The sequence below is a fragment of the Sesamum indicum genome, linkage group LG2 (assembly GCF_026168435.1).
Source record: "Sesamum indicum cultivar Baizhima isolate 11 linkage group LG2, ASM2616843v1, whole genome shotgun sequence".
Taxonomy (NCBI): Eukaryota; Viridiplantae; Streptophyta; class Magnoliopsida; order Lamiales; family Pedaliaceae; genus Sesamum; species Sesamum indicum.
Genome location: NC_142658.1, coordinates 20,804,926 through 20,925,734, shown reverse-complemented (window position 1 = coordinate 20,925,734; position 120,809 = coordinate 20,804,926). Strand labels below are relative to the sequence as shown.

The window sequence follows — 120,809 nt, the reverse complement described above, 5'->3', positions numbered from 1 at the left end:
AAGACGCCAAAAGAGGTACAGCGGGGCGAATCATCTTCACACGATTGAAATTTATTTGCACTTTGGTCCTTGTTAACTATTTTCATTTTTTTGCGGTGTATTTTACTATTTAGCACCACTCTTCAGTTCCTTGGGGCTAAAATCAGGATTTATCATTTTTATTTCTTTTTTAGTAATTCACTTTTAAATATTTGTATGGCACCATATAATAATACTTATTATGTGGTGCTTACTCCTATTTGAGGGTTCCTCAAACTCGATTCTCTGTAAATTGATTGTCTAAATATAATTTAATTCTTATTTACATCGAATTGCATATATATAAATCAAATGATGAATGTAGAATTTTGTGTAACTTATGAAGCCTACCTACCCAAATTCTCTCATTTAGATGTGGGAAATGTGGCAACACATCCACAATTATGTTGCATATGAAAACACATACTTATTTATGATGTTGAAGGTATACCAAATTTGGTTTGTTAATTATCTTTTTTTTTTATCTTATTAATTGAATCATCATATTTTTTTATGGGATATCCACAAATAATATACAATTAATATTTTTTCACTTAAGTAGCATTTAACTTACAAAATTTACTTGACACCAATAAATTGTAAAAATTACATCAAGTACTTAAAGTTGTAGATTCGACATTCAAAAATTTTTATTTTTGATTCAAATATAAAAATTCAAAATTGAATTAGAAGAGTAATGAAAAAATTCAGGTGACAAGAGTCTAAAAGGAGTTACTATATTCATAGTATATCAATTATATTGCTTTGGTAATAAGTGATACTCCTATTTACCATTGTAAGTAATGTATGATAAACGGTGAAAGAATGATTAATTAATTGTTAGTCCAAAGCTTAGAAATTTAAGTGGACTAACTTGAAAATATTTGGTTGTTGTGGGGTAGGACATGCAATAGTCCGTTTGTTTTGGCTAGTGGCCTTATAGGAGCCCCTGGGGACCAGATGTCCGACATTGTTGTTTGGAATTAGCCAATAGGCATTTTCATGATGGAGTTCTTGAAATGTGGAAATCCAATGACCCTTTTCTCACATGGACTAGGTTTCCTCACCTGATACATTACCCATTTTCAAGAATACCGTTAATGGAGAAAAGCTCCAAATGTTAGGCATCAAACATTTGTTCGATTATAATATTAGGATTATGATTGAATATTGCGATTTAATATTTAAGATTGAATTTTGCCATACTTATTATGTGAATTTAAATTCTTATGAATGCGTTTGATGGAACTAAATATATATCCTGGCATGTGTGTTAATTTGATACTTCTAATAAAAAAAAGAATTATTCGACATGCAACTTAATAAGAGAAAATCAAGTCATTTTTTAAAAAAAATAAAAATAGCTAGATTCATTTTATCTAAATAAATTCATTACGTTAATCACTTCCAAAACAAATTACAATTTTACTCTCCACGCACATGGCACAAAATAATCTCCCAGAGTACGTTTCCTCAAACAAAAAAAAAAAAAAAAAGAGTCCTCCTTAAAGAACTCAAAAATAACTCCAAGCATAGATGAAAAGTATATTACTTTTATATAACTCAATAATAAAAATTTTGTGATCAATATGAGAAAAAGCTTATAATTTTTTAATATTTTATTTTTAAACTATTCTTTTTTAAAAGTTATGAAACAATGTTTTTTAATATATTATAAACTCTTAAGCATCTTATTTTAACGAGTAGTGTCGCGTGATGACATATCCAACTTCTTTAAAGCTATACTTTTATAATTTCCTCAAGTAAGGGATTCCAATTGTAATCAGCACATAAATGTTGGTAGTATTCTGAGGCACAGTGGGCAGTAAGTAAAGGTGCAGGCGATTGATTGACAATGACGCTCAACTACGTACATTATTTCCTCTAAACTAGCTACACAAAAGCAAACGTTTTTAATTAATATTTGGATTTGGTAGCTAGGAATCAGATTTTGCGTCCTTATTTTCCTTGGCCGCGTGGCCCGTTTAGCTCATCACACTTGTAACCCCTAAACCCATTATATAAAAATACGGTGCGCTTTACTCTGTTTGTTTGGTGCGAACAGAGTTTTGAGTGATTTACGTTATTATTAATGATGAATTGTGTGTCAAATATGGTGTTGGTTGATTCTGATTTCTTGATTTGAAATTTTATCACAATCTTTTTTTTTTGTTTTTACAATTTGTCATATATAAAGTCAGCATGATTCTAAAACTTATATAATTCATTTATTATTCAAATTAATAAATTATTGATTGTGAAAAGGAGAAATATATATGTTGATATTTTCTTTTATTTTTCTAAAAAATAAAATCCAGTATCTTTTAAAAAACGAAGATAGTACGTATATAGTATAAATCCGCAAGATAGTAAGTTAATGAATTGGATAATATTAATTGAAATATATTGAAAAAAAAATTGAATAGGAATATAAAGAATTTATGGTGGTTGGAGTATAGGAAGCATAGTTTTGGATTCCAAATGTGTGGTAGGCTCCTTAGTGAAATACTCTTAAGACCATTATTGGGGAAAGGATGATTGCACAAATCTAGGACATTATTGAATCAGCTGATTGAGCATATGTTCTCACTTCCATTTTTATTTTTTTGAGTGGGCCCTACTTCACTTGCTGAGATTAATATAATTTGATGAATTCATTTTGTGTAATTAAGTTTAACTTAACCTAAAATTTTAAATCATTTGAACTCATTATTTACTTTGTATTTTTCTTATTTATGCAAGATCTTAATTCATCTATTTGAAACAAATATTAAATGAATATATACTGATATTACAAAGTAAAGGGTAAATTACATTAACACCCTTGATGTTAGGATAAAAAAATATACACAAAATTATTGCTACATCCTTTGAGGGGTACTAGTGTAATGATTTTTAGGGTGTAAAATTACAGCTAGGAAGTGTTAGTGTAATATAAATTTTGCTTTTAAAGAAGGGGTGTAGCGTAATTACAACCATATTTTTGAGGTTGTATTTATAATTTTATAAAAAATCATGAGGTGTTTTTATACGTTGACTTGACCATAAGAAGTATCAACATAACTTACCCTAAAAAATGTTGATATTATATATATATATGGTTTAATGATTGAATGACATTTTTCCCTATGTATCCAATCCAGATGACATAATGGGTACATTTTCTCATACCAAAAAGCATTCATCATACATGTCACAAACTAACTATTGATTTTAAGATGTCAGCTTCAAATTTATTTTTCGATCAAACGAGATTTATAAATAATAAAGAACAAATTATGATATGTACAAAGAAGAGTAGGGCCAATACATTTTAATTCACACGCAAGATTTGAACCAAAACGACATCTTTGAAACCCAAATGGCTGAGGTGGAAGCAAAGTTGATTTCACTTTGTTCGTTGGGGGTGCTAACTTGTTTGTCTGAAATCAGACAAGAGAGGCCCCTAATAATGGCAAATGAAAATGTCTGACCAATCAGAAATCAAAGAGTGGAAAGCCAGAAAGCACCAAATTAAAGAAAATCAACGCTCTCCACTCTCCTCCAATTAACTCTAACTCTTAACAAATATTGTCATCCAGTTGCGGAGCAGTGATGCAATCAGGACCTTCAAACTCGTGACAACTGTCAACTCTAACACCTCAATTATTAGCTTCCTCCTCCTTACGGGTGAGCACAATAAATTCCAAGTAATTTTCAAATGCTACTCATATTGGGCGTTATTCGTTGAAATGCTGCGTTCCTCATTTGGGAAGTAATAATGTCATTACGTATTTCATATTGATTTTTGATTTGGTCCAATTTTACGCAATTTCTCTAATTGAATTAACTAATCATTCAAGTGATTCGCGATCGTTATTTTTTTTTAAATTGATGTAAGGACCCTGAAAAAAGAAAAACAGATTATTAGACTTGTTGGGGTAATCCCTAACTCAAACTTTTCGATGCTTAAGTCAGTGCTTGGTATCAAGGTAGCGTAAGCAGGTCGTTTTCAAGCTAGCGAGTCAGAGCGATCTAACGTAAAGAAGTGAGTAAAAACAAGGTATTCTGAAAGCACTGAACATAGAGTATTTATAGTGTAAAATCGGGGATTCTGTTGGTCCATTAGATGCCTTCCACACATCCCGAGTTGTCAGGGTCGCGTCATTGGATCTAACTCGAATAGCGAGCCCACCCGATTAGGAAGACGCGTGTCTTCTTGGTAAAAATATAATTTTGAGGCCTCTCAGGGGCAAAATAGTATTTTTCAGATAAAATTAGAATTATACCCATCAATTTTCATATTGATTGTAAATAAAATTTATATATTTTGGGGTTCACTATTCTTCTTAACAAGATATTTTAATTAAAACGAAATTATAACACTAAAAAATTGGAAGAGACAATACCCTAAGCCTCAAATCACATTGTCCGATTATAAAGAATCTAGAGATAATTACATTCTCTTGCTTGAGATTTTGTGTAATTATACATAGACTCCGTGTGGTTTAAAAAATTACATCTAGCACTCCTGAGATTTGCTTCTGTCTAACAAGTAAGTCACTATGTTATTAAAAATTACATAAAAAAATATTAATGATTATTTACTATGATTTTAATTTATAGCCAATAAAATCGTAGTCTGTAGCAATTTTCTTATAATATTCAGAAATAGGGAGAGTGATGGAGAAAAATACAAACCCAAATACTATTGGAGAGGATAAACAAAATCGTAGAATCTATAAGAATGGAAGTCCGTGCAAATCAAGCAATCCTACAGCAGTAGAGTCAGTACAGTAGCCGTATGCGTCGTCTAATCAATTACGACATGAAATCGACTCTTGCTTTTGTCTTTTTTCTCAATGTCGACTGCATTATTAATTTGCTTAGCAGCTAAGGATTATATTTTTTGGATTAATTAGTAATACTTTCCACTTAACCTTAATTAAAGTCCAAGTTTGATGAACAACTGATAAACAATGCATCATTATTTAAAGAGAAATCAAGTCTGCAATTTAATTTCTCATATAAGGATTATTAATTTAGGTCGCACGTGGCTACAGTGCAAAAGAAAATGGTGGAGAGTCTGAGGGTGCAGACTTCAACAAGTGTTTGACGGCCTTTATGAGAAGGTACAAATGCTTGTTTTGTTGAATATGATGACTAGTTATGAAATTCAGATATTATGTAGGGCTAATATATGTATGCTCTTCTGCTTCCTTCCTGCGTACATTCCGTCTTGAGAATATTTTTGCTATCAAACAGCAATCGGTTAGTTAGTTCTTGTCCTGTATGTAAGCTCTCCAAAAGTGGCATCTTGAGAGGACAAAAACAGAAAACGCAAATTGACGCTTGTCAACAAGCATCGCCTCTGATCGATGCGTGTGAAATTCATTATAAAAGAACCTGTGTTGTACAAATTTCGAGTTCTCCTGGCATGCCATTAATATATACATGCACCAGATGATCATCATACAAGTGAAAATACATACAGAAAAATACTAGTGTTGAACACCTAAGTTTCTGTCAACAGAAAATAATGCTATTACAGCTAGGAGTGCTCGCAAGATTGGTGACCACCCTGGCACAAGCATCCTCATTCATCTCTAATTTAATATATTTATCGTTGTACTAAAACCTAATAGTTAAGAATACATATCACATACAAACAAGTCTGTTATTTGAAACAAGAGCTCGAATCTGATTAGAAAGCTCCAAAGGAATAAGCAGGATCCCCGGAAGTATCTCCAGGTATAGAGTGGATGAATTCAACAACTCTGAGGAAGATGTAATGCTCACCAATCCAAGCTGATATTTCTTGAAGTGTACAACTTATCAATATACTGAATGACTAGAATGGAGGCGTTGATGTATCTAATCATTTCTCTCTCAGCTGACTCATCTGTAACAATGTCCAAGTAAAACTAATCACATCAGTTCAAGAAAATCACCAATATGCCTCAAAGGTAAGATGCTATTAATCATCATCATCATCATCGTGACATGAATTATGGATGGTGAATGCTATAGACATTTTACAGATCATCTATGGTGGAGAATATGCAACTAATCGCTATTGAACCAACAGTGTCTAGTTGGATAGGAAGGAAATCACTCGATTGAGCACCAAGTGTCGGCCTCCATGTTCTTGTTAAAGTAATTCACTTTAGCCATAACTTGAAAGTTTCTAGCATCAACAAGGAAAATGTTTGTGTTTGATAACCACGGTCAAGACTGTATTTTTTTGGAAAAAGGGTCTAACAGGATGTCAGCTTGAAACTGAGAAGAGAAAGGAGATCATGGCTGCTCCAAACCCAGTTGCAAACTGGAATTCTTGGAGTTCAATCAGTATGTTCTTTCAAAATAGAAATGAACATGTACGCTTCCGTTGCTGTTCCATTTTTTATTCCCTTAATTTGAATTTAGTGGTTGAATTCATGGGATAATGTTGGAATACATCTGAATTGAAATCACTTTAGTACTACCCATAAAAATGTGAATAACATCCATGATGCATAATATGAAAAAGGGTGCAATGATAAATTCACAGATTTGAACTTACCGGTTTCATTTAGCTTCAAAAGTAGTTGATCCCTCGTTGGCAGACCATACATACCAGCATAAACAGCAGTTCTGACTGCCCACGTGTGATATGGTGCACATGTTTTTGCATAAGCTGTTGATGCAGCATCTTTCAAACAGCCATTACTGCAAGTGGCACAGTATATTTTCAGATGCTCTTTCAAACAAAACCATAGTTCAAAGTATCATGAGCAAATAAATCGCTAGGATGGACTGGCAAGTCATATCCCCTTCAAACGAAATTATTCATCTACTATAAATTAATCATGCATAGTGCAGGAGATAACATGAACAACAGAAGCAAAATCTACGAGATCTGGAAATTTAAAGCTATAAATTGATGCACAGATACATAGTTTAAATTAATCATTCTTATGATTGCTCCGAGCTTTTAGTATAGTAATGGGGCAGAAAGAAACAGAGGAAAGACAAAAAGGAATCCATGAATACAAAAACTACAAACCTACTACTCGACAGTAAATCTGGAAACAAGAAAGTCCATTACTAAATTCAAGTTGCAACCAATCAGAACTTATCTCCAGAACATCAGAAATGTAGATTATTTAAATCTTAAAGCAAAAAGAATAACAAGGTGCCAAACGTACCCTGATGACAAAAAGTTTTCAAATAGAGCTCTGATGAGATCAAGACCCTGTCTAACTCTGCGTAAATTACGTGAAAGACTTCCTGGCGTCCTCACTGTGTCATTTTGTGTATCAAAATCAAGTATATTATTTAATGTACCGTAGCTCTCTGATGCTTCTGCAAGACCACTTACCTGAAATGCATCAGATGTTGGATTCAATCCAATAAGTTAACAAGACAGGAAAGAATAAAAACAAGTGCAACCAAATTGTTTGGAATGCTTATAATCTGAAAGAACAAGATCTTACTTATAAAGGAGGAAAGTAAATTTAACTTCAGTTGCTGATAGTAACCAGTGAGGCATCAAATAGAAAATTAATATAAAAAAGCCATTCAGCTATGTTGTATGTCAGGGTCCAATGAATGACTAACAACAATTTGATTATTCAACTTCATTTTCTATTTTTCCAATACACATTCTTTACTTTACAAATTCTTACATGGAAAAGGCTTCATTTCTCGCAGTTAGTTGTCACTATGCAGGTTTATTTAACATATTCAACTTCTAGTATTGAGATTAAATGCACTTGACTTATATTTTCTAGCTAAGGTTATCTTAATGCTTTTGGGGTTCCTCATTCCAGATGCTGTTGCCATTCCACCTCCTAGGCTTATGTTTTTATTTTTCAAGAAATTAGAAATGGTACTCTAAGTTACATGTATAAGTATGGGAGTGCTTGCAAAAACTTATGTTTTTAGAGAAATGATTTTTGTAGAAAAAGTTGAAAGTTGTAGCAGAATCACAAGTGGGTAGCGTTTATAAAAAAAAAGTGAAAAGCAAGTAAAAACTAAATTAGATAGTGTTTGGAGAAAAATCACTTCTAAAACAAACTTAATCGATTAAAAACCGTTTTGTCCCCATACGTTAATAAGATACTATTTTTGCTTATATTTGCACTTGTTGTTCGTCAATTTAAAAATATTAATAGAGAAGCTGATGTTTAATTTAATAATGGTCCCTTTAAGTAAAATGATTGGTGATTCATACACAATAATTAAACTTGTATGATTGCAAAAAAAAAAGGTTTTATTAATTAATCGTAGTCTCAACAATATACTCTAAATGTGTCACTCTGTTTCAATTGACATAAAAAAAAAAGGTTTTATTAATTAATCGTAGTCTCAGCAATATACTCTAAATATGTCACTCTGTTTCAATTGACATATAGTTGACATTGCACACAACTCTTCAACAACTATCCATATTTCTTGAGCGTGTAACTTCACATTAAAATATACCTAGGTACTAATACTTCACAATATGCATATCTCTACCAGAGAAATTAACTCATCCATATTTCCCCTTTAATGGATCATTTACATCTATATGTAGACTAGAAATGGATGACAATGAGACTTAAGCCGTAACACTAATCTAGAGATTATGAAGCTTGATCATAAAATGGCCAAGATGAAAGCAAAAGTGCAAGATTTGCATAAATCCTGAAGCATATCAGCTAATCCAAACAATTCAATATTCAAACAAAGCACCATCAACACAATCACATGATCTCACCGCAACAATAACTACAAATTGTAACATAAACACCAATTTTATATCCAGAAATCCATAAAAAAAAAGTCATTTAATATTAAATCTGCATAAACGAGGCCGTAACAAATTGGAAAAAATTCAGACCAAAATTCAACTTACCTTAGAAACATACTCTAATTCAGCGAATTTGAACGCCATGCCTAAACAACCAAAGAGAATCGAGACGAGGGAGCACGCATCACAAAAGGTCTTCAAATCAAGATCATAATTGAGACCCTTATCCTTCACCACCGCAGAGACCTCTTCAAACGCATCCGCCACCGCGGACAGAGGCCTCGTTTCGGCCGTCGCATCCTCAAAAGCATCATCCTCATCCTTGGAAATTCTTGAAATTCTACCAGAATTTTCGCTCCTTCAAAATCAATAACATATTCTCACATTCAATCATCAAACATCCAAACTCGAAATTCAAATTTCAAATCCCAAAAAAATACGTGAAATTGCTTACTTTTCAGCGCATGATCCTTCAGTTCTTGAGAAAAAAGAGTGGAATTTGAGCGCCATGGGTTTTTCTTCTCGGGAGAATGTTGGCGTTTCACCTCAAAGCAAACGAATGATGCGGGCAGAGATTGTGTTTCTGTAATTTGGAAACGCAGAGGTTTAAATATAGAGATTAAAGTCGGGCTGGGAATATCGGGCCTGCGGGCTTCCCACTTGCCAGGAAACTGCGAAATATGATGATACGCGGAGCGGTTTATTTTGGCGCCACCTATAACGAGAAAAAGCAGTTACAGCCATCGATTCTTTTACCTTTCTTTTTTTTTTTTTTCCTTATTCCTTTTTTGACCCTTCATTACAAACCTAACCTGTAACTTATATTTATTTATTTATTTACTCTTTGGATAAAATCCAATATGATTTTGTTACAACCTTCTAATTTAGGCAGCAGCCATTTACGAAAAATTGGAAATAAATATTAATTCTCTGAAAAAAAAATAATTAGAATTTTGAAGTAAAATTTTCCCAACAATTTATTTAATTTTTTAATACTAATTGATATGGTGCGTAATGCGGAAAGGTGAGAATGATAATAAATTTACCTTTAATTCTTAAATTATTTTAAAAATCTTGTTGAATATTTTTAAATTTGAGGGAAGTTGATTGATGATTAAAAAGATTGCTAGTTATAATTTGAGTTCAGAATTCGCTTTTATTTATTTTTTGAAATAGTGTTCTAATTTGACACACAAACAAACATATCAGAAGTCAAACTGTACATCACTTTCACAAACCAAAGTCTTAAAATAACATTGTTGACCATATGAGGGATTTCCCTGCTTTGGCTAGAGCTTGTTAGTGCCTTAATGGATCGCCGCCGCTCCGCTTTTTGTTTCCCCTTAATTCATTGATTGCTGTTTTATTTTATTTTTTTTGTCTATAAAATATCATTCAATTAATATTTAATATCTTAATAATAATTAATTAAAATAAATTTATATGGTCAATATTAAATATTAAATAATTTTTTATTAAGAATTTATAGTTTTTTTTAAAGTCATCCCACAGAAAGTTTACCTGCTGACTTGGAATTTGGACAACAGACCAAATCGGATAATGACAATTGCAAAAACCCATGAAAACTAGAACAAAAAGCCCATAAAATCAATTCATGAGGAGCCCATTTCCAGAAGTCGATTATATGGATCATTCATCAACTTATCTTGGGCTCAAAGTTGCACCTAGTTCATGAAACATCAACCCAATCGGAACATTTGCTGATGGTCTGCAAATATGTTCGCTTCATTCTGCTCAAAAAAGCCTTAAACATATAGCAAACTCACTCTCTTTAGATCATACATACATACACAAGATTCATTCTAGGAAAATCAGAAGCTAAGCTAAATTCTTGATCATGTCCCACTACATATATGTGCTGTTAAACATGGTCTGTCAGCTCAATCTCATCTTTGTTTTCGCTCTCATCAACTGCTTGATGAACCTGAATTGGCTTCAGTGTGTAGAACTTGGCACAAAGCAGGTAATAAATCAAGTTCACGAGCTGCAACAGTGTGATCAACCAGTAGAAATACTCCAATTTGCCTTTGTTCAGATTGTCATCCGGCAGCCAGTTCGATCCGTTCTTTCCTGCAGTAAACTTGTGCACAAGAGTAACCAAGAGCGTGCTTGTATAACTCCCGGCTGAGATTGAGAGCCAAAATAATGCGGTCGCGGTGCTCCTCATGCTCTCGGGTGCCTGATCGTAGAAAAACTCGAGGTGCCCGATTGACATGAAGGCTTCAGCTATTCCGTGGAGACAATACTGTGGCATTAACCAAAAGACGGAGATTGGGATAGTTGTCTGAGGATGGTCGATTAGGCCGTAGGCCGATGCAGCATGCTTACGCCTGATCTCGATGAAGCCTGCAGCAAATGTGGCTAGCAACGATATAACGAAGCCTATCCCCATTCGTGTTAGGAATGAGATCCCGCGTTCTAGGCCAGTGAATTTGCGCATTAGGGGGACGAAAAGACGGTCGTAGAAGACAATGGTGGATAGCATAGATGTCTGAGTGAAGACACTCATTGATGCAGCTGGGATTTGGAAATGTTTTGTGAGGTGTCTGTCCATAGACTTGGCCTGCTGGAGGGAGAAGGTGTTTTGCTGGGCGGAAGCTGTGATGAGGAGGATGCCGGCGGCCCATATTGGCCCCATTCGGATCAGGGATTTCAGTTCTTCAACACGGTGGACAGTGCTGAGCTTCCAGGGGTTGGGGGCCTTGAGGTTGTCATCCTCAGTTACAATGGCAGCCTTGTCCAAGAACCTGTGTGTTTGATCAAATGGAAGAGGATTTTTTATTGGACATGATGAAATAACAAGGGAAGAGAATGCGGAGAAATTAAGAAACCACTTACTTCATGCTTTTGGTATGAACAAGTTCGCCACCAACAGAGATAGCAGCATCAAGATCCTCATTTTGATACAACATCTTATGGTCAGAAACCATAGGCACATTTCTCTTCCTGTACGCCGCCATGCAGACCTGCAGCAGCCTCGTAAATGGGCTGCCGGCAGGATCCACTTTCCGGTACAAAGGGAAGCCAAATATAAACGCGATAATCGAAAGAAACATAGCAGCTGTTGGAATTCCAAGTCCCCAACCCCATCCGACGTTATCTTGAACGTAAACGATAACCGTGGTAGCCACAAGGATGGATGCCCCCATGCAGAAGTAGTACCAGTTGAAGAACTTCCAAGTTGTGGTCTTCTGCTCAGGGTCATTTTCATCAAATTGGTCGGCCCCAAATGAAACGACACAGGGCCGAATCCCCCCTGAGCCTAAGGCCGTTAGCAAGAGCGAAACATAGAGTATAGCAAGTTGGCCTGAATCAGCTTCTTCACAAATTTGGTCATGTTTACAGGGTGGAGGCCTAAAGTTTGGCAGCACCGCTGATAGTGTCAAGCTGATCATCCCCTGTAATAGATACAGTTAACAATATTTGTAAAGTCCATCACAATTACAAAAGTTCTGTTGCTTAAAAAAGATGAGAAACTCAACTATTTGGTATATAATTGAAGCAATTGTTATGGTCCAAAACCTTCCCGCAAAGGCATCTGCGATGAACGCCCCGAGCAACGGTGTCATGGCTGCAGTTCCTCCGAAGTTGGTGAGAGTGTTGGCTGCCTTAGTCATTGGCAGATGCAGCTGGCTTGTTAAGTAGCTGATCATGTTGGTACCAAAGCCAACCACAGCCAATTTCTCACATATTTCATTTGCTGCACAAAAAATATGAATAGAATTAGCTACTAAATTGATCATATGGCAAGTGCAATAACACTTTCAATATAATTTTTGAACAGTCAAACTTGATTCGTATAGGAATTTTTCTCGCAGACAAAATCAATGGTGAATATATACGTCACCAATCAATGTTACAGCCCTTATAATGGTTAGGTGTGTGAGAAATTTACAACTTATGTTCTTGATAGACAATAGCTTACCGAAGATGAATGGCATAGTGATGATGCCACCTTGTTTCCTTTGGACATGGTGATGATGGTACTTTTGCTTCATTGTATCCATATTTGATGTAGTTCTTGTGGTCTTTTAGCATCAAATGGACACCAAAGCCAAGTATATATAGGCAGCTGATACACACACAAACACACATGTAAGTTAGGTTTCAAATTTCTCCCCTCAATGTTTGGATGGATCAATCTGGATTTGGAAGAATGACTTCAAATATTCAATTGATTTGAGATTCATGGTCATGTGACAAAATATAGTTCAAAATGACAACATTGCATTATCTAAACAATTTCACTTAATATTTTTAGTTTTAAAGAAAATAAATCAAATTTAGATTTACATTTTTAAAAAAAAAGGTCGAATATGCCCACCCCAAGAAACTACAATTGCAAAAGAACAAAAAATAATAATAATTATAATAAATGAAAATAAGTGTATAGGAGGCTCACCGCTCATTCAAACATATGGTTGTTGAAAGAGTAGAATCGTGAAGGGATTTTATGTGAAAGAAGCGAGGACAGCTGTGGAATTTTCTCTAAAGGTTTTCTGTCGTCATGCCACTGATGTCCACCCAATTGGATTTTCTATTTTATATTATATTATATTTTTTTATTTAAGATATAAAAATAACATATTATATTTTTTTTATAAAAAAAGTTTATAACGTGTATCCTGTATATGTTAAAAGAGTAAAAGATAAAATAAAATTTGAAATAAAACGTCCAATCTGAGTATTAAAATGTATTCACCCACTTTTCTACCTTTTATTCGAGAGAGTTTTTTCTCATTCTTTTGGATTTTATTTATCAATAACTAATATACAGATTGTCAATATCAAATATTTATGATTAATCAACAATTATTATTAAAATAAATTAAAACATTCCCATATTAATGAAATTATAACTCGACTCATTATCATTGATCGGGTTCAACTTCGCCAACTGTGTTATGTATAATGAGGTAATTTGAGATTGAAGTCAAAGCTGGTGAGTTTACTATTGAATAGATGATTTATTTGGGTACAAAAATTAGTGATTTATGCAGCACATGCAGTTGTGGTCTCACAAAACAATTACGACCTTCTTCTTCATTTAACAGATACCCTAAATTGCATTCTTTTAATTTCCAGTCTCATAAATAAACTTCAGTTGCCTTTACTTCCAACCCTATTTCTTTTTTTTATTTTTTCATTTTTTAAGACACAGAAAATGATTTCCACTAAATATACATCTTAAATTTAATTCGACTATTATATCAAGGATTCAAAATTATATATAAATATATTAAGTATATAATTTTATATAAAAAAAAAACGTATGAAATTCTTAATATCAGCTAGTAAGTGTGGCACATTCCATACATGTGCATAATTTTTATAAAATATTTAAATTATATTATTTACTTTTTATAGAGTTAAAATTACTTAAAATATATATAAGATAAAAATGAATGCAAAAAAAAAAAAAAACTACCAAAAGGTAGCTATAAAAAATCATGATGAGTGGAAAAGTTAAAATTAATTTAAAAAAATTAATATACCAATAAATAATCAAGTTAGATAATAATTAAATTGTGGATGATTGTATTGTCATCAAATCCTATTTACGGAACCATGTGTCACCTAAAATCTTAATTATGAAACTCAAAATGCGTCTTACCCTTAACAACTACTCTTAAGAATGATTGAATTATTTATTCTAAATTTTCTTGCATTTAATATAAATACGCAGCATATATCAAAGCAATATTCTTAAATAAAATAAATAGCATATATAATGTTTATGAGCATATCGGGTATGTGTTAAATATAATAAATAATATAAGGGATAATCACATTTAAATTCCTGGTCTATATATGATAAATTAGATAAATGATCCATGTATTCTATATAATTACGAAATTCCCAACAGTCAAGAAGTAGGGGTGAATTTTGTAACAATATTGATGTTTAGGAGAAAATATATATATAATTTTTCAAAAAGAAAATAATTTGTGTAAATGATATTAAATGTTTCTCAGTAAATGAATGCATAAGTACTCAATAAAACAGAGATAATTGGTATAAACAGACTATAGTAAATATAAAGGGCAAATTACAATAACCTTTCTTGAGGTTTGACATAATTACAAATACCCCTCCATTGTTTGAAAAATATAAATACTTCCTAATGTTTGATGAAATTATGTAATCCTGAAATGATTGTATGAAATTGTCAACTTTGCTCTTATTGTATTTTTTTTAAAAAATTAAAAATTTATATAAAAAAAAATCAAACAGAGAGATGGAAAAATTTTAAAAATTATAAAAAAAGAAATCCACTTAGTCTATAAAGAAATTAAAAAATAAATAAAATTATAATTTTTAATCCACAAGATCATTTTTGTCAGTTCACTATAAAAAAAATGAAAACTTAATTAATTAGGCTAATAGTTTGATGACCGTTAAAATTAGAGAGGTATTAATATTTTTTTAAATAACGAAAAAATATTCATAATTATATCAAAACCTGGTAGAAGATAATTGTAGTAAACCCAAATATAAATATCCAAATACAATCCGCTATTCATAATTACATGAATGTTTATTACAATGGCAAGTGACGTGAGAGGTGACACAAGAATACCACAATCCAAACGTATGTTTATCTGCATTCAGTCCCACATTACTTGGCATGCGCACCGAAAATCCATCCCTCGCGCGCAGCAGAAAACACATGTCCACCGTAAATCTCAATCAAACATTTGTGCCCACCAATACCATCAAATGATCAGCAGTTTCTGGTCAAGATTGAAGACTGATCGATCCTTACTACCTCTGATCCCCCCAATCAAATGAGGTTTCAGTTCCAAGTTTGATAACAAGAATGTAGTGGAGGTGGAGGATGTCTGATTCTGACCAAGTGGTCCTCTGTTGCATGACTGGTTTCAACTTTGTGCCCGTGATCATGCTACGCGTCACTCACAACGAGTCCGTATCTTTCATTTTAAATTTATATTTTTATGTTATATTAAATTTATAAATATAAAATCACAACAAGCTCCTCCATAATTACAAGTACTTCTCGTTAAATGAAAAATAACAAATACCTCTATAAAATTTATGATCGTTTAACAAAGATCCTCTTGTAACAAGCTATTGTATAAGGTATTTATTAGATATTTGTAATTTTTCAAATAATAAGAAAGTATTTGTAATTATAAAAAACTTGAAGGAGCTCATTGTAATTTATCCATAAAATTACTTATATAAAATATCTATGTTATTAAGGGATAATTACACTGTCAAACCCTGAGGTTGTGTAGAATTACACGTAAACTCTTCGCGATTTAGAAAATTATATCTAATACTTTTGAAATTTGCTTCTATCTAACAAATAAGTTTCCCGGTTAGTCAGAATTCATTGGATTATATTACAATAACAAAAAAAATGAATAAATTTTATATTTACCTCCAATTGACTTATTATTGATTTATTGCAAGCTAGATAAATTTGTTTACGAGTAAATTATCCTTATACATCTTTACATATTAATGCATGTGAAGAGATATATCTTCACCGTTGTAAGGATAGTTTAGTCCCAAAAGATTTGTTTGGTCTGTAATAAGTTAGTAATAAGTCAATCGATGGTAAATATCAATTTTTATTCAGTTTTCTTTTTATTATATTAACAAATTTAGTGAACTTTGACTGATAGAAAGACCTATTTGTTAGACGGAAGCAAACTAGATGCAATTTTTCAAACCACATAGAGTTTATGCATAATTATACAAAATCTCATATAGAAGAGTGTAATTATCCCTATAATTAAATTGAAAATTTGAGAAAAGAATTTATACATATATACGGACCATACGTGTGAAATAAAAAATATAATAAAAGAGCTATGGTGCGACTAACTAAGGCTTTAATTAAGCCTTAATTGGTTGCTTGTACATGTTGTCTACTAAGCAAGAGGGCGTTCGTAAACTCTGTATACAGTATTTTGAAGATTTATTAAAGGAATGACTATTATACCCTCATAAATGGGGGTAATTCTCATCACATGCATGCGAGGACCATATATGAATTATTAGTGGAGGTGGGAAATTGCAGGTACAAAATGAGTCATTTTCTGGCAGCGTAACATAGTTACTTTATGGAAGTTGAGAGATTTTTGTCCAAAGGAAAAGAGAAGAGAGAGGTCGTGCAATTTCTTGTTTGGCTGTCACTTTTTACTCAAGAAAGTAGGCAATCTCCAAACCCCATTTAGCCCTTTGTTGGCTTTCTGTTTTTTGGTGATCCGAAAAGCTACTTTAATCGACAACAAACACACCCCCACCAAGAGTTTGTATTTCCTAATTAACCCTTGTCGAAAGATGCATTATAATTTGCTTCCATATGGCCAAGAACGACTTAAAACTCTCAACAAATGCCAACTATACGTATTTAATAAAACAAAGATATTTTTAGCAGTCAAACGTGTACGTATATACTTAACAATGTGGACGAAGGAGTCACGTCTAAATAGTAAAGTTGAGGCCTCATAATCAAAATTTTATTATGTTCGACTCCAACGATATGGGCATGTAATGTGCTTTTATAGTAATTTCTTCGTCTTCTTTAACTACATTCTTTAATCTAAAATATTGATATATTGAGTCAGTTTTTGAGTTTGAAGAATTAAATAATTTAATGAGACAAATAAATTCCCAAAAAAAAAAAACAATGAAATGTTGCGGAACCCTAATCGGCAAGAATTCAATAACTGCACTACTAATTAGACCTTATACCAAGTAGCATCTGTCCCTGGGTGCAAATACCTCATGAAAAGGAAAGAAAATTAAGATTTGGAATTATCCTTGAATTTTTTTCCCAAAAAGGAAATATATAAATATATATATATATATTTATGTATGTAAAAGTAAATAGAACCGAAAAATTAATTAAAAAAGCGTGAGTTCTCAATTACTAAACTAACAAACTTATAATTTGTTTGATTAGGCTGAAAGGTGGATAAAATAAATAAAAGTTAAGATAAGTATATAAGAATAAATTTGATAAAGCAGATCAAAAAACATAAAAAAGAACAAATTTGAGGAGAAGTATAACTAAATGTACATAATACTCCTCATTTAATTTTGTTTCTAACCAATTGAGGGAAAAAGTGAACTTATAAGCCACCAAAAAGACAGAATAATACATATTTTGCTTTTATTTACTTTATTACCCATTTGAAATTCAATTTTATTTTTCTGTCCAATTAAGAAAAAAAGTGAACATATAAGCCACCATAGAATCAAAAAAAGTACATAATTTGCTTTTATTTACTTTATTACTCATTAAGTTACTATAATCGCTCTCGTTTTTCCGAACAGATAAAATCAGGGGCTACAATAAGTTGCTTGTTCTCTCATACCAAAAAGATAAGAGAAATTCTATGCCACAAACAAAAATGTGTATAGATCAAGAGTTTCTTGTCAACCCAAACTTGCAGCCAAACAAGACAACTACATATGAAGAGAGAGGTGACAGTTGCCAGGCCAGAACATCGCCCAGATACCATAAAATGGTCATGCCCCTGCGTACACAATTATATTTCCATTGCCAATTTACAGAAAGAATTAATGAAAATCGTGCAATACTCAACAAAACGAAAGCAAATTGATCGCTGATTATTTGGAATGAAAAGATTCCCATGGTGCAATCACAGAGATTAAGGGAAGCTCATGTACAGGACCTTGGAAAGAAATTGTATACGAGCACCAGAGACACAAATATAGACATGACAAGGTAATTACAGTTTTCTTAACACGATGATCCTCTTCATCGTACGAATCCTGGAAAGATGGCAGAAAAGGTTCACTGTATGCGTACAAGGTGGTTAAGAGCTAAAAAGAAATAAGATGGGAAGTAACGAAAGAGGGCAAATTACGGCTGGAAAAGATGAAACATGTCCAACTTGATTCCTGTCATCATTCTTCAAACTCGTGGATGTGATCTAAAAGGTAGTTTGCAGCAAGCTCCTCGTTCTTGTTGCAGGCAAAGAACACTTCCAGTACTAGCGCTCGATCAAATCCCATAGCTTCAAGCTGAACCACATGATGGCAAAAAACACCAAAATCAGTAACTGTTGCGACATGTTTCGTTGTACCCTCACATAGTGAAAATCATTACAGCACAGAGAAGGGACGGCATCAACTTCAAAGTCCAAGTGAGAAATTTCAATTTTCAATTCAGAACCCCAGTGTCTGAATTCCAGGAATGTTCTATGTCCACAGTGAGAATTTCGTATTAGTAGGTCAAAGAATACTATGTTTGGCTGCTTGATTAAATTTTATTAGCTGTGCGGTGAGCACCCAATAAATTTTTCAGCAATCTCCGTAACTTCTTCTGATTCTAAAAACAGTATCCTATTAGGAAGCAAATATTATGAAAAGAAAAAAGAATTTCCCCTTTTGCCTACCGTGAAATCTTGCAAAAGGCTTTCAGAAACATGTACTCAAAAGTCTAAAGAAGTCCCTTAATTCCCTCCAGAGAAGTAAGATCGAGTCAGTGTATCACTTACCCTTTCTATGGCTTCACGTTCCTCAGGTGTAACTTGTATAGCCTGTGGCATTGCTCCAGCAAGCTGCTCCAGTATGTTCCTGATGCATCAAGTAAAAATAGGGGGGAAACCAACAAGTCAGCAAACCAATACTTGCAATGAATGAAAAAGCATGTTTTGAGCATAAAATGCTAAGCTTATGATACCCTGCTCCGCCTTCAACAGGCTCATTAATGAGACGAAGAAAATCAGCCTGGTGTTCTTGTATCAGTCTAACTAATTGAGGATTTTGCTTTCCTAGTTCCTGAAGCATGGGCTGCCGACAAAAACAGATATCAATCAGATGTTTGCAAAGGAACATATTACCAATCATTTAAAAGAGGTACAGGTTTTTGTCATAGAGTGCCAAGCTACCTGCAAGATCTGTGGATTGGCCTGTACCATTGCTCTCAGTGCTTGGAACTGAAGCAAAATATTAAGAACAAAATTTTCTTACAAGTCTTACAAGAAAGAAATACCCTTTTTCTTCTTGAGGTTTTCTGATTCATATAACTCTACCTGTGGGCTGTTACGTAGAAAATCCAAGGTATTTGCACCACCAGCATTTGAGCCCACACTTGGAAAGCCCTGTACAAGAGCGTCATAGTTCCATCACCCAAATGCTTCTCACTCGGATGAATGAAGGATAAAAAGACAAAATAACCAAGAACCTGTGGAAAAAGATCCAGTGGATTTGCATTTGGGCCAGCTGAAGGTACTGCTGCTGGTTGAGCTGCTTGCTGAGGCTGAGCTGGCACGTTAGCAGCCTGCCTGCTGGGCACACTTGCAGATGTTGGTGGAGCTTCTGCTGACTCAGGGATCCCCTGAGACATATCAAACAGTATCAATACTAAATTCAGCAAAATTCGGATATGTTTCACCTTCGAATTAAGAAAAACCATCAGCAGCCACATAGTCAAACAAGAGCAGATGGAAACAAATACCACATCGTAGAACGGGAATGTCAGAACCACTGTTGCCACAGAAGACTTTCAACCAAGCAATGAAAACCTCAATGAGGATGAGCTACCCTAAGAGCAGAACACATAACCATAATTGGACAAGTCAAGTTATGGCAACATGAGAGAAAAGGATGACTTCCTATAATCCCAATGTTGTCACTAGAAAGAATTATGGAAGGGGGTAGGATCAAAAGCAGATAAGTGGTGCCGGAACAGCTGGCCCATGAAAGATCCAGCAAAGGGTAACAATTAGCATCAGGCTGCTGTCCAAAACAAAAGTTAACATTGAATGAGTAGTTCATCCAAAAAACACAGGAATTCCCAGTGAAATCCCTTCTCCTCATCCCCAGAGAGTATAGCCAAATTTTAGTCATGATGGATCTGTGTCACGCTCACACATGTTCCTTTTCAAGGATTAAGGCTTTGAGCATCCAACAAAAAGTCACCATTGACCAAAGCACCAGAAAATTTTTTAGTACACAGAAGAATATTGGTTTGACAGACTTACAGAGTACAAATATTCAACTGCTCTCTCTGGATTGTTGTAAGCAGCACGAAGGGCTCGAACAACTGTGTCTCTATCCCAAGTTCCCCCACCCATATCAAGAATCTGCTGGACTGCTCCCTCAAGGTTGTTTCCAGCAACTAGATTAGATGCAGCTTGGCCATACACATCCGACCTGCCACCAGAAAACAACCATCAAAACTCGACACAATCAAAGTACCCCGAAGCTAACTATTTAGATACAGATGTATCAACATCAAATCTCATTTTACAGATGCTCACGTATTATTGGCAGCTGGAATAGGAGAGGGAGAGGGAGCGGGAGCGGGAGCGGGAGCGGGAGCGGGAGCGGGAGCGGGAGCGGGAGCGGGAGCGGGAGCGGGAGCGGGAGCGGGAGCGGGAGCGGGAGCGGGAGCTGGAGCGGGAGCAGGTGCAGCCCTGTAAAGTAGTAACAGCATGCGAGGCACAAATTATAAAGCAAATCCTATCCACCTCCCACGCATAATCAAAGGGAGGCAGGGTGGATGGATATTGATAAATCCCCACACCATATTAGACGGCATATAGATAAATCTTACGTCGCTGCAGGAGTTTGCGGAGTTGTAGATGCTGGAGTTGGAGTGGGAGCAGTACTTGTCTGTGGTGCCTATAAGGAGTGAGACAAAAGTAGATCTAAATACTGCCACTCTAAGTAGAATGATCAGAAATTAACAAAATACTGTTTTTAATTTTATATGAAAAACAGAACCAATCTAATATTTCAATGTCAATCAAACATAGTTAAGCAATCAAATAAGACTAGACACAGTGCACATGGGAGTCAAACGCTAGAACTTTTGCTGAAATCTCTAGGAAATAGTTAAAAAAAGACAAATTGGAGTTACTTCATAGATGAAAAATTCAGGGGCTGATCTCAAGTTTGCCACACCATAACAGCTGTATAAAATGCCGGATCCCACCTAATTCAAATGTAGGCAAGATACCAGCCCAAAGTGTACTTTGGCCCCTCTCACAACAATAATTTCAGAACCCTTTTATAGAAATAGAACAAAATGAAGAGGCTATTTTGTACAACTCTCTGTCTTATTTTGGTGATAAAAGATAAAAAATTCAGAGTCAAGGTAACTAGACTACTAGAGAATAGAAGAAACATTTCACATTTAGAAAGGTATCGACAAGTAAATTTTCTTTTGCATGAATGGAATCAGAATATAGAATTCCTGCTCTAGTAGACAATTGCATCCCATATTTAACATTCAGAGTAGGAATCAATATGTCAAACAAAGGTACGACAGCTAACATCTTAATTCACGATGTATATTCTGATAAGATCGCCAAAAAATACAGCTATCATTTCAAAAGGATAAGGGACCACAGAATTATGGTCAAATAGAATCAATAAAAATCTTGGTTTTTTAATCAAAAATAGAAAAATCACACTGCTGAAGTAGCACATTGGGTTGGCATTACCTTCACAGTGGGTGCACTCGACATTGTTGAGCCTTCACCTGCTGATCCCTTGTTCTACAACATTACATAAAGAACATCATAAATATATCATCACAATCAATAGCAATAGCAACATGTATGGTAAGTCCTAGATTTTTGGTTGTATTGTAACAGATGTGCACAATTTCAGCTTTTAACAACGTACAAAAAATAATATGGATATATGCATGCCCACTACCAGATCCATTTCTAAAATCTGCGTGATCATCTTTATGACCAATAGAAATAGAGTTCAAAGTCCACAGCATGTTGTATCAGATTCATCTCGGTCTAATAAATTTTGGGCATCTCTTTGCTTGATCGTCATTTCTAGATCATAAAAGGATACTAAAACAAAGGGTAAGGAAGAAATTGAAAATCATATGCAAAGAAGTAGCTAGCTCTTAAAAGATCCACCTCTGAGGACCTATATAATGTATTTCTGCCATTGTTTATCAACCTTTACCTTGGTCAGCATAACAACAACAAAACTACTCTCAGCAACTTTATTTTCTTCCAGTGTCGTTCCATCTTTAAGAACTTTTCCCTGATGGATAAGCATCTGTTGCGTGGCAGGATAAATATCTGCTCCCTGTGTACTTTCTATGGTTTTCTTCACATCCGCAACCTGCCAAATAAAACAATGATAAAGATGAGCAGAAAGAGTCATACTTTCAAGGCAATATACGAATTTCAGGTGCGAACTAGAACATATATATGTCACCATAAGCATTGTTTAAGATGAAGTACGCTAGATTCTAATGAAACTCACTACTCATTATTACCACGCATGAGTATAATCCTTATTCTCAAACTCAACTTTGAAACATATCAGTAGGAAAAGTAATTCCACCAAATATTTTGTTCCATCTAGAACAAGAGCAACAATATGCACACACTCCATGAAAAGCAATCGTGTTTTTGATCCAGCCTCAAAAAGATCTGATCACAAGTAGAACCCATTTTAGGAAATTCTAACAATAATATGTTGACCATTTGGTTCCTCTTGTGAAAGCTAGAGATTTATTATGCAGTTAAAAGATCATCAAATATGTTATGTCCACCAGAAGATGAGCGTTTATTCATTTCCTCAGTCTAGTGCATGGTATCCGCCACAAACAGCTTTTCTCAACTGGGAAATTAAAAGAAAATCCACTATAGCCTCTTTGCTTAATCACATGTTTCTTCAATTTATAAGAAACTTCATGGAACTTAGGTAAATAGTTCTCCTTAAATATGGATTCATTTCCTTTGTGCACCGAGCTTCTATAAGGAAATATTTCCTTGATGTGGTTTTGTAAGAGCTAAGAGGGTATGGTAGCTTATGTAAAGGGCTACACCAAACCTTTTGATAGCGATCACTAAAAATAGCCTCTAGTTTTGCTAGTAAACTTTAAGATATACATAGATGTTCTTTGTGATTTTTCATTCCTTATAAACAACACTAGACGGTGTTCACACATCAGCAACCACCATGGCACTGCCATTGACCAACAGCGAAAAAATCAACAATTAGTGAGTCCTTTCTGGTTTTATGAGAAATATCAATATTGCTAACTTCAAGAATTAAACTCCATGACTTCAAACAAGAACCATTTGGAAATTGTTAACCAAATGAATTGCGCTAAACAAAACTATAACGCCAGCATAAAATTAAAGAAACTCTTAATGTTACACATTGAAGACAGACATCAAATTAAGAAAATTAGAAATAATTCTTAACATGATGATTATCCACGCCAACTAACTTCAGTATAGCAAGCTGAAAAGTTCATCACAAAACAATCACATAAAACAGTCCCACAACTAGAATGTATATGTACACTTGACGAAGACATGAAATGCCCGCAATTCAAACATAAATTCAGTAAACTAACACTCTTGATCGAACTACAAAATCACTCGAAAAAAGCAAGCGAGTACAAATCGAAATACCCAAGGACCCGAAATACTCGACAACAAGATTTCAAAAATATAAAAAACAAATTATACCCATATTTCATACGGAATTCTGATTCTGATATCAGACGAAAATTTCGAAGAAAAAAAGAAACAGAAGAAGAACACGAACCGTATCCTCGGGCTTCACTTCGATTTCGAAGTGGGTGCCCTTGAGAGTCTTCACGAAAATCTTCATCCTTATGAATTTCTTATTTCCACGAACAATTTTATCTTTATCAGCGTCGCAAAATCGGATCGGGGAGAGAGAGAGAGAGAGTATTGAGACGAAGAGGACAGAGAACCCGGCGGTGCAAGTAAAGAATTATTTAATTTTTTTTCCGCTTTCTTGAAATTACTAGATGTAGGGATGAGACGCGCTTTTGGTTGTCGTCAGGAAAACGGAGAAGCAATGGAGATGATAGACTTGGCACGTGATGGACACGATAAGGGGGAAGAGAGTAGTAGTAGGGGGAAGGATGAGAATAAAAGTTAGCTAGATTTTTGTCCGACAAGGGATTTGTGGGATTTAAGTAATGTTTATCTTATGAGTGGGACCCCCTTTTGCTATTTCACTCTGGAAATTTTTATAGCTTTTGGGCCACAGCCCAACTGGAGTACTGGGCCGAATACTTTCTTATTTACACTCATAAGATATTTACACTCCCAATATTTGTTACATGTAAATAATATTAAGGATATTAGATGTGATTTTCAAATCATATGGAATTTATGTGTAATTATATCAGATCTTATAAAAAATGCAGTGTAGTTAACCCTTTTTTTATTCTCATTGTGCAGGTTCAATTTCTTTTATATTTTCAATTCCATCATTATAAATAGGTGAATATAATTTTATTCGTCACTTACATATAAATCATGATTTAACTTGTGATTTGATCCGTGCTTTATTGTAGATATATTATTTATTTTGACTTCATATAAATCCCGTAATTTTGTCTTTAAAAGATGCATCACTCAATAAATAAACTCTTAAAATTTATAAACAGCACAAACTCCTCGTTAACACCAATATGATAGAATTACCTACATTATTGTCGTCATCTTTACCCATCATCTCTAATTAAATTACTCAACTTTAAATTAGGTCTGGTACCTCACCAGTTGTAGAATTTGGTTAAAAGTTATGTAGAAAAAGCTGCAGATAGGGGCTTAAAATGTTAGATTTTGGGGTTTAGGGCAGCAGGATGTGAATATTAGTTTAATCGGATTATTATGCTTGTAATATGGAAAAAGAGCAAAAATAACTCTCTTTATTTTAGAAAACGAAACAGCAAATATCTGTCCAAATCGTTAATAAATGGATAATTTATTATTTATATTATTTTATTTATTTTTTGTATCCGAAGAGATAAATTATATTTAATCCATTAGGATTATGACAAATGTTTTGATTTTAACACTTCCCACGCTATCCACGAGCCCCCCCGTCCAATTTCCTTCCACCAACCCCAAAAAATTAAAAAAGGGAAAAATCATAAGAAAGATGGGAATTTCTTAGTTTGTTCATGAAATTTCTAAAAACATATACAAAAATCGGGAATCTAAAAATATCTTTGGATTTTACGAATCTAAGTTTCTCTGATGAAAACAAATTCATAGTGGAATATAAATATCAAAATTTAATTAAATGTATAAGTAATTTTAAATTAAAAAATATCTTTTAATGGTAACGTTCTTTTCTCCTGTTCTTTGACTTTTTCGCAAATTCCATTCTTTTCTTTTCTTAGGAGAAAAATCGCTTTCTTCACGGTAACAAGAGAATCCATGAATATCATCTATTGATTTTCCCTCTTTTTTTTTTTTTTCTCCCTTTCTTGGAGTAAAATTTTGCTCATGTTCTATATATATTTTTCTTTTAAGTTTATTTTCTTAATTTTAGTAGAACCAATCAAGCACCCAAAAAACTATAAAATTTTGCATTTTGTCAAATCCTTAACGGTATATTTGGATTTGAAAAAAGGATTTGGAGAAAGAATTTTAAATGATTTCATATGAAAAGAATTTGAAATTCATACATATTCATTAAAATATAGCTCAAGTTTAGAAAAGAATGATTTGAAATTTTTTAAATTTAGAATTATCTAAATATTCAAAAATTTGTTATTAACGATTTGAAATCTTCAATTCAAATGGAATGTAAGAGAAAATTATCAATGTTATCTAATCTATGTGAAATTATTAATATTTATAATTTGATAATTTTCAAATAATGGATTAAGTTTTGGCTTGGAATTTGATATAATAATATATTTGGTTCCTAGAAAGACAAAAAAAGGGTTTTAATGCAATTTATTCCCTGTAATATTGCAAATAAGTAAATTATTCTCTTATAAAAAAAATAATTTATCCCTCTACGTCTTTTACAATGTTGCAATTTACCCCTCCCCTCTCTTTATATAGGGAGGTAAATTACTTCAATTTAAAAAATACAAAGAAAATTATTATATTTTAAAAAATATAAAAGATAAATTGCTAAAAAAATATATAAAAAATATTTTTTATTCATTTGAATATTACAAAAAAAGAAAATTACTTGAAGTTTTTCCGACAAAAAAGAGAATGTAGAAAATTACAAATCTTGCTTTGTATTGCTTAAAAAAGTATCTTGCTTTGGAAATTGAAATGGTATCCGTCACTTGGCCTTTCAGTATCCTTTTTCGTAGGGATTACAAAAAAGAGAATTTGTTATGCTTGGAGACTATCAGTCAAAATACCCCCATAGATTACTCCCTCAAAATATATCCAAAACCTTCATTGTATTTTTAACAAATGAAAAATTAATTGATAAATTCGTCCTCACTATTCCAAAAAAAAAAAAAAACTAACCATTAGAAAATATTTCTTGTATCAAAGCTCGTTAAAATATCAATGTCCAATTTGGTCGTTGTAACCTATCAACGTATTAGTAACTCAAACTCAATATTCATATATATAATCTATGTATTCTCTGTCTACCCACCTGGATCCAACTTGGGTACAAGAGTCCTTGAGCATTCCTACGACTATGGGGAACAGAGTATTTGAGATACTTTCTCTACTCCTCCTTTATTTAAAAACGCAAGTATTTGACCATCTCGCTCTTCTTATCAACACAAATTAATAAAACAGAGTTGTTGAGCATGAATCAATAATTCCAACTGGGATGCTTCCTGTAACTTCATTCAAAAATCAAAACTCTTTTTCAACTAATAGTGTTATGAATTAAATTATTATTGAATTTTTTTTTTCTTTGGATTGAGATCTAATCTAATCCAACAAAATAAAATTCATGTGAAAACAATAAATAAAAAATTCTGCTGTGTACAGACACATAAAATATCCACAAAATATCATATTTTCGTAAACTATAAACCAAAAGCTTGGAGTTACCGTCGGATCGAGAGTTAATACGTCATATCATCCATCATCATTAAAATAAGCTTAAAGGCTTCTTTTTTGAGGAATAAATAGTTTAAAAAATTGGAAAATACTATTAAAGAAAATAAGAAAAATAAAATAAAAAGAAGCCCACTTGTTCAAATGCCAAGTACAACTAGTGCAAACCAACGGATTGAAAATTGATTCGTTCAAATACAAATTATTTGCCCAAACTCGTGCAATAACAAGTCAGCCCCAGTTTTAACTTTTTGTCCTTAAAAGCGTGCTTTCATTAGTAAATGAGATAATTAAAATTTAATATTCAGTGCAGCTGCTTTGTTCCTCAAATTTCGCCATAATTCGCAGGCAATTCCCATAGGCGTACGTGTACTCATCAACCATATTTTCAATTTCAGTATCAAATAGAAAAAGTTCAAAAAATAAATAGAAAACGTATCAACAGTATCCTATGCCTAAAGGGCAACCAAAAAAGAGGCTCTGTCCTATTGGGCCGGCAACGTTTCGGGTCTCCATGGAATGTCACCCGACCCGAACCCCATATCCGAATAGTCAAACAACCCATCCAACGCCACGTATTCACCGGTACCGCTACTGTAGTCGGGCTCCGTCTCCCCGCATCCAAACCCAAACGGGTCGTAACTCGGGATCTCCCAAAACTCGCTTCCGAGGTCAGACGAGTCGGACTCAACCCGAACCAACTCAGCCCTCAACTCATTCTCAGCTCCACCAGGAGAGGACGCCGTCGGCGGAAGCCCAAGCTCGTCATCAGAAGCCTCCAACAAGTATCCCAGATCCGGCCGAGACTCGCCGGAAACCAAAACCGTCTCCACCGCCTGGGCGGCATTTCCGTCGGCGGCAGACGACGGAGAGGCAGTAATCTCCTCCTCGAAGCTCTTCATGAACGAGTCAAGGTCCTGAGTGGTAGTGCAAAACTCAGAATCATCATCCAAACTATCCAAGAGATTCTCCCTGAGCCGCTTCACCTCCGGCGAGTCGATCTCCGACTCGGGCCCCTCCGTTTCATCACGGCCCCTCTTCTTAACCTTCAAATCTTCCATCAAATTATATACTCAAGCAAGCAAAAGCCAGAAAGAAAGAATTTCCCACAGTTGTAAACCTTCTCCGGAAATCTCAAAAGTCGTAGAGAGAAGAAAAACACAAACGGCGCAATGAGTTGTGTGGGGGAGGGAAAGGGAATGGGAATTTATAGTGGGGGTGAAACGGCAAAGTGGAAGAGATAACGGAGGGAGGGGGGGCAATGATGGTGACGTGGGAAAACATGGGGCCAAATCACGGACGTCTCGGCAATTATAAATTGCTTTCCTTTGACGTGTCTGCTCATCTGCTGTCTCGTAATCTTGGTGTAGTGGTAATAGTCCTATTTGTTCTAGGAATCTGTGTATTGCGTGATTATATTATTAACTGGAATTGAAAGTGGATTTGGAGTCCGGGGAGTGGGGGGCCCAGTTAGGGCATAGTCAATCACGATTCTGTGTCCGAATAGGGTTGTTTGTGGGATTTAAATGTGGGGTTAAAGTTTAATCCAAGTTGGGCGTCGGCACCGGTGGGGGTTGGGTGTGGGTGTGAGCGCTCCTCTGCGGAAAAATTAAATTATGACCCCCTTTGTCTTTATTGATTCTTGCTGGGATTTTTGATGTGGGGTGGACCCCTCTTTGTTTTCAATTTTTGTCTTATGCCATTTTTCTTTTAATTGTAATTTTGTTGATTTTCAATATTCGAAATGTTTTTGTTTTATATATGTTTGGGCTACATTATTGCCACGTCTCTTCAATGGCATCACACTGATACCAATCTTGAATTTTTCTAAATTTTCACATCATTAAATATTGATGTAGATCAAATATTGGACAAAATCCAATTTGCCCCTTAAACCCTACTTCACGTAACATATACTTTTCTAAGCTAACAATACAGTATTTATCCTTTATAATTAATTTTTGAGACAATCTTACCCTTATGTTATATTTATAATTCAAATAATTTTTTTTAATAATTTTATATTTTAAGTTTAATTCAAAGAAAATATTTTGTAATTATAATAAAATAATAGAAAATTAATAAATTTAATAGTTTGAATGTTATTATATTTTATGGACTCAAAGTTAAGTAATAAATGAGTACACAAAATACACAAAACAATTTCATAAAAATATATTATTAATTTAGTAATAAAATTAAGTTATTATGCATACATTATATTTGTTTATGTATCTACTATATATATATATATTAATTTTTACTCTACTTGTAATTTAAATTTTTTTCTTATTAAAAAATAATTTGGTAATGATTTAATATGCAAAAAACTAAAATATATATTAAAAATAATATAATTATTCAAAGTATGAGAAATATTTTTGTCCAATCAATGGGGTAAATGTTATCTTTGTTAATTTAGGAAAGTAAGTATTACATCGGGAATAATTAGGGGGGCAAAATATACTTTTACCCTAAAATATTTATACGTTAGTGGGATTATATGTCTAATGCGCATGAAACATAAACTCAATTTTTTAGTATGGCAAAAACTACACCAATCCCTCGCAAAGTTGTCACAAATCTTAGGTTGACGTTTCATGTTACTGGTCAGTCAATTTAACTATAATTCTTATAAATAATTAAATATTTATTTTTAATGTAATTGAATAATATTATATTAAAATCATTACCAACCAATCTTATAATTAATAATTATAATTTTTGAATTATCAAATGCACGCTAAAACAACATACCACAACTGCTAGTTAATATAGAAAAGAAAGACCATCTACAATTATAAACGACAATTAGTGATACTAACACACTAGTTTTAAAATACCACAACTATACCCTTATTAGACGATTTTAAAAAGTAATTGTAATTATTTTTTTAAACAAAAGTGATTCCACGTCATTTTAACATCATTGTACTAATTTTATTGTTGTTGTGATAATACTTTAAATTAATTTTTTTTTAATTTTCTTTCTCTTGTATTTGAAATAAATTTATTGATATATTTTAATTATATACAAAAAAAACAGCATACCACGAGCGTAGTTGTAGAAAAATGTGTAGTCATACATAAATAAGTATGGTCCGCATTGTGTGCGTTTTGATCAAGTAGAAGCTGCCTTTGGGATAAACGTCAAAGCTCTCTAGAGAGTAGAGAAAGTCAGTCCAACCAATTAGATTGAGAAACTTTTGTATAGATGCATTTTGTAACAAATTTATTGACATATTGGGGATTTTTTTTAAATAAAAAAACACACAATGTATTATACTATAATTAGTGATATTTTGAAAAAATAAAAAAGAAAAGTTAGATGCTACCTACTATTTCTTCAAGTGATTTTTTCAAAACTTATTACTTATAAAAAGACATTCATTAAAAAATAATTTATTAGGTGAGGAATATATTCAACATGGCATTAAGTATGTTAGACGTACTACTGAAACGTGTAAAACACACCAAAAGCAATTTACAAGTTTATTTGCATAGTTATGGATGACAATTGATGTGTTGAATTTAGATCGAAAAGCGTATTTTGTTTGTCATGATACCTAATACAAATCATGTGGATCTTGTATTAGTGCGTACTTTTAGTTGTTTATTATTGACATAATTCTATATATTTCCCCTCTAATATTGATTTCTTCTCATCTTAATTCCTACAATCCTCGCGTTGAATACAAGACCGACGCCCAGAGTTTTTTTTTTAATACAAATACACATCGATTCTAAATTAAAAAAAAAAGATAAACATGACAGCTACATTTTATGAGATTTTATATAATTATAAATACTCTTTTATTATTTAACAAATTATAAATATATCCATCAAATGAATGTAGCTCATAAACAATGAGTTGAAAATGACTACTTTACCTTTGCTATTTAATAAAACGTTTGACTAAATGGGAGAAAAAAATTGAGGGCTGGTAGAGTAAATAATTCGTAAAACAAATTAGTCCATAAAAATATTTTAAAAAATATATTAAATTATATTTTAGAGTCATCATAAAAATTGATGAAAACTTAATAAAAGCTAATGAAGTTAGCTTGTTTAAGCAAACATTAAAGTCCAAAGATTATTTGTGATTTTTTAAATAAGAATGAGATGTTCGTAATTAAGATAAATTTTAAAATGAGATGGCTGTAATTTATTCAAAATAAAAATAAAAGTAAAAAGAGAAGCTCAAAGTTGAATATTCGCCGGTCACTAACATACCATTGTTTCTATCCTTAAAGACAAATAGGAAAAGATTAAGGGTTTCCGACTTTTAATTATGGGCAAATTAAAACCAAAAAATAATTTAGTTCAATAAGGTGTACTAAAAGTACAATAAAAGCAGCTCCCCGCAGTTGCCGCAACGTTGTCCTAGATCCGCCCCTGTCTAAAATCCAACATGGGGATTACAATTATTATTTTAATCTACCCATGTACTCATAATCAATAATTGCAGGTTTTTGTTCGTATTTTGCACTAAGAACAAGTTACCTACGACAGCTCACTGCTTAGTTCCTAAGGTGGGAAACAAACTGCTCTAATTATTCACTCTATGCCGCACTTAATTACTATTTAACATAATTCAACACATCTCCACTTACTCGGAATTTAATAATTATGTCCACTACTCTTCCCCTACCTTTTTATAGGCCGTCACGTCTGCTCAATTGTAAATAATTTTGGCAAGCTTCTAAAATTGGATTAAAATATACAAAAAATTTATGTATTTAACAAAATTGTAATTATATTATTTGATATTATAATTGTAATTACAATTTAACTGTATATTTAAAAATAAAAATAAACATAAACACACATGTCTTTAGAAGGTGAGTTATAATTTTTACGAAATACATAAAATATTTATATATTTTGACCGAATATCAAATAGTGTTAATTTAATTTATCTTTTTTGGTAGCCCTCCTACCCGGGTATTATTAATGAGAGTAAAGATCATATATTCAAGTAATTAATCTTGGATTATTTGTTAAAATATATTTATTGCTTTTGGTACAATATTATTGTTTATGCTAAAAAAATATTTTACACACACAATCTGAGATGTAAATTTGTGTAAATAAATTATATATTGGGAGTGTAAATATAATTATTTTAATCTTTTCAGAATTTTGTATCAAATCAAATACTTCTAGACAAAAATGGAAAATAGACTATTTTATTTGTTTCTAGAAAGAGTTGTGGTTGGTTGACTTTGTAATTTTCAAATTTTAAGGGGTTCCGTCTGAAAAAACGTTTAAAAAAATTGTAGTCCAAAAAGAAAGTTATGGTAATGGGGGCGGGGGGGGGGGGGGGGGGGGGGTGGTGGTTTGGGGTGTGTAGGGGATAAGATAGGAGTAGGAGGGTAGGACCGTTGAGGGTAAATCATTAATGTCCTAATATAGACGTTAAAGTCACGTGAAAAGCATCAATGCTTGCAGGGTGAAGCAGAACCTTTACGGTGCCGTGCAGTGCGTTTTGAGGCCCACGTGGTACCTCGTGCCTACGCTCGCCCACACCACCCTCTACCGCATTGTCGGCCACGTACAACCACCAAGCACGTGTGTACTACCCAATTGATTATTACATATATAATCGTTAGCTTGGAGGTTGGACCGGGATCCACCAACCAAGCCGATCCACTTTTCACGCCCGGGTTCGCCCCGATCTGCCATTTCTTTTAAAATTATTATTAAAAAATATATATCAAGTGACGGTCACTTTAATCTTGTCACAAAATAATCATTAGTGACAATAATGGAATGTTGGGTGCACGCGCTTACAGTGTGATTGCGCCTCATTTTTATCATATTTTAAATTTTTTTTAAAATACTCCTGTATTTGTATTTAAAATACTATGTTTAAATTGACTTTTTTAAAAATTTCTTTTTGCATTTTCATCTCTTCTAAATATACAATTCTTAAACATATTTATATTAAATATTAAAATACAAAAAATAAAAAGGAAAAAATTACTAAATTTTATTATTTAATTTAGATTTCTATATTAATATAAATAGTAAGCAATTATAATAATTATAAGTTATAGATTAATTTAAATGTAATAGTTATTATAATTATCTAATATTATTTTTTACTTAACTAAAATATAAATTTAATTATTATAATTATCTAAAAGATTATTCATAATTACCAAAATATATTTAATTAATATAAATTAATTGATTATAAATTAGGAGCGCGGGGAGGTGATTGGGGATAGGCAGGCGGCGAGAATGGGGTAGGGGGAGTTGATTTTAATTGTTTTTTCAAATAATTTTTGTATAATATATAGTTTTAATTAGTAAAATATGAATCATTGATTTTCTTTTATAAATTTAAGATTCAACCGCTAAGATTAATTAATTAGACCTGACGATTGTAGTATGATCAATATAAATCCAATCGTCAATAAAATAAAAAAATATATATATTAAATAAGGGCATAACAGTTATTTCATCAAAAAATTAACGCCATTAGTCATATTTAACGAAAAAGGACGATTGAGTTGAGTTTTTTAAACACAAGGGGGTGTTTTGCCGGTTTTTAAATCAAAGAGGAGTTTTACTAAATTTTTAAAACACGGACAGATTTTATGTAATTTAGCCTTTTGAAAAAAAATAATAAATAATATAATAAAAACCTTCAATAACGTTCCTTTTAAGTTGGACAGTAGATAAAAGGTATTAAAACATTATAAACTTGGAAGGGGCGCCATGTAATATTGTAAATTTTGATAGAAAGTTGTTATAATTTTGAAAGAATGGGGAGATAATCTATAATTACTTTATTGGTAATTATATTTACATAATAATATAAATTTTTTGTGTAATTATAGAAACTATTCTGATAGTTAAAAGTATGGGTTGTTTGTGTAATAATGTTAATTTTTTTAGAAATGTTAGTGTAATTTTTTAAAAATAAGGATAGTTTGTGTACGTAAATATAATTTAACTTTAAGAAAAATAGAGATAATTTATATAAATAGACTATAGAACATGACATGTAAATATAACTATCTCTTTAAGTTAACCACGACATGTTGTAATACACAATTTTTTTAGTGCAGGCAATTTAATAATATTAATTTTTACATCTGTCTTTTTGTTTTTTAACGATGCAAATTTGGGAGGGAGATTTTTATAATTTTGAAAAATGAGGTATCATATATATAATAATATTGATTTGGATAGGGAATCGATGTCCTTCTGAGAGCTGTTCAAATCGTATGTTTAGAAATATGAGAAAGAAAAATATCGTTAGTCTCACTAGGTGGTCCTAAAAAATATCATTTGATACTTAAGTCAGTTCGTTGAGATAGGAAGGAGATAATAAATGACATACAAATAAATGAATCAATTGAATGTATTTATAAGACTAAAAAATCGTATTTATACAGATCTACGTGACATAATCTCGATCCATCTCATATAAAATAATTCACACAAACCTTATTCCAGTCTCCAAATCAGGACGGTTCGAGTACATCTCGATCCTAATATATCCCTCATCATATTTTATTCTCACAGAATATCTTGTAATTTACATTTTATTAACTTATGTATGTGAAAAGTGAAATTCCGAAAGTTAAAGTTACGTAAATGCTGATAGACGGGTTGAGCTTATTTTTGTCACTAATGAATTCAAAATATTTTTATACTTTTCGATATTTATGGATAACCATTATCATCTCGAGAATAGTCAAATGAATTAAATATCTCTTAGTTCTCCCCCCCCCCCCCAACCCCCTCGATATTTATGGGTATCCATCATCTACCTATTCAAAATAATCTAAATTTTAAATGGAAGTTAATAAGCAATAAAATTTGACTTATTCAATGTCAACCTCAACTGTCTCAATATCAACAACAAAATTTAGAATACTAATTGTATCTTTAAATATTTTTACAATACAGTAACTTATTTATTTTAAATTATTCACATCATCTTTTAACCGCCATATACTAATATATGTATCCTCCACTTTTATTTAGGTTCATTTTTTCTCTGTTTTTTATTATGTATTAGTATTTATTTTTAAAATTTGTTTCGTATCTATCTGATTATATACGTACGTACAAATAAGCATATTACGGTGGATAGTTGAAGCAAACAAATGTTAAAATGACCGGACAAATAATAACATATATATGAACTGCTAAATAAACAAATAGGAAACGCACGTCAAGTTCCATAAATATATGTAAGACATAAACAATTAACTGGAAAAAGAAATTGTGTCTTTAATTCAACTGCAGTTCACCCAAACCACCACTTTAAAACAAGAAAAACTATATATATACACATATGCTGAAAATATAGCCACAATTAGATTAGTTAATTGCAATCATTACCAATTAATTAATCATGATTATGGCGATATTTTGCTTTGATTAGACAGCATTATTATTTACTATTATTGTTCACACCTCATAAGTGGCGGAACGTGGGAGAAATTTTCATTGACTATTGTATAAAAAGTGGGCATCGGAGAATCTACTAATTATAATATAGTCCATTAGACATTAGATGAGTTAATATGAATATAAATTATATGATAAGAGTGAAGAAATAGTTGATGAAGGTGATTATTGAGAATGATGGCATATAAGTGGAAACATGTTTTTTGTTAGGGGTTAAAGGTGATGGAATATTAAGTAAATGTCATGTCAAGAATATATGGGGTAGGGCTTAAGATTTGCATTATTGCTTTTAGTGAGTTGGGAGTATTATGATGAGTAATTGGGGCAAGTTTGCAAGTGATTGCCATCACAAACAATAATTGTATTGCTAGTGTGGGTACAACACTTAATTATGTGCATTTTTTTGTCCAGAAAACTAATTTCTTCACAACTGTTTTTGTTTTTTATAATTAGAGACAAAAATAAAGATAAATAATTCAAAATTCATCTATAGTTCTGTATTAAGATCTTGGATTCTAAGATGGAATATTTTCATGCTGAGGCTTCAGATATAGATTTCATGCGAGTTTATTATAATTTTTAATTATATTGATGTATTTACTAAATTAATGTATTGCTTAATTGGTCAATTTATTTAAATATTGATGTAATAATATAATTATATCATATATCCCTTCTATCTTAAAAGAAGAAGAAGTGTCCATTGTTTAGACAAAAAACATTTCAGCTCTCAATCTTTTGATTATTGAAAAGGAGGAAGTAATAAGACTGAGTAACATTTGTAACTTGTTCTTCCAGTGTAACTTGACCATTTGTGTCATCAGAGGCAAAAATCAAAAGAGACTTGGAAGACCCTAATTGTATATTAAGTAATGATACATTAATTTAATATTCAAAAGAGTTACTGACACTGATATCTCCAGATAAACAATTTCATATTACAAGTCAAATGTTAATGATGGCACCGGCAGATATATACGCCATTTTCTTTTAAAGTTTCTTTCTTTTATGGGTTTGATTTTGTGTCTTTTTATACAAGAGGTGTGTAATTGATATTGTTGTGAAACTGTGCTCTTTTGTGATTTTTCATCTGAGTTGTTGGAGTTCAATATTTTCATCTACGTCAAAGAGTTTTTCTTGTTTTCTCATTAGAGTTCTTTTCCAATATGTCATGTTCTATTGATTTTTTTTTTTTAAAGAATTGAAAGGTAAAGTTTTTTTATTCGTGTTGCACACAGTTGATGTTGTAGAAAGTTCTTTGCTTTCTAGTTAAACTTTCTAGAACTTTTCTCCATTTTTTGGAATTTTTCTCCATTTTTCTGATTATTTCACTTATTTTTATTTTTTTAAAAGATTGAGATACAAAAAGTACAAATGATCCCATATGTGGGGGAGGAGGCGTGTTTGCATTTAACGTTTACAATATCCAGTCCAAAAAATCATCCTCAGACCCATGAGCACACGCGGACAAAATTTTTTTATTATTATTCCTCAAAAAATACAAAGTGTAATAAATGCAGAATATTGGGTGGAAAAGTATAAAAAAAAATATTGATGAGCAAAGTGCAAATAACTACATACATTGAAGATATGATTATTATTCCTGTCCTATTCCTTATCGATCTGCGTCATAATTATTTGACATTTACGATGTAAATAAGAAAACATCATTAATATTTATTTAAAGTTATGGTGAAAAAGTGGTTCAACATGGATTTGTTAATGTAAGGATAAAATACATGTGTATGACAAAAAATAAAAAAAAATTAGTCAGAAGCATAAATGTAGCTTGTTCTGATATTATATACTAATTTAATATTATCATAATTATATTTTTTTTTGTAAATTATTTTATATAAAATATTTTCTTCCAAAGATTTTTCATGAGTTCCATAATCAATAAACTAGCTCTGATCTCCTGGCCTCCAATATCTGTATGATTGTTGGTGATGTTGAACTTAAGAAAAATTAGATAATTTCATTCCTACCATCATAAATGAGTATATGTAGCTTATTAATAATTCTCAGAACCCAACCACAACCAAATATTATTATTATTATTATTATGTTTTTTTTTTTTTTTTTCATCAGGATTTTTATAGTGGTGCTATGTGGTTCTTTGATGTTCATACATATGTATGGTTTCGAAGCTATTCGCACCAAAATCGACTCAATGTCGTGTACTACAGATAAGACAATCGCTTTGTGTGATATGGGTATTTATGTTGAAAAGTCTTCTATTTTATTATTTATAAAACTACATACATGAGCTTGCACGCGCACACACACATAATATATATATATGAGTAATTAATACATTTATAATTCATTTAAAAATATAAAATTATATTCTTTTTCCAAAAATATTTTAAAACTACATTTATACCCTCTTCAAAATAGATCATTAACTTTAGAAATATTTATAATTATTTAAATAATAAAATATACTTATAATTATAATAAATTTGAGAGAAGTCCATTGTAGTTTACCATTTTCTTATCACAAAAGTGTTTGGCTGGCGAGCATTTAGTCTCCTGCAAAATGATTTCATTGTAACTTGTACTTGAGTAAAATTTTGATGCACAGTAATTTCATTACCCTTTAACTAACCACAACATTGGACGTGATAAGTTTGTGTCCCTTAAAGATTATGTCAAATTTCAATAAAGATTTGAATTTGATAAATGAATTATTGAAAGAAAATTTCAAATAACTTCATATTAAATAGATTTAAAATCTATCCATATGAAAAAAAATATAATCCATATCAAAATTCAACAATTTGAAATTCTTTACAGCATTAAACTTTCCGAGGCTATATTTGGATTATTAGACTTGAAATAATTCAACTTTCTAGTAATAAATCCTTTAGACTTATTTGAATAATTCTAGATTTTATAGGAATCTTTCTGCTCTAAATTTGAACTATATTCTGTCAAATAATGACGGGTTTCAAATTTTTAGAATATGAAGTTATTTGAATTTTTCTTTTTTTAAATTTTTTTCTCAAATTCAAATACATTAATTTAGGTATAGCTTAAACAAATTCAATATTATAAATTTTAAATTCTTGGATCCAAATATAATATAAACTTAATTAATTGAGAAATGAATTTGATTAAAAATCAAAAGTTTTTGGTGACCCCAACGAAACTTCAGTTCCTTAGTGGTGGAGGCAAACGGACCTCACAGGAAAAGAGATCTCTTTCTTGAGACTGATTTTGTTCCTTAGTGATTGATAGCTTCGTCCAATTAAGGAATTGACAATTTTGCGTAAAAAAAAAACGTTTACAGAGCAGCCGGGACACGACTTTCTCACGGTTGACACATTCACATTATGAGCGTGATTGCTGATTGCTTCAACTTTCAGGAAAGTGGATCCACATCTAATTTTTCAAGAATAAATTAATTAATTAAATTAAATTAGCTTTCTCTTTCTATTTTTTTCTTTGTCAAAAATTGACGACTTGTTGCAGGAATAATCATGAAAAACTGCACTTCTTATTTCCACTACGATGGTATATATATACATATATACATATGCATTCTTGACCTAGTAAACTCCTGGGATCCCGTGTTTTGAACTTGTTAGATTTTTATCTTTTTCATTATTTAATCTAAATAAAATTTTTTTTTTAAATAATAATATTTTTAATATATTATAAGTGTTTTTGAAAATTATTAAAAAAATGAATGCATTGGATGGAGCTGTTTGTTGCGTTTAACATAAGTTTATTAAATTTGGATGAGAAGATAATTGAAGTCGGTAACACGTCATAATTAATGTGGAGCAACACAAAGCTAAAAGGTGCTATTATTAGGTGATGAATTATCATATACATCTAACAATTCAAACTAAGTACGAGATGTGGTGGATATCCCTAAATAATCAATATGCCTATCGCGCTTATAGCAGTATGAAATTAAAAAAAAAAAAATAATTATAATTAAATCCCTTATCAAAATATGAAACTATATATTCTTGTGAAAAAACTTTAAATTATATTTATATTTTTTAAAAAATTCATTGTTTATATCTAACCTCAATTAATTAAGGTTTAAACGATAAATGTTGGCATTAGTAGAAAAAAATATACATAAATTTTAAATTCTACACATTATTTAATATTCTCACGTAATAATTTTGTACTTATAAGAAAAAAAAAATGATATTAATCTCACTTTATATATATATAGTACATTTACTTCGCTACAAAATACAACATTTGACCATGACTAGTTATCATGGTTAAAAATAAAATAGATGTAGTAAATAATTATTAACCACGGTCATGCAACGCTTGTTGGTCGTAAAATATTTGTCATAACTAAAAGCCATAACAAATATTTTTACCATAACTCTTAACCATGACAAATAATAAAAACAGCCTCAGAATTGGATGGAAAATATCTGCACATGGAGAGCACGTGTGATGTGGAAGCAGTTGGATATTGGAAGGTATCGGTCGTGGTCGATGTCACTTCTTAGGACTGTCCCCGCTATTTACGCCCTTGAATAGGGTGTGCGACTCCCACTCTCTCCAATTGTAAATCGCATTTAATAAATAAAGTCTGAAGTTGTGGTGGAACAGAAAACGCACAACTAACCATTCGATCCAGAGTAGGTAAGAAATTTAAAAGCACATAGGAATCGGTAAATTCATGACAACAAGAATTCTTACTCAAATTAAATTTAATTGAAATTAAATAAATAAATAAAGGCAAAAAGAGAGACACGTAGAGCGGGGTCCACCTAAAGGTGGATTCGAGTCCAAATTATTTAGTTTGGATTCGAGATGAGTTTTGATTTTATGAATCCGGACGCAACAATATAAACATATTTAATTTATTTAAAAATCTTAACTATTACTTAATATATATTTATGAAATTAATTATGTTTTTTTAATATAATGAAAGTTTTTTTAATAATAATGAAAGTATATTGATTAGTTGAAGAAAAAACAATAAACAGTTAATTAAATTGAAAGTAGAAAACCCTATTGCTGGAAGATCCTCCTGTTCAACCATTAGTACACTAAAGCCACATTTGTTTCGTATATTGATAATTGGATGATAGGATAAATCAGAACTTATATTAATAGTAGGCAGTTGGTTTTACTTAATTTTTGATTGATGTAACATGATAAAATTATATTGTTTATTTGCTTTGCAGGATAATAACATAATTTGGATCCAATTTAAACTCGGCATCAAATCAGGGCATAAAATTCAAATCCATCGATGTAAGTATAACTTGAGGTTGCATTTGAATTGCAGGATTTGATTTCAAATACTTCGAAATAAATCTTTTGGATATGTTTGAATATTCTAAATGTAAAAAATTTCAAATCTTTTTATTTTAATTTTGAATTAAATTTTAATAAATATGGACGGATTTCAAATTCCTTCCAAAAGCCGTAGCTGCATATTTGGAAATACATACATTGATTTATTCTGACGACCTCAAAATTTTAAGTTGTGACCTAAAATTTGATTCTTGGAGTTTTTCTTGTGGGTTTGGACACAGATATGTCCATTAACTAAACTACACTGTTGGGCCGTATACGAAATTTTTTAGTCCGGAAATTTAGGCCCAAAGTATCAGCTCTATCCAAAATTTCAACCCAGCCTACGGCCCACTATAAGCATACTACAAGACCTACTAAGCCCATCTCACTTTTGCCCTTGAAAAGAGAAAAATTGGATTCCTCAAGAAAGAATAATTTCTCACCTCTTCGATCAAGCCTGGAATATTTTTATTTAATATGGAGTTTCTATTTTGTATTTCATGTTATGTATGTATATATCAAATATAAGACTATTGGGTAGATTAAAATTGACTTTATAAAATTTTTTATAATTATAAATATATTTTTATTATTTAAAAAATTATAAATACCCTCTAAAATTAATTGCGGTCGAGCAAATACTTCTTTATGATAATTCACTGTAGGAGTATTTGTTAGAAGGTTATTAATTTAAAAAATTTTCATCAACTCATTTTATTAACGATAATTATCAAGCCCAACACTGTTATTAAATATTTTATTTTTAATAATGATAGTCAGTTAGTGTACTCAAAGAATCATTTCTTTTTAACAACTTAAATTTTGTTGGATTAGTTGGTTTTGTCTTATATATATACTTTTACATATCAAAATGATAAATTAAAAAAGTAATTTAAGGGTTGGCTTGGTTTAAATGAGAGGAAAAGAAAAGTGAAAGGGAGAGTAGGGAGGCAGGGGGAAACACTAACAATTTTCATTTAAATTGTTTAGTATGATTTGAATAGGAGTAAATCTCAAATATTTCTACTTATTTTGTACGAAGAATTCGAACATATTGAGAAGAAAATACTATATTTTATGATTTTACTGAATAACCTTTATCTTCATTTTGTATTAAAAAATACATAAAGTAATTTATACTAATTAATATAATTTTAGTATATCAGAAATTTAAAAACCTTATTAATAAAAATATATATCAAACAAGAACAATAAAAGTATTCATCGTTGACTTTGATATAATAATTTTTTAATAATTTTATTATCATTTCTCTAGCGATATGTACGGTATTATAAGTGGGAATAAAAAAAGAATTGAAAAAAAATTATATATTTATATAAATATATATAGGCGATAGAGTAAATAAAAATAAAATATATATTTTTTTTTGTTTTTTTGCCTTATACTTTCATTTTCCGCCTATAAAATTGGACGAAAACTTATTGGACTATCGAGAAATTTCATATATATTGAGTTTTAATTCTACTCCATCTTTTTCTCCAGCCAAATTCATTTTTACTTCACTTCTATTATACTCTCACTTTTCACCAATCAAACATACTTTAACGTAAATCTCAACTTTAAATTAGTATATCATTTTGATTTAAATCCTCATAAGATTTAATAAATATTTGATTTTGAATTCAATATTAGTAACGCGCAGAAGGAAAATTTCCCCCTTTGATTCATTGTCCTTTACGCCTGTACAACGTTGTTTCCTTATCTCACAAAAAATGATGCCATAACTAAACCACTTAATGAAATAAATTCACACAAATTTCATAATTTGGGATCAAAGGATGTAAGGGTGGAACTACTCTTAATTTAAATTTAAACTGTTTCCATTATTTGTACTTTGGAAATTTTGTCTTCAATTAACAGGTAGGATTTGCCAAACCTATCAGTGATAGTAATTGAAATTCACTAATTAGGATACGTCACTCATTAACCTTAATACAAACTTTGTGTTAAACTAAAACTTTCTAGTTCTAACAAGAAGAATCCGAAACACCAGAACCCGGATCAGAATTAAGATCCAAACCCGCATTCCGGTTTTGCTCCGAGCTTTCCACGTCGTTCTTAACCCCTTCAAAATCTTCCCGTTCAAACGACGGGCTCCAGGGCGTCGCCGTCAAGTCACGGTCGGTGCAAGGGTCGCCGCCTTTACGCTCCCGGAAATACTTGACAGCCACATGTATTCGCTTCAGTATGGCGAAGAACTCCTCCACCTCCTCATCCTCCGGCGCCACCACCACCTTCACGCCGTCCTCATCTTGGCACGCTTTGGCTTTCTTTCCGATGTTAGCTCCTCCGTCATCCTCCCTTTTTCTCTTCTCCACATCCATTGGATCGTAAAACAGGAACTTCAAAAGTCACGTGGGTTTAACTCTGTGATGGTTGGAGGAACTGATTAAATTATTTGAAGGGATTTAAGGAGGAGGAGAATGTTAGTTGAACTGGGCTGATGACGTCATTAGATGACGGAAGCGACGACGTGGTGAGTGATTCTTTCTTCCGGGGCAAAGATTGAACTAAATAGGAAAAAATTAAAGAAAGAAAACCTGTTGGTTTTAGGTGGAAGAATGGGAAAAGTCTGCAGCAGGAATAATTGTACGAGTGGACAAAAAAACCTCGTGCTCTGTGTTATTTGCGTCAGCAGGATGACGTCAACATGGGTAGCCGCCAAAGTAAGATTTCTTTTTAGACAGTGGCAGTGAAGCTGAGGTTTTTGAATGGGTCAATTGTTCTAGTAATACAGTTGGGTCTATCTCAAATTCATCTATATATTTAAAAAACAAAAATGGTGTATTTCTAATGATTCCTGAATTGAATGTGATTTCGTCAATGATGGTTTGGCTGAGGTTAAGGTTGGGGCATGACCAAATTCGAATTCATGAGTTTTAATTTTATATTATGTGTGGTTATTTATATCACTTTATATAAATATTTATTTTATTTTATTCGAATTACTATAAATTGTTAGCATACTGAATTAGTATAATTGTATTGAAAATTGTTATAATTTATTGTTAACTATTCTTAATATATTGATATATTTATTGAATCGGTATATGTTAAAAAAAAATAGAATGTAATTTCTTTGATTTTGATGAAAAAATTTATCCACTTAATTTTATAATAGTTGGCGGGTGATTATAAGTAATTACTTGCTGAATGTTCTATGATTGTTCATTCCATTTCCACCGACTCGCCAGGGAGAAATACACTTGTATAACGCGTGCCGTCACAATCTACTGTTATCAAGAATGCCGATCTGATCATATGAAAAACAATGCATATTTGAGGAGGTACGTCCGTCCAACATTTACTATGCAATTTGAGGTCTGCAAGATTTCACCAAGTCAGCTTGGTTAATTACTAATTTATATATGACATGTCAATTTTACCCTTAAATTATGACTGGTAATTACCTCGGTGTCCTTGAACTTGTACCCATAAAATTGATATAGAATCAGAAGACCCAACTCAGGTCTGCCATCTTGGATACCAGCTGCCTTCGCATCATTGTCAATTTTTCTCGAAATAAGATAAAACACATTCAATATTAATTTTTATGTTTTTATACATTATATGTGTTTTTTTTATTTTTCAACTATCTATATAGAGTGTATATATACACTTATATATATAATATAAAAGAGACACGATTTGACAATAAATCGTAATTTTTGTCTCCCAAAAATACTACATTAAACATACAATATTTATATATATACATATTTATATATAAAACTATATATAAAAGAGATATGATTTGACAATGAACAGTGATTTTTGTCCCCCAAATCCCAACATCAAACCTACAACACTTACTTTAAAATATTTTAAATTACTTCAAAACACAAGTCCAAACACACTACATCTATCTTCAACACACACTTACTTATCTCTATTTTTCTCTCACTATCTCCAAGACACAAAACAAAATATTCAAAATACAAATTCAAACATTATGTTCATCTCAAAAAATGCACATCAACCCATTCTAAGCTAACTCAATCACGAGACTTGGGAGACGCATGCTATATCTTTCTATTTCAATGAATCTATACAACACAAATAGTACGCGCTCTTGTACCTCACAATCGTAGCAAGTTCGAAGTTATGTGTTTAAATTTCACTAAATAAGTGAATGTTTATATCATTTTTATGTAAATTTTATCTGATTTAATGTAAGTTCTAACTTAATGCAACATATATACTAGAATAACAACTAATCTCTATAACAAACATATTTTTTCGAACTTAATGCAATATATATTTACTATGTCGGTTGGGTTTTTCTAGGTGTGGCAATGGTTCGAGCTATATCTGAACCAAGCCTGGACCTGCCCCAATAGGGACAAATTTTGAAGCTTTGAATGGGTCTTGAGGCAGGTTCAAGTTTTAGTGGTTAATTGGACTTGAACTGCTCTGATTTTTTTTTTATATATTTTATATATACTTATGTAAAATATATTTGTATATATATAAAAAATATATATAATTTATTAATACTTGTATACTACATGAAATTAATATATATAAATTAAAATAATGATATAAACAGTTTGTAAATGGTTTAAATTTTAATGTTTATACAAGTAATAGATATTCTAAATTTTTTAAAATTTTAATACTTAAAACATACACATATAATTTTTTTTAAAAAAAATTAACCTTTCAATAGTTTTATCATCTCATATTTATCAGGTTGTAGTAGTATTATTTTAAAAAATATATTTTTTAATATTTTAAAAATAATAATCGAGCCTAGTGGGTCAACTAGATGGGTCCCAAATCCGCGACGGATCCACGATTTTCTTGATAGAATAGATCCTGAGTTTTGGTAAACTCGTCCCATTATCATCCTTAGATTTACTAAAACATGTTTTCTATAGTAATATCGTTTATGAATTAGAAAGAAGCAGGATCATCTTAGCAGATATTAAATCACTTTAAATTTCTGTATTACTTCTTATAATAAAGTAATAACAAAATATAAAATTTTCTTTCTGGAAATAAATCATGTATTTGTGTTTACTAACTTAAATGTATTGATTTAACTTAACAAAAAAAAAAAAAAAGAAGAATTATGGTGGTTATTGTGAAAGGTCCACGTGTAAAGCTCACTTTTAGGTGTTTCACATCATGGGGGAAAAAATACCCCAAATTTATGCTTTTGCTTTTGCTTTTGCGCTTCACCCTTAGTACTTTCAATTTTTATTTTTCATCAATATAATCTGAAATTTAATTTACTTTTAGTGATATGGTATTTTAAATTTTTGATGTCTTCTTCAAAATAAATTTATAATCCTTCTAATATTGAATATGATATTTTAGTGGGATAATTACGTTTTTTTTTTTTTAAATTTGATGTAATTATATGTAAATTTTTTATAATTTGAAAATTTTCATCTAATACCCCTAGAGTTTACTTTCATCTAACAAAAAAATTCATTCATTAGTCAACAATTTACTAAATTTATTTATATTAATAAAAAAATTAAATAAAAATTAATATTTATTTTTAATTAACTTATTAATAACTTATTAAATATCAAATATTTTTTTTCGATTAAACTACCGTTATAACAATAAAGATATCCTTGCATGAATTAACACGTGAAGATATATGAGGATAATTTGGTAAAAAAGATATTTATTTAACTTGCAATGAATCAGTAATAAATCAACCAGAAATAAATATAATTTTTTTTTATTTTTTTTTATTAATATAACAAAATTGGTGAATTTTGACTAATGAAGGAACTTATTTGTTATACAAAAGCAAATTTTAAGGGTGTTGGATATAATTTTTCAAATTAGGTTCACATATAATTACACTAAAACTTAGAAAAGAGAAATGTAATTATTCTTATTTATTTTTTTTTATCGTTGTTCAGGAAAAAAAAGAAGAAAAGAAAAGAAAAAAGGAATTTGCAGATAAATGAGGATAACAAGATCAGTTGATTTCTCCTCCCCCTACTTCAAATCTAAAACTCACAATATCAATTACACAGAATCAGAAACATCAGAAGCCGGGTCGGCATTAAGATCCAAACCCGCATTTCGATTTCCATCCGGGTTATTCTTAACTCCGGCGAAATCTTCCCGTTCAAATGCCGGTCTCCACGTCGTCGCCCTCGACTGAGCCCCAGCGTTACGGTTCTCGAAATACTTGAGCGCCACTTGCATCCTCCTCAGTATGGCGAAGAACTCCTCCACCTCTTCATCCCCCGGCACGGCGTCGACGTCCCCATCCTCCCGCCGCCTTTTACCTCTTTTTCCGGCGGCCGCTTCTCCGTCGTCCACCCTCTTTCTCTTCTCCATTTCCATTGAACACAAGAAATGTAGCTGAATTTTAGTGGGTATTGTTGGGTCTGAGTCTGGCGGATTTAAAAAGAGAGGCGTAAGGCGTTTGTTGAAAAGAAAGGAAGCAGTGAAATGATTTTTTGCATAGATGACGTCAACAGGAGGCGCATTGATGACGTAAGAAGAGTGAGTTTGGAGCAACACAGCTGACGGCAAATTGTCTTTACCCTTTTGTATTAGGTGCAACATCGACTTCAACGTTTCAAGGGCAGACTCGACTTTTCCTTTTAAACTTTCTTGTATTTTATCACGTTATATTCACGTATTTATTCAAAAAAAATCGTATACTGAATAAAATATACAAAAATTAATAAAATTTGAAATAAAAAAATTTAAAAGTGTATATTTTTCATTATTATTTTCTTTGATCGATAGCCCACATCTGTTAATTATCATTAGAAAAAAAAATATTATATTAGCTATAATTTTATTGAAACTAAAATCATGATAAATAATTATTATTAAATATAATTAAATAAAAAATAATGTAAAAACATAGATTATCCACTATGAAAATTTATTTTTTCAATATACATATAGTCGGTAATTAGACTTCCATGTACCATAATGTAATCTTTATTTTACGCTAATTGTTGTGCCACGTCGTTTTTGTGTGCATATAATGAATAATTTTTTACACTTTAAAATATATTATAAATAAGAACATGATATACAAATCAACACATTTATATTATAAAAAAATATATTTATTAGTTAATCAATAATTTAAAAAGTTAAATAAGTTAGTTATTTTATTAATTGAAGGGTATTTTTGAATTTATTAAAAATTAGTGGAGTAATATCATTAACCGCCATATGTGAGTATGGAGCCAATTTTCTTTTTATATGAGTATAGATAAATTTACTAAATATTCTATTTTTATAGTACGTCATTCTTAATTTAATTAAAATCATTTAATTTTAGTTAATGTAATTAAGTCAAGATGCATTCTTTATTCTTATATTTATTATTTATATCTCAATTTTTGATTTTGTATTAAATATATATTCACCTTAAATGTTTGTCAGTAGAATACAAATACAAAACTTATGGATGTAACAAAAATATATTGATTGTGAGTTCGAGTCTTATTATCGTTATTTAATTTTTTAATAATAATATGTTATTTTTTATTTACTTTGAATTTTATATTAATTTAAAAATATTAATATATTAGATACTGAATGTTATAATAATAATAATATATTAATTAATTTTGTAGTTTAAAAAAAACATATAATCATCTTAGGTGGGCATTGGTTGCGTGATGGGGGGGCGTAGGTGTTAATCTTGAGGGTGAAGAGAGAGAAGAATAATTGGTAGGTGGGAATGTTAGATAAAAGTTGAATACAAAGAGCATATCAATCTTTCTTGACTCTACTTCATATTCGCTGCTATGGTCGCAAAGTATTTGCTGCCTGCACATTTATTTTTTTAGAACATATATATTTACATTCTCTCATATACAATTTATTTATAAAAATTAATCATTTTTTTTGAATAATTATATAGACCTACATACGGATATGAGTTTTATAATATAAAAATACGTATATTTTTTTTTAAAATTTGAAATTATATAACTCATCATCTATCTATCTGTCTAATATATATATATAGCAGAATGATGATTGATAGCAATTGAGTTAATTTTAACCGAATACTAATTTTTGATGATTTTGAATATTTTTATTGTCAAGAAAAAAAATTTATTGATTAGAAATATTATCAATTTTAAATATCTTATAATTTTGTCCATTAAAATTTTCTTATAACTTATTAAAAGTAGTTTCTATTTATTTTTTTATAAAGTAAGATCATTTTAGAATTATGTATTTTAGTATAGATTCTGATGGAATATAAATTATAACAAACAATATATTTAACTAATTTTTATTTCTTATAATTTTTCTATAGAGTTGGACTTTTCTAAAGTAAGTAATGTACATATTTAATAGAATGTCATAATTTTATGAAAATGTATTGTACGTGTAGGAAAATATCATTTTCGATAATAATCAAAATTGATTAAAAATTCAAAACTACTATATATTACTGTTAAAATGAAAAGTTTTATTTTATAAAAAAATTATCAAAAAATATATCATAAAATATTTTATTTAGTATTTTTTTTTAAAAAAAAATTATATAATCGTGTATAGAACTAATGTTTTACTAATAAATATTATAAAACTAAAGTATTTTGACGGTCTTCTCAATATATTAGAAGCCAAAATTCTTTGAATTTAGATGTCATATGAATAAGTTTGAATTATATCATATGTCTGGATATTTAATTTGTTTTATTTTATATAAATTTATTATGTTTGTTTTAATTGTTTTTGTATTAAATGTATACTGATAATTAGACAAAATAGTTAATTTAGTGAGATGTTTGATGAATTATGTATTTCCCGGTGAGAGAGAGAAAGAGAGAATGGCATTTATTTGACCCTTGTGACGTTGTGAGGGACAAGGCATGAAGGATTCCAAGTTGTAATAATGTAATATTAGAGAGTGGGACAAGGACAATCATGTGATTCCAATAAAGAATTAATTGCCATCTGATTTAACACGTTGACTGTTGTAGCTGTCGGTACTTCAAAGTCAATATATAAAACTGTACTGCTTTGAAAATTATATCACTTTTAAAGGTAAATAATTTTCTCTATTTTTAAGAATAAAATAATTTATCTCTTTATTTAAAAAGTTAATTATTCTATTTTAAAAAATATAAGGAGGTAATATTATTTTTTAAAAAAATTTTATTTTGTATAAATTTTTTTTTATAGCACTAAATATTATAAATTTTTTTATTTAATTTAAAAAAAATAAAAAAAATATATGTCCGTGTGTAGCACAAATTTTATGCTAGTTTTTAATATAATAAGGAACTAATACAAGTTTTTTTTTTTTTTTTTTTTTTTGGTGGTTCACTTCAGTTGTGATTTTAACCTTTGATTGGTTAACAACTATGGTATATATTGGAAAAAAGTGTTACCATGTGAAAAAAAAAAAAACATTATTAGTTGGTGACGTTTCTTTTTATCAATGAAGAAAGATGTTTAAATTACAAATACATCCCATAAAATATAATTATAATTCAATGGTGAACTTTACAGAAACACCCAACGCGATTGAAGTGAAGACGGGGACTTCTATGTAATTTGCCACCAAAAAACGTGGATAACAAAGTAATTTTAGCCCTTTGTTTGATTGGGCTTGGGCGGACGGATAACTTATCCCATATAAAATGGTGGAATTAGTTATTCAGCTTGAATGGTGATTAAGCTCGGACCACGAAAATAATTTTGGGCCTCCATCCATGCAACTAAACATCCCTTTAGAGTAGACAAATTTTCAAACAAACAAAAAAAAATCTTTATATTTAGAATAAATAATATATGATGAACTATTTTTAATGTACATATATCATGCGTTTCGAAATGCACAGGTCCAAATAAATATAGACAATCGTTCGAGGTTTGGGCTGAAACGAATGTAAATAAGGACCTGCAAAAAAAGTGTTAGCACTCCGACGTCCAAGTTATTGGATTTGAAATGGAATAAAGTCAAAAAGTAAATAAATACAATTGAAATTGAGATATGATGAATAAAGTCGATAAAAAGTGCAAAAACATGTGATAATGTGCTTATAGAGTGTTTAGAGAATGTTTAAAGAGTGAGAGATATGATTTAGAGAGTAAGAGAAGTGTAACGGACGTGAGCGGATGTTCAGAGAGTGAGAAAGGTGTTAGAAAGATCTCAGGAAGTGCTTTTTTTATGAAAGAGTAAACCTATATTTATAAGAGAGTGCCCTTTTTTTATAAGGCTATGCACGTTTCCTCCATTTACGGGAAAAAATGGATGAAGGTAGTTTGGATAGACCATAATTTGTTCTTATCTTCTATTAGGCGTGCTTTTGAATCCTTATATCCGAGTTGCCAAGGAGTTCAGAGCTTTGGCGGGACTTCCCTCGTCTGCAAGGAGTCTCAACCGTCAGGGAGTCCTTCCTTACTTTGTTTTGGGATACCCCTCACCTGTGAGGAGTCTCAATCACCAGGGGGGGTCCTCCTAGGACTGATGTGGTTCAAGGTGGTTGCTAGCACGTGGGTTGATGAGATGCCATGTACGAGAGTAGGCCGCCACGTGTATAGGTCTTTTGGGCTGAATATTATGTTGGGTTTTGATCATGGTCCAAGTAGGGGAGATGGCTTCAACCTCCTTTCTTTGTCAATCTGTTTTTTGGGGGACACCCGCCAAGATTGACTGCTAGGTCCTCTTGGGCATTTTAGAATGTTATGGACCTCTCATTCTTTAATCTCTTTGGATCTCTTAGGTCTTCTCAGGCCAGTCTATTTTTATGCACATTAAAATATTTAATTATAATTTAATCATAAAGCATCTTACTGTCTTGTCTTCCCTTCAAATTCCATTTATATACGTATATATGCATAACTTGTTTTGATTATGAATTTATTGATGTTAGAGGGCAGGTTTGACAATTGTTTTTCAAGATAATTACAATGTCCTTTTTTGAGGTTTGGTGTAATAACAAGTAGACCTGTATGATTTGAGAAATTATGTTTAGTATTTTTTATATTTATTTTTGTCAACAAATTGACCTATTCTTTAGTCAAAATTCACCAAATTTATTGATATCAAAGAAAAAATTTATTAAAAATTCATAATTATCTCAAATTGGCTTGTACGCACTTATTGCAGGTCAAATATTTTTTTCTGATCACAATACCTTACAAGTGTGAAGATATACCTCTTTTCACGTATTATCGTGTGAAAATGCATAAATATAATTTGGTTAGAGCAAATTTGTATGACCTGTAGTAGCCAATAGGTCAGTAGTAAGTCAATCGGGGTAAATATAAATTTTTATTCAATTTTTTTTTACTAATAATAACAAATTCGATGAACTTTAATTAATAAAAAAATTTATTTATTAGATAAAAATAAACATTAAAGATATTAACATATAATTATTTAAGTAATAAAAAATATGTAAATATACTAAACCTCGGTAACATGCAATTATCCCTTGTATTTTGGACCAATTTGGGGCATTTCTTAAGTTTGATTGTTGCGGGCAGAGAGGGACTGAGGTCACGAGCTTGCAGTGTCATGATCACGTTCAGGACCAAGTACCAATTTTATTGGACCAAGCCCGAAGGGCGACGTGAATGACAGCGAATTCCGCATAAACTCTTGCAAAAAGCAGTCTACTACAATTATATAAAGAATCAATGGTCCACTCCCCATAAAAGATACCTCTACCCCCAACATTCACTTTCTTTTACCCCACTAACAAATTTCTATGTGGAGACCTGTAATATTGATCTCTATTGCCAATTATTTTAGAAATAGGAATACGTATCAATCATCACTATAGCATTTACAGAATCACAGTTAAAAATTAGTAGATTGTATCATGTCATAAACCGACTTCTATAATTCTCTTAGTAATTCAATTAAAACAGTGTTTGTCTAAATTTATTTAAAACATCTTATAAGCTTGATCAAGAATTTTATCGGTAGGAATCGTTGGCTAAATATGGTAAAAATGCTCTAGGACTGAGGTACAAGCTTCTACCTTATCTCTACACACTGAATTATGAGATATATACTACTGGTTTCATGAATGAAACCGACTGTACGAATTAAGAACACGATTCCTCGGGAAACGCCTAATGGTATCTTTGGTGCTAAAGTCAAATACAATTGAGGTCGAAACTGTCTTCCCCGGTAGTTAATTGGTATAATATATTTGATATATTTCCAAATTAAGAGTCACATCATGTCGTCGTGGATGCACCATTGCATGTTATCAAAGTGCATTTGTATCAGAACACCAAAATTTTAAATCAGCACAACAGAACGTGAATATATAGAGGAATTGGAAGAGAGTGGAGATAAGATGAAGAATGTGATGGTGGCGGTTAAAGCCCTGTGGGGATGAAGTTTTCAATGAAAATGGGAATCAAGGCTTAAAACAAATCCCTCCTGTGATAACAATATCTATGATTCTTATTTTCTCAAATTGTTGTAAGAGTTTCATCTTAGCCAATCATAGTTTTAGACATTAGAAGCGTCAATCAAGGTTCTGAATGGAGTGGAGATGGCATAAAAACTTTTGTTCATCCCTTAATGGACATTTCATAAAATTGGAACAATACACAGAAGATCAGTGTGGCCCCCCCGACAAGAATGACACGTATAAATGGAGAATGGTCCCTTCTCCATTCAAACAGGCCAACTGAGATCCTCTTCTTGTTGTAGTATTTGAAATGCAGTGATTCTATTTGCAATAATATTACGTATGACAAATTTGGAATCTTCAATTTGCAGGTAAGTTCTTCACCCCACCCGTTGTAAAAATAAATAAATAAATAAATTACACTCGAGATGAATACTAACATCATCGACCATTAGTAATTAAATAAGTCTTTTTCCGCTATTCCAACTAATGTTACAATATCCCATTTCACAATCACAATAATTATTATTATTTTTAAATATTAGTATTATGAATCTCGATTTGCTATATATAAGTACAGATGTGTACACAATTGGATAGTATTTTGGATCATTTTCTTTTTACATATAACATTCAATTTCAGGACCAAATTGGCCCATGCCTTGGGCTTCATCGTTGCAGGCACAGAGGGACTAACGAGCGTGCAGTATTATGATTACGCTGTGGACCAACTACCATTTTTATTGGACCAACCCTGATGGCTAGCCAATCAACGTGCTTGACAGCCTATTCCGCATACACTCATGCAAAAAGCAATCCACTTTTTTTTAGCAGTGTTTATCAGTTTATTACTGAAAATAGGTTCAATAGAGCATTTTTGTTTTACAGGTATATGTTTTTGGATTATTAAATTTAGTTAATCTAAGTTAAAAGTTCCAGCCAAATTCCTACTAATTTCTGAAACTTATGGTAAAAACTATAATTATAATTTTTATTTTAAAACAATCCTAACTTTTACTACTCTTAGTTTATAGTTTTCATTATAATTTATTTACATAAAAAAAATAAAAATTATTACAAACAAGCCCTAAACAGAATCCATGGACAAAACTCAATAGTCCATGCCCCATGCAAGATTCTTCTAGGCCCAACATATTAATTTATTGATTAAATCAATAAATTTATCAACTAATTATCAAAATATTAATATAATCATATATCTCATCACTACTTCAAAAAGAACAGTAGCATGATTTCATTGCCAATTATTGAGGTGGTAGTTTAAAATGAAGTACCTGGTGCACTTTGTTATTTTATATTATTTAACGTATAAATAAAAAATACATATTTCTTAAATTTTTAAAAATGAAATATATATCAATCGTAAGTACATCATTTATAAAACCATAATTCAGAAATGATAGATAGTGTACTGTTATATGACGACTTTTAGAATTGAATTAAATTACATATTGTGATGGAATTTGAAATCATTTTTTACCGTTTGAAGTTGCGATAGAGCATGCTTTGTGATGTATTTATTTGGTTCAATTCTTTTGTAATAAAAACTAATAGCAATTTACTATCACTCTGAGAAGAGAAAAATTACATAAATTATTTTTTTATATTATTTTACATGCAAAATTAACAATAAATAATCGAGAGAGGCTGACAAAAGTTTTTGTTATAAAATATTCCAAGATGGATAGTGGTGTTGAAGGAATTTTTTACTAAGTTACAATCTTTTTCCACTCATTATTCAATGTATAGTTCAACAATTTTTTCAAATGTATAAAATATTATTATTCATTGTATTTTAAATTTTCTCTATTCTTGAATTTTTTAATTAATGCAGAAAATATGAATACTTTTTATATTACATCCAATAAAATTACGCGTGTCACCGTTGCTAGTTATTTAAAAAAAAAAACAAAAAAATTTGGGTTTGCTCTTAAAAATCGTGCCCATGGCACGAATCTTGATAAGAGCGCCCATATCTAACTCCATAATCTTTTTCTTCTCTTTTTATGAATGAATGATAAATTATATTTTAATTCAAAAAGCGGAGCAGAAGTATTTAACTATTTCCAAATAGACAAAATCTGTAATCACTAATCAGCAGTTTAGACGTCCGTTTGGGAAAGGCCCAACTTTGTGTCTCGCTCACTAAATAATATTTTTACATCATCCCATCCATATTTCTATATATCAAGACATCGAAACTAATCAAATAAATTATTAATTTCAAATACAAGTAATTGGAAATATAAAATGTTAATATTAGACCAATAGCTATCTATGTTTTCCTATTAAGAATCATAAATATTAGAGTCCATCATATGTTAAATCAAATACGAAATGTATAACAAATCTGATATCCGACAACACTTAAATATTTTGAAATAACATAAAAAACTCTGAAGACGATTTTAATGATATAAGTGTCCCTAAATCTACATATTCTACATTTAAATTGTATTGATTTGAATCCTACCCAAGCCATGTTATACACAATGTCTACATCTGTTGGATCAAAATTGAAATAGTATTTGTATGATTCGGCAAGGGCCATTAACACACATCCTCCAAATGTAAGTACTTTGAACTCCATATTAATGTTAATATATAGGTGAGTTCATTTTGAAAAATTAGTTTTGGATATGGCTCTATCTCTCTCTTTCCGTATACATTTTATATATTCCTGAAAGGGATCCCACCAACCAGATTAGTTTTCGTTTGTTCTGCAAATTATTACTAGTCTGTCTAAATGTAATAACATCACCTCATATCCATACAGACACTATAAAAAAATAATTACAAAAGATTTCATCCTAAAATTGGTGTTGAACTAATTAGTAATAAAGTTTGTTATTAACCTAAATTAACAATAAATTCCATTATTTTATAAAGAATATATGCCGTTGTTATTCGCGTTATTTCTGAAACTGGGAGAAACAAAAGACGAAAGATCGAGGAAAGAAGGAAAGCAATGATTTGACCTCCCAACAATACCTTCATACATTCACATTAAATAGTGAGTGTGGACTTATTGTTATGTTCATAAGCGACATAGGGATCACATTATTTAAGAAGAGAATCATATTCCAGTTTTCTAAGTGAAGTGAGCAGCACAAGTGACACCTAACCTCAATCATTGCCTAATTAATTTCATAATTTACATACATCATGGCATATATAATCCGCTATTTCTGCTACCTGCAACCTTAATTTACAAGGTAAGATCACATTGCAGATTGGAAATGGTGCAATAATTTTGATAATATATTGTCCGTAGACTATTATTAGTAGAGTTCATGAAAATAATATTGTTATTTTATGTATATTCTAAGTTACATAAATTTTTTCGTTGTGATATGAGCGACGTTATATATATAAATATAAACAACTCCTTGTGAATAAGTAACTTATCCCATATGAAAAAAAGTAGCAAAATACTTCTCTATATTTTTTAAAATAAAGCAATTTACCTCCTTGTCTAAAATTAATAAAGCAGCTCACCTCCTTAGACAGGGAGGTAAATTATTCTATTTTAAAAAATAGAGAGAGGTAAATTGATATTTTTTTTTCATTGGAGGATAATTTGCTCATTTGCAATATTATATGAGATAACGTTAAATTCTATATATATTTTTTCACATGTTGTAAACTGCGATTTTTGTATAATTATTTTTAAACATATAATATTGGAAATTTCAGTTTATATTTGAACCAATTTCATTGTAACAACAAATGAAGCAACTGAAAACTCATTAGGGTTTCTACTTTCTAGTACGGGGAGTAATAATAAATTAATATTATATACAGGTATAACGAGTACTGTATAATATTTAATGTGTGATTAATATATAATTGAAATAGAACAGAAATTTATAAAACCTATAAAATAACAAATATAAAGTAATTTGAATTGATAGAGATCAGTGGTAATATAGCATATTTGCATCAGAAATAGTGGTGGCGTTGGAGAAACATTGTCCGAAAAAAGGCAGACAAAATCCTTTTGATGAAAACGTAAGTAAAGCAATTAGCAACTTTAAACGTTTCCAATGCCAATAATGAAACTAGAATAAAAATTAAGCACACAGAAGCGAATATTTTTATGAATGCAGTCGGCTTAAAATTAGGATTTGTAGGGACTATTAATTAGTTCTAAATATCTGTTATTTTCTTTTAAGTAGTAATTACATAAATAATTAGATCAATATCTTGATAAATTAAGCAACACATTATTTAAAAATAATAAATAAATTACACTAACTTACATAAAATGAAACAAATATTCACATAAGGTAAAAAAATAAAAATAAAAATACCCACACACTTAATAAAACTTGTTTTTGAACCCATATCCTCAAATTTATTTATCAACGCGACGCTAAATACATATCTTAATTTGTTTAAAATCTCTCGTCCGCACCTTTGCTTTCAAATCAAGCTCAATATTGTCTAACTAATAACATAATTTAATCAATTCTAATAATTATAATTGAAATAATCCCAATCGTAGAGTTCAGTGTAATCTGAACATAAATGCCACCTGGAAACTATTTTCGTTCAAGATTTCTTAATTAATTAATTTTTTTGGGCTTGAAAAGTAAGAGACTTTTTTGGCTCAACTTATTTAAAATAATTTATAAGACGTTACATCTTAATTTAAAAACAAAAACTTTAAAGTGTTTGAATAAAATAAAATGATAAAGCATATAAGACATCAACGATGATAATTTTATAATTAATATATAGTGTTAAAATATTTTGGCCTCTAATCTATGATTGTTTTTTTTTTACTTTGCTATCTAAACTTTATTATTATTTTTTCATTTGAATTAGTTTGCCATACCAACTAATGAGTTTTTGCAATATACAAAAATATACCACGTCTAAACATCCTCTAGGTTCTGATATTACAAAAAGTGCGGACCACGGCGGTAGACGTCGCATACTCCACAATTAATTTACGTACTCCACCTAAAAAATTAAAATATGTGGTCCAGGAATTGACCTTATTGTATCATTACATATATTTTAACTTTCCGACAGTAATCACAAAACCGAAGAATACATCCAAGACATCCCCTTTGTAAATTAGATTATTATTACAGCAATCCTATACATCATCGGGTTGTTCAAATTAGCAGATATGGGTATAAGAGTTATAAGGAAGGACAGTATACCTAGAAAGGTTACATGTTATAATATAATATCCTGCAAGAATTATGATGAACTTAATTAATAAGACAGTCCACCGACCTTGATTAAGTACGATTAATTAGGATTTCCTGGCTATGTTTATTCAATAAACATGTTCCCTAGCATTTTATGAAATCTTTTATCTAATTTCATCTTGGAAATATTGTTTAATCAAATAACACTAGTAAAAAAACTATATTAGCATATTTACAATCATAGTATTCGAACTTACGACCAACTGAAATTTTACATTCTTCATAAGTATTAGATCAAATTTTACTTAATTTTATTAGTAGTCGTCCTACAATAATTGTGAAAATTGTTACTCTTTATCAATAGTAAATTAATCTCACACTAAATATTATTACTCTTGTTATGTAATTAATCACTTGTATAAATTTGTATATCAATTTTATTATAAACTAATCTCACTGTGATATAATTAATTTCAACAAATCAAGATTTTGCACAATGAATGATAGCTGTAGAGCAGGGGCTGGGGAGCAAAGGATAAATGAGCAATGATGAGTCCTTACAAGAGACAACAAATTAAGCCATCCTCAAATACTTACCCCAACGAATGACTACAGTCTACCGATGACACTCAATTCCAAATATCCCAGAAAAGAGTCTGATAACTTGGGACCCCCTCCTAACAAAATTCACAGGTCACATGTTGCCATGAAATCACGCCAACCTCATCCCAATCACATGTATTCTATGTCTCTCTGCCATTCTCCCCCCCATTATATACTCCCAAAGCTCTCTAACACTCTCCAGCCAAGTGCCAAAATTCATCCAAAGAAACCCCATTAATCATTCATCATGTCCTCCTTTTTTCCTCTTCCCCCATTATTATCATCCTCTTTTTCAAGATTCTTGTTTGGTTTCCTGATTATATCTATCCTTCTTCCTGATTTAGCTTTTAGTTCCAGTTCTAATACTCCAACCAAAATTGGTAAAGGCTATCGTTTAATTTCCATTCAAGAATCCCCTAATGGTGGCCTTCTAGGCCTCCTCCAAGTGAAGCAGAAGAACAACATCTACGGCCCTGATATCCCCCTCTTGCAGCTCTATGTCAAGTAAGAATCATTTTCTCTCATGTTCTGCAGGTGCATGGCTTAACCGGAGCTTCAATTCTTGATCAAAATCTCATCTTTGATTTCAAACTTAACCTTTTCAGGCATGAAACGAATGCCCGTTTGAGGGTTCACATTACAGACGCAGAGAAGCAAAGATGGGAGGTCCCATACAATCTCCTGCCCAGAGAAACTCCTCCGTCATTAAAACAAACACTTGGTAGGTCAAGAAAGGATGCATACACTCTCAAAGCATCTGATCAATACGCAGGAAAAGAGCTTGTTTTTACATACACGGCTGACCCTTTTAGTTTCTCCGTGAAAAGAAAATCAAACGGTCAGATTCTTTTCGATTCTACCTCCGAGGAATCAGACCCTTACAATGGGTTGGTGTTTAAAGACCAGTACCTGGAGCTCTCCACAAAGTTGCCTAAAGATGCTTCTTTGTATGGGTTGGGAGAGAACACTCAGCCACACGGGATTAAACTCTACCCCAATGAACCGTATACACTGTACACCACAGATATATCAGCAATCAATCTGAATGCTGATTTGTATGGGTCCCACCCGGTGTACATGGACCTGAGGAATGTAGAAGGAGAGGCCTACGCCCATGCAGTTTTGCTGTTGAACAGTAATGGGATGGATGTTTTCTACAGGGGGAATTCTTTGACGTATAAAGTGATTGGGGGTGTTTTCGACCTTTACTTCTTTTCTGGTCCGTCTCCGTTGGATGTTGTTGACCAATATACTTCCTTTATAGGCCGGCCTGCAGCTATGCCCTACTGGGCTTTTGGTATGTTTCCCAATACTTTTAACAATTTTCCAAATTTGCCATTCCTCTTTCTTACATCACAACTTTTTATTAGGGTTAAAATACTTTTTAAATCACTAAAAATAATTTGGGAGGAATATTTTAATAAAATATATTTTAGAAAGTATAATAAAATATATAAAGGTAAGTGAGAAGGGCATTTTTGTCCTATCAATGTCAAACTATTTTGTTAAAGTGTCTATATTACCTTTCATACTTTAGGGGTGTAAATGAGACAAAATGCATAATTCATGATACAAAATGTACTTAATCCTTTTTATTAGAAAAGATATATTTATATAAATATTATCCCTATTGAATTTCATATCATTTATATATTTTGAAAGATATTGTATACATAATAGTAAAATCAAATATATAAAATATTTTTTATATACAATATAATAATAAAAGATGCAATATTAATTGCAAATAAGAAATTTGCTATGCATAGTTTAACCCTATCTTATTGAGTAAATTACAAATGTGCTTTCTTCATCTGCTATAATTACAAATATTTGTTTATTGTTTAAAACATTATAAGTATTTTCAGAATTAACAGCCCTATAACAAATACCCTCTTACAATTGGCTATCACAAAAGGATATTTATTATACGATCGTTAATTTTAGAATGTATTTGTAATTTTTCAAATAACGAGATAAATTTTATAATTATGATGAATTTAAAAAAAACTCGTTGTAATTTATATCCATTTGTTTGTTATGTTTGTTGCTTTTAAAGATGTCTTATTTTCTTGAAAAGATATATAGTCATGGTAGCTACGCTTATACATATAAGATATTTGTAGCACTAGGAATTCATGCCAAGATAGCGACTTTACTCATTTTCTAACACTCAACGGCCTTGCTCATTTTCATTAAAAGGCGCATTGGTATAGTAGAAATTTGCTAATTTAAGGAGTTGAGGCACGACTTTAAATTATTACATTTATTCCTACTCTCTCTATCTCTCCCTCTTAAATGCAGAGGGATGTTTCTTCACGAAACTAGGGAATATTTTTTATATGGAATCATTATATTGCCCTCTTCTTATATTTGGTATAATTAGATATAAATTTTTTTGGTTAAAAAATTTATATTTAGTATGCGTAATATTTATTTTCATATAATAAATAGATCCTTTCGTTAGTTAAATTTCATAGTATTTGTTGATATCAAAAAAATTAAATAATATTTCATAGTGACACCCGATTGACTTAATACTATTTATTGTATGTCAAATAAATCTTTTTATGACTAAAATACCTTTATACATCTTTACACATTAATATATATGAAGAGGTATATATTCACCTTTACAAGGGTAATTTGGTTAAAAAAATTATTTAACCTGCCATAAGTAATAATAAGTCAATCAAGTGCTAATATGAATTTTTATTTAATTTTTTTTGGCTAATGTTGATAAATTTTATGAATTTTGACCAACAGGATGCATTTGTTTATTAGACAAAAATAAATATCATGGGTATTAGATGTAATTTTTAAAATTATTAGAATCTATATATAGTTACACCAAACTTTAAAGTAAGAAAATGCAATAATTCTTTTCTAAATTTGGTTGGTTCTTTAGTAAGTTATTTTATGAATAATACTTATTATGTGATGAATCGAATTTAATTTTAACAAAATCTTTCTATGAAAAGAACGTACCTCAAAAAAATTTGACGCATTTCACTAGTAATTTTCATACAACTCACGTGAGTAAATATCGACAACTTGAATGCTAGTATTTATTGGCTGGTCCCAATTTCATTTTGGACCACGGCGGGATTTTTGCAATTGGTAATTGGTCTCCTCATTTATAGTGAAATCAACTTGATAAGGATAATGACCGGTAGTTATACTATGACTTTAACACGAAAATTCTAGTCTGATTTCTATGACGAGAATGTTATATTTGTTATATAATTAATAGTATTATGATCAATTGAATTTGTTATGTAATTAATTAGTGCAGTGATTCTTCAATTTAAATAAAGTTTTTGGTAATCTTGCCAAATATTATTATTGTAGTTTAACATAATGCCAAAACACTTATTGAAAAAAATTGGCGCGTTAATGATTAGGGGATAGAACATAACAATTCTAATGATTTTTATTCCTATTTTATTATTTTCCCATTACCAAATCATAATCTAAATCTATGATTGAGATGTATGATTTTTATGTATGTGGCGTTTTGTGTATGTTGGTGTTGTATAAAATCAAAATAAGTAATCATTACAAGTCAAAGATTACTGCACTTGATTAGCATATTGTCTGTGCAAATCAGGTCTAGGCCCCCACAGTAGGAAAAAAATGTTTTGGTAATACCCTTTTTGGTAGTAGGGAGTGTCCAGCTCAAAAACTTGCACATGTGAAAGAAATCATGCAAATAAGACTTGTGAGTGAAAATCTTTAGCCCGTCATCATCTGAAAAATCTTGGAGGCCCACATACATCCATGCGTTTCAATCAGGTTTAATAGCTCTTCTATTCTTTGTAGTTTTCTGTTTCATCATTGATCTTAAGGCACAAAACTACAGCTGGACCACAATAAAGTTTTAGTTCGAATTGAATTTTGGTTGGATCTGATTAATTATATTATATGTACAATACATTATAAAATGTGATCGATGTATGATTCAGAAAAAGTATTCAATCACATACAATTGTATCATACTTTTTTCTATAATTAGTTTGAATTTTTCGCATAATTTTTCCTCCACATCCCACTTTTCTTGGAAAACATTATTTTTTCTACATGAGTTGGAGGTTGTAGTTGTTACTCTTTTTATGGGAATATCGAAATACTGTCCAATTTGATTACGATAGTCCTATTAAACTGTTTATTAAATCAAATCTCTACTGTATCAAATATTATGGACTGGCTACGACTAGCCCATAATGCGTTGACATAAAAGAGTGAAATTTTATACACTTAATGGGTTTGAATTCGTGAAATTCAGGTGGAGAACTAAATGTTTAACAACTATATTGTTGTGTTGGCGTTTATATGTATATAAATATATTTTTTTTTGTGTATGTATACTATAATATGCTAATCAAAGTAAAAGACATCATGAGATGGGTGTTTGAAAATCATGTCCCTGATTCAAGTTTCATCCAGTTGATAATAATAAATATCATGTTGGCATAATTAGCCTACTCTTCCTTAAGCTTTGGCAAACAACATGTGATCGTAACTATTACAATTTGATCATGTTCAGGATTCCATCAATGCAGATGGGGATACCATAATCTCTCAGTTGTTGAAGATGTAGTTGAGAACTACAAGAAGGCAAAAATCCCACTCGACGTTATCTGGAACGACGATGATCACATGGACGGACACAAGGACTTCACTCTCAACCCTGTCAACTACCCTCGTCCACAGCTTTTAGCCTTCTTGGACAAAATCCATGCTCAAGGCATGAAGTACATTGTCATAATAGACCCTGGAATTGGTGTTAACAAGAGCTACGGCGTCTACCAAAGAGCTATTGCCAACGACGTCTTCATCAAGTATGAGGGCCAGCCTTATCTAGCTCAGGTCTGGCCTGGAGCTGTTAACTTCCCTGACTTCCTTAACCCGAAAACGGTTGAATGGTGGGGTGATGAGATACGTCGTTTCCATGAACTTGTACCTGTTGACGGTCTCTGGATTGATATGAATGAAGCTTCAAATTTCTGTACTGGTTTGTGTACTATTCCAGAGGGCAGAATTTGCCCTAATGGAACAGGACCAGGCTGGGAATGCTGTCTCGACTGCAAGAACATAACGAAAACGAGATGGGATGATCCACCCTACAAGATAAATGCATCAGGAATACAAGCGCCAGTTGGGTACAAAACCATAGCAACTAGTGCATATCATTACAACGGAGTATTAGAATACGATGCACATAGTATTTATGGTTTCTCTCAAGCAATTGCTACTCACAAGGCACTTCAAGGGCTAGAGGGAAAACGGCCGTTTATTCTGTCACGTTCGACGTATGTTGGTTCAGGGCACTATGCAGCACATTGGACAGGGGATAATAAGGGAACTTGGGAAGACTTGAGATACTCAATTTCGACAATGCTGAACTTTGGAATATTTGGGGTTCCAATGGTTGGATCAGATATATGTGGATTCTATCCAGCTCCCACGGAAGAGCTTTGCAACCGTTGGATTGAAGTTGGTGCCTTCTACCCCTTCTCAAGAGATCATGCAAACTTCTATTCTCCCAGGCAGGAGCTTTATCAGTGGGAATCAGTGGCTGAATCTGCTAGAAATGCTCTAGGAATGAGGTACAGGCTTCTTCCTTATCTCTACACACTAAACTATGAGGCACATACTACGGGGGCGCCAATCGCTCGTCCCTTATTCTTTACGTTCACGAACGAAACCGACTTGTATGGATTGAGCACACAGTTCCTGCTCGGGAGAGGCCTGATGGTGTCTCCAGTGCTAGAATCGAATAAAACTGAGGTGGAAGCTGTCTTCCCTCCCGGAAGTTGGTACGATATGTTTGATATGATGAAGGTGATTGTTTCTAAAGAATCACATCATGTTGTCCTCGATGCACCGTTGCATGTGATCAATGTACATTTGTATCAGAACACCATAATCCCAATGCAACAGGGTGGTATGATCTCTAAAGAAGCTAGAACGACCCCTTTCACCCTTGTAGTCGCTTTCCCACTCGGTGCAACGGGAGGAGAAGCCAAGGGGAACCTTTTCCTTGATGAAGATGAGCTCCCGGAGATGAAACTTGGAAATGGTCACTCAACGTACGTTGATTTCTATGCAACGGTTAAGAAGGGGAAGGTGAAGGTATGGTCTGATGTTCAAGAAAGCAAGTTTGCCTTAGAGAAGGGTTGGAAAATTCAGAAGGTAACCGTACTAGGATTACAGGGAAGTGGGAGTGCCTTTGAGATGGAAGTCGACGGAAACTCCGTTGAAGATACATCTACAGTGGAAATCAACACAACAGAACATGAATATATAGAGGAATTGGAAGAGGGTGGAGATAAGATGAAGAATGTGATGGTGGAGGTTAAAGGGCTGGAATTGCCTGTTGGCAAGAAGTTTTCAATGTCATGGAAAATGGGAATCCAGGCTTGAAAAAAATCTGTTCTGGGATAACAATACATCTGTTTCTTTTCAGTATTATAATTTCTGAAATTGTCCTAAAAGTTTCATCCTTGCCAGTCATAGTTGTAGACATTAAAAGTGTCCATCGAGGTTCTGAATGGAGAGGAGATGGCATAAAAACCTCTGTTCATCCCTTTCCATTTAAACATGCCAACAGATCAGTCTCTCTTCTTGTTGTTGCTGTAGTCTTAGAAATGCAGTGATGCTGCTTGCAATAATTCTCTACATGATCATAAATTCAGAATTTTCAATTTACTGGTAAATTCTTGGTGCCCCCACCCAATGTTTCCATTTAATCATTTGTTTCACCAACATTTTTTTGAAAAGCCCAAATTTTTTCTAACTTATATATCCCATACCTCATCATTCTAATTCCTTTATCACCAGCCCATTTTTTTTCTAATGCGCATCTACTCCTATGGTCAAGGGTGCTTTGCAAACCAATACAATGCCTTCCTTTCTTCTCTATATATTTATTCTCCTCCAACATTTCTATTCTACAACTCCACCAAATTAAATCAACATGTATCCATCGGTTCGTTGCCGTCAAAATATATTGATTCGGATCGAGGTTCTCTACAACTTAGAATTAACTTGGGCCAAGACTTGGCAACAATCTAGAGGATGGGCCTAACGAGTACCTCGAGCTAAACCAATGATAATTACCTTGCACGTAAAACTTGTTATATTAGCTGAGGACCCTTCGAAGCTCAAGTCAATTTCAGATTTGAGGTTATAAGGGGGTGTACTTATGTGATCTCGTATGGTTGCATGTATTCATAGAACTTTATGTGTTAGAATTCATAAGGGGAACGTGTCAATAAGGCAATTGAATAATGAGTGTCAATTCAATGGTTATCCAAGCAAGTCGTCAGGTCAGGCGAGTCAAGTGTGACCTGACTTGAACAAAAATATGCAGATATATGGAATGTTTAGACATTTTTTTTTAGGGCATTTGGTCCTTTTCTTATTTTAGTATATTTTCTCATAGCATATGGAGAAATTTCAATGAAATCAAAGTGGGACATATAATTTCTTTGAATGTGATATATTTATGTGATTTATTTATTTATTTTTATTAAATGTGATTAAATTTCTTTGAGGGATATATTCATGCAATAATTGATATTTTTTTAAAAAATAATATAATTATTGTTTTGATTTTTTTAAAAAAACATATCATAAAACTTGTATGGACTTTTTGCACGTCGTATTCAATGTAGATTGCCGGATATTTTTGAATTTAATAGTTGTAGAAAGAGATATGTCGGGGGATTGGGCTACTCAAACCCACCTTCATTACAAAGTGCACATTATCTGCATTTTTTAAAAGGGCAGAAGCCACAAGGTACGGAACCCGTGATCAACATAAGTCTTGTACACATATATCATTCATCAAGTCTAATTTTTTATAAAAATATGAGTTTAAATCCTTTCTAGTTGTTGTTTCATTCTACTAATAATTGTTGAATAGTTATAAATATTTTATATTAATAACTAATATAATAATTATTATAATTATCAGTTATTAAAATTAGAATGTTATTATAATTAATTTAATAAAAAAATATTGTATATATCTCTACATATGAGTTTTGATCATGACCTAGTTTATATATATGAATTTATAGATTTGAATCTCAATAAATATGTAAGTATATATATATACATTTATCTTGTTTTATGATGAGCTTTTAATACTTTGTTTTCGAAATTCTGTCAAATATTAAATCTGTGAAAAATTTCAATATTTTTCAAAAGTAGAGATTGTGAAGTGTTAGTATTTTTAAAATGTAACTTTGGGAAAGTGCAACCTTATCTTTGAGACGTAACAAGTAATACATTACAGCACAATTGTTTTAAATTAATCGATTATAATTATATTATGATTTTTAATCATCAATAATATGTATATGATAATTATCAATATCAAATATGTACAATTAATAAATAATTATTATTATAATTGATTAATAATTATTGTAAACTAAACTGATACCCACAAATTGATAGAATTCAAACTAATAACCTCTTATTTTTGGAGTCTCAACTTCACCCAACTAAATAAGATCTCATTGGCACATGACGCTACAATTTATTATTCGATAACAATTTTATTAGTTGGATCAAATCACAATATTTGGGCACAAAAGGATTTTATACAAATTTATACTGTAGTAAAAGAAAATATTTTATCTTACTAAATTTTGAAATACTAAAACTTACCCTTTAATGTATTTCTTTCCTAAAAAAAGGGATAGATAAAATAATTTTAAAATATTTTTTAATAATCTCACAATTTTTCTTCCTTTCAACCCACTCGTCCACATTTTTTTTTCTCAAGAACTTCTTTCTTTTTTAATTTTTTACAATTTTTTTTCCATCTCACACCATAAATATTTTATATGCTCAGGGGATTGAGCGTGTCGACGAACACTAAAGCAAAAAAGCAAAAGGGAAAGGTTTTTTTTAGTGATATAAAAAAAATATACAAAAAGATGAGCTCCAAAAAAAGATGGGGTAAATACGAGAGAAAATGTCGTTGTTCCCACCGAACACTGTCAAGAAAAACGAGAATTACCAACGTATTAACAGCAAATTTCCAATACTTAAGAATAAACGTTTGACTGCAAAGGGTCATAGTCATTGCACATTAATCATAACGAAAAATCAGGTCCAACAACCCGGATCCGGAATTCTAGCCCGAATCAGACTCCCTTTAGAATAGAATCGGATCTACGTGTAAGAAAATCTTTATATAGGACACATCACTGTCAGCTGAAATTCTCCCAATATGCAGACGACAACGTCGCCGTTTCACCGAACTGCACTGTCCAATGCTCGCACCTTCCTTGCTGCCATTTTTCTTTTCTTTTTTGTGCGTATGTGTGGGGTATTCAATTAATTATTGGAAAAAATATAATTTACTTACAAAAAATGAGTAAATTTTTTATAAAAAATAAAATAACAAATTACTTTTTATATTTTAAAAAATAAAACAAATTATCCTTTATCTAAAATCTTTTATAAAGGAATAATTTACTTTATTTTTAAAAACACAGAAGAATAATTTACTAATTGTTTTTTCATAGGAGGTATTTATTTATTTCACATATTATAGGGAATAAATTACATTTAACTCATTATTTATTTATTTGGCAGAATATTCAATTTTTTGGTTCCAATTGCTTCCTCTACTTACTGGCTTTAATTGAATTCTACTGTAAGATTGATTTAAAAAGTCAAATTTAAACATTCCCTCGAAACCCATTTGTTAAAAATTAGTGTAAGATCTGGATAAACTTGTGATTAGGATAATTAATAAAGCCAATCAACCTACCTAACATTTGACTTTACATGCCTTTTAATTAAATTTTAAATTTGATGCAATGTATTAAAGTTTTCAAAATTTGAAGTTTTGTTGTTTATTTTTTTCTTTTTACAAAACTACACTTTGGTATTCCTGTAAAATTGCACGTATACTGTATACGCACCGTAGCCTTAGTTCTTACAATCTCGCCCGTTATAAATATTTCAATAGTTTAAGATCTAACGTTCTGACAAATATTTAATTCAACATCATTAATGTGACAACTTCATATTCTTCACTGAAAAGTCAAAATATTTGATGATCACTTATTTATTTCGAAATAAAATTAACACTTATTTCCCTACTTACATTTGGGCACAAATATTAAAGTAGCAAGGATTTCACCAAATTTAGCAACTCAGCTACTCTGGATCTGCACAGTAGAGAGCGTAACGTGACGATTGTTCACACATTCAATGCATAAAATATCAAATCTGAGCATGAATGGGGGGGCGGGGGGTTGCAGCAGCCACGCCGCATAAGAGAGGACACATGTCGAGCAGGCGGGACAAGTGGCAAGGGGCCTGTGGGGTTTTGGCGGGAAAGGGCGTGGGGCTCGGCGCCAGCGTCTATGGCGGGAAGACGAAGCAACCTCCCTCCCCAACCTGGCCCACTCTCTCTCTCTCTCTCTCTTAAAACTGCCTCATTTGGTCAGCATGCATGCCCATCCAAGTACATACAACACTCTCACATGCATGCATCATGGTGTATGTATGTATGTATGTAGATGGTGCAAGAGTTACATGATGCAAACGGCGCGATCAACGTTGAACTTTACACGGCTGCAATCTTTTCATTCAACGGAAAGAACGAGAAAATGTCGTATCACACACAATTCACAACGAGGTAGGGGAATAGGGATGTACGGATGTATTAATACTCAATTTTTATTTTACTTTACTTTAATTTAATTTGCTACTCTTTTTCCTTCCCAGCTTTGGATTCCGTCATTCCATTAAAGGGCCGGTGCCTCCTTATCTACGAATTTTCTTTTATCTTTTTAAATGTAAGTATTTTATTAGATTTATTAATAAATAAGTAGGAAATCTTGTTTAATTTCCACTTGGACATAGGCATTTCTAGCAAAAAAGAAATAAATATTAAATTTTAAAATAAAATTTACTCGCTTAAAATTTCCACACACCTTTTTTTTTTAATTAAGTTGCATGAATCTTAAATTTGGATAAACAAAAAAAATGTTAAAATATTGGAATTATTGTATTTAATTTAAATGAAGTTTTAATGTCCAGTGTTAAATTGATTAGCCAATTTCGATGGCAGCAAAAGAACATCTACCCATTTCTCAAAATGATGTATAAAACAAACGTATAAACATATACACTTCAATTATACAAGTACGTAGAGGAACAATGTATATAGATGTCACGTGACAGTAATGTTGACACTTAATGAGACATCTGCATTTAATTCATTTTATGGATGGTGTGATCACGTGACACGAAAACAAGTGGGCGCATGGAGTGCATGGCCCCTGCTGGTGTACGTACGGTAGAGTGTGGGTACGGAGTGGTTGGGGTTGGGGAACAAATAGTTAATAAGTTGATGTAATGAAAAAAAATATACACGTTTGCAAGCACATAAATCAGGGTTTATGTTTTAGGCAGTCGTCCAGTGATTTTAGTTTTATTTCATACGTTTTTGCACATTTTTGCTATGTATATGTATGATTGATAGTTGTTAGTCGTGTGTTTGTCGACTTGATTCAATTATTAGTATTTTTCTTTACTAATTAATTTACCAAAGTTGTCTTAGTCATATTTTAAAAAAATATATACGTTTTAGGATAATAATTCAACGCCAGAAATATATATTAAAAATTATTTTAAATTTTAAATAAGATAAAATAATAAGATATAGGACGGAAAACTCCCTGACCATCGCAAAGTCTCAGCCAAATAACACAATTCTATAGCAAAAAATTCTTATATTCCTATCAAGTATAACTTTTTGAACTTACATAATTGTTCTTCCATATCCATAATTAATTACGGTCAAGACAGAAAATGAAATCTCTATAATACAAAACACACGATGAGGTTAATTAAAAATAAATCTGAGCACAAGATATGTTTAGTACTGCTCAAGGCATAATCACTTAATTATGTTTTGCCGGAATCATGACAGCATTTGTTTATTGTTTAACTGATGAGCAGATCCCGTTTTATCAACATGTAATAACATTATAATTCTGATTTCCCCTGATGATGCACAACTTCAAATTTCACCGACTTCTTCAGACCTGATAACAAAAATTATTACAATAATTAACTGAAACTCAAAAGTTGCCGTGAATTTGTTGACTGCTTTTTTTTTTCCTTTTATAAGATGAGATCGATTCATTATATCATTTGATAAATTCAATTAATTTAGTACATTGTTAATGAAAATTAAGTATGATTCAATAATTTATACATCGATTATTTCAATTTTAACGAATACTCAATAAATACAACTACCATAAAAATTGATATATATATATATATATATACCTCACATTGTTATAAAACTTGAACCTTCAACCTTTCGATTGTAAGATGTCAATTTTACCATGCAAGCAAATGCCTCATTATTGGTTGAGATTTGTAACCTATTCATAACCAATATATATATAATCTAGTGGAAATAGCACACTCAATGTTGCATAAAGAAGGGCATCAATTTACTTTATACTTATATAATTATACAAAATTAATTAGATATAATAAATATAACTTTTATTTTATATATGTTGTATCGTGGTTTTATTTCAAAACAAAATAAATGAATTTGATAGGTTTCATCAATTTGATAGATATATATTGTAAAATATATGGAGTCATGGAGATACAAAAAATTACAATGTAATGGAGTTGAAAATAACCAAAACAAAGTAGAGAGAAGTGAGAAAAAGAAAATTAATTGCCATTTCTTTTCTTTTTTTTTTTTTAATATGAGGTTAATTATTTAGTCAATACATATAAACCATAAATAAATATTGTATGTTTGTAATTTCATACACAATAAGTAAATTTGCATAATTATCAAATTAAATTGTTTTTTATTAATTAGTCATAGAAATTTAATTTATATTTTTCTTTGATATTGGAATAATATCATATAACATAGTAAGTAAAATATAAAAAATTCTAAAATATAAAATATGTGAAAGTATAAATATTATTAGCATTAAATTATTAAAATTATATGAAAATTTCAATATCAACATTAGATGTGCAATTCTAAAAACTAAAAAGGTCAGTTTGAATTAAATTATTAGGATTAAGATAAAGTAATCTAAAAGAATATTGAATTTATTCACAAAAAAGTCAAAGCAACTAAAAATACTACTTAAATGCTTCTGCTTAAAAGTGTTTTTTTCTTAATAATTTCAAATAACTCAAAAGTGATTTTCTAAAATAAAAAATAGAAAACACTTTCTCCAAAACTCTTGCTTGCAAAAACTCCCTGCGACAATATTTTTGACCATAGGAATACGATGAGAAGAGAATGAAACGAGAAACATTTACTTTTGAATAGCAATAAAAATTGATATAAAGTTAATTACATTTAAAGTTCTTTTAAAAATATAAAATTATATTTTCTCCTAATTTTTTTTTTTGAAATTATACTTACAAAATTCTTCATTTACACGCAACTCTCTTCTGCTAGGGCTTTGGAAGAAAAATACTGTCATTAGCAAAAAAAATATTACATAAATTTTTAATTTTATCGTCATTTTGTATTTTTATATTTATAAAGGGATACATGTAATGTATATATAGAGTGAGGTTAACATTATTACATTTTTCCCCTCATAAATACAAAATTATTATATAAAAATATTGAATAAAGGGTAAAATTAAAAATTTATATAATTTTTTGCTGAAGCAGTATTTTTCGTCCAAAATCCTAATGAAAGGGTAACATGTGTAAATAGTGAATTTTCAAAGGGGAAATAAATATAATTTCAAAACTTTTTTGCTGGCAAGTATAATTTCACATTTTTGGAGAGGGTCTAAGTGTAATTAATTAAGATCTGATGAATTTTAAGATGATTAGGTGTGAGTGACCAGACATAATATATAGCAAATTCTGAGGAATACAATGAAAATCGAGTTTAATATTTGATTCTTAATTACTTCTCAAAACCTAAAGATCCTGAAAATAATTAAAGACATGGAAATTTCAACCAGATTTTGGAAATTAATGATACCTACCAATTATTTATAGTAAGCGTAATGATAGTATCAAAGAGAGAAGGTAAGTCGAAGAAATTCTACGAATCAGTTTGTTTGTAATATATTTATGAAAGGCAACTCCAATTATATTAATGTAATATAATAAAATCTATGTAATGTTACTATAAATATCATAGTTGTGTTTTTTAATGTAATGAGTTATAGTAATACATAATCTGATGCAAGAAAGTGACATATGGCAACAAAATTCACCTACCATGCAATAAAAGTTATAAATTCCATCAAATTATATATGCATTTGAATTACATAATCTAGTCTTTTGAAATTTGGTCCATTGCAATTAATGAGGATTTTTCAAATGTGACCAAAGTATCTGACCAAATTTATTACCAAAATTTTAAATACAACGCTCAATTACATACTATGTGAACACTAAACGTAACATGACCTTAATTTAACAATGTCTAAAATTAAACATGTATTGTACCAAAACATCCTTATAAGCACTACTATTTACACTGCTGCCCATCTTCTTCAATATTAGGATTTCTTTTTAAATGAAAAAGAAAAAAAATAGGGTTTCTATATAATTAGCTCAAAAAAATTATAATAATGATAATAACTTGGATTAAGTGGCTGGAGAAATTGCATTGTTGGAATTCTTGGGTGAGTTTTTTTCTATTTCATATTTGATGATATTCTAAATTATGATGTTATAATAAAAATTGACCAACTCCTTACAAAAAATATTAAAAAAGATGGTAATATCAACTCTTATCATCAAATTTTAACTACAAAAACATAAATTTGTAATTTTATAATAAAATCACAAAAGAATATCTGATATCGCTTCTTATATATAATAAGAGATACCTGTTTCAGAGTAGCATCATCAAAGAATGAGTACGATTTTGATTCAAATAGAGATTATTCTATGGAGCCAACAAAAGATGTCGTTTTGAAAAGTTCAACCATTTTGAGATATTTAGGTTGAGGGGGTTACGCACTCTGCCGCCAACGAGTGACGAATTAAAATTACCCTTATTGTGGAGAAGGTATTGGTGATGTAATTGCTGCGAGATTTTGGTTGTAAAGGATTTCGAGGTTCTTGATTTGGCTAAGTGAAAAATAAATTTATTTCAGAATATTTTAATATTTTAATTTCCATGTTTTTATAATCGAGTTTAGTTGACCCAATTCGTAGGAAGCTTTTATGATCGTCGATTTCACGATCGATTTATGGTCTAGATTTAAACTTGTCACTTAAATATGATTGATCTAAGTGGATTGTCGCTTTAAATGCCCATAAGGTACGAGGAACCAATTTTCATCTGTATTTTTCTATATTTCGTATTTTTTTATTTATTTAATCGTAATAACTTGAATATCGACAACTTAAATCAAGTCAGAGCTTTAGTTGAAGTCTAAGCTAGTAGCTCGTAACTTTTCTCAGCAAAAAAGGACAAGATCACATCAAATACGACTTAGATCAATTCCAATTAAGTTTAGCCTTATTAATTTAGACATCGATCAGGTAATTTGCAAAAGTAGCATCCGAAACTCTACCCTCAAGAGGAGTTCAATTCTAAAGAGAGAACACATGAAAAAAAATCATCTAATATAATAATAAAAAATTAATAATACATCATCATTAATGTAAAAAAATTGTAATTTAAAAATAAAAATAATTACCACTAAAAAAATTGTAGTGGAGGATACCAATTATAAACCAAAGTAAAAGTTATTGATAATAATTCAAAATAAATTCCATAGTTCCATTCGTGTCAAGACTCAAAAGAAACAAATCAAAATACGAAGCAATCAAATATATACCAAAATTAAGAAAATATTAAGGATGACTTCTAACAAAATAAAAATAATAATAATAATAAAATGATGACTCACTTACACAGTGGCATAGTTGTGAATTCTCCCAACCACAGCCCCTAAATACAATCACCTTCGCAATTAGTTGAAATAAGATTACCGGGAATTCAGGAACCGGCCGCCAGGTTAATACGTTGCCCAGTCGCAGCAAACAGTAACGCACACAACTATACGCGTACCCCACGCATCATACCATTACGTGTGCACCAACTCCTGGAAAACAATTCATCTCAATTGGGTCCGTGACATCACGCGAGGGGAAGAGAGTATAGAAAAAAGACCTACTGCTAAGGAATCTTACACCAACCATGGGGCATTACATGGTGTGTCATGACATAAGGGATGAGGATGGGCGATGGTCATGCCTCATGGATGGCCATGGCCAGCTCACCATGCATTTAATACCATACCCCAAATACACAATACAAAATCTGCGAATACGCTATATATACGCCCCCACATACCCCGTTTTGGTGCCCCCATCTAATTTTTGACCGCGACAGGAAAAGCGGAGGCCAGAGAAATACACACAGACAACACAGTGACACGCTGTGGGATTGAGAGAAAGTCTCCAAAGGGTAAAAAGAAAGGTCAGAGAGAGTGATAAAAGGACAAGGCAGAGGAGAACCGTAGAGCCATACTGCGTATGTATGTATGTTTGTGAATATTTTTATTTATTTGTTTGTTTTTTTTCCTTGAGATTTGCGTTCTTGGTCAGTCAATTGATGTGTTGTTGTTGTGAAAGGAAAGGAACCAAGAAAAAAAAACGGAAAAAAAGAAAAAAAAAAAGAATTGAATATTGATCGTCTACTTTTTGGACTCTATATTACTCACACAAGCACCATCTTGCCCAAGAGTTTAGAACCTTTTTCTTGTTAGTGGTAGAAGAGGTCTATGTCACTGTTGTTGCTGCAAGTTTTTCGATAATACCATAACCCTGATCTTTGTCATGTTGTATACTGGCAAAAAATCATAACCATAGATACCTAATCCCTTTTCTACACTCTCCAGAGTGTTTCAACTTCTTGGGTTCTTGATAGATATTGATACAGAGAGATTTATCTTTATCTCTATTATAAATAGGTGTATCTGATCCGACTTTTTCGCTCTTTTTGTTTTTGGGTGCTCTTTTCTCTGAAGTGTGAAGAGGAGGAGAAGGGAACTTATTGAGACAAGGAGGTTTGGAGCAAGAGATTTTATGTCGGCAAGTTCTGATTTGGCTGTTGTGTTTGGGGCTCCGCTGAAGCTCTGTTTCTCATCTGTTTCTTCATTTTCTGCTCACTGCATGCGAAAATCCCTCTGCTGTGCACTTCAGCAGAGCACCCACTTTTTCTTCCCAACTGTTTCGATGCGTTTGAGGCCCAAAAGGTACAATCACTCGCCTTCAAGCCCTCTTGATTTTGGTTCTTGTCTCTTTATAGCTTGTTTTCTTTTTTGTTCATTCTTTGTGCTTTCAGTGGTTTTAGATGGGTTTATGGGTGGTTTTAGGGGGTTTTATGGGCTGATCTGATATATTTTTGTTTTAATTCTTGTGGGTTTTTGTTTGTGTTGCAGGACCTGTTCTGGAGTTGAGTGCTTTGGGGGTTATCACATAAATCGATTATTCAATATTTTCTTGTTCTTGAGAGGTCCTCTGACTTAACAACTCCTTGATTCAAAGCCCTTTGATTTTCCTGTAACTTTTTTTTTCCTTTTCCTTCTGTTATTTAATTGATTTGTTCCGGTGAGAGACGATTTTGCGGGTATTCTTTTTGAGGGGTTTTTGAGTGAGAAAGAAATATGCCGGAGCCTCGGAAACCAGTTCCATTGAGTGAAGAAACTTTGAGCAGAAAGCCAAGAACCAGGCCTGAACCCGCTAGACCCATGAGGAAAGTCCGAATCATTTGCAACGACCCGGATGCTACCGACTCTTCTGATGACGAGGGAGTGGGTGAAAAGAAGGTCAAACGCATAGTTCGTGAGGTTTGTTTTCCAATCGGAGACTCTTGTCGAGAGTTTAAACCTGTTGAATCGGAGAGTTCTATTCAGGACAGTAACAATGGCGAGAAAAACCCCAAGAAAAAGAGGGCTTTCCCCTTGATGGAAAGCAAGCCCAGTCCTGTTACGGGTAAATACAGAGGCGTTCGGCAGCGCAAATGGGGCAAGTGGGCCGCGGAAATACGCGATCCTATCAAGCATAAGAGGGTCTGGCTGGGTACTTACAACACTGCTGAGGAGGCATCGAGAGCTTACGAACTGAAACGGTTGGAATTCGAGGCTTTGGCTAACAGCGTGGACTCTTCATATGAGAAGAGTTCGAATGATGATACTAACAGAACTGTTTGTTCTGTAGTGGTTTCTGAACATGTTGAGATCCTGAAGCAGCAGAAAGAAGCTGTTGTTTCTGCATCTGAGGACTCTAGTGGAAGTGCAGCCTCACTCACTTCCCACACATCTCCGTCATCAGTGCTCGAATTGGATTCTTTAACATCGGCTTTGGGAGTTAATGAGAAGCGTGAGGATGAGAAGGCTAACGATGTGCCTTTACTTGAGAAGAAAGTAGTCAATTCTGGTCTAATGGACGAGGAACTAATGGCATTGGCACAAATTGGAGGAGAGATGGACTTGGATTTTGAGCTCGAGTCGCTCATGGTGGGCGATGATTTCACCGCATCATTGGATGACTATGTTTGCGACTTTGAGGATTTGCCTATTTGTGGGCTTGAAGACACCGATGAGCCGAGCGCTTTGCCGGATTTTGACTTTGACTTCAACTTGGAGGCTTGCAACGAAGCCCTTGCATGGATGGATGATACACCACCTCTGATGAATGGAGCACCACCCCTCAATATAGCATGCCCATGAGTTTTGCAGCTAGTAGAGTTATCTTATTAATATTAGTATTTAAGTTATTACATAGAGTGTTCTCTTCAAGAACTGGACAATTTAGTCTTGAGGGTTTTTTTAAAGAGCCTGTTTGCTTGTTAAGGGAGATTTTTGTGCGAGGGATGACGGAGTTTGAAGGTTCCTTTGGGTTTTCTTGTGCTGTTAGAGCCGTCCAAGGGGGGCTTCAAGCTCTGTGGTTTTGCTGTTGCAGATTTTGCTTATTACTGTGTTTTGTCCCTCTTCCCTCTCTATCTTATTGATATATATATGTGAGATGTAATGAATTTCATGTTTTATGCAGTTGGTTTTTCCCTATGATACTTGTGCTTGCTTTATTCTTTCTCTGTACTTGTGCTTGCCTTGGTTGAATGGATATGAACGAATCACTTTTTGTCTGATGAGTTTTGGATATTTTCTTATGATACAATGGCCGTGTACGATGAGTTTTGGATATTTTTCGATAGCACAAGAATTGTGTTAGCCAGTAATCTGTAAGTATCTTTATTAAATGTATTTGTTTTCGGGTTATATTGTGACATATTGTATTGGTACGAAAATAGGTGTTACAGACACAAAGCCATATTTTTAGTACTATCGCACTAACTTCTTTGTAATTCTAAAAAATACCCTTCGATCTATAAAATACCAACTTGTTTAATTTTTAAAGTTTTATATTAACTGAAAGTTAAGTTTTTTCTTTTTCTTGAAGAATGATGTGTTTTAATTTATTTATAATAAAATTTTAAAATATAAAAAAGTTATTAATTATATTAATTGAGAAAGGTCTAGTAATAAAATAATGAAAAGACAGTTAAAATATCAGTTTTCCATTAGCGAAAATGAAATGGGAGTGTTTTCAAGGATCTTATGGTTGAAAGTCACATATTCCTAATGTTGGGATTGGGTTCATTATAGTGCTCTGCATATGCTATCCTATCACAGTGCTGGTCCCTTTCTTAATTACTTTGATTAGTAACTCTTATTTCTTATTAGAGGGTTGATGTGCCAATGATGTTACAAACTACTCATTCATTCTATCTATCATCTTGGAGTTGAGTAATGATTGAGGAACACTCACACTCACACTCCATCATTCACTCAAAATCATCAAATTTTAATGAAAACTTTAAAATTTGTCCAATATATCACAAACAACTCTTTTTTTTTAAAGAATAGCGAAAACGTTGGAGTTCAACACATACTTAAACAGTAGAGTCCCAACTTAGTTTAAATAAATATTAAATTAGGTTGCTTTTTAAAGGGATACTTACACTTGTGTTCATAAAATTTTGTGTAATGATAGACTTCTGTATTTTAGAGAATTATATTTCGTATTTTTGAAATTTGCATATTGTCTAATAAGTAGGGTTTTTTGTTAGTCAAAATTAAATAAATTTATTAACAGTAACAAAAATAAAAAAAAATTTAAAATTTATTATTGATTGATTTGTTACTCACTTATTGCAGGTCAAATAAATTTTTCTAACTAAACTACCTTTATAACGATGAAGATATACCTCATTACATATATTAACGTGTGAAAATGTATAAGAGTAATTTGGTCACAAAAATATTTATTTGACTGACTATAAATTAGTAAAAAGTTAATGGGGGATAAATATGGATATTTTTATCTGTCTTTTATTAATATCAACAAATTCGATGAATTTGACTACTCACGAGGATTTATTTGTTAGACAAAAGCAAATATTAGGGGTACTAGATGTTATTTTTTAAACTATAGAAATTCTTTTGTAATTACACCAAATTTCAAGAGATGGAATGTAATTATCCCTCTATTAGATTAATTCAAACAGCTATAAAGTTTAAAAATTCTCTAGTATACGAGCAATAATAGTAATTAGCAATTGAAATATACTCGATACTGTGTATAATTTAACATTTTATTATATTTCTTTTTACTTGTTAATACTTTTTCAATAGGGTTAACAAATTACCCTCTTGTATTATACGGAAATGAACAAATTATCTTTTTGTGAAAAAAAATAGCAAATTACTCCCTTGTGAAAAGAAAATAGAGCAATTACACAACTCATGCGAGTTCATGTAATTCACGCGTTTTTTTTTAATTTTTTAATTTTTTATTATGAAATTATATTTTAAACCTTATTTAATAACCATTGGATCTAATTTGAATCTAAGTTCCAAAATGAATTAGTAAATCTACTGTTAAAATTTTGATTTATTTCAATTGATGGTTAATATTTAAACAAATATAAAAACTTAAATAATATAAATAAAATATATTTAAAAATATATATTTTATAATTAATTGATATATATAAAATTGTACTATTTATTTAATAAAAATTACATTTATATTATATACAGAGAGAGAAACAACAACAGGGACGAGGGAGGGGGTTGGGAAGCGACGACAATGGTGATGTGGAAGGGAAGACAGAGGGATAGAAGCGGCAAAAGAAGGGGAAAGGGGAGGCAGAGAGGGAAGGAGGAGGAGGGAGGGGAAGGGAGATGGGGCAGCGGTGACTATTATAAGGGGGCAGAGTAATTATATAATAAGTGTAATATATTTTTTATATAATTAATATTTAATTTAATATAATTAATTAATTATATGATAACTATATTACACTATTTTATAACTAATTTGATTCAATGGAATTTTCGACTAAAAATTTTCCACTAGCATAAACTCTTACGTTGAACGATGTCGTCTTTTTGTAGTGGAAAATTGCGATCTCACTAAACTTTGACATCACCGGCATTGAGCCCGACGCCTACCCCGACCCCGACATCGACGTTTGGAATTTGGCAAATGCCGCCTCGCCATCTTTGACCATTAACTTAATTGTTGTCTGGTGAGAAAAGTCTAAAATGCCCTTGTGACAGTTTGAATTGAAGGACAAAAAAGTTGGACTTGCTCTAATTTTAGCTGTTATTAGGAGCAGTTGGGTGTACTCAATGTGTGTGTGTGTGGGAATTAAAATAAATGACATTGGTATTTATATAAAATAAATTAAGCACAATGCTTTTCTTTTCTTTTCTTTTTTTTTTATGTCATAATAACAATTGAAATAAGACGTCTTTTAAAAGAAATTATACTTATAGGTTTACCAAGTATATCTCGATAAAAAAAAAAATGAAGGTATTTTTGTACATTTATATGACAAATTTGAGACTAAAAAGTGTTATGGAGGGGTAACATATAAAATTCGTATAATTAGTATAACAAACTTTAAAAATAATAATAATGATAAAGTAAGAAAGCAATGATAGTTGGAGGACAAAATGTATTTAACCCTTATAATTAAGGTGCAGAAGAATGAAGAATTGGGAGTTAGGTGTGGGCATGTGGAATTCAAGTCTTAATTTTTTTTTTTGGATAAATATAAGTTTAATTAATAAAATAAGATCGTATAGTACAACAATGCTCAACTAGTGATTTCTCCCTCGATAGATTAAGGAATACGCCATAATCTATATAATTTAAGTCTTAAAATTGGTGGGGAGTGGGGCATGAGATAAGATGAATGAGTTGTTGGTAGGTGGGCATTTTGACACGCGTACTAATTTGTTGCTTGTTGTGTTTGACAAAATCAATTTGCTTTACTTTTTGATGGGCCTAATCAGAAAATAGCAGTAATAATTGTCAAATTTTGAGTCTTAAAGTCTGGTGGCATAGAGATAGAGAGAGTGGGTTGCCAGAAATTTGTTTCCTACAGTCAAATTTTAATTATTGTGATGGAATGTGACGCCAATCCACCCACACTCATATAACTTATGATGATCTATATGTACACACCCACACTCAAACCTAGATGTACTCCTACATATGATGAAAATACAACATTTTGAAGATTTGTTGCCCCCCACAATCCCCTCTTTTTTCTTTTCTTTTTTTTTTTTTTAATATAATTACACTCTTCTCCTTTAAAATTTAATGTAATTATACGTAATTCCTCATGAAAGACAACATCTCTACTGACGAAAACACTTTTATATCAAGATCAATGCATGTAATGTCAACCTTTTGGCAATGCATGTAATCAAGAAAAACACATTTAGATGCTCCACATTCACATTGACGTAGTGGTTTGAGAAAACTCTCCACAGTCTCTTTGGAAATGTAGTTTCGTACTGAAGAAGTGACCATAAAATAATTCCTAATCCATTGCTCATATTCACCTAAGTCTTCTTTGGGTTTTGGATTCTTGCAAGCCCAATTTCATTTTTGCCCCCAAGGCTATTCATATAGATATGCTCCAGGACAGGTAATTTTTCCCATCCAAAAGTGAAGAAACAAGGCTTATCCTAGGATTATCTAATGCTTGTACCTTCATCATTTTTTATTCTTCTGCTACCTTCTTTTCTTTATTCGATTTGTCTTCTGCTTCAGCCTGAATATTGGGTTTCAGTAATGCAAACCAAAAACGTATGACTTTAAAGAAAGCAAAAAGTTTTAAGAACCATCAGAAATGGCTCTGGTAGCATGTAGAGAGCTCAAATATATAAGAAGAAAGAAATCATTGAAAATATTTGTATAAAATTGCAGCTTTAATTTACAAATCATATCCAGTTTACAAGAAAAATCCTCTTTGAATAGAGGAGCTGAAACAGAGGTTTAACAAGAATCTATTAAGCCTTAACTAAACTAACTGCCACTACTTAACTAACTGTCAAGAAAAGGATACTAACGGTTGTACAGGGAAAAACGCTACTGCACCTAACAAAGGCGTAAAAATGAAAAGACAATTAACAAAACATTAGCTCTAAAGAAAGAGGATAAAACGCTAGAGGAGACAAGCAATTTCACAGCTACTCTGCTTTCCTTCAAAGTTAAATAACGTATATTTGACATTAATTTTTACCAAATTTTGTGGACGTAAATATACAAAGAGTAGGTTGACAACTTGAGCAAAATTGAAGAGCATACAGATAAGTTACAAAATATCAATACTAACCTTAAATTAAATAACATCAACGTATATTCCACACAAATGCATTATTCTAGTGCACAACGTTAGTACAAAAAATTTGTTCAATTTGCATTAATAATCATAGTGGAGGTCTTCACTTGAAAGTTTTTAATTTTAATAGATTCAATAAAAATTTAATAAATCACAAGAAAACCTAAATTATGAAATTAATATACAATTATAGAAAAAAGTAATAATAAATTTTATAACAAATATAATATCACTTATGACATTTTCATCATACCTAAATTTAGCATTTCTTTCTTCACACCTATACTAAGTAACCAAACTTTGAACCATTATTTTTTGCTGTTAATTTTGTCAAGAAAACAACAACCATTCATCATGTCAAATGTTTGGTGATTGAATAACATGTGGACTATAAGTTGATCGGTTCACCCCTACCCTCCTCTCCCACAAATCACGATTAATAAATTCACTGTAAATATGTAAGGTTTGGAATATGTCTATATCGATGTATGTATTTATAAATAAAAAAATTAATTAATTGGTTGAATTACTCTGCTCAGTTGTTAGATGAGACGTGATTTTGGTACGAGAAATTTAATGAGAAAGGAAAACAATATGTTAGAAAAAATATTTTCATTGACTTGGTTTCTTGGAAAAGTAATAAAAAAATTTAAATTTGAGAAAAGAAAATACCTTTCGTATGTTTTTTGGTAAAAAAACCAAAGTCACTTAGAAAATTTGTACACTAATTAATTTTTTCTTTTCGCTCAATATGCCCTTTTTTTCCATCTTTAATCCCAGTAAAGTGTAAGAAAGTGAAAGTAAGAATTCAATTCCGGGGCCCCACTTATTATGGTGACTTTCTGCTGATTGGCTAAACACCATTGTCAGGTCCTTTTAACTTTGGATTTTTCAAATATATGTATAAAAAATATGCTTTTTAATCTCTTTCTGGTCTACTCCAAGGAATGAAAATTCCACATATTTATTTAATAATTTCTGGCTGACCAACCCTATATTTTCTACTATACCAAGCATGCAAACAAGCCCCCTTTGGATACTCTTTTCATATAATGTTGCATTTGAATCTAGCATTGATGGATCTAATTTTAAATTTAAAATAATAAATCTATCTAAATTATTTGATGTTGTAAAGAATTCTTATTTTTGAATTATAGTTTGTAACATGACAGTGAATCAAGTGTATTTAATATGAAGAAATTATTTCTCTAAATCCAAATCATTTCATCCAAATACAACTCTAAAGAAAGTTGTTTTGGACCGGCTAAAAGTTCCTAATTCCTATATCTTCCAAGTCTAATCGCCAGTGATCTTTGAAATGATTCAGAATTGAAAATTTTAAATACACTTTGTTCTATTTAAATGCAAATATGATGGAGATCACTATTTATTAGGCAATTGAAAATTTTAATTTGAATATATACAAATAATATATTTTTTAGATTTTTTATTTGATTTAGACGTTTTTAGTGTTAATAAATAAAACTTAATTATAAAACAAACTCACGTAAATACGTAGTGAACTAATATCAAATGTTATTTAAGACAAACTACCATTCAATTAGTGTTTTAATCTTCAAGACAATATTTTTACATAAATACAAAATAAATATATATTTAAAACATATGATATTTTTAACAAATAAGAATTTTTTTTGTCAATTAAAAAATTCAATTTTAATATTGAAGATAAAACTCCAGATAAATACTAAAGAATTATCAATATATTTAAAAGAGTTTATGTTTCTAACTCATGTTTTATTTATAATTTAAAATTTATTGCAATACTGGAGATAAAATTTTGGATATATGCAAAATAAATATTTAAAATAGATAATATTGCTAACCAATAAATTTTTTTCTTGACAATTAAAAAATTCAATTACAATTTCGGAGATAAGGTTTTGATAAGTACAAGGTAAATATTTAATATATTTAAGTAGATGATGTTTGGGACCACTAAGATTTTTTCTTAATAATTAAAAAATTCAAAATTACTAGAAATGACTATTCAGCCAAAATTACGTAATTTTGGTTAACCATAAAATTATTTTAATATGAAGTCAATTTTCAAATTGTTTCCTCAAATCAAAATTCACCGTTTCAACGTAATCTTAAAGAGTTTTCTCAACGAATAAATTTTATGATAAGTCCACTATTTTAAACCTAGGATTAAACAACAAAATATACAATGTTAAGAAGAATTCTTACTCAAATCAAATTTGGTCGGATCAAATTTATTACAGAACAAGTATCATATATTTATATGTAATTGATCACTTTTCTCAAAATGTACACCAACCATACGACAACTGTATTGCGTTTGTTATATAATTTATTCAAATTCGATCGAATTTGATTTGGATTAAATATTTTTCAATATTAGTCGTTTAAAAAATATGTTTGGAGAAAAATCTGAAGCAGCATGAGGTTTTATAAAAGCCCAATCACATAAATTTGAATGCTAGAGATCCACAAATATTTGGACTCGACCCATTAGGGTTTTGACTTATTCTTTCAAATCTTTTTCCATAAATACTTTGATATATTTTTTTTTCTTATTCCCACGAATCCCACCAACGTTAAATATGCGAATAGTATATTCCAATTTCTTGGTTGTTGCAGAAGCGTGAAACCCCAAAAATTATTCCAGACCAAAAAATGCTTAGAAACACGTCAATAAGTATGGCGCTCGCATTATCTATCTATTCACGCACTAAAATCGCATCTTTGCTTTGCACCACTCTCCAATCAAGAATTTTACATTTAATCAATCTTCTTCACTCTCCTCCTTTACATGGAAGATTTCTCACCCGACACAAGAACAATCAGAGTCTCATATTCCGATCCAGACGCCACCGATTCATCGTCGGATGAATCCGAGGAAACCCGGAAGAAATCGAAGAGAAAGGTCCACGAAATCGTTCTTGAAAATGCGAACAAGAAAATCAACTTTGGTTGTCCCGATTCTGACCCATCTCCCGTCGAATTGCTCATGGGCTGCAAGAAACTTCGCGGGCCGGCGGCGAGAACGAAGTTCGTCGGGGTACGGAGGAGAAATTGGGGCAAGTACTCTGCTGAAATTAGGGACCCGTTTGCGAAGAAACGTGTTTGGCTGGGCACCTTCAGCACCGCGGAAGAGGCTTCCAGGGCTTACCTTTCCAAGAAAGTTGAGATTGAGGAGAAGCTGAGAGCGAAACAGGGATTTAATTGGGTTCCCTGTGAGACACAAGATTCTCCGACCTCGGTTCTGGAAACTGAGACCTCGGAAACATCGAATCCAGAAAGTAAAAAAGTCAAATTCGGGTTTTTCCGCGGTGTGCAGGTAGTTGACCGGAATGGGTTCTTGATGGGGGAGTTCAGCAAGCTCGATGATCTCAGCATCTGCACATCGGACGATGATGGATTGTTGCCGGGACATCATAAGTCTTGACGTTTAACTCGAATGCTTGTTTGGTTGTTCCTGATTTTAGGTTCTTGCATTGAGCAACTAGCTTACGCATAATGTGTGTACATACTGTAACATAATCGCACTAATTATTATTTCTCTTTATATGTTGGATCACATTTTTTCCTTTTGTCTTTTCATGGAAAAGGGTATTGCATTAGCCAGATATACATAATTTTAGAAAATAAAACTGATCATTTTCATTTTGAAATGAAGTTATATTTTGACATATAGGATTCTTTTAAAACTGGTATTGGTTGAATGTGGAAAGAAAAACTTAATCATAAGTTGGTATGTGAGTATGCAACATTGTTGGAAATATTTATCCGGGATGAGTATATTTAGATTGATTATGATGGTTGGGGTGATAAATAACACATCTCGTCTAAATTAGTGGGATGGGTTAGTGAAATAATGGGCACCTGGACTTGATGTTCAAGATCAGGCCCACATTCAAATAAGTAAACGGGCTGTTTCGCATGATTTGACTAGTAATCCAATTCAAATAAAAAAAAAAAAAAGGAAATAATATCTATTTATATGCAGATAATGCATTTGGCATTTGACGGCTGGGCTTATGTTAAGTATGGTTGTCCAGCTAGATATGAAGTTGAGTTGATCTCACATACTAAAATTTTCATCAATTTAACAATTATAAAGGTAGCAGCTATGGACTTCAGTTTTTCTCCACACTCCACCGCTTTCCAATTGGCAAAAGCATTTTATCCTCTTAAAGAAAAACTCGCATTCATTTTTCTATTATAAATGTTATTATACATTTTGTTCATTTCTTATAAATTATAGGGTAAATTACAATAAATTTTCTTTGAGATATGGTATAATTATAAATATTTCTCATTGTTTGGAAAATTATCAACCTCTTCTTGATTTTAATAGTCGGTCAACAATTGACCCAATCTGTTAGTCTACGTTAGGTTTTCATCCAATTTTATTATAAAGTGACCAAAATGTGCTTGTGAGTTACAAATTTTAATTTTATTTATCTTTTAAATTTTTAAATTTTTTATAGACTGAGGAGACAATTTTATTTTACAATTTTTCAAAAATCTCCATCCATTTTGTCTTTTTTATTTTCTACAAACTTTCAATTCATTTAAAAAATATATATATAACAAGGATAAAGTTAGACAATTTCAAATATTCATAAAAAAAAATTACATAATTTTATTTTCATAAAATATTGTGGGGTATTTGAAAATTTTCAAATAATGAAAAGTATTCATAATACTAAAACCTTAAAATAAATTATTATAATTTATCCTAAATTTGATTATACTTATTTCATTTATTAAATAAAAATTCATATTTTATTTTTGATTGACTTATTGTAAATCAAATAAATCACTTTTGACCAAATTACCCTTTTAAGGGTAAAGGTACACCTTCTCACATGTATTAGTGTATTAATATGTATAATGGTAGTTTGATTAGAAAGAGATTTGTTTGATATGCAATAAGTCAGTAACGAATCAATTAGAGATAAATATGGATTTTGAATAAATTTTTTGTTCATATCAATAAATTCGATAAATATTGACTAATAAATAAATCATTTGTTATATGAAAATAAACATCAAATATATTAAATTTTTTTAAATTATAAGAAAGTCAAGAATAATTACAGCAACATCAGGAGAAAGAGTGTAATTATTCCTAATCTTTAAGATGAAGGGAAGGCCATCTACTCACACATGGACTTTCTTCTTTGTAGTCATGTGATATGTCTTATAAGTAGTTAATATGAGTTGATGCCAAGCTTCAATTTTTGCTCCAATCAATGACATTAATCCAGCTGGAATGACGCTTACTCCAGTTGCATATTAATTTGGGTATCATGCGTGAAGATTCAAGTGCATGATGTAGTAATTTGCGCAATTCATCAATTATAATTGATGATAAGTATTATCATTAATTATAGTTAGATTTTCTCTAAATATAGAGCTTGGACCAAATATATTGACAAAAAATTACATAAATTTTAAAATTTGCTCATCATTTAATATTTCTAAGTATACTTTTATACTTATAAATGGATATATGGAGTTGGGTTAATATTATTGTAATTTTTTCTTTATAAGTATAAAATTATTATATAGGAATATTAACTGAGGGGTAAAATTAGAAATTCATGTAATTTTTTTTTTGTTAATGTCAATATTTTTCGTTCAAATCCTAAAGAAAGGAGGTCGGGTGTAAACGAAGGTGTAAGTGTAAATTTAAAACTTCTTTAGTGTAATGTATAATCTTATATTTTTAGAGGGAGTCTAAGCCTAATTGATCCTAATTATTATAATAGATGTTGGTATTCTTTTGCTGATATTCATTTATTTTAGTGAATTTAACTATAAATATTTTCGTGCACAAAGTTTTAATAAATATTCCTTCTTTTTTTGAACTTCCGACGGTGTGTTTGGAATTGAAATTATATAAGTTTGGTGCAGGTCTGCATAGTAGCATCCAGACAATCCACTTTTCTTGGAGGTGGGTCAACAATAAATTGCCAAATATTTTATTTCCCACCGACTTACACAAGAATTAAATGTATTGGATTTTTTATTTTGTTTAGTATTGACGTGTTAAATTAAAATTACGTAATACACATTAAATACCATAAAAAATTTAATTCTATATTTTGAAATAAAAATTATATCCAATTTAGTATATATTTAGCAGTTAACCAACATTATGTTAATTGTTTTTTTAAATCCCTAAACACATGAGATAGTTTAATTGTATCCCAAAAAGAAATAAAGTATAGAGGACTATTTTCTATCTTTTTAAAATTATCTTCACATATCGATTTGTAAAATCCATCCCAGTAAATAATCATAACAACAATATTTCTTACTATAATTAAGAGAGATGAAAACAAGGTAAATGATAATTAATAAATAAATATAAATTTGAAAGTCAATAATAATTAATATAGAAATACAAATTTGAAGGTAGGTGAAAAGTACTCGGACCAGAATTTAAGAAAATAAAGAAAAAAAAATAAGAGTAAATTAAAAAAGAGTTTTATAAGATTGTCAAAATTACAAATAATTGTAAAAAATTCACACGATGAAGTATTTATTGTGTAATAATTAATTTTAGAATGTATTTTATAATTTTTTAAATAATAAGTAAGTATTTATAATTATTAAAAAAAATCTTGTTATATATAAAAAAAAAAAAAGTCTAAGTGGAGGCCAAGTACGTACCAGAAAACATGTAGCCGTCCGCGTTCGTCATTCATTCACTCTCACAGGCGTAGGCGTAGTCCAGTCCAGCTTAGGCTCTATATATTTATTATACCTCAAATTCAAGAAAATTCGCATTCGTCAACTCCATAACCATAACCCCACGCTGCAACTTAGCTCAGCATTTTGTTGTTTACGAGGGGGAGAGAGAGAAAGAGAGAGAGAGAGATGGGAAGAGAGAGAGGAAATGCAAAGGGAAAAGTATTGGAGGATCTGATAGAGAAGGCCGGCGGTTGCGCCGTCTTGGATGGTGGTTTCGCCACCCAGCTGGAGAAGCACGGCGCCTCCATTAATGATCCACTGTGGAGCGCCCTTTGCCTTATTAAAGATCCTCATCTCATCACAAGGGTATGCTGCTTATACATACAATACAAGCATACATTATTGTTCTGATTCCTGTATGTCCTACCAAATTAGAAAACCTTAAATCCTTGTTGGTCGATCAGGTTTGGATGGACTTGGTGCCTGGTTTTCCTAGTTTCATGTCCCTTGTTTTTCAAGATTGTTAACATGGATGAATGCAGGTTCATTTGGAGTACCTGGAAGCAGGTGCAGATGTTCTAGTAACTTCATCCTATCAGGTCTAAACGCATTCATTTTTTCACATTATACTTTATGCTAAGACACATGTCAAGACATTGTCTAGAATGCTTGTCAAGTGTCTGGATTTAATGTTGAATATTATCCTGAATGTAATGATCTGATGACACTTTCTTGAAGCCTGGAAAGTGGAAACTAGCACATACATGTAGTCTTTTTGCCTTCTCATCTGTTTTCATCTCCATTGAGTAGGCAACTATACCTGGATTCTTATCCCGGGGATTGTCCACGGAAGAAGCAGAGTCGTTGCTTAAAACAAGTGTAAGAATTGCTACCGAAGCCCGTGATAAGTTTTGGGCTTCAGTTAAGAGGAAGCCTGCAGAACATAATTACAACAGGGCTCTGGTTGCTGCCTCCATTGGAAGCTACGGTGCATATCTTGCAGATGGTTCAGAGTACAGGTGAGTACAATGTTGAGCTAGTTCTTGAAATTGGCAATAGCGAAATTTGTAATTTTTCTCTCTTGACGAAAGACATAATTTTTTTTCAAGTTATTCATAACCTAATCTCAAGATTCACTTGGTGGATTCAGAGGCATTAGATATCGATTGTCATCTCTTGTTTTTCAGTCAGTGGAGTGTTGTTTGTGTCACTGATTATCGTAACCCCTTTCTTGCAGCGGGAACTATGGTCCGACTGTAACTCTGGAGAAATTAAAGGATTTCCACCGGCGCAGGCTGCAAGTTCTTGTTGAAGCCAGGCCGGATTTGCTTGCTTTTGAGACCATTCCTAACAAACTAGAAGCTCAGGTACATATGTGTATCCGTCAGTTTCTTGATATCAAGGCTTAAATTACTTTCAGTTTCGTTTCATCGTATTCTATAAACTTCGTGTTTCTTCCATCTTATTGTTTGCAAATATCGACCATCATGATTGACAGGCTTGTGTGGAGTTACTTGATGAAGAAAATGTCGAGATTCCTTCTTGGATATGTTTCAGTTCAGTGGATGGTGAAAATGCACCCTCAGGAGAAAGGTTTGAGGACTGTCTTGACATAATCAACAAGAGCAGTAAGGTTTGCGCTGTTGGGATAAATTGTGCACCACCTCATTTTGTCCTAAGCCTTATACAGAGATTCAAAGAGGTAAACTTTCGATCTAAAGTTAATGTATCAAAAACATTGTCGGATTATTTCATCAACCGGAATGTATGAAACATGTACCTGCAGCTGACTGCTATGGCGATTGTTGTCTATCCCAACAGTGGTGAGACATGGGATGGGATTGCTAAGAGATGGCTGGTGAGTTCAACCTATATAACCTCTTCTATTGTTCTTGAAAAGTTTCAATTTGGCACTCTCAACTAAAACCACTTTCTGAAATTGTGTTTTCAGCCGTCAAAATGTTTTGATGACGAGAAGTTTGAGTTATTTGCCACAAAATGGAGGGATGCCGGAGCAAAACTCATTGGAGGCTGCTGTCGGACAACACCTTCTACTATCCGATCAATTTCTAAAATTTTGAAGGAGAGAAGCTGATAGTTAGAAATAGGACTAGTCGACATAATTGACTTACTCTGTATTTTTGGTCTGTATTATGTATTTATTCCCTCACAAAGAACAGGCTCAAATATTGGCTGTCCTACCGAATTTACAAGTATTCAGCTTCATTTTGGATTCACAAGATTAATTTCTTCTTCAAAGAGAAAGGAAACATTCAGGTGTGACATAGAGAATACATAAAAGTACAAGCTGATCAAGTAATGTAAGATAATGGGAAAGACACACTGATCATTTTTTCCTACATTCAAAGAGATGTGAGTGATGGTGCTTCACTACCATAGATTAAAGTTGTGGAGAACCACGTTTATCATATGATCCCCAAGGGCCAGCTCCAGATACATCATAATATGGAGGTGGATATCTTGTTTCTGGGCTTCCATTTAGCAATGGTGCTTCACTACCGTTGATTAACGTCGTGGAGGACCACGTTTATCATATGATCCCCAAGGGCCAGCTCCATATACATCACCATATGGGCCTGGATATCTTGTTTCTGGGCTTCCATTAAGCATTCCATATCCTCCAACACCTGCGTAGATGTCACGCTACCTCAGTGGAACACGGTTGTTAAGTAAATAATGGTAAACCTAGTTCATATATGTGTGAGTGTGGAATTTCTGTGTGTGTGTTTGTGTAGGGAAGTGCTGTTGTGGGCGTATGAGAAAATCATTACCCCTTGCCCTCCTCTCGGCACTTGCTTGGTCTGCACGTAGCTTCTCTATTTCTCGAGCCATGGCGATAAGGTTCTTCTCCATTGCTCGATTTTGTTCCAGCAACTCTTCGTTTCCTTTCTTCTCATATTCATATACTCTCCTGAATGCCACACAGGTGCAACAGCAACACACTTAATCAGAAACAAAAAGAGTTGACCAGCTGATCAGTCCTATTTTTTATTGTGCTATTGGTACTCTAAAGAGAGCATCATGCTGGATGACATTAACAATAAATTTTTTCTGGTGAAAGTTCCCAAACACTCAGTAGAGGTGTAGACATGCTGACTAGATTATTAACTATTCCATAAATGCAAGGACATTAGCAGGATGCCTGGAAAGATTAAAAGGAGGAGAACATTTTTCCTTTGTTTTTGTTTCTGTCCTTGGTTCTTCAGATTCCTGTAAGATTTCCATGTGTCTACAGAAGCTTGAATATCATCAATCAATAGAAAGATCTACTTCATACCTAGCATCAACCAGCTCTTTGCGCATCTTATCAATGTCAGCCTTCATGGCAGCTACTTGCTTATTCTCGGTTTGCAGTCGATTGATATCCTTTGTGAGAGTTTGGACCTGGGAAGATAATTCCTGCCTCTGTGCACTTAATTTCTGTGCTTCAGTCCTTAATTGGACAACATCTGCTCTCAGAGGTTCAGCAGAGCGAAGCTCAGTCTCTAGTTTGAGTCCTCTATCAATCAACTCTCTTCTGTGTGCCTCCCTGTCGGCATGCAGTTTAGGAATGACCTGGTTTAATCTATGAATTTCATCTTTCACAGCGGTCAAGTCCCTTTGAAGCATCACATTGTCATCGATCACCTGTCTATTCTCAGCAAGAAGCCTCTGAATGTCTCTTTGTTGGAGGTCAAGTTCCTCTTCTAGTGCCACAGGATGAGGTGGATGGGGTACTGGCCCTCGATGCAGAATTTGACGTGGATCTTCACGCACACCTCGAAAATTATCAGGGTGGCGAGGCATCCGATTTCTACTAGCCATATCTAGGAACCTGTGTAAGCCATTATATGAGTATCAGTAAACAAACACCCGGGGTATTTCCAGTGTACACTGGATGAGGGCAATTGGACTTCGTGAAAGAAACACCAAATTAGATGGATGAATTTTGATCTTCCTATTCTGATACTGGATGCAAAATAGTTGCATGACCATCATTTATTCACACATTAGTCTTGAAGCAGATCACTTAGCTGGGTCCATTCACTTACAGAGAAATGCACAAGAGTCATGAAGTTTTTGTGGAGAAATACTTCTAGTCATGTTTTGCTAAAATAGCTTCCTAAAGAACTTAAATATTATAAGGGTCATCGACAGTATACATTAATCAGTCAGTAACTTCAATAATGAAATCATTGATAAAACTTCCAAGAAAACTTATTCATGCTTACGCTAAATGGTAGAAACAACTTCCCAAGATCTTATGTACTTCATTCGAGAGAGACATAATTTACATCTAATAAAAGAAATTCTAGAATCGGTTCGATTCACAGTCAGTCCCAGAATCAGAACTGACCAGTACATAATGTTCCATCAAAGGTTGCCCAAAGCTGAAACTGTAACAACATGAGCTTATGCAAACAAACATTACAGTAAACAAACAAGAATCATCCGTTGGAGCAAATTATAATGGAGAGAAGATGTGGAAAATGGAAAAATAAAAATCCACAGAACCATCTGTAAAAGGTTGACAAAAGGAGAAAAGGAGAAGTAATTCCTATCAACCAGTTACCATATGCTGCAGGGTAATATTTCATCTTACAAGGAAATGAGAATAAACGAAACAAATTCTCCGATTACATTTAAGATACAGGAAGAGACTAAGAGTGACGATGGGCAATGACGCAAAAGGCAACTAAATCTATAGAAAAAGAGGAAACTTGTTCAAAGTGCAAGTGTTAGCTATTTAGGGAAGGCTTTATGAGTAGGATACATATAACTCAAATATTTACCTGCCTGAAAATGTCGTTTAGTTAACACGTGTCACGAATGTATATAAGAAGTGACGCATGCATTTTCCCAATCCTTCAACTAAACTTTGGCGGGGGTACGTTGCATGAGCAAGTTAGTTTCTTCTCATATTTCTAAATAGGTAAATTATAGCTTCGAACACAACAAGAACCCTTTTAGGTCTCCTTCATGCTAATTTAACCATTCAACATTTCATTCTCTAAACCTACGCCCATATAAAATACTTATGATGCCAATCTGAGAATCCTTCAGAATTTAACAGTGCTTGTTCACAATCTATCACCATATATCAACTATTAAGATAAAGAATGGAAAGAAAAACCCAAACTCCAACAAAAACTTTTCACTACTAATAACAAATACAACCCACTCTGGATCCCATTCAAATCATAAAAGTGATCTCTTCTCCAAATTCAAGAGACAGATTTCCGAGCAAAATTGCACGATGCTACCATACAAACTAACAATCACAGACATACAGGCGTGTATATCATGTCAGCCCCAGAACATAACTGCTAAATTTTTATCACGAAACAATATAGGGTTCAAAGAAAGACTGCCACTTCCTCATTTGGCACACCGCAGCAGAATTAAAATCAATCAATTCTAAGTTCCTTGTATGAAAAAAGAGAACCAAAACCCAAATTCTTGAATTAATGATTTCAGTCTTTTAGATTACATCCAGAGCCCAAAAATTTTTATTGCGAAATTCATCATCAACATGAAAAAATTTCAAGAAAAAGCAATACACGAAATACCCAGAAAGAGAAATAGCTAATTCGAGAGAACAAATACATAAACATGAGATTTAGCTGTACAGATAAAGCAAGGATTTTCAGAGCATACAGAAATAGTACCTGCAAAATTCACCTAGGTGAATTTTCTGATTTTGAACGAATATATTCTGTGTCTTAGACTGATGGGAAGTGATTACTGATATGAAGCGGCTTCGGCAGGCAGGGGGCAGAATTTGTTGCAATTGTCTTTGGGCCCCGGTGATTTCACACTCTGATTATTCACATTAGGATCCGGTCCATCAGACTCATGGGCTACAGTTGGCATCGAATTCACAATCCTACTTGCTAAATTTGGTTTTTGCAAATCTTTCTTTCTTTTTTTCCTCTTTTTTTGCAAATATTTCTGATAATCAGTCATTTGCAGATTTTTGTATAGTTTCAGGACGTTCCTATGATTTTTTTGTATAGTTTCAGGACATTTTTAGGATTTTTGGATCTAAATATTAGTCACAAGCAAAAGAAAAACACAATGACGATATAATACTTAAAAAAAAAAATTTCTTTTCGAATAAGCCAAGAATCAATTTGAAAGATTATTTTTTTAATCTAAAAATCAGCATATGATCATAAATAAAATAAATAATAAAATTAATGCGATATGAATTGAGTTTGTTGGGTCTTGTATAGTGATCTAACCCTCTAGTTAGGACAAAGCACCTAAAAAAAAAAAAAAGAAATTGGGCTCGTTAGGTAGACCTTAGCAAAAATTCTTCGACAATTAAGGATTCATTTAGTTCAAGTGAGAAGACAAGAGAAGTGGAAGGGGGAGGGGGAGGAAAAAATAATAATTTTCTTTAATTGTTTGATATGATTGGAAGGAAAGTAAACCTCAAATACTTTTCTTTGTTTGGTATGGAAAAAATAGATTAAGAAAAATATACTATTTTTTTTGTAATTTTACTGAAAATCATTCTCTTTATTTTATATTAAAAAATAAATTAATTAATATTATTCTAACATAATTGCAATACATCAAAAATTTAAAACTCTTATTTTTTATTAATAAAAATATTCATCAAAATGAGTATTATTCATTTATTCTAAACTGCATAGTTTAAATAAATAAAAATTACTAACAAGATTGTTTATTTGATTGTTGACTTTGATGCAGTAGTTTTTCCATAATTTTTTTTATTTTTTCTTTGGCAATTATGTATGGTATTATCAGAAAGATTGAAAAATGAATTGGAGAAAAATTATATAATATAGATGTATATGGGTTTAGAGTAAATAAAATAAAAACTCTACTTTTTTTTTATCTTTTTGGCCTTGTACTTCTACTTTTTTGCTCAATTTTGGACGAAAATAAAATTGGATTCCGAATGGATTTCATATACATTGAGCTTTCCTTCACTTTCATCTTTTCCCCTAAACCAAACACCAAATTATCTCTTATATATTCATTTTTACTTTCACTTCTCTTATACTTCCACTTTTCACCGCAAATCAAACACACTCTAAGCTTCAATTTAATTTGTGTAATTGTTTAAAGAGTGAGAATACAATAAGAGCAGTCAAAATGTCATATATTCACTTATTATTGTATGATGAAGCATTTATAGGACTAGATATCCATACGAATACGAACTCAATTGGTAGCAGGTATCCCGCCATGCACATGGCGTAAAATTGCTGTTCTTACATTTTAGTTCCAAATTCAGATTTAGTCGAATTGAGTTTAGCCGGACCCGGCCATTGAAGAATTCTCGGATTTTTTCCCCAATTTCATAATTTTTGCCTTGGGGGCATTTATTGTCTTGTGCATTTGATCCTGATTTACCATAATGAATCAATAATACCTCTCAGGGTAATAATATTTAGCAGATCATTTTCGCTTACGAACAAGTAAAATTATTGATATATTATCTTCATTAAAAAAATTGAAGTTAAAATAGTAACCTTAGAAACGCATGTAAGAGAGATGGAGGGGCTGCAGTGTAAGAAGTGAGTCATTGTCAAGCCCATGACTGTAACATACATTGATAGAATATTTCTGCAGAAAACCAAGCCAAGATTTTTCATCTGAGAAAACCAGCTGTTGAGGTATAAAATCGACGAGGACTCTACATCAAACATCCTATTTATCCACTCAGATCATAACTCCTATATATGTCTATTATATATAAACAATAATGTCTTTTCTTTAAATTGTTCTTGTCTCCATCTCTCCTGCCAGTGCCACATAGTTGTAAATAAACCACAGCTCAAATGTCCCTTTTACATTTATGTATATACTAGTTTTCACCGCACGCGTTTTTTCCCGAATATATTAAAAGATATCGCGCTGTGAGATGAAGAGAAAAAAAAATTATAAAAAAAACAATCGTTCTGAGGGGATGAGAAATAAAAAAGTATATGACAAAACAAAGTGTGAGATGACTTTGAAAAATAAATTATAATTGTTGATTTCATAAAAACATATGAAAATTTGTGAGAAAAGAAACATGGGATGGAAGATGAGAGAGAAAATATTGAAAATTATGATTTTGATCATTTTTTTTCTTGGAAAGAAAGAAATTAATTAAAGGATAATTTGGCTATTCAAAAATTGGTATATATGATAAAAAAAGTTTTATCTTATAACAATATAGATATTTTTATTTTTTTTATTTTTTCTTTTTATTTTAAGAAACAATGATCACACCGTTAATTACATTATATTTTTGTGAATTGTTAAAACTAAAATTAAATAAGTGACATAACATATATATTATATACCCATACATTGGCAAAAACTCAAATACAAAACTTCACTCTTAATAACATAATTTTGGGACTTTAGTGGTAACCACTTAATTAAAACATCATTGATCGAAATACTTCTTTTTGTTTTCCTTTTATTACTCAAGTAATCAAATAATTTTACAATGAACACGTCCCAGAAACACATGTACAAACATACATCATACATAGGAATTTTCAAACTGGATGCACTAAATTTTCCACAGCCTGCAGTAATTAAATCTAAGCGACAAGGTATACATAAAAGGACGATGTGAAACTTACAACTGACACTATGCAGTATAAGAAGGAAATGGCTAATAATATACCATAGCTAGAAATTGAAATACATTCGAAAAAACTTAATTACTTTTACTGAGAGATTAGCAATAATCTGTGTAGGCATCACTAGCTTGGAGAAATATGCAGTCTTGTTATAAGTAATTAGGGGTCAAAAGTAAAAAGTTACGAAAAATACTAATTAATTATGGTTATATATACAATAATCATTAGTTTTTCTAATTGCAAGCAATATTAAAACATTAGTCATAATTAAAAATCGTGACAAATATTTTGGCTATAACTGACACCGCGGAAAATATTAATTAACAATAATCAATAATTTAAGTTTTTTATATTGATTTTATTCACAATAAAAAATAATATTGATTTGTTTCTGTATAATTGGTAAACAAGACAATGACTTGCATGGATGGTAGTAAATTTGACATGGTAATTTACATTGTTACCCCTTTATTTACTGCCACTATTATTTTCTGGAAGAATAGGAGTGGTAGAGGGGACCAAGATCCAGTGTCTGAACTTCAAACAGTATTATTATAAGGAGACAAATCCTATACCAAAAGGGTCGACTTCAAATTTAGAGCAAGAAACTGACCTGTTGAGAGAGAGAAAAATTAAGATTGGATCAAAGCCCTATTTCTCATCCCACCCCAGAGGGCCCCACTGAAATCACATAATCAGACTCCCCACCAATCAACAGCCAAAAATTAGGATTAAATTTTCTGCCATAGCCAATAAGAGAAGGTGTAAGGCCCCATGTGGGTCCCAAAACAACCACCCCTGCAGAAAAGTGCATCTAAGAAAGCCTTGTACATTTTTTTTCCTTAATACGAACAAAAAGCTAGGTTGAAATAAATTTGGTACATGGATTAAGATAATTTAGTTGATACAAATGTTTAGTGTGTTGAAATTCATTGAGATATTGTTCAATTTAGTTAAAATGAGTGGACTACTGTCATTTTATAAAATGTACATATGAATTTTAGTTTGTTTAAACTTGTAATATTCAACTAGAGAATTTAAGAGTTTTAACCCCTGGACGAGAATATTAATGGTGAGCTTTAGATAGTAAAATAAAACTCAGAAAGTGCATGCTATGGCCCAGTGGCTAAATGCCCAGAGCAAATAATTGAACTTAATGTCAACCTGCTCTATACATAAACGTGAAAAGCCAACTAGTTTTTGGATTTGTACCTTCTCTTTGAATTAGTTGCCTTTCCGAGCCTTCCAATTTCATCCCTGATATAGCACGAGACACATGCAAGAACTGAAACCCATGGTTTCAGACAGAAAATTGGCTAACGCTGTCGGCGGAAAATCCGCAAGAGCTTGTGATAACTGCGTACGAAAAAGGGCTCGCTGGTACTGCGCTGCCGATGATGCATTCTTGTGCCAATCTTGCGATTCTTCTGTCCACTCCGCGAACCCTTTGGCCCGTCGGCACGAAAGGGTTCGTCTCAAAACAGCATCAATCAGTTCTTTTGACGACGGGTCCAAAGCGGGACTTCAGATTTCCGTGCCCTCTTGGCATCAGGGTTTCACCAGAAAAGCTCGAACTCCGAGGCAGAAAAAACCAGGAAAACTGATCAACAACTCTGAGGATCCCATTAACAGGATTAGTCATCCTCTTCACCTCGTGCCTGAAATTTGCAGCGAAGAGCAATCCCATGAAGAGAACGAGGAGCAGCTTCTTTATAGGGTTCCCATCTTCGATCCCTTCGTTGCAGAATTATGTACTTCTGCAAATTCACCGGAGGTTTTAACAACCACTTTTCAAATCAATGATGAAGAGAATAAACGGGGTTTCGGGCATGAGTCCAAAGCGGCGGCAAATGGTTTCAGCCAAGAAATGAACCATTTGCAAGGATTTCTTCCATCTGACATGGATCTTGCGGAATTTGCAGCCGATGTCGAGAGCTTACTGGGAAAAGGGCTGGAAGATGAATCTTTCCATATGGAAGAATTGGGACTTTTTGATTGTGACGAAAAGGGAAAAGAATTGCACGACTGTTCTAATTTGTTGCCGAGCGGAAGGGTGAAAGTTGAAGATGAAGATGTTGCTGAATTAATGGCGATGGGTCATGAAAATCATCATCTCGATGTGGAATTTGACATGGGAAGAGAAACTTTCGAGCTGAAATTCGACTATGGTTCTCCGGTTGCATGTGAAGAAGAAGACATTAAAGCCCAAAATGAAGAGAGAATTGGCTGGAACAGTTGTTTCCAGGAGTGTAAAATGGGTGATTCCAGTAAGACATTTTTGAGGCTTGATTATGAGGGTGTTTTGTCAGCTTGGGATGACAAAAAATCTCCCTGGACAACCGGCGAACGCCCCAATTTGGATTCCTGTGACTGCTGGCCTGATCATTGCTTGGTATGGTTTTCCAATTTTGACATAAATATACTAATTTCTTCAACTTCGGTTAACTTAAACATCTCATCAATATTGTTTCCAATTGAACAATATTATGTAATAAAAGATTCGAACTGCGCGTATACATGCATCAATCAGCTATGTGCAATCGTTTACACTTTACAGTTTGTACAAAGATGCACAAATATAGGTAAGAGTGTAATTGTCTATTTTCAGTCTTGAAGTGTTGTAAAGGGCGACTATATATAAGTAATATTGGGAGTTAGTAATTAAGCATGACTGCAGAATCTATATTAATTATGATGGTAATTTGATGAATTTCAGGGCACAAGTGGAGCAATGCATGTATATGGAGAAATGGGAAGGATGAGCGGGCATGCGGCAGCAATGGCGGATGGAGGGAGAGAAGCGAGGGTGTCGAGGTATAGGGAGAAGCGGCGAACCAGGTTGTTTTCCAAGAAAATAAGGTACGAGGTTCGGAAATTGAATGCTGAGAAGAGGCCCAGGATGAAAGGGAGGTTCGTCAAGAGATCAAATTTTGCGCCACCTGCCGCCGCCGCCGCCGCTGCTGCTGCTGCTTTCTCTTTTAATTAATGCTCAATAAATAGGGTGAAACAGTAAACTGCAGTTTACTGTCAGGCTTAACTACTACTCTGTACGTAATGCGTATATATATGCTGCCATGTACATAGCCATCGTATCAATATATATATATATATATATATATGTGGAAAAACGCAATCTCCTTGTATTAACATAAGTGTGCAAATATCATATTGATGAGGATTACCCTTATTTCATACTAAAAGGACAAAAAAGCCCTTAATGGATTCCAAAATCGGTCCCAAACTCATTGTCTCTCCCCCAAGGGTTTTGACACCTTGAAAATCTGCTACAAGAAATTAGAAATCTTCTATCCCAAACTGAGTTTAAAATATCACACATTTTTAAAGAAGATAATCAAGTGGTCGATTATTTTTCTAACCAAGCACATTTCAATAAACATCCACCATTCTATTTTCTGATAATATCATAGGTATTTCTAAAGGTTTGATTAGACTTGACGCTTACTTCTTCCCTGCTATTAGAATCAGAAGTACTAGTACCTCTAATTTCAGTTAAAATATTTTTCAAGAAATTATGGGCACTTCATTACTGATTGGTTCTTTGCTGATACTTGTTGTCCTATCTAAGCCTTTTCTGTGATGTTTATGTGATTGTACCTAAATGAATTCCTTGGAGGTTACTCATTCATTAAATACATTCTGGCTTAGCTCTTCTATACAAATTCATTTGGCGATCCACGATGTGATGGGATAACAATAATTTTTTTTGACTCGTCATAATTTTTCTAGTACATGTTCGTGTCTTTTGTTGTAATGGAGTAATACTCCTTATTTAATGTTGCTCTATCTGTAAGGGAGTATTACTCCTTGTTCATGGCTTTGCTAGAAATTTTAGGGAGGTAGCTCTCCCCGCTATAACTATTTTTGTACATCTAAATATAGAAGAACTGGGGACTCCAAAAAGCTCCCCCACCTCTAGATGGTTTTCAAAAAAAATAAAAAAGGACAAAAAACCCCTTCACTTAAGGACAAAATAGACAAAACAAGCACGATCCGTGTGACCAGCTTGCTAGTCGAATTTTCGGAGCTCCAACCCGTGCCAGAACCTGCAAACCTACTCAGATAGCAGGATGGACTCGGCACAGGGAGGTAATTTGAATTTTACCCTATGTATTATTAAGGAAGAACAATATCTTTTTTTGATTAAATGCATTTTTTGTCCCATAATTTAAGTTGTTTGTCATTTTCGTTTTTTAACATTCTAGGGTGGTCTTGCATCTTTTTAATTTTCATGATTTTAATTTTTTTGTACTCCGGAGTTCACCCCCACTAGCGAGAGCGCGAAATTTGGTAAAAAAATGAGCGAAATCCCTAAAATTTATGAGATGTAGGGCCAAAATACTATTATAAAAAGGTTAAAAGGCAAAAATATTGGCAAGAATTGGCCAATAAAAACAAAAGCTCCAATTTCAAAATGCACGTAAGAGACAAATGTATTTTTTTAGCAAAAAGGATGAATTCCAACAAAAAAGTGACTAAAATTACGAAAAATAAAAAAATACAGAACTAGAATATTTAAAAAAATTAAAGGATCAAAAGCCAAATAATTACCTACCTAGATTACGAGACCAAACATGCATTCAAGCCTATTTTTTTTTTGTGTCTTATACTTTTCGTTTTCCAATTTGTTTGGTTTCTTTTCTAATTTTAAGTTTTTAATACTATTTTACCAAATATTTTACAGTTGTGTTTTCTTTCCTCTTCTTTTTCCACCGTTTCAACTTTCATGTACTTTAACTTTTAAATTTCATAACGTCCTTTTCTCCATCTTCAAAAAACTTCCTTCTCTCCCTTTCTTTTGTTTCTCAATATTTGAATTTATATAACTTAAATAAATTTTTTAAAATAATAATTATTATTTTTAATTTAAAATGCACACTCATTTGTATTACACATTCTTTAACAATGTAATTGATATGCCTTTAAAATCTCATGACCCTCAAATTGACTACACATTTTTAGAGGGTTAAATCCAATTTACACAACGGAATATTAAAAATGAGTAATTTATTTTTTTATGAAAAAAATAATTTATCCACTATCTTTTTCAAAATAAAGTAAAAACACTCCTTGTGAGCCTTTTTTCTATTTTATATTTTTAATCATAAATAAATTTATACCTTTTTTCATAATTGTTGGATCTGATGCAGTATCGTCCAAATTTGATTAGTAATCAGTAGTCTAGATTTCACTTAGGTCGAATCGATGCTATAAATTTAAAATTGTGAGAATTACTCCAAAAAGATTATATTATTAGGAATTCATACAATAAAATCAGAAATGTGTATTATTTTTTAGTTTTGCTACGAAGAAATAATGCTCCGGAGATAGCAAGATGGATCATTTTGTTTACAGTAAAAAGTTTTGTGCTTACTTTGATTTCTATTTAAAAAAATTATGTATATCGCATGCAACGACTGCTAGTATAATTAAAATAGAGGGAATAGAAGGGTGGCAATGGGAGTGGGGAAGGGTGCAGATGGGGAAAGGGCGGCGGCGAGTGGTGGCGGCAACAGCAATTGGGAAAGAGTGGTTTGATTTTTTTAATTTAAATATATTTTATTATAAAAATTATATAAATCAAATAATGATTTTAATTAAATATATATTATAAATAGTATGTTATGTATATAATATTATAAATTTATAAATAAAATAATATTTTATTAAAAAAGCTATCCAAAATTGCAGTAACAACGCATGTATTACACAACTCCCAACAAGAGGTTATTTTTGCATAATTTTAGAAAAAGGGGTATTTTGTAAAAACAAAAAATTCATATAGGTATTGTGAAGATACTTCATATCATAAATTTAAGTTAATGTAAACTGTCAATTATTGTATTGTGATGATTTCATATATAATCTAATGTTTGATATTTTATAGGAGAGTATAAATTTACACGGACGATATCACTAAACTGAATGGTAATAAACATACATGATGTATCCCGACTTTTGATTTTCATGTACAAATAGGTAATAAAAAATAAAGAGAGAGTGGGCCCTGCAATTAAATATTAGAGGTGGAGTTTAGTAATGATTGTGCGTGGTTGACATGCAAAAGTGGACCCTTTTTGCTGGGCCATTTTGGATTTGGAGATAAGGCAACAGCCCACGCCCCCATCACACCTGACACTGAAATTCTTGGATGGACCCTCGTCAACGCACTCACTCTTTTTACTGCTGAAAACGACTCATCAAAGTATAGACATTTCCAATTTTCAATATTTATTGATTTTATTCCTATGATTAAATTATTCATTTTTAATCATATATTTTTTTTTCTATTGGTGTAAGGCCAATATTAATTATTAACTTACAAATATCTTTATAAGCCATCTATAATTTCGAATGCATACAGTACTAACTCATATCGATGACTTTTTAAATAATAGTAAATTGCATTAAAAAAAATAAAAAAAAGTGAACAAACAGATACATCAAATCTCGACCACCTTTTAACTAAGCTCCAAGGCTATATCTATGCCTACATCCATCCATACCACCAATCATATCATACAATATCTATCCTAAATTGGTAATCAGCACTCCGCTAAAGCCTGTATAGAACAAAAACTTGCAAATTATAGGGAAGTTCTTCACTCAAATTCCTAGGTTATAAGGTCCTTATCGTACCCTTCACTGGAATAAAAAATATGAAAGAAAATAAATAAACGTCTCTAATTAGTCCATTTTTTAAGCCTAAACTATCTTCATCAATGCTTTCATGAATTTTCTTTTGTATCTCCTACAATATAAAAACTTTACCATGTATTTAATATATATTTTCGAAAACAAATTTTGTGCTGTTACTTGATTTTTTTAATAATCTTTTTATTATTTGTCACTTAATTAATATATATTTGTTTATAGTAATCCTTTTATTTTTTGGACCTGACTAATGTCTAGAGCTGGGCCTTCCAAAGCGACTGTTCCTTTGGAGGCCCACTTCTAAAGTCCTATTTCTGTTAAGGCCCAGGAATGAGCATCATGTAGTAGTGGAAGGGCTAAGGTTACGCCCCAGCGGCTAAAAACCCAACAACTATACAAGCTGCCACGTAACTTGAGTAATAATGAAATAAGATGCTCTAAATATTCGGATTCTAATAAAATATTGGATTAAATACATTTTACATCCTTAAAATTAATCACTCTCTTTAGTTACACGTTAAATTAAATTAAAGAAACCTTCAATTATTTTTTTTTATCTCTGTGATAATCCTTTATATTTTATATTTTAAAATATATTATAAATAAGAATAAAATATATTAATTAGATTAATTAAGTTAATATAAAATTTAAAAAATTGAATAAATTAATTATCTTATTAATTAACAGTACTTTTGGAATCACGAAAAAATAATACAACGATGTCAAAACCATCATTTTGTATTTTTGACACTTTTTCTTTTATAACAAAATAGATTAATGATTAAAGTGCAGTAGTTGAGTGGATACAATGTTTATGATAATTCTTTTATTTCCAATTTGGGATACATATACTGATCATATTAATTAATTAGATAATGAGAGGCCAGCATGATCCTTGTACTTGTTGTCTTTAAATTCATATTCGCTCAATGCTACAATCTTAGAAACTAATTTTTATTTACTTTGACAATCATTTTTTGTTATATATATATATTTAAAACCAACTTTCGATTTTATTTCTACTCTATCTATCAAAATTGACTTTAAGTTTTAATATAAAAACACGTGACGAAAGCAATATTTCGAATTCAGCTACATGGACTTCCTCTGATAAAAAATTAGTACTATTTTCAATGATCAAAGATGCCTTAATTTCACACATGTTATGGTCTAAAATAGGGGCCTACCATTCCTTAAATAATGTAATTAATTGAATAATTTAGTGTTGGGCGTGTGGCAGTCACAAGCCCCACTCCAACTTGCTACGTACTACACTTGTGAAACAGTGCAACATCATAAATAATTGACCAACACGTAGATCTCAATTATAAAACTTGCATGTTGCTACAAACTAATGAAGGGTTTTTGGATTCATTAAGAAAAATAAAAATAAAGTATTAAAAGGGTTTGGTTTATTCTTAATTAGCTTCACTTGGAATCTCCTGTACCCATTGGATGGCTGCGACTCTTGTATCCATTTGCTATATAATAAATATAAAAGTATGATTTTTTTTAATCGAAATTAAATTTGGTCTAATCAAATAATTAGAAAGCAAGTATATATAATATATCTTTCATGTGATTGATGATTTTTTTCTAAATTTTATATTAATAACACAGTAAATATATTGTATTTATCATATAATTAATTTAGATTCGATCAATTAAACTATGATTCAAAATTTTCAAAAACAATACTGAAAAGATGAGTCACATTATACTCTAGATTCAAGAATATTCAGACAAACATCTCTCTCTCTAAAATACTTCTTCTCAACCTACAATTATGTCGGGTTGAAATTATGATGTCCAATGTCAGTGATTGGGACATAAAGACTAAGAAAGTGATTAGGAAGTTGTTTGGATGAGTAATTTAGAGGTGTAACCCTTGCGGCTACTTGCCAGTGTTCTCCATAGACGACCCCGAAAAGCCACATACGTGACTCATTGAAGAACAACAATAATCTATCAACTAATAAAGTTAGTATAATAGCAAAGAATAGTGTTTTATAGTCCACTTCCACTACAATAAAATAGCTTAATATAATAATAAAAAAATTAGCTTAATACACTAGATCACATGCTAAGAAATATTGATAAAATTAAGTTTATTACTAATCGTGACTTTTTTTTAAAGTAAATTGAATATATTTATATGATGAGTTTCTATTACCAACAACAAATATAGATAATTAACTAATAATTTAAAATAAATTAATATTTAATCATGAAATTTCAATTTCGCCACTAAATTAAATCGCATTAATCTTTCACTAATGGTGACGTATAACTTCCGTTAGTTGCCCAAGAAACTTAGAGAGTTTGCTATATTTTTCCGATTGCTTACATATGGAAGTTGACACGACAACCTCTTCAAGACAATGCTGATTAAAGAAGCATTATAAGCAACCAATGAATCAATCTATACTTAGAAAACATAAGCAGACTATGGCCTAGAGTTGTGGCGAAGAGTCACGGTGTAATTACGATTCATGTGTGTCATTGTCCGAAGATTGGCAACTTCTTGCTAGACAATGATTTAATTAGTTTTTACTAGGAAAAATTTGTGGCGACCTGTTCAAGCGAAAGAATCAGGCACTAATTTAGTGTGTGTTGGTCTGAATTAATTATAAGAACGTGCTATGGCTGCACATGTATGCAGGTTACGATTTTTGAAAGTCTTGGCCACTAAGAGTCTTGACTCAATATTAATCTAAAAGTAAAATAGAATCTTGATTCTTTCAATTAAATAAAAATAAATAAATTGTGGATTCTTCTTGCTGAAAACGTCATCCCTATAGTCATCGATCTATTTTTTTAAATAGTGAAACTTTGGTAGATGTTGGTGGCAATTATTATATATGCTAAAAAATTTGATGAAGCAGTCAAATGTCAATGAGATTATTAATAACTTTAAATTCTCTTTCAGGGTGCAGTTATTAATTAGTTGTGTATGCAAGGAACCAACGACGATTATGGCATTATTTATTGTAAAAGACAAAAGAAAACTAAACATCATATGCGTAGTTCGCTCCATAATCACTCAATAATGTCTTAGCCTAATAATTAAGATTAAAACGTGAATACAACAAAAAACTAAAAACATGAACAACTACAACAACTACAAGATAGAACCCTGAGCTAAAGTTGGGTTTTACTAATAAACTCGCGACCACGCTTCTAAGAACCCATAAGCAACAATCAGCAACAATGGCAGCCATGAAAGATAGCTCATCTCTGTTATAAGATCTCATGAACAAGTTCAAGTTTATGGGTTCGAGTCCCACCAGGTGTGTAATTATTTATTTTATTTTATCGGAGTAGTTATTATAATTTATTTATTCGTTGTTAGTCATATGAATATATAGGTTGAAGTATGGTATTACTCTATATTTGAGTTATTGTAATTTATTTAATATTTTAGTAAAAAAAAATAAAAATATTAAGTTGCACATCAAGCAACCAAATAAGTCTATTATTATCAATTTTAATCTATGAAATTCTCACATCTATTAATTTAAATCTTAGTCATGAGCCACTACTTAAAGTGGAATTTTTGGTTTTTTAATTAACGTAAAAAGTTATTGATATGTAGACGCAGTATCCCCTCCTTTCTTTTTCTTGTTTTTATGCACTTCAAATATCACTTAATTAATTTCACTTAGAATTAATTTAGTTTAATCATCATTGCAGAAGTGCAGAAAAACGTCATCGTGTATATGCTCACGTCAATTGGATGCCTTGAATAATTGTGCGTGTCGGGCCAATAGACACAATTTTAGATTAAAATTATTGAGTGTCTTTAATCTTTTTTGAGGCCATATGTGTGTATATATATATATATATCACATTAACCAAATAACTTAAATTCTTGTGTATCTTTCAATTTTTCTTACTTTGATTTTCCTGTTTTACTTTTTTCGCAATCATAACATCAATTAGTAATAAATCTTGACTTATTAAATCGTCAAACTTGTATGTAAATTTATTATACTGATCGAAGCACATGTGCCTTACCTTGTGAATGTGAAATAGTCAAAAATAGAAATATTTTGTAGAAGATTTGTAGAGTTTCAGCTCATTAAAGAAAATGGGTACGACTCGATACAATTTAAATCAATTACATGATAAATGCGCGCAATATACTTGCTATGTGAGTGGTTCAATCAAATCAGGTTCGAATAATTTTTTTTTAAGAAGATGGTTATTTTTGTAATATTAATTTGCAAAATCTCCGCTTTATTAAGATTGGACGCTGCTGATACATGGCGAAACCATCGCCATGACTGTTGCATGAAAGGCAGCTGTCTAGAGGAATTCAGCTTCTTACCTCATCCGCTTCACCCTTTTCTACAAAACGTACGGAAACTTTCTTGCATCCATCGCCTGCCTGAATTCGATCCGTCACTGATGATGTAAAACTTCCTAGCTAGGTAGCTCATGTAAGTGTACTATCAAGTAACAGCAACCGACTTGTAACGTTATATAGATTCAAAAAAAATTGGACGAAATTTTAAAAAGAACTTATTATACTTAAAAATATAATTTATATGGCGGTTAGATTCCCTCAATTAAGATGGTCCCCGTAAATTTAACTATTATGACGAAATAATAGCACACCAAGAAAATGGCAGAGGAGACTGGTATATTGGTGTTGGATTAGAAAGAACTGAAATTGAGTATTATAAAGCCTAATTGACAAGTTGGCAACATGTTTTATACGTTGATTAATATCATCACTTCTTCATGGAACTGGTCTTAAATGAAATATGCACAAAGGTCACAATTACCCTACAAACTCTCTCATTACAAGAAGAAAATTACACCAAAACTACGGAAAATGCATCCCTGTAATAACTATGCTCTGAGATCTGCAACATATATAAAAGAGACAGATATTAGATGGATCCTCCAAAACTGGGTTTATTTCTGCATTTTGTCACTGTTCGCTATCAGAAATCTGTATCACTGTATTCGGGAAGGTCTGTACTATTGGATTCAGGCTCAAGGTCAACTCCAGCCCGATTTCAGTGGTTTGGGGCTCCGTTTTGACTCCCCGAATCGATTGCTCATCTCGGTTTGCCAACGTCGGCTCCACGGTTTCAACCGAGAAAGAGTCGTGGCTCGGGGCCCTTTTCAATTCCTCGCCGAAATCCTTGTGATTATCCCCGCAATCCCACCCCGTAATGGTAAACTTCGCTTCCGACCCCATCAGATACTTGACAGCCATTGACTCCGCTTGGCTCTTGGAGCGCTTGAAGCGGTTTCGGGTCCTGACGTGCTGGACGGCAGCGAGGGAGTCCTTGGAGAGGTGGCGGATGTCGCAGCCCTGGAGGGGCGGGACGGGGTACTGCCCCTGAGCGGGTGTCGAAGAATAATCATCATCACCGATGACTTGCTTCATGAGCGGAGCGCCTTGTAGAACAGCCTCCACAGCCGCCTGACATCGCGGCCAATCGCCGGAGCACATCAGGCCCACCGACCCATATACTGGGTTGATGATCCTTCCACAGGCTTCGTACAGCAACGATCTAAAAGTTTCTGTTGAAGGAAACAATAAATAATTAAAGTGACACATGAGGAATGTAGAAAGTAACATAACAGGGTGCATGTGTGGATCGATACCAGAGCGGAGATGAGTGGGGCCAGCATTGATGAGGTTGATGAGTCCAGCGCGGCCGTAGAATTTGGCGAGGAAGAGGGTGGCGTTGGCTTGGGATTCAGGGGATTTGATCCATTGAAGACAAGGTCTGAGGGTGCAGTCTTCGCTGCAGCCTTTACGAAGGACTCTGCACCCATTGCAGCTCATTCTCATATTTGAGAGAGAGAGAATTGGGGGTACCGGCGGGGGTATATAGGGAATAAGGGGATGGCGAAGAGGGGAAGAGAAAGGGTATTTATTTAGAGGGACATGGGGCGCACACAGTGAAGGTGTGATGTCACTTAGTGTAGTGTTGTGCAGGGGTGACCCCCTAAAGCTATATATATATTCACTCTCTATGTTGGGTATGCTGGGACTGGGAGCACAATAGAAATTTTAGTCCCAACATATTTCTTAAAATTATATTTATAATAATATGATTGATATAGTGCATAATAGGTATATAAAAATTGATGATAATGCAATAATATATTTTATTAACAAGTATCAATGCTAGATTATAGTAAAATTAAAAATAAATTACAATGAGCTCTTTTTATATTTATTATAATTATAAATACTTCTCATTATTTATAAATAGCCCCCTAAAATTAACAGTCGTTCAAAACTCCTGTAACGAGCTGTTACATGAAAGTATTTGTTAGATAACCATTTATTTCAGAATTGTATTTATAATTTTTCAAACAATATAAAATATTTGTATTTATGACAAACTTTAGGAGAGCGTCTTAAAACTTATCCTAAACCTAATCATAATTATAAACATAACGAAAACAATATTTTTTGTAATAACTTGAAAACCAATTACATGAGTTTAAACTTCCCAATTGTCCAAAATATTTCAAAGTAAAGTCGAATTTAAATACTTACAAGAACATATATATATATACATAAATTGTACTAACAACAACTCGGACCTTATAATTGCCAAAAGGTTCTGCTGCTCTGCGGGTTATGTTAATTTGTCTGCACTTTTCTCACTCCTACCTCAAATTAATTAATACCTTTTCTTTAATTTCCATCCGACTTCTAAACTAAGCTCTTCAGGCTTCGGAGATGGAATCCCATGGTTGACCAAAGTCAACATATTTGGCTAGTTGTGATTATTTAATTAAAATGTCTTGGAAAAAAGTGTGATGGAACTAATCCATCAAATGCACCAATTGATATATATATATAAAATAGATAGTGAAACTTGAAATTAGCCTAAGCTTTTGACAATTCCTAACTGTTATTTAAAATTAACCATAATTTAAATGAGGAAGCTCAGGAGATTTCACGATTAATTTATATATATAGTTAATTCAGTTGATTAATGGACATGGATTCTAAATGTCAACTAAATAGGAATTAAATATGTAGAGGAGAAGTCGAGTAAGTTAACACACTCCAACCAAGTCAATATTCTAGAATGAACATCATTATATATTATTATTTATTTAAACTCATCTAATCATTTAAATTTTATAAAACTTAATTACCATCCATGATTTAGGATCACTTTTTTCTGTCTTTCATATGAACCATCAATTAACACTTCCAGATATCAAAATTTGATTAATTATAATTTTTTATCATCGAAAAGTTAAAAATTAATATTTAAAAATTTGATATATATGTATATTCTAATTTATATTTTATTTATATAAATTATCTATATTTGTTTCGTAATTACAAAATTCACTTCTGACAATCAGACAATTAGAATAATTAGTATAGTAATATTTACGTTTAACCTGATTAAAGTCTTTTTTATCGCAAAAAGTATGTCAAAGGCAACATGCATGAAACCTTCAGGGGCCATCGATTCGGACCAAAAGAATAAAAATTTTAATTTCAATTTTGAGACTAATTTTTTCATCTCAAATATATTTATAATGTAATTGATGCATAGTTTAACAAAATTAATTAACTGTATGATAAAATATATATGTCATGTTTATTGTATGATTGATTTAATAAGTTAAAATATAATTTGCATAAGAAGTTTCTATTCTGCCCAAATAAAAGTGGACTGAAAAATGTTTTACTGAAAAAAGAAAGATGCTTATGTAATTTATCCCAAGCTGAGGGATTGAATATAGAAAGAGACGAGAAATGGACAGGTAAGAAGGCCGCCAGGGTGAGGTGTGAGATTCATGCAATAGAGACAGATCCCCAGTGCAGGAAAAAGGTGGCGCGTGGGGAGCACGTGAAATGAGCAGGCATCCCCGTGCGGCTCGCCACATACGTCACGGGGAGCAGCACCTCCCCCTCACGGCCGTGGCCCCCCACCTCCCGGTTTCCAGGAGTATTTCTTTGCATGAAATAATGCACTCAAAATAAACAGGGGAGAGGTGAATGGTTTTAGGGCAGCCTGTTTCTGCGCCATGGCAGATCTGTGGGCGCCCTTTCCAGTTGGCCCACCGCTTTTCTCCTCCTCCAAACATACCTCACGCTATCAAGTTTCTTTTTATTTTATATATATCATTTTAACCCCAAATAATATAGGATTATTATATTTTAATATCTTCTATGTAATGTCATTTTTCCTCTTTCAAGGATAAGTCATACTCAGTTTGCTCTATTTCTTTATTTCCCCTATGAATCGTATGTTTGTAACAATAGGGACATAATTTTATCAATTCTAATCTAGTATTGTGCTGATTCTTTTCAGTAATATATCTAAAAATACCCGTGATATCTTCTTATTAGTGTTTTGGAAACAATTGGTACATTTCAAAATCACCGTTACTCGCATATCTTTCCTCTTGACCATGAACCTCCTTTGGGTTTTTGATTTACTTACCTCTTTATATATATATATATATATGTATATATATATATATGTATATATATATTTGTAAATGACGTACATTTTATGCGTGTACAAAATAAAATTCAGAATATTAAATTATTTAAATACAGTAAATATAATTTTGAGTTATAAGTATTTTGTATTATAGTTTTTTTTTTCTAGAATTTAACGGTATATACTATGAATTCAACAATTGTTGATTCAAATAAATTTTTTGGTATGCTATATTTTTTTAATTTCTTTCCACCAACTAACTTTCATTTTTCTCCCACTATATATAATTAGTAAAACTTATTTTTTAAATAGTTATTTATTATTAATTAATATTTTTTTTCTTTCTCCTACTCCAAATATTATCTTTAAATTATTTATTTTTCTATCATAATTATTTTTATGTTATCATTTTTTTATAATAAAAAAATTAATAAATAATATTTAATTATTTTAAATTTTTTGGACACATACAAACAACATGCCACATATCACTAGTGTTAATTACGTTCCAAAGCCAAATGTGGCACGCCAATGTTTCTAGGCCAAAAAAAATTAAAGAAAACAAAAAGGCAAAGCTAATTTGATGGAACAAAAATTAGTTTTATTTGTGTCAAATTAAATTTATTATATAACAAATATAATTCTACGTGCTTTATCTGAGTTAAGATTTTCCGGCAGCATGATGGAGACTTTAAAGAGTTCCTGAATCCAGGCCCGTGGCATTGAAACTATAAAAGAAAATGGGGCATTCTGATTATGTGATATGGCCCATGAATCCAAAATAGTAGCAAACAAAATCTGGGCAGGACAGAACTGATACTAATCAATCCTGGGATTTCTAATCTAGTACCGCCGCATAATAGGTGAGTTACATACTCCAATCCGGCTGTCAGTATAGTTCTTCATGGTGAAATTTTGCAGAACTTTTGTATTTGGGGGTGTGATTTGTGTCTTTTTTGACTTTCGTGTATAGAGGTGCAGAGAGCCGCAAGTTGTAGCCCCTCAATCCCGTGCTTGTTAAAATTCCTGGGGAGAATTTTGTACAAGCACCGAAGTTTAACCACATGGGCGGAAAAGGAGGGAATAAAAAGGGACCTATTGCAACAGCTGGGGCTCAGCCGCGAGTTTCCATGACGCTGAGAGAGGAATCAATTGCGAAGAAACAGGGCAATGTTAATGTCAAGACTATGTGCAGGCTAGACCATCTGAAAACCTTGCAATGTGGGCCGCCGAAGCTCTCTATCCCGTCGCTTGGCGCTTTCTGCGGGGAAAACCTGGCTGCAGCAGCCAGGCCTTGGGCATTCGCCCTGACCCGTCTTTGTTTGTTTGTGAAAGATGTGAATCCATTCCGCAACCTGGTGATAACTGCACTTTCCGAATTGAGAAGAATATGTCAAAGCCGCAACACAGACACAAGAAATCTAGTCTTGCCCCAGTATCGATATAAAGCTAAACACCTCAAAGCTTGAAATTCATGGAGAGGGGTTGGACGACGACCTGATTAGCAACCTCGCCCAATATTGATATGAAGCTAAACAGCTCTTTATCGAGAGCGTCTAAAAGTTCATTGGTCTCAGTCAAGCACCCTTTCAAGTTCAAGGTTCTTTAGATGATGACTTTCTCCCATATTCTAATTGTGTTGTTCCCGTATATTGTGTATTTAAATAACTTTCCTCTTGCAGATCGCATTATAATGGATGCTCGGATTGCGAACAGACTTCGTGTGAAAAGGGCTAAACGATCCATCATCTCTCCTGAAATAGATTCCTAGCACCCTTCTTCTACTCCTGCTGAAGATATTCCTAGATCTCAAGAAGATCATGCTTCAACTGCCCCTGAGGTGAGCCCATATACCAATTTCATAGTCAAAACCTTGGACGTCCTATTGAGGTCGCTAGCGGAAATACTGATTCTGCAGTTGGAAACCAAGCTCCTTTGGTTAGAAGCCTAGCAAAGAGTCTGAATCTAAGTCAGCCAAAAGAAAATCCAAGGACAAAGAGGTCGTAGAAGGCCCAAGCGAGCTAAGGAAACGTAAAAGAAAGTATAAGAGCTCGCGAACGAGCGGATCTAGCAAGGGGAGTAAATCATCATCCTCTCGAAAGAAGGTTAAAGTTGCTGCTGCGAGAGTGAGGAGGAGAAAAATTTGAGGGTGGTTAATGAGCTCATAACTTTGTAGAATGAGACTCAGGTAGAACTTGGAACTCCATTCTATAGATCTGCTGAGATGGAAGGTGACAAAATGATACCAAATTGGGCTATCTCTACTCAAAGCTCTGTGCTGAAGACCTACGTAGGCAAGATTCGTGGGAATTATACAAGTAGCGAGCATGATACTAGCACAAAGAAATTAACAAATTTTATCATACCATTCTTTATTAATCGGAGACTTATACAGCATATCCTTAATTTGCAGAGTGTAGAGTTGGAGCTATTGCAGAAATTTGTGAATCGTGTACTGTTCCATTCTTTATTTAATTTTGAGAGTTGATGATTCCAAATTTCCAATAGTTAGTGATGGTCATTGGAAGCATAGTTATATTAGGTCACGATTTCTCATCAACGAGGGTTTCTTGGGCTCACTCTGATGCATAATTAGGCTTCGGTTAAGCAGCTGGCCTTATTCCTAGTGGGCTATATGCAGCATCCTACTTACAAATTCTGCCTCGTGCTCCAATTCAGCCCAGTCTCTACTGGGCTAGGCTGCGAGCATCCCTTCTCTTTATTTCGAGTTATTGATGTATTTTATTAGTTTTTAATATCTAGCGTATAGAAAAATGTAATGAATCGTATAAGGAAAAGAAAAAGTTGATGAGGTGAAGCTAATAAAAGAAAAATATGTTCAAAATTCGACTTGGGCCGTATATTCGACAGGTCAAAAAGTTTTCCAAAGGGGGATAAAAGCATATCCCTTCACGTTAAAGCCACAGAAACGGAAGAATCAAGATTAACCACTCGGATGCAACAGTCAGGCCAGACACATCAAGCCCATCAATCCTATGTTTTGAACTGAAAAAACCTTTTTATCTGAGCTGCAATAAAGCAAAATGAGCTTTTTTTAGTACCAGTAGGGAGGACTAAATGACAAGTGCACAGAATCTAAACTTTCCTGTTGCGGAAAAATGAGGTAACTCAACAAGAATCCAAAAAGTACTGCACTCTGTGATTTAAGCAATACCAAAAACGCATACTGTGTCTGAATTCTCCATAAAGCCATATAATATTTCCATTAGATTCGCAATCTTCTAGGAAGTCTGCTCTAAGACCAGTAAAAGTTTTGCCCTAATGGTGAAAAGAATTTGGCTTTTCGATCAATGCTCTAAAACCACATGAAACCCACCAAAATATACGACGTACCTCTGCCATTGCTCTGCTTCGTCTTCTTCCTTTCCTGTTTTCTTACTGTTACTGTCACAATTACCAACAAATCGTACTTTGAAGAAAAAGGGTTTGAATAGAACTTGTAGGAGAAACTGATGAAAGAACCCTTTTTTCTTTCCCCCTTTTTTCTTCTGAGCCCAAAAAAAAAAAAAAAAAAGCTGATAAAAAAGATTATTCAGGCAGGCTAAAATGTAATGATACTCTTCCTTAATTACCATGAAACTGATTCAAGAACTCAGCTATTATATACATGATGATCGATCGTCCCATAATTTGTTGATCTCTGAAGCAAAATGGGGTAATCTTGAAGTACCAAAATACCCACGGTTTACCCCGCTGAATTTCATTAGAACCATAGATGGAAATACCATCATCAAGTACTACAAACATGAGAAAAAACGTGGGTATTTTGGACAACAAAATAATGTAATCCAAAAATTAATTTAGTTAACATAAAGTAGTACTAATTGTGGAGAGGATCTGGGCAGCTGGGTATTTTCCTTTTATAATCAAGAAAAGTATCCTCATCAGCTGTGCTGTTCAGCTCTGAAACTCTGCGCTTGAAATACTCTCCGAAGATTTGTGTTTGATTTTTCGCCGGAGTCGGAGGGGGAGGTGCCATGGACTGAGAGTGAGATTCTTCTTCTACTGCCAAAGAGCGTTGCGGAAATACCCTGATTGCCCCTACCTGGTTTTGAGTTGAAGTCCAGATATGCAGAGACGAGACTATCAGAAGCAGTATCGCCAGAGATGGTGAGTGGAATGGTCTTTTTCCGCCGGAAAACGACATCTCCGGTGATCCCACATAAGACAATCCGAAACTCCTTTCTGTTTCTCCTTTGTTTCTTCTTGCTGGCGCTGGAATATATATATGTGTGTGTGTGAGTGTGTGTGTGGTTGGTGAGTGTGAGTTTTATAGATTTTTGGTTGAAAACTTTGCACTCTGGCTAATTTGTGCTCTCTATCAGACCCGGATACACGCACGTAGAGAGAGAGAGAGATGGCAGGCACACCCACCAGCTCAAATACTTGAATATGAATTGACGGCTTACACAAAGAGAGAGACGGAGAGAGAGAGAGAGAGAGAGAGAGAGAGGAGAGGGGTATGGGGCATGGCGAGGTTGAGGGGTGACTATACATGCAAAAGAGGCCCCCACATCCCCTGTTCGAGCATATATAATCAAATTGAGGGAATTATAATTTATTTAAATTTAAATTAAATTAATTATATGACAAGTATAATATAATTATTATATGATTAATGTATAATTTAAAAAAATAATTAATTATATAATAAATAAAAAATATTTATTTTGTGACTGGTATGATTCATTATACATATTTCTAATTAGAATTTTCTATTAAACTGATGGTGTTTATCAGAAAACATTTAATCTAAATTAAGTTAGATTAAATTTGGGAAAAGAAAAAGTATGATAAATTGTTTATAATTTTTGTTATACAATGTAGTGAAAATAATTAATATATGATCAATCACACAATACACCAATAATTATCAAGTCAATCGACATTTCCAATAATTGATAATTGCTAATTATCAACGATGACTTACAATTAAATAATATTCTTTTTATAATTACTAATGAATAATAACTTCTTATTAAATAATTATTGAATAATGTAAAATCAAAAATTCATAATCTTAAAAGTTTAGTCGCGACTAAAAACTAAACCTTCGTGATTAAGTAGTTTTATTAGGTGACAAGTTTAAACTAATAAATATATAATTATTTAATATTTAATATTAATATCTTAACAAATTCTCCTCACCGGAACCTTGTCCTTTACATTTTTTTTTCCCGAGAAGAACTCTGGCCTTCACATGAAACAGTTTTTTTCTATAAAAAAATAGATGTTAACGAGATTCAACCTCAATATCATTTATTTATTTTTTGAATATTAAATAGGGTACTTATTTAATATTAATATTTCAAAATATTTTTCAAAATAATACAACTACTACCCTATATGCAAGGGGTTTGTCTACAATAATTTCATAGCGTGGGACCAAATATTGGATTAGAAAACAAATATCCCGAAAAACAAGAGTTTGAACAAGAAATTGGACATGGGAGGCGGTCATCTACTTCGTCATCCCATGTTATATGGGGTAAATTTTAATACAAATTGAGTTTGGTTAAATTTGTATTGAGTATAGAGTAATTATAATAAATTTATTTTATGATTAATATATAATGCAGAAAAAAAATTAATTATATAACAAATATATCATATGATTGGTTTAGTTCTACCTTATCAAATTTGTGTAAAAAATTTCCAATATATATGACTGTAACCCCAAATTGGTATTAAAATTTAGTATTTTATTGAACTCTGATATATTGATAAAATGAGTGTGATGAGCTTTCTGCCGTTGACAACTGTGATTAAGAATGATTTCCCACTTAAAAAAATAAAGTAATTGCAGGAGTGTGTTTATTTAAATTAAGAATGAGACAGAGATTTGGAAAAACATGAGAGTGAGTTGATTCGGGTAGGTCGGCCGACCGGGAATCTCGCTATGGTGTTAAGAAAGAATTTTGTTGTCTAACAAACCTTATACAATTTCTTATACATACATCCTAATAATATACAATATTGTCGTAATTACGTACATATGAACGTACCAAAATTCATACACATCCTGCAGCTGTTTATTGAGGATATTCATATATACCAGGGCAGGCAGGAGTAGGATCGTACCAAGTACCAACTTCTTGTTGGTGTATTGATGATGTTTCAGTGATCTTGTGAACTACTTTGAAATGCCAATTGTCTGCGATTTTGATTTCGATTTTGTTACTGTAAAAAGTAGTAAAAAATTCTCGTACTTGATCAATTCCTGTTGGGGATTTTAATTATTAATTAGTCCACCACTTGAACAGATCAAATTAAAGTGACATGTAATAACAAATTCCATCAATTAATTTATAAATTGATTGTCCTGTGATTTTTTTGGATGTAAAATATTTTTCTGTATGCGATTACAAAAAGTTTTTATAATTCTATGAAAATAGGAAGAGAATGAATCTTTTCCTCAAAAAAAAAAAAATAAAAGCCCGAATCTCCTGCTTGAATGATGAAAGATCCAAAATCAAAACTTAATAATATCCACGGCAAGAAATATAATATTTAATCACGATTAATTGATATGGTTAATGGTAAATATTGTGGTTGAATATAAAATCAAATATCAGATGCTACAATTATATAATGTGTGGTTGAAGTAGCTAAAAATTCTTATAAACTGGGCTGCACCGACAATGTCTAAACAAGTTATTTCAAAGATGTTGTAATCAAACCCGGAAGCTACAATATACGTCCAGCAAATAACTGGTGCGGAATTTCTTGGTTGCATTTGCATTAGCAAAACTCTACCCCATAGATATGGTTATAACAAATATACAAAAATATTGCTATTATAATCAATAATTTTTGGGTCCGCGTGGGGCATAAATCAAATTTATAATATATTTAGAGCGTCTTATAAAAATTATGTGATGTTGGTCTATGCTGCTGCCCTCCGACTAAGAGGTCACTCACTGCCACTGCCCTAAACACCTCATCTCAACTATGCCAATCTCCCTCTCGCTTTAAGGATTCATGAAACTATCCCCCTCTCTTTGCTTGATCAAAAGATTATTGAGTTTTACCTTCGTCCCAGAATCACTTTGATGGGTGTCGAATCCACCAAAAATAATTCCTACGAACACTTTTGTAGATGTGTGAGTAGGGTCGAATCCACAGAGATTGGTTTTA

The 120,809-nt window shown here is 32.0% G+C and overlaps 13 protein-coding genes, 1 long non-coding RNA gene and 1 other non-coding gene across 18 annotated transcripts; 6 read left to right on the top strand and 9 right to left on the bottom strand.

Annotated features, from left to right (window-relative positions):
- Positions 1-5,342: 5,342 nt before the first annotated feature.
- On the bottom strand, positions 5,343-9,440 carry LOC105156396 (Glycolipid transfer protein (GLTP) family protein). The gene is made up of 5 exons (XM_011072515.3): positions 9,228-9,440; positions 8,879-9,131; positions 7,185-7,357; positions 6,560-6,705; positions 5,343-5,899 (listed from the first exon to the last, which is right to left on the bottom strand). The coding sequence occupies exons 1-5, from the start codon at positions 9,281-9,283 to the stop codon at positions 5,793-5,795; spliced, it is 735 nt and encodes a 244-aa protein (XP_011070817.1). The 5' UTR covers positions 9,284-9,440; the 3' UTR covers positions 5,343-5,792.
- A 900-nt stretch (positions 9,441-10,340) lies between these two features.
- LOC105156394 (protein NRT1/ PTR FAMILY 3.1) lies at positions 10,341-13,007 on the bottom strand. The gene is made up of 4 exons (XM_011072514.3): positions 12,720-13,007; positions 12,277-12,494; positions 11,633-12,192; positions 10,341-11,541 (listed from the first exon to the last, which is right to left on the bottom strand). Exons 1-4 carry the CDS (start codon positions 12,799-12,801, stop codon positions 10,656-10,658), a joined length of 1,746 nt encoding a protein of 581 aa, XP_011070816.1. The 5' UTR covers positions 12,802-13,007; the 3' UTR covers positions 10,341-10,655.
- A 5,373-nt stretch (positions 13,008-18,380) lies between these two features.
- On the bottom strand, positions 18,381-24,546 carry LOC105156393 (ubiquitin receptor RAD23d). 2 transcript variants are annotated; one of them, XM_020691977.2, is made up of 13 exons: positions 24,342-24,546; positions 22,737-22,898; positions 22,253-22,306; positions 21,361-21,428; positions 21,199-21,220; positions 21,065-21,156; positions 20,786-20,957; positions 19,987-20,139; positions 19,835-19,903; positions 19,691-19,738; positions 19,483-19,592; positions 19,298-19,376; positions 18,381-18,821 (listed from the first exon to the last, which is right to left on the bottom strand). In XM_020691977.2, the coding sequence occupies exons 1-13, from the start codon at positions 24,405-24,407 to the stop codon at positions 18,705-18,707; spliced, it is 1,212 nt and encodes a 403-aa protein (XP_020547636.1). In that variant the 5' UTR covers positions 24,408-24,546; the 3' UTR covers positions 18,381-18,704. The 2 variants fall into 2 exon arrangements, with proteins under 2 accessions (XP_020547636.1, XP_088733773.1); XM_088877647.1 differs by having other exon boundaries at positions 21,065-21,220.
- A 3,431-nt stretch (positions 24,547-27,977) lies between these two features.
- LOC105156392 (uncharacterized) lies at positions 27,978-28,806 on the bottom strand. The gene has a single exon (XM_011072512.3). It carries the CDS (start codon positions 28,666-28,668, stop codon positions 28,093-28,095), a length of 576 nt encoding a protein of 191 aa, XP_011070814.1. The 5' UTR covers positions 28,669-28,806; the 3' UTR covers positions 27,978-28,092.
- A 14,346-nt stretch (positions 28,807-43,152) lies between these two features.
- On the bottom strand, positions 43,153-43,863 carry LOC105156738 (uncharacterized). Its single transcript, XM_011072957.2, has one exon. The coding sequence runs from the start codon at positions 43,676-43,678 to the stop codon at positions 43,322-43,324; it is 357 nt and encodes a 118-aa protein (XP_011071259.1). The 5' UTR covers positions 43,679-43,863; the 3' UTR covers positions 43,153-43,321.
- Positions 43,864-47,284: 3,421 nt separating this feature from the next.
- Positions 47,285-47,890, bottom strand: LOC148789265 (protein NEGATIVE REGULATOR OF RESISTANCE-like). The gene has a single exon (XM_088877846.1). It carries the CDS (start codon positions 47,670-47,672, stop codon positions 47,349-47,351), a length of 324 nt encoding a protein of 107 aa, XP_088733972.1. The 5' UTR covers positions 47,673-47,890; the 3' UTR covers positions 47,285-47,348.
- Positions 47,891-53,856: 5,966 nt separating this feature from the next.
- LOC148789264 (U6 spliceosomal RNA) lies at positions 53,857-53,964 on the top strand. Its single transcript, XR_016064212.1, has one exon. It is a non-coding gene; the product is annotated as a U6 spliceosomal RNA (small nuclear RNA).
- Positions 53,965-59,533: 5,569 nt separating this feature from the next.
- Positions 59,534-66,206, top strand: LOC105156391 (alpha-xylosidase 1). Its single transcript, XM_011072511.3, has 3 exons — positions 59,534-59,991; positions 60,093-60,784; positions 64,034-66,206. Exons 1-3 carry the CDS (start codon positions 59,735-59,737, stop codon positions 65,911-65,913), a joined length of 2,829 nt encoding a protein of 942 aa, XP_011070813.1. The 5' UTR covers positions 59,534-59,734; the 3' UTR covers positions 65,914-66,206.
- A 9,681-nt stretch (positions 66,207-75,887) lies between these two features.
- Positions 75,888-78,580, top strand: LOC105156390 (ethylene-responsive transcription factor ERF118). 3 transcript variants are annotated; one of them, XM_088877405.1, is made up of 3 exons: positions 75,888-76,044; positions 76,541-76,768; positions 76,955-78,580. In XM_088877405.1, exon 3 carries the CDS (start codon positions 77,180-77,182, stop codon positions 78,242-78,244), a length of 1,065 nt encoding a protein of 354 aa, XP_088733531.1. In that variant the 5' UTR covers positions 75,888-76,044; positions 76,541-76,768; positions 76,955-77,179; the 3' UTR covers positions 78,245-78,580. The 3 variants fall into 3 exon arrangements, with proteins under 3 accessions (XP_088733531.1, XP_011070810.1, XP_088733530.1); XM_011072508.3 differs by having other exon boundaries at positions 75,889-76,048; XM_088877404.1 differs by having other exon boundaries at positions 75,889-76,052.
- Positions 78,581-85,825: 7,245 nt separating this feature from the next.
- On the top strand, positions 85,826-86,772 carry LOC105156389 (ethylene-responsive transcription factor ERF070). Its single transcript, XM_011072505.3, has one exon. The coding sequence runs from the start codon at positions 86,015-86,017 to the stop codon at positions 86,648-86,650; it is 636 nt and encodes a 211-aa protein (XP_011070807.1). The 5' UTR covers positions 85,826-86,014; the 3' UTR covers positions 86,651-86,772.
- A 3,128-nt stretch (positions 86,773-89,900) lies between these two features.
- On the top strand, positions 89,901-92,150 carry HMT-1 (Homocysteine S-methyltransferase family protein). Its single transcript, XM_011072504.3, has 7 exons — positions 89,901-90,276; positions 90,453-90,509; positions 90,721-90,929; positions 91,148-91,277; positions 91,409-91,612; positions 91,697-91,768; positions 91,862-92,150. The coding sequence occupies exons 1-7, from the start codon at positions 90,097-90,099 to the stop codon at positions 92,003-92,005; spliced, it is 996 nt and encodes a 331-aa protein (XP_011070806.1). The 5' UTR covers positions 89,901-90,096; the 3' UTR covers positions 92,006-92,150.
- On the bottom strand, positions 92,137-95,736 carry LOC105156387 (protein FLX-like 3). Its single transcript, XM_011072503.3, has 4 exons — positions 95,580-95,736; positions 93,209-93,745; positions 92,703-92,842; positions 92,137-92,558 (listed from the first exon to the last, which is right to left on the bottom strand). Exons 2-4 carry the CDS (start codon positions 93,733-93,735, stop codon positions 92,437-92,439), a joined length of 789 nt encoding a protein of 262 aa, XP_011070805.2. The 5' UTR covers positions 93,736-93,745; positions 95,580-95,736; the 3' UTR covers positions 92,137-92,436.
- Positions 95,737-99,699: 3,963 nt separating this feature from the next.
- LOC105156736 (zinc finger protein CONSTANS-LIKE 16) lies at positions 99,700-101,658 on the top strand. Its single transcript, XM_020691366.2, has 2 exons — positions 99,700-100,917; positions 101,242-101,658. The coding sequence occupies exons 1-2, from the start codon at positions 99,802-99,804 to the stop codon at positions 101,509-101,511; spliced, it is 1,386 nt and encodes a 461-aa protein (XP_020547025.1). The 5' UTR covers positions 99,700-99,801; the 3' UTR covers positions 101,512-101,658.
- Positions 101,659-109,984: 8,326 nt separating this feature from the next.
- Positions 109,985-111,127, bottom strand: LOC105156385 (LOB domain-containing protein 42). Its single transcript, XM_011072502.3, has 2 exons — positions 110,824-111,127; positions 109,985-110,739 (listed from the first exon to the last, which is right to left on the bottom strand). The coding sequence occupies exons 1-2, from the start codon at positions 111,011-111,013 to the stop codon at positions 110,138-110,140; spliced, it is 792 nt and encodes a 263-aa protein (XP_011070804.1). The 5' UTR covers positions 111,014-111,127; the 3' UTR covers positions 109,985-110,137.
- Positions 111,128-116,476: 5,349 nt separating this feature from the next.
- On the bottom strand, positions 116,477-118,159 carry LOC148789263 (uncharacterized). Its single transcript, XR_016063219.1, has 2 exons — positions 117,006-118,159; positions 116,477-116,680 (listed from the first exon to the last, which is right to left on the bottom strand). It is a non-coding gene; the product is annotated as an uncharacterized LOC148789263 (long non-coding RNA).
- Positions 118,160-120,809: the final 2,650 nt, after the last annotated feature.

Bases quoted from the DNA above. Each gene is read 5' to 3' on its own strand.
- LOC105156396 (XM_011072515.3), bottom strand. From the start codon at position 9,283: ATGGCGCTCAAATTCCACTCTTTTTTCTCAAGAACTGAAGGATCATGC. The intron at 9,132-9,227 runs GTAAGCAATTTC...TTGATTTTGAAG, and splicing joins GAAGGATCATGCGCTGAAAA to GAGCGAAAATTCTGGTAGAA. The intron at 7,358-8,878 runs GTAAGTTGAATT...GATGCATTTCAG, and splicing joins AATTAGAGTATGTTTCTAAG to GTAAGTGGTCTTGCAGAAGC.
- LOC105156394 (XM_011072514.3), bottom strand. From the start codon at position 12,801: ATGGATACAATGAAGCAAAAGTACCATCATCACCATGTCCAAAGGAAA. The intron at 12,495-12,719 runs GTAAGCTATTGT...TTTTTTGTGCAG, and splicing joins CACTATGCCATTCATCTTCG to CAAATGAAATATGTGAGAAA. The intron at 12,193-12,276 runs GTTGAGTTTCTC...TATCTATTACAG, and splicing joins CTTCAATTATATACCAAATA to GGGATGATCAGCTTGACACT.
- LOC105156393 (XM_088877647.1), bottom strand. From the start codon at position 24,407: ATGAAGATTTTCGTGAAGACTCTCAAGGGCACCCACTTCGAAATCGAA. The intron at 20,140-20,785 runs GTAAGTCTGTCA...GATATGTCTCAG, and splicing joins CAGTTGAATATTTGTACTCT to GGGATCCCTGAGTCAGCAGA. The intron at 19,377-19,482 runs GTATCATAAGCT...TTGATGCATCAG, and splicing joins CCTGTTGAAGGCGGAGCAGG to GAACATACTGGAGCAGCTTG.
- LOC105156392 (XM_011072512.3), bottom strand. From the start codon at position 28,668: ATGGAAGATTTGAAGGTTAAGAAGAGGGGCCGTGATGAAACGGAGGGG.
- LOC105156738 (XM_011072957.2), bottom strand. From the start codon at position 43,678: ATGGATGTGGAGAAGAGAAAAAGGGAGGATGACGGAGGAGCTAACATC.
- LOC148789265 (XM_088877846.1), bottom strand. From the start codon at position 47,672: ATGGAAATGGAGAAGAGAAAGAGGGTGGACGACGGAGAAGCGGCCGCC.
- LOC105156391 (XM_011072511.3), top strand. From the start codon at position 59,735: ATGTCCTCCTTTTTTCCTCTTCCCCCATTATTATCATCCTCTTTTTCA. The intron at 59,992-60,092 runs GTAAGAATCATT...TAACCTTTTCAG, and splicing joins CTCTTGCAGCTCTATGTCAA to GCATGAAACGAATGCCCGTT. The intron at 60,785-64,033 runs GTATGTTTCCCA...GATCATGTTCAG, and splicing joins TATGCCCTACTGGGCTTTTG to GATTCCATCAATGCAGATGG.
- LOC105156390 (XM_088877405.1), top strand. From the start codon at position 77,180: ATGCCGGAGCCTCGGAAACCAGTTCCATTGAGTGAAGAAACTTTGAGC.
- LOC105156389 (XM_011072505.3), top strand. From the start codon at position 86,015: ATGGAAGATTTCTCACCCGACACAAGAACAATCAGAGTCTCATATTCC.
- HMT-1 (XM_011072504.3), top strand. From the start codon at position 90,097: ATGGGAAGAGAGAGAGGAAATGCAAAGGGAAAAGTATTGGAGGATCTG. The intron at 90,510-90,720 runs GTCTAAACGCAT...TCCATTGAGTAG, and splicing joins TAGTAACTTCATCCTATCAG to GCAACTATACCTGGATTCTT. The intron at 91,278-91,408 runs GTACATATGTGT...CATGATTGACAG, and splicing joins CTAACAAACTAGAAGCTCAG to GCTTGTGTGGAGTTACTTGA.
- LOC105156387 (XM_011072503.3), bottom strand. From the start codon at position 93,735: ATGGCTAGTAGAAATCGGATGCCTCGCCACCCTGATAATTTTCGAGGT. The intron at 92,843-93,208 runs GTATGAAGTAGA...TGTGGCATTCAG, and splicing joins AAAGAGCTGGTTGATGCTAG to GAGAGTATATGAATATGAGA. The intron at 92,559-92,702 runs GTAATGATTTTC...ACATCTACGCAG, and splicing joins TGCCGAGAGGAGGGCAAGGG to GTGTTGGAGGATATGGAATG.
- LOC105156736 (XM_020691366.2), top strand. From the start codon at position 99,802: ATGCAAGAACTGAAACCCATGGTTTCAGACAGAAAATTGGCTAACGCT. The intron at 100,918-101,241 runs GTATGGTTTTCC...GATGAATTTCAG, and splicing joins GCTGGCCTGATCATTGCTTG to GGCACAAGTGGAGCAATGCA.
- LOC105156385 (XM_011072502.3), bottom strand. From the start codon at position 111,013: ATGAGAATGAGCTGCAATGGGTGCAGAGTCCTTCGTAAAGGCTGCAGC. The intron at 110,740-110,823 runs GTATCGATCCAC...TTCCTTCAACAG, and splicing joins CCCCACTCATCTCCGCTCTG to AAACTTTTAGATCGTTGCTG.